This window comes from Daphnia pulex, chromosome 12, assembly GCF_021134715.1.
Source record: "Daphnia pulex isolate KAP4 chromosome 12, ASM2113471v1".
Taxonomy (NCBI): domain Eukaryota; kingdom Metazoa; phylum Arthropoda; class Branchiopoda; order Diplostraca; family Daphniidae; genus Daphnia; species Daphnia pulex.
The window spans coordinates 2128740-2249122 of record NC_060028.1 but is presented as its reverse complement, the minus strand read 5'-3'; the positions used below and the strand labels follow the sequence as shown (position 1 = coordinate 2249122).

The following is a 120383-nucleotide window of genomic DNA, read 5'->3' as shown; positions in this document are numbered from 1 at the left end:
TATTTATTACCACTTAAATAAAAAAGGAAGTAGTGAGTAGATAACTATGTACTATACCATAATTGTATTTCAAAAAAGGACATGCGATAAATTTTTTTTCATTTATCATTAATCAACAACTGGTGAATAGGCTTCTTTTGCCCCAGGACTTACTCTGCATATAAAAATGGCTATAACAATTCTCGACAGGTTTTTTTTAAAGGTTTCTCACTTTTTCCTCCAGCTAAAATGCAGTTAATCTAATCTTTAACGCTTTGTGGCTCTGTAAAGTTTCAGTTTATTACACTTAGTAATATATACCAAATCACTAAATCAACACCACAAGTTAAAATTGTCTTGTTTTTTGACACCAGAAACCGAATCTCCTACCTAATATAATCGGTTTACGGATATTCTAGATGTCCGTTTCGCTGTTCAATTTTGTTCCCGAGCCCTGTCAGTATTGCGTTGTAGACGAAACTTTTTAAAAATAATTCGTAAAGACCAGAGTCATGGGTTGTATTAAAGGTAAATAGATTAATATATAAATAGATATAAATTTAAAAAGAGGTAACATCTCTCTTTTATATATGAATCTGGACAAGACAAATGATAATAAAAAGTTCTATTTTGTATGCAGTTTTCTCCCCTTTCTTTCTCCTATCGGCCATGACCTCGTTCGAGGCCATTATATCCTCTCGGATTCTCCCGGAAGGGTTGCCAGGAGATTTATTCTATAGATGCTATTATCTAAATAGATGTTAAGAGCTCTACATTTGATAATTGCAATTAGTATATCTCTAGATGTTATAAGAGTAAAAGAAGCCCAACCCAAAAAACCACACATAGAGAGTACTTGATATCCCTTTTCATTCAACACGTTTATCTTCATAATTCGATCTTGGATGGTTGTAGAATCACCTCGTAATCCAAGATCCGGCAAAGATCTGTCCGAAAGATTTTCTCAGAAGCACCATGGACACAAAAAACTAATTGAAACCTTTTTACATATGGAATTCAGTGTATCTAAATGATCGTGGGGAATAAAAGATACAGATGGCAATTACGTTGATTTAGTACTGCAAACAATAGCTCTATTTTTTATAATGAAAGGGGAAAAAAGACCTGCAGAATTCCGCTTAAAGGAAGCACTAAAATTATTGTTTGTACTAATATAAGATGTTTCTACGAAGATAAAAAAAAGGATTGTTGAATAAAATCGAGAAAAAACATTTCAATACGAGAAGGAAGATTTATCCTTGAGGTATATTTATATACGAAGGTCCTTAACAATTTAGGGTGTGGGTATAGGGGGTAGGGTAGTAGTAGCTAGTAGTGAAATTCAGAGGGTTTAATGTCCATTTTGTAATCCTTTATACGTTTCTTCCCTGAATGACCAATCGTCACCAAATTTTGTAGCCTACATAATTCTGTCAAAATTTGATACATTTCGTAAAGGGGTTTTCATTTGTTTTTATTACTGTTTTAGAAATTTAATTTGCGTTTTTGTTACCTAGCTGGTTGCCGAATCCTAGTTAGTGGATTCGCTTTTTTTGCATAACCTTCCAACTGTCAGTGCATGCTCAGAAGTGTAAACAAAAAGAAAAAAAAAAAGGTTGGATCTTCCCTAGCAAGACAAGTTTTCTGCTATGGGAGTGGAGAGTATTAATTATTTGATTTGATTTGGTTTTTATGTTCGATTTCGATTTCGTCTTTATTTTTATTTTTACTTTGTATTTTTTCAATTAGTTAACAAGAATCAAATCATTTAAGAGAATAAAGGGAAACAGAATTTTCCAAACATAATAGTATGTATACTATTTACTTTCTACTATTTAACCTTGATTTTCTGTCTCTTTAACGTTTAAAAAAATTCCCGAAGGACATTACCGAAGGAATCTTGTATAGGTTTTTTGAATATTTTAAAGCACATTATTCAAATTGGGCACAAATTGCTCCAATGCTAAAGTATTTTCTCTACGGGTAAAACAATATCATCATGATGAACTAAAAATATCTCCAGTTTCTTCTCATGGATATTCCTGTCCAAGTAGAACAAGATATCTTGTGGATATCTTCTAGATATATTTACATCTACTGCAAAGATAACTATTAATATCTTTGTACAAGCTATCCAGTGGCCAAATGTCATATTTCGATACAGCACATCCTAGATAACTATTACGGTACGATTTTTACTACAAATAAATGGCCAAAAGTAAAAATATAAACAATTTTCAGAAACAAACTTTATTTCTTGTTTTGTAGCCATAGTAGCATACATTTACGACACAAAATTTTAACATTTCAATGTTTTAAATTATTTCTTGATTTGCATTTCAGTGTGGAGGCCTACGTCATCGGTAGTTTCCTAAATACGGTTGTTCATAGCGAGAAATAAGGATAACTTGTTCAAGGGATCAAAGTAGAGAATCTTAAAAGAAACATATGATATAGACAAATACAAAACTAAATGTAGTACACTACAGAAATTACCTCAGTTTTAATTGTTGCCTTCTTCCTCCGGAACACGCATGAGATCTGCAAGGAAACGCGCTTTGGCATTTTTAAGAGCGCATTTAGTTTCTTTGATGAAACTCTCTTCTTCCATATCAACAAATCCTTTGTGGGAGAGGATTCCCTCTATTTAATTCAAAAGGAATATTCAAATATTTAATTACATAGGAATATTCAAATAATTAAATAAATTGGCACATGGTCCACAACAATCTCAGGTTTACTCACCTTTAACAACTTGCGTGATACGACAATTGAGCAGTCCTTTTTTCCATTTCCATTGTTTACCCTTTTGTCTCTTCTTCCCAGCCAGTTGATATCCTTTGAAAGGGAATCCGCAAAAACAGTCCTCCATGCCCGTTGAACGTAGTCGGCTTCAGAATTCTTCGTATTCCTCTTTCCCAAAAGGCGAATTTTTCTTGATAGCTATTTCGATGTACATGTCAAGATTTTTTAGACTCAAATGAAAAAAAAAATATTTAAATGATCCTACCAGTTTCCTTAGGTTTCCATCATTTTTTAGTAATTTTTCGTAGTCTTCCAATTCCTCAATACTCTTGAGAGGAAGAGAAGCGATGCCATCATGTATTTCAACGCCTCCGTCGTCTTCATCTACTGGCTTCATAGATTTCTGCAAAACATCCAACTTGTCATTGATTTTTGCCAAGGCAGTCATGTACTTTTCTTTGTTGGGTTTCATTGGCAGCGGGACAGGAGACTGAGCCGGTGTAGGATAAATTGGCGGAGGATTTCCTTCAGAATCTGAAATAAAAAATTTTTGAAACTGAAGAGTAAACGTTTGCAATTGAATCATTGTAAGTAAATTACATAGCTGCGGATTGTAATGCCAATATGGTAGCGGCTGCGCTCCCCAGTTGTAATGCACGGTATTGTAATGTGTGACTGGATGGGAAGTTTCTGAAATTGTACAAAACACAGAAAATAGTTAACAGTTATGAAGAAGTAGTTAAAAAAATCCCATTTAACTGATGCAATTACCAGATTGTTCTATTCCATATGAATCTTCATGGCCACTTGGATGAAACGAAGGGTCTAAATAACGCAAGAACATGTTAAAATATATTTAATAGAGGTATCTAAGTGTTACCAGTACCTGGCTGAAAAGTTTTCTTAGTGTATAATTCCATTTGAGACGTTGATGCTTCTGGACGTAACCCACTGCTAGTGTGCCCTAATAATAAACGCAATCATGTAACAATTAATGTCTTAAAATATGAAGTCTTGTCATTATACCTGGCTGAAATACTAAATCCACAGTAGACGACGAAGCCAACGCCGACGCCGAAGAATTGAACCGACCAATTGTCAATAAATCAATTTAACTATCTAACTTGCAATTAAAAATGAATTTTTTTGTAAAATTATTATTATTATTTAAAAATTTTAAAAATTATTAAGTGTTGAAATTGGCAACTACAAGACAAAGGATCGATTTCTAAGATGGAGACGTGTATAGTTGACGCAAGTTAGCGAGGTTTTCTTTGTTCAAAAAGTAACTAGTTGCTCAAACATCCATCGATCGGTTTTACTAATTTACTTCATTTCAGTTATCAGTTGTCAGGATACAGTTCCTCGTCTATAAGATTCCGAGTTTGTGATGTAAAAGGTATTTTACAACATTATGAAATAGTTCAGATATGTCATTGTATTGTAACAAAGGTGAATTCATTATGTACAGGTAAAAGTTTATAACTTCAACAACCTTCTATATTCATCCACACTATTTTCAAGACCTGGGTAATACACCAACATTACATTTTAGAGTGTCTACAACTAAGTACTCCATGTTATCTTTATAGGTATTGCAAACGTATCACCACCACATGAAGTAATGTGTAGTCATCCCGTTGTTCAACTGTGAAGCATATGCATAATATTGAATGTATCACTTTGATGTACAATTTTTACAATTTCATTGTAATAATTCACTGTCGTGTGTTTTCTCTAGGGATCAGAAATAAATCATCAGCTGTTATTTAATTAACGTGCAGTCATCCTTTTCCAACAGTGAATTAGTTGCATTATATTGAAGGTATTATATCGATCTAAAATATTTGTAACGTCAGTGTAAAGCAAATTTGTTTTTGTTTCAGGTTGCAGGTACCTCACATTCGGTATCACCCCAACAGCAACGAGCAATAAGTTTCCCAACTAACTATCTCCAAGATAACGATTGCAGTGATAAGCGCCAAGTAAGCCTTTCTGGTTAGTCATTTTTGCTTGCTGATGATGCTTTGTTTTTAAGATGATTAAGCGTAAACTGAAAGTATTTGTTGGTAAGCGACAAACAGCACGAAGAATTAGATTAGCTATCACTGAACAAACGAATGAGAATTCTAACGAAGTTACTGACAATCCTCCGGATATCAAACGTCATAATGTTGACCAGGCATCTGGTATTAATGTACTAGACAATAGTGATGCCGAAATAGTAGATTATGATGTTCTAGACAGTGATTGCGAGGATTCCGACGAAAGTCTGTCACTTGAACTTGGTGCCAGAACTTCTACTGACGAAGAAAGTATTGACGATTCTGATTTAAGTGATACATCCGATGCATTTGACTTTGATTATGAAGGTTCTTACTGCGATGCAACTGATTTTGACGTCGAATCAGTGAGCGACGACGACCAAGAAAAAGATCCCTTTTATTGGGATTATTTCGAAGGGAATGATAATTTATGGGAGAATAAGGAGCGTCAAGAACTATTTAGGAGTCGTCTTTCACATTGGGTCGTCGAAACAAATGTCCCCAGGAGTAGTGTTGACAAATTGTTGGCAGTTTTAAGAACTGAGAAAGATTTTTCATTTCTTTCAAAGTCTTATAAAACACTTTTAAAAACGAAACGAAAAGTAAATACAATCGAAGTAAACCCTGGCCGTTATTATGCTTTCAATGTATTGGATGTCATAAAATCTTCTCTTGCAAGTATTGATGTACATTTTGAATCTCCAGAAGTAGTACTAAAGATGTATGTCGGTATTGATGGACTGCCGTCCAGTAAGAGTACTAACAGCCAGTTTTGGCCTATTCTTGGTCGGTTGAAACTGGCAGGTGCATGTGTGTATTCCCCATGGGGTTTTATCATGGGAAATCAAAACCTGAGAACGCTAATGATTACTTACATCATTTTTTTCCTGAAATTTCTGAATTAATAGAGGGGGGTTTTCAGTACAATGGGAGTTTAGTTAAAATTGAAATAGAAGCCTTTTGCTGTGATGCGCCAGCGCTCAGTTTCATTAAATGCGTAAAAACTTGTGGTGGATATTTTGGCTGTATGAAATGCGAAACAGAAGGGGAGTACGTGCGTAACACAAATGGGAGGGTTACCTTGCCCCAAACTGATGCATTTATCAGAACGGACGAATCTTTCCGCGATCGTGATCAGCAAACGCATCACACGAGAATATCTGTTCTACAAAATTTGCCCATTAATATGGTGGATGCTTTTCCCGTCGACCCAATGCATCTAGTATATTTGGGTGCAGTGCGTAAAATACTTCACAAATGGTGCAATCAGAGAAGAAGCATGAAAGTAAAAATTTCAAAGCAGATGATTACTGAAATTTCCCAGATTTTAGATGATATTGCGAAATTAATTCCAGTTGAATTCAACCGTCAAACAAGGTCTTTGGATGATGTTTCTCGTTTAAAAGCAACTGAATGTAGGTTGATGCTGCTTTATGTTTTACCTGTAATATTAAAGCACAGACTACCAGACCAAGTGTATCAACATTTCATGCTTCTCCACATTGCCATTAGAATTTTGTCATGTAATGAAAAGGTTAAAGATGAAGCTAATATTGAATAAGCGAATCAACTTTTAATTCTTTTTGTTGAGCAATCTCCTGACATTTACGGAGATTTAGCTTACAAGTTTTATTACCTACAACATTCACAATCTGATTCATTTGGCCGACGACTGTAGAAGGTTAGGTGCAATGGAAACTTTTAGTTGCTTCTCGTTTGAGAATCATCTGGGTAAACTGAAAAACTTGGTTCGCAGCAGTGCGTTGCCTCTTGAACAACTTGTGAATCGCGTAACTGAGTTTGAGTGCAACCCACCTGTGTTTTGTGAAACAAATAACAGAGAAGCCGGCGATACTAAACTAATTTGTGAACACTACACTGGCCCAATGATTCGGGGTATGACTGGGATGCAGTTCGAAAAAGTACTATATCGGGGTCTTAAATTAAGCTGCAAGAGTCCAAATAATTGTGTTATCATTCAAGGCGGTGTCACGGTTTTAATTGATAATATCGTACAAAAAATGAATAGTCAAGTTCTTTTAATTGGCAAACGATTTCTAATTGGCGAGGAGTTATCTGACTTCAATGGACTTCATTCTACAGCGCTCGGCGTTGAAGTTGTAAACACTCTCTCTAATGTCCTTGAAATTTGGCCTTTGAATTATGTGTTATTTAAGGCCATGAAAATTCCCGTGATTCATGATAATTCTTCCATTGAAAGTTTCGGTATTGTATCATTAATCAACTTCGGTTTAGGTTAAAGTTATTGAAAATCCTTCGAGGTAAAGAATTTTATATTTTTTGTTCACATTTCAATACATTAATTCTCTTTTATTGATATAGGGTTATAGGCAACATCAATCCGCCGTGGTGAAACTGATGATGGAAAATCCTGGAAAAGAACATCAACGAAAATATGCACAATAATATCTTTTTCATAAATTGCTTTGTTCACTTATCAATTTAAATAAAAAAAAATTTAAACAACCAACATTTATGATTATTTCTTTAGTTTCTAATTTATTTCAGATGAAATTTTTTAAGCTAAATATTTTGTATTATCAAATTCAATAAATAATAAGCCTGCGACTTTACAAACAGATGAGATGTAAATCCAAGATATCCACAAAATATCTCCAAGATAGAAATCGCATGTATCTCATTGATATGTAATGTGATATATCTTAATGGTATCTGGTAGATATCTTAGAAATGTAAAACAGCAGATGGACATGTTGACTGATAGACATAAATTTTGTTGTCATGAAAATAGCAAAGATTGGGATCCAACGACAATGTTAGATACCATGTCAATATCATAATTTTATTTATTAGACCAGTTTCCCTCGAAAAAGATGATGAATGAACGACATAAAAAAAGGATTTATCTCGATGATTGCTATAATTGAGAAAAGGTAATGCTGGAGATTGATGATGGACTGGCCCAAGTTATATTGAAAATCAAAAAATCATTCCCCTTATTAACGGAATATTTACTATGAATGTAGGTAGCGAGTCAATGGACAAATGCCCTTTTATATATTGTCTGTATCAAGGATTCAAGGGAAATTTTTAAAGATAATATAAAAAAGTAATGCAAGACCCATATTTTTCTGAAAGTACTAATATAAAATACGCAAAACATAGTCCATTAATTTCTTTGCACATGTTAGATAATACTTTTGCTCAAGTAAATAAGAAAAAATCGTTAAGATTGCAGGGGAAATGTGCCGCCATAGATACATATGATGATGTTAAAAATTGGCGGAATGAACAAGCGAAAAAGCAAGAGGATGTAAAAGACACTTAGCGTTTTCTGAATTTACTAAATATGAATGACAAACAAAAATAGAGAAATGGGTTCCAGGAAGGTTCATTTTCCAATATGTTAAATCTGCTGACACGTTTATGTATGAATTATCATTCATTGTTAGCTGTTCACTTTTTAAATTGTGATGAAATACGAAAGACGTAAAGATTGTAGTGTCAAGTAAGTTGGTTGGTTATCAAAGAACTTTAGCCAAAGAAGTGGAAATAACTTTTTCTTACAGTGAATCAAAAATCTTCAAATGTTTTAAAAGTGTAGAAATAACATATATTAAGAATTTCAGTTCCTTCTTGTGGGCAGTAGTGATACAATGCTTTATTCGAACAGAAAAACCAGTGTTGTAAGCTACAAGGCAAAGTTACACCTCTTCGATTTTTTACGTTAATTTCTACATCCTGTCCCTCCATGATATTTTTTATTAAATTCAATTATACGATCACAAATATTTGGTTCATTAATAATTATTACCGTTTTCCCGGTGCAACATTGGATGGAAATGATGTTTTTTCATCAAAATCCATAATGTTGGCCTACAATAAAATCTATTTCATTCGACAATGCTATTGCCAATAAAACTTTTCCCAGCATTAGTTGTGTTAATTATAATGACTGATCTATCCATTACAAGCTTTTACACCTGCAAAGAAATTTTGCCTTTTGCAATCCCATTGAAATTTGCTATTTCCTTTACCCATTTCACTGAGGTATCAATGTCATCATACGAATGTGATGGTGTTAAAATTTTTCGGAATGAACAAGCAACAAAGCACAAGGGTGTAAAATACACTTAGCGTTTTCTTAATTTACTAAATATGAAGGAAAAACAAAAGTAGAGAAATGGGTTCCAGGAATGTTTATTTTACAATATGTTAAATCTGCTGACACGTTTATTGTGAATTATCATTCATTGCTGTTCACTTTTTAAATTGCGATGAAATACGACAGACGTAAAGATTATTTAGTGTCAAATAAGTAGGTTGATTATCAAAGAAATTTAGCCATAGAAGTGGAAATAACTTTGCGAAAACGACACCTGCTACCTTCGACACTGGCTACCCCGACACTGGCTACCCGACACTGGCTACCCAAAAGGCCGGCACTGGCTACCCCGACACCGGCTACCCGACACTGGCTATCCCCAATTTGCTACCCTTGGAAAACGGTAGTAAAACAGAATACTCTCCTGGCCATGTGTGTTGTGGCTGGCTGATATTGACTTCCCACAAAGTTATCCCGTTCCACTTTCATTATTTTAACTAATTTGCCGCTGCGTAGCAAACAAAACGAATCAGATTTGGAATCTGGTTTGACGGATTTCACTAGGTTTTCTAACTGGCTTTTATGAAACCGTCGATCAAGCTGTTCCATAAGTACATTATTATCTATTTCATTTAATCTCTGCACAAGCTGGGCCAAAGGTTTTTAGTGTTTTTCAGCAAGTGCTTGAGTTTGCTGACATTATTAGTTTTAAATTTGAAACTACTAATTTCATCAAGTGGGACGTTGAAGTAAAGGCAATCGTTTGCCAAGTGGATTAAATTTTGCATATTGTATGTTACATTGTGCTTCCCGTATAAAGAGGGAATGAATTAAAAAATTCGCAAATACAAGTACCAGCATATTTACTTGGGAATATATACTTAACCAAATGGAATAACTACGACGCAAAATTCAACTCGTGGGAGCCAATTGAGAATATGAAACACTGCTCGGATAAATTAAATCGTTTTCGATAAAGGTAAAGTTTAAACGAAATTAATAGCAATTCAAAATTCAACCATGTTTCATTTTTTTATAGTAGTTTTACAAATTGTTGGAGAGATTTCAAGACATTATTTGAAGCTGATTGAACTACATCAGCGTCCAGATCTCATTCCTCACTCACCTGAAACAAGCGACCCGCCTCTGAAATCCCTTGAAAGCGACGTCGTTGTGGGTTCGGAATTAGCCATGTATAAAAATTACATCAGTTCGTTGGAAGAGGAAACACCAACACCGGAAGAAAATTTTCAATTGAAGTTAATGGAATTGGAAATTGCAACAATTGTCATTCATGGCTGGATTTCAATCTGCCTATTTTTAAATCATCATTTTTTTGTTGTGCAACATCAGAAACACCAACCACGGAGCCTGGCAAAAAAGGTATTTTTAAATTCTATTAATTTCTATTCCAACAGAGTTTTAATTCGCGATCTTTATTTTCAATGTAGATGAAGATCAAAACGGTCAGCCGGAAAAAAATTTGTAAGGTGAAAAAGTCGACGTCATCCAGCGATCTAGTCCTCTGTCGACTCCGTCATCTTCCGCCTTCCCAGTCAACTGCTCGCGTTCAACAGCAGGATCACGTTTTATAACGAACAACGTGATCCATCTCAACGAGCTCTTTCTGAAAATTTTGTTGGCGCTAATAAGTTTATCCAAGGTATTAAGACGAAGACAGAATGTCTCAATTATTAGAAATTAAAATTAGAATCATTATAAAATCAAATTTTTATTACAAATAATAATAAATAATAAGTTAAATAATATGAATTTGGGAATTCGGAACTATGGACGAAGGGCTAAGAAGAATGCGCATGGCTGCATGTAAAAGTATAAAATGCGCATATTTTTCCTCCGAAATAATATATCCTTCATCACAACAGGACCAGAATATAGTAAAAAAAGAACGATATTCCATTTTCTGTAAAATGGAAGATGCTGCCGAAGAAAAAGAGATTTTTACCTGTAAATGGTATAGTTTAAAATTTCTATTTCTTGGGTAAGCAATAAAAATTTTTAAAAACTCTATATGCCCGTTAGGGAACCATGTCCGGGATTAACGATGCACAATTTGTCTGAACAAGAGTACACAATTTTTAAAAAATTATTCAAATTATTATTTTAACTCTATATTGCTTTTTAGAAAGAACTTCACCAAACAAATCTTATTCATCCTCAACCGAAAAAAGCAAACTTTTTTACCATGACCGATGAAGAATGGATTTATTTATACTGGGATCAATTCGAAGAAGATGGTGATAAGAAAGAGAAACAAGATGATAAGGAAGACAAGAATGAAGAGGAGACAGCTAAAGAGGAAGAAAAGGAGACAGTTAAAGAGGAAGAAAAGGAAACAGCTAAAGAGGAAGAAAAGGAAATAGCAGCAAAGGCCAATGAAGAAAAGCCAGCTGAGAACGAATTGGCAGTACCAGAACCTAGTAAGTCAGCCAAAAGGAGGATGAACTTTCAAGAAAAATACAAGTCAAAGAAGCAGCATGCCGCCAAACGCTCGAAAACGAGACCTAACGTTACAGAGAAAGAAATTGGGAATCTCGCAAAAAACTTGGCAGAATACTGCAATTCAGGTAAAATGCATATAACTTTAAAGAAATTAGAAACTAACATCTATTAAACAATTGCAGATGACAGCGAGTAGAATAGCTGAGTTTTCGTTCTCCTAAATTCATAGTAAGCATCCAACAAGAAATTCCCTGCAGTTACCTCTTCCTTTTGTAAAACATTTGTGAATTGCTTTTGGTCAACTTCTTTGAATACAAAATTAGATCACTGTGGTCTAAAATGCTTAACTTCAGCCTGAACTCAACTTAACTCATTAGTAAAACATGAATACAAAAACTTTTAAGGGTATACTTTCGTTGAATGGTTATCTAATTATTTGTGCTTCAAAACATCATTATCATCATAACATCAAGTAATCTATGCAAAAAGGAAATTTTATGATATTGGTACTTGAAAAAAAGATTATTATCCCAAAGTCCACTGACTACTGATGTTTCAATACACGGTAAGCTTGGGAAAAACACGGTGAACTTGCCTTTGAGTATGGATCGATTACATGCTGCAGATAGAAAATATTTGGAAATTTCTCTATTAGGACCTATTTAAATCCTTGCTAAAAACTTGGCAGATCACTGCAATTCAGTTAAAATGCACCTAATGTTCAAGAAATTAGAAACTAAAATCTAACATTAACAATTGGTTAATTGCAGATGACAGCGAGTAGAGTTGCTGAGTTTTCACTCTCCTAAATTCATTGTAAGCATCCGTTAAGAAAGTTCCAGCAGTTATACCTCTTCCTTTTGTAAAACATTTGTGAATTGCTTTTGGTCAACTTCTAGAAATAGTGTAAACATAATTTACCTGGGTGGGATGTAAGTTTGATGATTATAACTTAAAAACTTGTATACCAATTTCAGATGAACATGTCAATCTAGGTCATTGTTTCAAAAAGGAAGTTGAAAAAGGCTGCATTCTTTTGCTGATGCTGAAGATTCCATATGAAGCTTTAGCTGCTTCCACAATGCACCTTCAAAAAACAAAGTTGACACCATTGAAAAAGAGGTTGAATGTGCAATATGACTTTACGACGTAAGTCTACAATGTGTTCCCGCCTTCCCTGTGCCAAACTCGTCGGTGAAATGAGAGAGGTTCCTCAATTTATCGACTGCGATCCGGGTTTTTTAAACATAAACTGTTCATACCCATATAAATCTAGTAAAATACACAGTGTGATTGTACAGTCTTGCGAAAAGAAAAACTGAGGGAAAGGCCTCTTTGTTTACCTTTACTTGTTTTCCTTTACCTATCTCCATGGAGCTGCTCAACAGAATTCCATCTGAGCAGGTCAGCTTGAATCTTGAATGGGCCGAGGTTACAGGATTTTCAACTAAAACTAAAGGTCGCCCTCAATTCAACATTTTCCTTCAATCTCAGACTTTTCAATTTGTAAACATTCCATGTTACTTTTTTTTAGAAGAGCCAGAAGAGGTTTGTTTAAGTTACAAAAATGAGGGATTAGTGGAATGGCAAAATTTATGGAATTTTCAAGAAAGAAGATGGGCGGAAAATTTTCCCTGAGTCCAGTCATTTTTATCTTGTCGTTTTCAAATCCTTTCCAACAAGATGTATACCAAAGTAAGAGTAATTATTACTGGGTCAAGAACATCCCCAGTGATTTCAGATTCTTTGTATCCACAGCAAGCGTAAGTTTTTTCTCTAAATAGTTCTCTTAAGTAACCTTGTCTAACTGGAGTCTCTATTACATACAGAGAAAGTCTTAAGACCGAAGAAATCTCATCAGAATTGTATCCTAAGCCAGCGTAAGTTTTTGCTCCATAATCTGTTAAATAACTTAGTTTAATTTACATTTAAACATAAACTGTTCATACCCACATAAATCTAGTAAAATACACACTGTGATTGTACAGTCTTGCGAAAAGAAAAACTGAGGGAAAGGCCTCTTTGTTTACCTTTACTTGTTTTCCTTTACCTATCTCCATGGAGCTGCTCAACAGAATTCCATCTGAGCAGGTCAGCTTTAATCTTGAATTGGCCGAGATTACAGGATTTTCAACTAAAACTAAAGGTCGCCCTCAATTCAACATTTTCCTTCAATCTCAGACTTTTCAATTTGTAAACATTCCATGTTACGTTTTTTTCAGAAGAGCCAGAAGAGGTTTGTTTAAGTTACAAAAATAAGGGATTAGTAGAATGGCAAAATTTATGGAATTTTCAAGAAAGAAGATGGGCGGAAAATTTTCCCTGTGTCCAGTCCTTTTTTATCTTGTCGTTTTCAAATCCTTTCCAACAAGATGTATACCAAAGTAAGAGTAATTATTACTGGGTCAAGAACATCCCCAGTGATTTCAGATTCTTTGTATCCACAGCAAGCGTAAGTTTTTTCTCTAAATAGTTCTCTTAAGTAACCTTGTCTAACTGGAGTCTCTATTACATACAGAGAAAGTCTTAAGACCGAAGAAATATCATCAGAATTGTATCCTAAGCTAGCGTAAGTTTTTGCTCTATAATCTGTTAAATAACTTAGTTTAATTTACATTTATACTTACAGAGCAAGCCGTGAGGCCACTGATGTTTGCACCCCTGTTTTCGACGGAAAAAAGCGAAAATATCTGGTGAGTGAAAATATCTTGTGATCTAGTTCAAAATAAAAATTTTGGTATACAGCAGATATCAGGGTGTCGGTAATCTGCATGACGCATGACGGTATTCTGCATGAATTCATGCATGGCTGCTCAAAATTTTGAAAACCATTCATGCAGATTACCATCTTTCGATAGCTACATATTTTATGTAATAATAACTCCTATTTCACGTTATTTCATAGAAATAAATAATTTAAATGACTACCGACTACCGTGTTGACAAATTAGAATGGTCGTTTTGGGCCTATTATTGACAGTTTTGCCTTTATTAATTTGCCTCTTCGAAATGTGTTTTTAGGGATTAGGATCTGGCTCGAAAACGTAAGAGAAACCACCTTTCGGCTGCATCGCAACTTTGGAAACGGTCTCCATAGAATAAAGAAGATTCATTATCTCGGTTATGTTAACAGATGACATCTTCGTACGATGATTTAAAAGCGAATGACTTGATCCCTGCGATAAAACCCATCCTTTCCACAGGTTTATTCAACCAGCGCGCCCTATGTTAAGCACAAGGATTTATCTGTTGGCCTTAATTTTAGACCCATAGAAGTCATATCGGCCTTAATATTTAGTGGAATCAAGCTGGCTTCCGCAAGGGGCGCGACGGAGTGTAAAAAAAATGGCTACCAGGCAGAGAGGGAAAAGGGAAAAATGAGCCTCTCAGTAAAATTAGTCATATCTCAACCAATAAAATCCAGATAAGAAATTTCTTTTGGATTTTGGTGGTTGAGATGGTAATAAACCTTTTTAAAAAATAAGTTTTTGCTTTTGCTTCCCCGCTTTTCAGAAAAGCGATGTCAAAGTACTCCCCATTTCTGACAAAATTCAAAAACCCTAACTTTAACTCTTAATATTTCGTAAACGGGTGAAAATTTCGTCTTTTTGCAAACGCAGGTAAATCCGGCGTGCAAAGACGAACATGATAATATTTTTTTAAGATTTTTAAGGCCTTTTTCCGGATTTAGATCTGGAAAGCTGCTCCGGGATTATGGTCTACTTGAGTCGTGGATCGCTTGTTAAATATCAGCTACATCTTCAACTTTTAAAATTGGCGGAAATTTGAATAACTTTCATTGGTTGAAAGAAGCTCGTGAAATCTATTGCCATGCCGGTCTGACAGGGCAATAGCCATACAGGGCTATTGCCCTGTCAGTGATAAAAGCCCCATCTGGTGACGAATTTTGGAAGCCTTTTTGAATCCAAATAAATGCTGTGTAGAATTGTCAAATACGTTAGCAAGGGATGTTTGCGATTTATTTTCATAAAATAAAAATTTAAAAAAATAGCATATGACCATGATATTAACTACCAAAGTTTTAAAAAATGGTAGCCTTTCTAAATCAACATTCAACATGAATGCTATGTAAAATAACGACCCTGTAAGTTGTAATATGGGGCGTTATCACAAAATTTATTTTTAAATTTGTTTTCGTAATAAAATAAACCTCGATTGGAAATTTGTTTACTACACGAAAATAATTTCTCGTTTTTTTTAAATTTTGCCATGTTTTGATCCAACAAAACCAGTTTAATTAAAGTAAGCTAGGTTATATTAATTCTGGAGGATTTTATAAAATTTCGTATCATTTTGGACGAATAGTTTTTAAAACTTGTTTATGGTAAAACATAATTTTGAAAAACGCAACGTATTTGTTGTGTTTACAAAACACAATAAATATGTTGCGTTATGATTTAAAGCGTGTAAATTACATAGTTTCATTTACAATAACAAACTGAGTCACCCTCAGCCTCAGTCTCCCCCCTTGACCTTGTTTGGCTGATGAAGGTTGAGCCGGAGTTCTCAGAAGTCAAAATGGGGTATGAGCCTTGGAGGGGTTGTTTACGACCTTGAATAAACATCGACCAGCAACGTGAATCACCTTTTCTGCTGATTGATTCCCACGTAACGCGTAAATAAAACAAAAAAGATACAAGAAAGATTTCAACTAATTAACCGACGGGACTCCCGTTTTATGCAGAACTGGCTGCGCATGGTTCACCGTTCACCCTCTTATTTCTGAGAGAATTAACGGAAATTCATTAGGATAACAAAAAAAATCATGAACATAGGAAATATTGCCATCCTGATACTACTTAAAAAAAGGATCCGTGAATCGTTTCACTTTTTGAAGGCTTTTCTTCCCCCGGGTCGATTATTTTTTAAGTACTGCAATCACCGCATATTAATTAACAAAACAACGTTAAGTTATATTTTTTAAACAAGAAAGTTCACTGAATTATAAGGATCAACCTGATACCGTGACATTGAAATTTTTCATCTTTCTACCTGTGTATTCCTGCGCCAATTATATTTTTTAGTTTATAGAGTTTCTGTTATAAAATTTTAATTAGTGTCCTGCCTTCCTACATTGCTTCTAATTTTACACAAGAGTGTGTTTACCGTCACTCGTGTACTATCTGTCTCTCAATTGATTTTTTAAATACAAGAACCACCGAAAATGTTTTTTTCTTGTATAAAATATCACCCTCCTTTCAATCACTGATTTGTGATTTTCTTATTTTTATGTTTTATTCACTGATTAGTTTACACATTTCCGCGATGATTTCTTTTGACATTAAAGTGCACCGTGTCTTGTAGGCTATAGCGTTTTAACTAGCACGTTCCTTTAGCCTTTATTATGCCTTTTTAATTGAATGATTACTTTTTTGCACTTATTTGCACTGAACAAGATGAAAAAAACGCTTACTGTATTATTACGGTTATCTTGATCAGGGGCGAAAGTAGATCTGAAAGATGCGTATTTTACGGTGGCGGTTAAAAAATCGCACCACAAATACTTGCGATTTCGTTGGAAAGAGCGCGTTTTTTAGTTTAGTTGCATGGCCTTTGGCCTCGCGCCCGCGCCCAGAATTTTCACTAAAATTCTGAAAACGGTCATGGCCTTTTTACGTCGACAAGGCATCAGGCTGGTCATCTATTTAGATGATATTCTGATTTTGAACGAGTCGAAGATTGGGCTGAAAGCGGACGTCAATACGGTTATTGACCTCCTCCAATCGCTCGGCTTCCTGATCAATTGGGAAAAATCGATCGTCGTCCCGACTCAGACGATATTTAGGCTTGATCGTTGACTCGACCGACCCTTCTTTCTCGCTCCCTAGCAGCAAGGCGTAAGCAGTCAAGAGGATGTGTGAAGGTGCTCTATCCGAAGGTAGAGTATCCTTACGAACCCTGGCCTCGATACAGGAAAACTTTTTTGGGGCGATTCCGGCCATCCCATTCGCGCAGGCACATTATCGCAGCCTTCAGCGTTTTTATATTTTAAATGCGCAGCGGGTCGACTTTAACTTGGAAGCGGAAGTTTGCTTATCACCTGGCGCCCGGCTAGACCTCAACTGGTGGGTGGCCAACATTGAGAAAGCAAACGGAAAAATGTTTTTTCCGCGCGACCCAGATTTCGAGATTTTCTCGGATGCATCGCTGACAGGGTGGGGAGCGGTATGCAACGGGATTACAACGCGGGGCCCTTGGACGTTGCAAGATAAAGATAAACATATCAACGAATTAGAACTCCTGGGCGCGTTCTTTGCGATCCAGTCCTTTTGGCGAAAGAGTCGGGCATTGCCGTTCGAATATTCTTGGATAATTCGACAGCCGTAAGTTACGTTAATAATTGCGGCGGAACGAGATCAGCCGCTCTCACAGCCACCGCCAAGGCCATTTCGGCTTGGTGTGAGGCGAGGAATATTTCGGTGGAAGCGGTCCATCTTGCGGAGGAACTCAATACAATAGCGGATCGTGAATCTAGAGCCGAGGCCGACGCCAGCGACTGGCGTCTAGACGCAAATATGTTCTCTTTAATATCGTAAATATGGAAGATGGACACTGATCTGTTCGCCGCGTCTTGGAACAATCAGCTACCCCAGTTTATTTCATGGGGGCCCCAGCCCGGGGCCGTCGCGGCCAACGCTTTTTCCGTCAGTTGGAAAGATATTTGCGGCTATGCGTTTCCCCCCTTTTCCGTAATTTTTAAATGCCTTGAAAAACTCCGGCGGGAGAAAGCGTCGATTATACTAATCTGCCCATCTGGACAGGCCAACCCTGGTTTCCGGTTTTATTGGAGCACGCAGCCGACATTCCCCGGCTCCAGCGTCCGTCGCCAACGCTACTAACATCAGCGTGGGGCGAACCTCACCCCTGCTCCGATCCGGCGCTCTGAATCTAGCCGCTTGGAAACTCTCAGGCGATCTTACGACGTGCGGGGCTTTTCGCGATCGGCTATCGAGCTTTTCCTGGCTGGGAGCCGTGGCAATACAAACGCTGCCTACGAGTCCGCCTGGGTCAATTGGGGAAATTGGTGTGTGGAACGGAATTTCGATCCCCTGTGCAGTGATCTAGCCTTAGTGTCAGCTTACCTTGCTCACCTCCACGCATCCGGTAAATCATACAGCACTATAAATTTACACCGCTCAATGTTGTCAACGACTCTGCCGTCCATCGATGGTTCACCGATCGGGCAACACCGGCTCATAATTAAACTTCTGAGAGGATGCTACAATCAGAACCCGCCAAGGCCCCGTTACGATTCCACATGGGATCCGATTCGCGTCCTTCAATTTATGTCCACGTTGGGCAGTAACGAGTTCCTGCCCCTGCCATCGTTATCCGGAAAATTAGTCATCCTTCTAGCTCTCGCCACTCTGCTAAGAGTGTCGGTCTATCACGATAGGTAATTGTAATTGTAGTAGGAAGGAGTGAGAGGTTCACCGAGGTGCTCACCCTACCCCCAAAGTATGTTTCGTTTTCAGTTTAGTTTGGCTTGTGGTTTGGTTAATAGCAGTTGCTATAAAATATATATTGGCATTATAATAATTTATAATGCCAACACAGCTGCTATAAAATGTGTGGTGGTAAATCAACACGAGTCTACACGTCATTTCTTAGCCACAATACACACAGATTATACGTGGAGCCACATGTTCTCTTATCATGCATTCATGTGCGCTGTGTTAGGTGAAAGAAATCCAACAAATAATAGTTGAATAAACATAGCTATTGAAACCCCATTTCAGTTATTGACGCAAACTTTTGCCCATCTGTCGTGTAGTTGTCTTCCGTGGCTATAAAAGGCCAGAAACAAGCCGAATTTATCGAAACCCCGCTTCCACGAAATATTTCAATAAATATATTAACCAATAGAAATGACTTTACTCTTATCTCTCTATTTTGCCTGCTGCGTGGCATTCGCATCAGCCGGAATGGTAAACTTGACTTTAAATATATTATTTCTTTTGAAGGAAGTGTTTTTATTTCTTGTTTGTTATGCCATTTTCCAGCAAAATGAGGCGATGATGGACAATCTGAGAGAGGTGTGTCCGTTATCAGGGCCGCCACCATTGGCCGTCTTTATTATGCAGCAGTTCTTTTCAACTAACGTGAACGTCAGTCGGGCCGATTACTTGGGTCGCCCAGCACTAAAAGTGGCTTTCACTGACGAATATCAAAAGAACTATGCTATTAATGGGGTGGTACAAGCCAACGCCTACGTTAGAATCCCATTGACCTATTTCTACGAAGGCACTATCGAAGTTGACATTGCAGCCGAACGTAACAGCTACGCCGATGAATTTAGTCGCGCCTTTGCAGGTGTTGCTTTCCGCCTACAACCTGATATTAATAAGGAAACTTACGACCTGGTCTACTTGAGAATGACCAATGGGTTATTAAGTAATCCTCCGCCGCCAGAACCTAGAAATGTTCGAGCCATTCAATACATTTCCCCTCCCAACTGGCATTTCGATACTCTGCGCGAGCAGTTCCCTGGGCAGTACGAAGCTGGAGCAAAAATTGCAGAGAAACGTTGGAATCATCTTCGCATAACCGTCAAGAATAACACAGCGAGTGTTTTCATCGATTACGACCCAAAAGCTGTTCTTAGTGTATCTATGTTGGGCACAAGATCCCCGGGCCCCATTGCTTTTTGGGTTGATGATGCCACCACCGCTTATTTCTCAAACTTGCAAATTTATTAACCCCATATACTGATACTTGACCCCATTTCCCTAAATTCTTATTCAATAAACAAGCATAAGCAACCTTTTTGTTTATTGTTTTAACCTATTTGAAAAAAGAAACTTTATTGTACATGTTCGTACACTGTTTGGAAGGAACTGGTGCCATTCGGTTGTACGAAAATGGTTTCCACGTTTTCCAAATGGCTTATTACAGGAAATAACTCATATCCATAAAAGAAAATCCAGACCAACCACAGAGTTCATTAAAACTTTCGAAGTATAATAGGGTAGACTAAGAATGAATAGATGTTGGAACAATTCTATAAATTGTTTGCCCTAGCTTACTTTCTCACGCTAGACTTCAGCGTGAATTATTGTTTTATGGGGAGGGTATAGCCTTCCGACTTTGGTCAAAATCTGCAAAAATCGACATCTCATGAAATTCGACAAAAATCCCACGGTATAATCAAAATTGAACGCTGATTCTGATTAAGAAATTCATTTGGTCGTCAAACTAGCCATTTCAAAATTATACGAAAACAAATTGCTGTTAGCGCACCAACTTCATTTTTGGATTTTTACGTTTTTTTTCAAAAACTATAACACCAACGTAAAAATAAACTTGATTTTCGTGATTTCCATTCAATTCTGAATCGAAATGATGTATTGAAAGGAAAATTTAAAATTTGGCCAAAACTGAAAAAGTGGGAAGGGTATAAGCCTTCCCACTTTTGTCAAAATCTGCAAAAACCAATATCTCATGAAATTCAACAGAAATCACACGGTATAATGAAAATTAAACGCTGATTCTGATTAAGTAATTCGTTTTGTCAATACATGATTTTGATTCAGAATTGAATGGAAATCACGAAACCAAATGCCTCGAGTGAAACCAAGGACCAAATGAAATTGACATATCCACTTCCTTGAAGAATAAGAAGAAATCGTTAGTTAGTGACGAGGAAAAAAAAAAAAATTCGCACATCGCGAAGAAATTGGCCCAGCAATCCAGTCCACGAACCGTTGCCTTTCGTTTCGTCATGTGAGCCCAACTGATGAACGTCCGTGGGAACGGAAATTTCGTATCTGCAGGATGAATAAAAATCAACGCAAACAAAACCGAATCATCTATGAAACGTATGAGTAATAAAATTCATGTTTTCTCCTTACGTGAAGTTAAGGAATTTCGCGAGGATGTAAATCAATTTCGACTCCAACATGCCAATTTTATTGATGGCCACATTGGGCAAATTAGCAAGTGGATTCTGAGAGCACACATCGTTACTGGTTGTTAACCTTAATGAACCAAACGTAGTCTTGCCACTTACGTAATACGAAGTGATTCGAAGATGGCCGTGGATCCGTTCACACGGGCATTGGTCCATTAATAAAATTGCAATCAGAATAATAAAGCCAGATGCGATATAGTCGACCTCATCTTGCGACGACCAAAACAAAAGTGATTGGCCCCCGCTTGTAGCAAGAACTAGAGTTGAATAAATACTCCGTGTTCGGTCGCTATTTTCGTAGATATAGCGTTTCTTTTTTTAGCGATTATTGTCTGTCAAACGCTCGTTATCAGCGAGCGAATCGCATTTCGTTGAATCATTATTAATGCCCGTTTCATCAAAGACGTTATCGTGGTGGTGGATGTGCTGTTTCTCGTCTTTTAGATCTTCGAATAATAGATGACATTCTGGGGCGTGATGCCGTTTCTCTTGAAAGACTTTTCAAGATGCCAACTTGCTGGGAATGTCCAGCGCAAAATTGTTTACGTTTCTCTTGCTCACCCTACCCCCAAAGTATGTTTCGTTTTCAGTTTAGTTTGGCTTGTGGTTTGGTTAATAGCAGTTGCTATAAAATATATATTGGCATTATAATAATTTATAATGCCAACACAGCTGCTATAAAATGTGTGGCGGTAAATCAACACGAGTCTACACGTCATTTCTTAGCCACAATACACACAGATTATACGTGGAGCCACATGTTCTCTTATCATGCATTCATGTGCGCTGTGTTAGGTGAAAGAAATCCAACAAATAATAGTTGAATAAACATAGCTATTGAAACCCCATTTCAGTTATTGACGCAAACTTTTGCCCATCTGTCGTGTAGTTGCGAGACCCTAAGGGTCTTTATTCCCAACCCTCAATCCTCCCGCTCATTCTTCTATTCCCACATCTTAAATGTTGCATTTTGTACGGGCCATTTCCCAGGATTCAACCGGAGAGGCATTCCAAAAGAGGCCGGGCAGGAGGCAGCACAGGCCAACCAACGTGAGCAAACGGCCTGCCAAAAAATTGTCCGTCTCTTTCCCTCTGGACTCAACATATTGTTCCCCTCAAGAAGCCATTATCTCTTTATGTAATCTCTATTCGGCTTTTTCTGACAAGCAGTCAGTTTTTTATGCCTCCAAAGAAATTGTTTCTTTTTTCCAATGTTGCCCTTATATTCTGTATGTCAAGTACTTCTTGTTTCAACGTTATTGTTTTCGGCACGCGGCCACCTCAGTATAAGTCTGAGGAAAAGGGGGCGTGCAGCGGCCGACGAAGGCTACATAACCTTCAAATCTTTGAAAATGCTAAAATAAAATAGTTCTACACCCTTAGGGTCTCTCTCATTCCTTCCTACTACAATTACAATTACCTATCATGATCGCAGAGCGATCACTCTGGTAATTTTCAATTAAGGTAGGAAGACGCGGAAAACTCTGAAATGACGAGCTTTACAAGCTGAACTCTGAAAACCACAGTTCTTAAAGTAAGCGCCTTGGGTACAGCATTGCCGGTTTACAATACTGTGGAAAATAATTTAAGCTGAAAAAATAATTGCGAGCCCGAAGGGCGAAGCTAATAGTCGCATACGCAGAAAAAAAAATACCATGTCACTTTGTCTGTATGTATGTAACGCTCCATAGCTCGGGCGTTTCACGACAGATTTCGGACTTTTTGGTCTTAAAATTACACAAAAAATATGCGGTGCGACCAGAACAAAAATAATTTCATTTACTTAATTAGTTCTCCTTAAACGTTTTGATGTATTCAGTCTGTCAGTCAACACTCAACAGGCTAACAGCCAAACAGTGTCAAACACAATGAGTGTGTGAGTTCATAACAAATTTTACATTTCAGATTATGCAAGGAAGGTATTTTAAGCAAAGTCGATATGGCAAAGTTTACTTTAAAATAACACCGCTGGAGTATGAGAATTTTCTTCTACTGCATCATTTTGATCCAGGAATTATTTAACTTGTTGAAATATACTTACAATTAAAAATTTCATACTGACAAAAATCCTTATAATACAAATCAATAAATAAAAATAAAATGTGGATTAAAAAAAAATTTGCGTCTCTTGGGATTCGAATGTCTGATGGATTACGCTTGAAGTTAATTAGATTACGGAATAAATCCTAGTTAATCAATCAGCAAAATAAAATTACATAATTGATTAGTCAGGCTTGTTACCGTCGTGAAACAACGTTTACTTGATGTCACCGCTAACGAGAGAGTGACTCAATTATTCGATAATTTGTATTCTGTTCTACAGTTTAGAGCTTGGCGGTGAATAAATCCAAACGCCTTATCCAACACACCATAGGCGTTCTATAATATACGAATTTTGATAGTACTAATGAACATCGTACATATACAAACACACTGCTTTTAATTTAGTTTGACTTCCTTTATAGGTAGACTTCGATTTTAAAAATTAAAAAAAAACGATCTAATTGCGAGCTCGAAGGACTTAATTACTGTGATTTACGCTTCTTTTACGTATCTGCAGTAACCTGCAAAACACTAGTGCCATAATCTACAAGCAGAGACTTAGACTTAGACTAGAAAGACTGAGTTTCCCTATGTAGTTCACCACACACCCACAAGAGGCTCTGCAGTACTCCTCCATGGCTTAGATTAAGTTAGCTGGCAACGTCATGGCGTATCCTAGAAGGCTAGAACCTAGATACAAAAACAAACAGTGACTGAATGAGTGAATGCACGGCTACAAACGGTGTCTGTCGAAACTTCTTCTATTTTTATTAGTACTGTTTTCACTTCTTATTTACATTACTAGTACCATCGGTAACTGTTTTGAGTAGGGTACTGATTGTGTTCATTGGATTTATTTTAATTAACTATACGTATTTACGTGTACTTGGCTTAGTTTCTCACCACCGTGTCCCCACTAAGACCCCACTTTCCAATCGGACTTTCCTGCATAGGTAGTATTTTAGTATAATTAATATTGTATAATATGTAATTGAAGTTGATATAGCTAATTTTTATAATGTATGTTGTAATTCACAAGGCAAGAGCTTGAATTTTACAAAAAAAAATGTTCGGACACAGAAGCATGGTAAAATCATTATGAATTTCTCCAATTATTTGAAATAGTGAAGTAATTTGCAGTAAATTATTTATTAAAATTAAGGTAGGTTACAATGCTGTTGTGGATGAACAAATTGCACAGTATGTGAAGTCTGGCCTTAATAAACTCGACGATGAAGACACCCAGAATGTCCAGCAGCTGCCTCAAATACTTGAAAAAAAGGAGATGAAAAAGTACTGGGCTCAATGCTATAAATTGTTTTCAAAGTTTGACAAGGGCATTCAATTGGATTACGGTAATTGCTATAGAGCTTAATGGCTGGAAAGAGTTTCTCGCTTATATCTATTTAAAACCTTTTTCCTCCCTCTAGATTCGTGGTTTTCGGTAACGCCAGAACGAACTGCTCGACACATCGCAGAAAGATGCCGCTGCGACTTGATAGTTGATGCGTTTTGTGGAGCCGGAGGAAATTCCATCCAGTTTGCATTCAAGTGTGAAAGAGGTATTTTTATTACAATTTGACTGTAAGCAAGATCTGAATACTTATTCATTATTTGTTTTTTATTGTCTGTTTGTTTTGTTTTTTTAAATTGTTTTTTGAGTTAGTCATTGCGATCGATATCGATCCTTCAAAAATAGAGCTAGCTAGGCATAATGCATCGGTATACGGTGTAGCCGATCGAATTGAATTCATCGTCGGAGATTTTATTCAATTGGCTCCTAGTCTGAAGGCAGATGTAGTCTTTCTCTCGCCTCCGGTAATAAATTAACGTGGTATTTTTTTTCTATATTTATATTATACCATTGAAAATGTATGACGATGTATGTATGACTATATTGTTAATGAACTTTACATTTGCTTACATATTTTTTATTTATTTAATATTAGTGGGATGGACCAAAATACCTCTCAACCCCCCAATTGTGTTTGGAAGATATGCAACCTAATGGAATCGACATATTTGAAGCAGCACAAAAGATTACGTCAAACCTGGCTTACTTTCTTCCAAGGAACACTAATGTAGATCAAGTAAGAACAAAAGTTCAATTAAAATGTAATAAATCTCATTTCACAATTTAATATCTTGCAATATTTATTACAGCTGGTTGGACTCGCCACTGATGGTGTAGCTGAAATCGAACCAAACATCTTGAATAATAAAGTCAAAACTATTACCGCCTATTATGGAGAATTGATTCTTGAACCCTACAACGCTGTTGCGGGTAAACAAATTGCAAAGTACTTAAAGTCTGGTCTTAAAAAGCAACAAGATGATGAAACCCAGAAGGTCCTGCAGCTGCCTGAAATACCTGAAAACAAGGAGTTGAAAAAGTACTGGGCTCAACGCTATAAACTGTTTTCAAAATTTGACAAAGGCATTCGATTGGATTACGGTACTTCTTAGAGCTTTTGTTGGAAAGAATTTCTCGCCGATATCCAAAACCCTTTCTCCCCTCTCTAGATTCGTGGTTTTCGGTAACGCCAGAACGCATTGCTCGACACATTGCAGAAAGATGCCGCTGCGATTTGATAGTTGATGCGTTTTGTGGAGCCGGAGGAAATTCCATCCAGTTTGCATTCAAGTGTGAAAGAGGTATTTTTATTTCAATTTGATAGTTAGTGAGATCTGATACTTATTCTTTTTATTCATATTTTGTTTTCGTTTTTTTGAGTTAGTTATTGCGATAGATATCGATCCTTCAAAAATAGAGCTAGCTAGGCATAATGCATCGGTATACGGTGTAGCCGATCGAATTGAATTCATCGTCGGAGATTTTTTTCAATTGGCTCCTAGTCTGAAGGCAGATGTAGTCTTTCTTTCGCCTCCGGTAATCAATCAACGTGTCATTTTATTTTTCTATATTTCTATTATACCGTTGACAATTAATGACTGTATTATTAATAAACTTCAGATTTGCTTACATAGTTTTTATATCTTTAATATTTAGTGGGGTGGACCAAAATATCTCTCAGCGCCCCAATTTTGTCTGGAAGATATGCAACCTAACGGAATCGACATATTTGAAGCAGCACAAAAGATTACGTCAAACCTGGCTTACTTTCTTCCAAGGAACACTAATGTAGATCAAGTTAGTAAGAAAAAAATTTCAATTAAAATGTAATAATCTCATTTCATGTTTGAATATCTTGCAATATTATTACAGTTGATTGGAATCGCCACTGATGGTGAAGCTGAAATCGAACAAAACATCTTGAACAATAAAGTCAAAACTATTACCGCCTATTATGGAGGATTGATTCTTGATCCATGGTGACTTTAGATTTTATGCAAATAAAGAAATCGCACAGATCTACTGACTGAAAGATGTGACCGAGTTTTAGATCTCTTTCAGAAATAATGTATGAATTCCGATTATACTCAACCGATATATTATCCTAGACTTCGTACTGACTTCATAGTCGGTGATACTATACAAAACATGTTATTCCATAAATAGAAAATGTGGTTAGGATTAACATTTAACATTGACATTAATTGTACATACTGATAGTCTTCAAAAGGGTTAACCGCTTTTACTTCTTAAACGATATACGTGTGTGTTTTCTGAATTAGTGTGCCAACTTTATTATGCTTAAATGACAAATGTTTCTGTGGACTGTGTATAAAAGATAATCGAGTTGCCATTATTATGCAGCAGACAAGAAATGCTGCATATTTTTCTCTCCCGTATATTTGGTAATATAGCCACCGATAGTATAACAAAGTTTAAATTGAATAATTGAGAAAATATCTGATATCATCTTATATTAGCTTATATTTCGAATACGAAGTAGGTTTAATTTTTTGTTTATTTTATTCTAAATTCTAATAAAACTGTGAACATAATGATCTCAAAAATTTGATAATTTTATCACTCAAATTGATTCGCCCAAACGAAATTACAAATCTAAAATAAGGTGGTTCATCGCGTTCATCTATAATCTATAAAGCTATTTAGCAGATGTGAAGTCAGTCATTCTTACATCATTTTCATTTGGTGGGGAAAAGAGCGCATGAAAACAGGGAGTATATTCAGGGGTATGGAGAGGTGGTTCCCAATGACAGTGTTCTGAAAAAATGATCCGCCTTCTAATAATATGTCCAATGTCACACCCAACAAACCGATTCCACGGAAGTTGAACGATTACTTTGACGCAATCGCATCGGATTCGGATTGATGCACATGCTAGTGAAGGAAACAAATTTGGTGTGGGAAAATAATCGTAAACAAATATATACATTTCTAGCGTTTAGTAATCTAGTCGCTCGTGTGTTTCGCCCGTTCCTTGCTATTTATAATCGCCCAATGGTTCATCATATTTTTTTAATATGTTAACTTAGACTTTATAATAATCAGTGCTTCATTGTAAGAAAAAAGTGAACGAAAATCATCAACATTACCGGAAGTTTGCAAATACACGTTTTTAAACCGTTACTTTTTGCAAAATATCGGCAAAATATAACGGCAAATCCTTTGTTCAAGAGCCCAACAAATGCAGTGGGTCCTTATAGAAGTGAAACTTTTTTGCTCGAATGCCGATTATATAGGTTGAAAATGGATCGATATTGCCCAACCTCAACGATATTTGCTTTCCTAGTACTTTTTAAAGGACAGTAAACATGATCAAATATACCGTATAGTTCTAAGATATAAGGCTTATTAGGACCTTGGTTCTACTTTTTCTTCAAGGCTATGGTGGCATACTCAGGCGTACATATCGTCAGCGTAATCGATTTACTCTTTCTATTTAACTGACCTTGTATTCCTTCATAAAAAACGTCAGCATATTATCATGTGATGTGCTAGATGTTGTTTTGGGCAAAACAAATCCGAGAACAGATATTTATTTTTGATAGGTCCAATCAGAGCCTTGGATTTTTATCAACCATGCATCAAGGTTAATACGATCAATCTTCCAAAGTGTTAAATGCGGTTAAATGAATACTCTTCTAAACGACACGGCGGGAACTAGAAGCTATTCGGCAGGCTAAATGCAACTGAAAAGTGTCAAATCGCTATCAAGATTGTGTGAATATGTAATTTTGCACAATATGAAATTGTTTCTAAGTGAATCGGATATTGTTGCCCTTATGGATAACGAACTGGATTTAGAAAACAACACAAATAATCCATTTGATCAGTTACGTAAGTATAACGACGGACTAATATTTATAGGTTTTACATTTTACTGCTCAATCTCAAAGCCAACCCATGAAAGGCCATGATACTATTATTTTTGTCTTTATTCTTTTTTTTTTCACCAGCTTCAAATGTTGTGGACGGTTTTCTCAACTTTACTTGTAAAAGTATTTTCGTATTTCTCGTCGGAGACCAATACCGGCCAAGAGCTATTGAATACCTTCCCCTTTTAATAACACCACACCTTACTGAATTAGAAATACCATTTATGGCTGGTGGAAAACTTGATCAAAGGAAAAAAGATACACATTACATTCTTCGACTGGCTTCAGTAAGAAGCAAAGTAAGTAGAGTTTGTATCTAAATTACATTAAGATTTAAACATGCGTTCTCTTTACGAAAAAATAAGATTGTTCTTAAAGACACCTACTTTTCTGACTTATATAGCAGCTGAAAATATTGCGGATGCGGTTGATGTTTAATTATGATTCTGCATTTCCATTTCATATTAATCTGATATGCAAGTTTTCAAAACTACAAGTTTTGGATGTATCTACTGATGTCAGCTTGTCCAAATTATCTCGGTTTCCTTCAGCACAGGATGCATTTTTGCATCTTCTTGGGCAACATTGTACAGAATTAAGGTAAAAAAAAAACTTATTACAGCATCGTGGATAATTTATGAAATTGATTTATTCTAAAATTAAATAATATTCAGGATACTAAGCGCAAGATACCATCCCATCACAGACGCTGGAATTAGAGGACTGTGCGTGATTGGAAATTGCAGATCCATTCGCTTACTTAATTTCTACGGTTGCAAAGCAATAACCAATCAAGGCATTAAAACTGCTTTTAATAATCTGCCTTTCTTGAAAATACTTTGGAATGAGGCAACCATTGACGGTTTGGCTGAAATAGCTCAAAATGCTGCAGATCAAGGGCTACCTATTCCTAAATACGCGTTGCTTGCCCTATATATTTTGAAAAATACAGTATACAAAGCTGGTAGTCTTGAAAAATCGGTGCTCCTCTGTCCTTACATTACAAAAGTGGACATGACATTGATGTGTGATGGAATCGTAAAAGACGCGGATCTCGTTAGTTTACTTTCCCTTAAAAGCCTCTACATCCTTGAAATCGATCAAAGAAAGCCTTTAAACTTTAATGAAGTTACTTTTAGATATTCTGGAGGTATCACTTTTGAAGGAGGAGTTCTTCCCCTTCTCAAAAAATTTGGGAATTCCTTGACAAAATTAGAACTTGACGTTTTCTTCCTTGACTTAGACATTTTAACCATAATGCAATTTTGCCACAAGCTTCAATACCTTTGCCTTCATATGCGCAGCAAATTTGATCGTTGGCCTAAAGAAGAAGAACAAAAATCGGGAAATAAAAGGGAAATTCCTATCTTAAAACATCTGGAAGAATTGATGTTATGTTCTGATGATTCGCTTCATTCCTTTGTCCCCGCAGAAATTGTGTTAATCTTATTGTCTTCTCCGTTACTATCATTCATTTCCATAAAACTTTTGAATAACCTAACTGACAAAATCATACGAAAAGCAACGCATGTCAATTCCTTTCGTCATCTTGAGAGATTGTGGTTAACTCACTGTAACGAAGTAACTAAATACGGTGTGAACCTTTTTTTACAACAGAATATCCCTCTAAAGAAACTGATTTTGGAACGTTGCGATAAGATAACGTTTGAAGATTCCATCGAATGGGAAGAAACTTTGACCAAGAACAATTGGGAACTTGAATTAGAAATACGTCACCCTTACTAATTATTAGTTAAAAAAATAAAAAGGTACAATGTAATACATTTTTTATGATAAAACCACTCAATTACCGCCGGTAATTAGCCTAATATCGGTAATTTACCGGTACTGTTTTTTTTTAATTATTCTTGAGTAACAACACGAGGAAATCTCATATGTTCTCTCTCGGTATCTTATAAAGGTGGCATTTTGATGTTTGCTCGGAATTCCTCGGGGAAATAGGGTTCATAGAGCATGTTTGAGCAACCATTATTAAAATTAGTTACTGATGGCAGCAAGTAACAGTTATTAGTTTTTATTTTTTGTCGTCTTTTTTAATCATTTGAATTTTGACCATCGCCTAATCTGCTAAGTGCTAAGTGTACCGTGAAAATATCTTCTGTCAAAGATTTTTCAAAGATTTAAATGTCAGCTACATCTTCAACTTTTAAAATTGGCGGAAATTCGAATCACTTTCATTGGTTGAAAGAAGCTCCACAGCTCCACCCGCTCCACCTACCAAGGAGCGGAGTTATTTTCCGACTGAGGGGTTTATGAGGGTTTTCGCCCTAAATTATAGCTCAAAAAAAAATCGTTCTATTTGTTTCATTCTCGACTTTTATCGCAGAGTGAAAATGGAAAGTTTCCACTCCTTCACTTAGCTGATAATGCTTTAAATGGCAACAGAGCCTCTTAGGCCGAAAGCGTCTGCTAAAGCCACATTTCCGTCATCCGTCAAAGTCTAGTTACTGATTGTTAACAATTTCAATAACAGTTCATTATAATGGCCGAAAAGATGAAAACAGAAATCGCTTCTATGCTACAAGGAATTGAAAGGTAAGAGAAAATAATCTGAAAAAGTTAACCCCATCTGCATAGTTGAGGAACACTGTAATGAACAATGGCGGTTTGTTCTCTTATTTCTAGGTACAATCCCGACAATCTTCAGAAGCTAGAACGCTATGTTGAACTGCAAGCACAAGAAAATATGTATGACCTAGAGGCCAACCTAAGTGTGTTGCGATTGTACCAATTTGGCCCAAATTTCTACCGCAGTAACATTGTTAATCTGATCCTACTGAAGGCAATGACCAATTTACCTCACACAGACTTCTTGCTGTGCAAATGCCTTTTGACTCAAGATAGGGTATGTAATATGATTGTTTAATCTAATATATTTAATAGGAATTAATTTTTTTACTTTTCAGTTGGAAGAACCTCAAGTGAGCAGAGTAATGGTCCTAGCTGATTTGCTGGAAACGTGCAAATTCAAGCAGTTTTGGGAGGAATTGGCCAAATGTGGTGACCTAATTATTACTGTTCAAGGATTTGAAGATGCTATTAGGAAGTTTGTTGCTCATGTTGTCAACATTACCTATCAAACTATTGAAGTTCCGGTATTAAAAGAACTTCTTGGCAATGTCAACGGTAATGGCAATATTATCCATGTATTCCCTCTTAACATGGTTTTCGACATTTTAATTTTAAAAACCTCTCTTTTCAGATCAAGTTTTGAAACAATGGGTCGGGAAGTGCAGCTGGAAGGACCTGGGCAACGGCCGTGTGTTCATCACGTCGCAAGAAGATTTGGTCAAGACCAAAAACATCACTGAGAAGATCGAATTTGAAAACGTGGCTGGAATCATGTCACACTGCATTTAAAAGTGAAACTGTCTTTGACCGATCTGCAAACAGGAAGAAAGAAAAACCAACAAACAAACAATTCCAAGGGCAGTGTATTTCTGTTTTGTAACAGCTTCATATACACAATTGTCATGTTTGAATTTGATGATCGTTAAACCACCCAAGCAGTGAATCCCATCGCCGTATTTACACCCGGAATCTGTTTTCCTCTCAAGCAGCATCTAATTAAAAGTTCTGAAATTCGATTCTGCTTTGGCCGATATGGTGTGGGCATGTGCCTCTACATTGACAAGTGAATTGGTGGATGTTTTAAATGATTAGCGGGACATTGAAAAAACAAAGAAAAACCATTTTCATTCGCTTCAAAAACGGATGCTGAATCCGCGGAACTCGGGCCGTGCAAGGTATTCCCAATTGCGAAGCTCGGTGTGGTCGATCTTGCATCCGGGGCTACCTGTCCTCGTCAGCCATTGTGCCCTGTGGAGGAAAAAGGTTTGGAACAACAATTTTAATTATTTCTAGTAGTAGAACTCGTTAAACACACAGACGAATCCGCTTTGGCACCGAGCGCATGACGGGTCAGGAAGATTCTAAAAGTAGCTTGTTTCTCCTCGCTCTACAGAGGACGAGCCCAGCATAGTTAAGGTATTTAACGACGTGTCCTGCCCAAACCATGACTCGTGTGCCTTATCTAGAACCTCGAATGGGCTCGATGCCAATCGTCATTTCGTCGTTTAAATCGTTCGGAGCTGCTCCTGCTTCTGCACCCTACGTTCTAAATCTGTAAATTGCTATTTAAAACAATACGCCACACGGAATGTCGGCTTATTTGTTAATCAAAAACTTACATTTCGTCAATTCGAATTTTCTCTCCTTGAACTTTACCGACGATGGTTCCCTTTTTGGAATTTTTCACCCATCCGGATAGGCCCAGCTGATCGGCCGTATCTTTGCAGAACTTGGTGAAGTAGCATCCTACAGACGTCACGGTTGGTACACAATGTAAGAAATAAAAGAAACAGGGTGTGAAGGCTTGTGATCATAGTCAATCAACACCATCTTAGGCGTGGACGTGGGGGACGAGAATAGCGCAGGCGGGGTGGCAGGTGCTGAATATTTACGTACGAGCCATTTACACTGGGAGTGATCAGCTTTAAAAAATTACGTGTGTTGTAGCTGTATAAATAAATACCTTGAACATGACCGTAGACTTCGAATTCTACAGAAACAAAAGTGACTCCACCAGCAGCGGCGGGGTTGACTTCACCCCCTTGATCGTTAGATACCTCACCGTCTTGGCCCATTATTTGATAAATTAACCGGAGATTTTTAGACAACACTCAGTACACTGAATTCGAATGATGCGGAATAGCACCGCCGCTTAAACACCCACTGCGCACAATGACTCGGACGGAAGACAATTCCGGGAGGCAGCACGGTTTTCTAATCCGTGGGCGGCGCTAGGATCGCTTTCTCGAAAGACTGTTTTTGTGTGTACATCTTTTTGTTGAATGACAGCCAACCAATAGCAAGTTGGAGCTAGACTCTTCCTGAATCTCTACTCGGGCAAGTTCCGTCGTGTTCAGGGTCATTCACGTCCCCATCTCTTGAATGCAAAAAGAAAATGGAAACTACTAAGCTTCTTTGATTTTAACAACAAAAAACCAAAATTCGTAATAGTGCTAAAACGTTACGGTACATTGGCTTTTCAAATGCATCTATAAATAGCTAGGTCAAGAGCTGACTGCTGGAATAAGGTATAGACCAAGTCACGTACCTACTCGTTTGTCAGCTCATGTTTACGCAAATTGTTCAAGTATCCAAGAGAAGCTATTGAGAATGAAAACTCGAGTGGTGCTGACTCGGTAAATTTTTTTTGCAAGACTGTACAGTGTGTATTGCATTAGGTCTCTACAGGTTTGGTTTCATGTTTCAAAAGCCCGGATCCCAGTCGATAGTTTGAGGAACTTCTTTCATTTCATAACAGACGAGTTTGTCACCAGGACGAAATTGTAGACTTGCGTCGTCAAGTCTTATTCCACATTCGACGTCTTTTTTAATGGTGTCAACTTCGTTTTTGAGATGCTTTATGGAAGCAGCTCGACCTTCATAGATGGAATCTTCGCCCCGGATCAAACGGAAGAATGCAGCCTTTTTCAACATTCCTTTGACACAACGACCTAGATTGACATGTTCATTTGAAATTAGTATACAAGTTCTAAATTAATCATCATGAAACTTACATCCCGCCACAGGTAATTTATGTCTTCCCTCTGTGACAATGAATTCTTGGAGGACGTTGGCTTCACCAATAATTTCCTCGGCTTCGGTGGGTGGCAAGAGTTTCTCCATTTCGCTACGCAGGTCATCAAATAATCGATAAATGATATTGTAATCTTTGATTTGGACTTTGTGCGACTTGGCAAGTTGCCGCACATTTGGCTGCGCTACGCCAGTGTTAAAGGCGTAGACGATCGCATTGAAAGGCTCAGCTAGTTTGATGTCACTCTCGGTGATGGGTCCGACACCGTAATGGATGAGATCCAGTGTACACTTTTCCGATTGGTAAGAGTCAAGGACATCAAGCAAAGCCTCTACAGAGCCGTCCACATCACCTAATGAAATACAAGCCAAAGCATTAAATGTAATTTGTAACTACATAAAAATAACAGTTTTATACCTTTGATGATAATCGATAATTTGGGGCCTGCGGATATTTCCTTAGTAGCTCGCGGCCGAATCCCTCTAATTTTGTATCTCATCCTACCCATTCGCTGCTTTTCCCCAAGCTTGACTTTGTAATCCTTTAATTATTAAAACACTTCAATTTAAATTTGTTAAGCTTATTAGATAAAAATTAATAATCATACTTTTAAATGTTCTTCCACTTTCTGTTGAATGACAACTAAATCGTCATCCAATTTTTCTTTCGATTTCAGCGATTGGCGAAATGCAATAACTTCGTGGGCTCGCCTCTGAAAAAATCAGAATTATTATAACTTTAAGTAATCGATGCATTAATTTTCCAAGACATTACTTCTGTTTCAACTTCAAAAATTTCATCACCCGCACTTGGTAAATCTTTCCAACCAACGATTTCGACTGGCGTAGAAGGGGGTGCCTGCTGAATGGGTTTGCCTTGGTCATCAAACATGGATCTTACTTTGGCCCAAGCTGTACCGGCTACGAGGATAGACCCTTTCCGTAGAGTCCCTCTTTGAATGATGGCGGTCGAGAGCTTCCTGGGTAAAAAATAGTGGAAAAATGGGTTTATTTTTTCAAAAAATGGGCTGATGAATATTACCCCCGAAAAGGGTCCGTTCTTGATTCTATTACTGTGGCTTCGACCAGGCCTTTTGGATCTGCCTTTAGGTCGAGTAATGTTGCTTGCGTGTTGATAGTTTCGATCAACTCTTGAAGCCCAGTACCTTTAAGTGCTGACACTGCTACTGTTTGTACATCTCCACCCGCTTCCTCTAAGACTAGACCTTGAGCCATTAGCATATTTTTAGTTCTCGCCTGTGAAGATAAGAAAATATTTTTAAATCGGATAATATTAAAAATAAGAAATTAAGAAAGAAACCTACAATATCCGCTTCACGTTTATCAACCTTATTGATGGCTACGATGATTGGAACTAACAAATGGAAAGAGCAAATGAGAAATCGCTACCAGATAAGTGTAAATTATGCAATTTTTACCTTTAGCTTCATTTGCCAGTCTAATGGACTCTCTAGTTTGTTCCATGACACCATCATCAGCTGCCACGACTAATACCACGATATCGGTGACGTGGGCACCCCGAGATCGCATTGCCGTAAAAGCTGCGTGGCCAGGCGTATCAAGAAAAGTGATCATTTCACCATTATCAAGGCACACTTCAAAGGCTCCTATATGTTGGGTGATGCCGCCAAACTCGCCGTCTACGACTCGCGTATGTCTTAAAGAATCCAAAAGTGTTGTCTTTCCGTGATCAACGTGGCCCATGATTGTTACAACGGGATGACGTGGCACACAATCACTTGCTTTAGCTGGTGGCCTGATAAGATGTTGCATTCAGCAGAGCAAACTTAAGACCAAATAATTCCATTTTCACCTTTTCACAGCATCCTTGATTTCTTTATTGTGTGTTTCAATGGTTGGCTCTGCAGTTATCGTGCAGCGCATTCCACTTTTCTTGACAATTTCCTGGATCACTTTAATGTTGTCTATACACTTCCACGGTTGATCATAGTCAGCAGAATTATCAACATAAATCATGACCTCAAAAATGTGATCTAAATGCGAGTGATGAGGACAAATTCAAATTAAAAACAAAGAGAAAAAAATAAAAGAAAGAAAGAAATACCTAAATCTTTATCCATGGCACTTGCTAACTGCAGAACAGACATGTTCTTCCAGATTTTAATCATCTTCATTTCTGCTTTGTTTAGCATTTTGATGGTTTTAAGTGATTGTGGTGCAAGCCCTTTTTTCTGTAAAAAAAAATTTAATACATGATCTTGATAAATGAATTAATGGCTAATACTTTATCATCGTTGGTTCTTCGCTGTTTCAAACATATTGCAGTGGTACTGAAATTACAAGAATGATTTACAGGGATCACGGAGCGGTTTGGGTCTAAAATATTTGTTCTAATAAAGCTATAACGAGAAAAATAACCAGTATTTTCCAAAGGTTTCGTCCTTGAGCCATAGATTGATACATTGTCTCGGTGTAGAGGGAAAATAGCACGTTTAACTAATAATATTCTTGAAAGCCGGTAAATTCTTGAAATTTTACTACTCCCTGTGGAAGTTGCCATTTTCAACCAAGGTTACCATGGCTACAGCAGACAAAATATAGTCAAGGAAGGAGGAGGCAGCAGCAGACGAAACTCATCTTGCACGTGTGCATCGTGTTGTGAGGTTTTGACAATTTGATTTTCCAGGTTCCAATTTTAAGATGACGCATTACGAAATTGGCTCAGTAGCTAATTTTGTTAGCCAGAAATTGGACGAATCTACTCAGAAGACATCATTGCAGAAAAATCAAAAAGTGCTCGATCAACTCTTTGCCAGTTCAAATGCTGTTACAAATGTAGTCGTAGCAAACGTCCCCATACCCAAGGAAGAAGTAAAAAAGGTGAAGAAGAAGAAGAGACAGGCTGATCAATATGCCATTTCCAATTTCCCAAGCACAAAAAATACCAAAAATATCAAAGATCTTGATGAAGATGAAGTGGAGAAAATTTTGGATCCTGGACCCGAAGATGACGATGACATGGAGATGGAAGAAGAAGATGAGTCTGACAAGGTTAGCCGCAAGTTAAAAAAGAATGAGCTCAAGAACGTCAAGAAGAATTTGGAAAAAAAAGGAGAGTCGAAGGAAGACGGGGACAGGGTGGTTTTGGTGAAAAATCTGCCCATCAAAATCAAGAGGAGAACTGTTCACCATTTTTTTGCCAAATGTGGGAAAATCAATGCTGTTTGGCTGAGGTGTGCTGCATTGGCTGACCCCGCCATGCCAAAGAAGGTGGCTGTCATCAAACAAGAATTTCATCCCAATCGACAATCCATCTCGGCTTTTGTTCGATTCGAAACCAACGAAGCTGCTCAAGCTGCAGTTGCCATGACTGGTTGTGAATTTCAAGAAAATCACATTGCCGTCAGTCTCCTTTCAGATTCAAACATTAAGAAGCAACTCAGCCTAGGCATCTTCGTAGGCAACTTGACTTTTGATGTTACAGATGAAGCTCTCTGGCTTCATTTTGGAGAATGCGGTAAAATAAGTGACGTTCGAATTATCCGTGATCGAGTCAACGGAATGGGAAAAGGGTTCGGTTATGTCAATTTTGAAGTAAGTCATTCTTTAAAATTTTTATTTTCATTCAGACTAATAAAGTTTTGGCGTTTTGTTTTTTTAGAGTACTGATTCAGTGGAATTGGCATTGAAACTTGACCAGTCGCTGTTAAACGATCGACCAATTCGAGTGTCTCGATGCAAGAAGAACCCCAAACCCTTCAAAACTGAAGAAAAGAAACCTGGCAAAGAAAGAGAAGATGGCAAAGAATCGGGTGCTTATAAGCGAATCAAACACAAAGAATCGCAAGAAGAACGAAAGAAAGGCGCCGGCTGGATCAGCAAAATGAAGAAACGCAATAAAGAATCGTACCACAAACCAGCTAAAGTCAATTCGTTTGCCGGAGAAACGACTGGTAACGACAGTGCCAAGGTAAAACTAAAATCAAGTCTTTTATTTTCAAGTAACAATTGGTCTTTTAATGCTTTTTTCCTCTTTCGTAGGTCGTCAAAACTGGCAAAATAGTAAAAAGAAATAAGGAGGAGCAGCGGAAGAAAATAATTGCCGCCAAATTGGCTTTCGTTAACAAAAAGAAGTAATCAGAATAATAATAAAAAACGAAGTTTTTCCTCTTCTCGAATTATTGGCTTTTATTAGTTTTCAATTCGTGAATCTTTTTCTGCACCTCGACGGGAAAATGTTGCACGTTTTTGTTGGCGCATTCGCCACAAAATCGTTTAGAATAAAACAGGCTGCAATTGGCGCAAACTAGTCGTTGGCATGCTGAGCAGGGAGCTCCAAGGAAGAAATAGAGATTTTGGGCGTATGGAACAAATGGATCTCGCATGACGTATGCGTCCTCGTTGAAGTTTATTCCGCGGGCGAAAGGAAGACTTGTGCCGTGACCGTGGTAACGCTCTGACCAGCCGCACAAGGCACACTGAAATTGACCACCTTCTTCGATTTGTTCTGCTTTCTTTTCTTCCTTGGGTTTCACGATTTCACCAAGTTCTTCAGTCGGTTCCTGCTTCACCACTGGATCAATCCTGTCCATCTAAGGATAAGTGAAAAATCAAAAGTGGAACAGAGAAAAACATTGTATTGTAACAAATTGAAATGCCAAACACATGTAAAATGTATCTATTGTGGGGGTAGTCTTTTTATTTTAAGAGCTAGATTCAAGTTGGGCGCGATCTTTGGGCGCTTCAATGGGCCACCAAGCCGGTCGGTGGGTTTCGATTAGATTCGAGTCGATTTTCAATTGAGAAGAAGAGAGGGCTTGTTGTATCCGCAAGAGGCCGAGACCGTAAACTGATCCGTGAAGATATCCTCGTAGTTTTCCCACCCGTTGTCCGTTTTCATCAGAAATGGTCGATTCTAACTGGATGGAATCGGAAGGCTGTTGGAAGACAACCGGCATCAAACGTTTTCTGGTTACACCCGTGTGGTAAGTCCTGGCCGTAAGTTCCTGTCCCAAGTAGCACCCTTTATGGAAGCTGACGCCGTGCAGGTAGTCGCAATTACATTCGAGTGGGAAACATGTGCCGGGTGGCATATCTCGAGAGCCTTCTCCCACACCAAGTTTATATCTGAGTTCAGTGTATCGATCAGTGTTGTCCACGCAGAGATTCTTTATTAGGTGACTTAGACTTTTGTTGGAATCAACCAACACTCGCCATCCCAGTTCCTTGACTCTGGGATCTCGGGCTAAAATGACTTCATTACTGAGATCTTCGGGGGGCTGATCAAAGAGAACCCAAGGCTTCAGTGTTTCCTCTACAGAGATAACCACCTTCCTTCTGACTCTGAACATGGTGAGGTGTTTTGCTAGAGATTCCGAGCACTCTGCATCACATTCAATCAGGTAGCTGCCAGATTCTTTTGAAGAGTGGATGATGGCATCGTAAAGTATTCTTCCCTGCCGGTTGAGGAACATGCAGTACATGTTGGGATTGTTATCTTCGTCCAAGTGTTTGATATCGTTTGTCATAAGACCCTGAAGGTACGGACCGGCATCCACTCCAGAAACTTTGACGATTGCCCTTCCTTTGAGTTCCTGTGCGTTTACTGTGCATTTCTGGTGAACGCGTCGAACCGAACTAGCGGCCACCGATCTCAGAGCAACTGCTTGAATAGACCGCCACATGGACGAAACTTTTGGTAGAAGGGGAGTTAAAATTGTTATCGTACCTTGCAGAGAGAGATTGAGCTCGATTGTTGAGCAAGTCGTGGTCGATTCGATTTGTTTACAACTAAAATGTAGGAACTCCAGCGCCATCTGACGGTGCTTGAAAATGTTAGAAAATCTCCTAATCTAGTCGATCTAGTCCAAGGTTTTTTATTTTTGTTTATCAGGAGATCGAGATTGCTTTCATCAGTGCGATATTGAGATTATAATGGAATGGAATTCAAGGCAGTAAGTATGAATGTAAGCTCTCAACAAACTATTATATTATTTTGATTCACTTTTTTTTACGTTTCGTGATCGATTAAAAGTTTGAATCGATTGTTTAGATCTGGAAGTGGGATTTTAGGGTACCAAGGCGTTAGTTACACGACTCTCTCATACCGAGTCTGGATGAAACGTCGACTTGGTCTTACGGCCATCTGTTTATATTCCAACACTATTCACACACAAGGGTTGATTCGCCCCCTGAATAAGTGATCACCTCGACTGCGTCAAGATGTCAACTAGTGATTGAACAATTTTGGAACTGTTCATTCTGTCTGAAAAAGCCATCGAACTATTTGAGTGTGTGTGTGTGTGTTTGGTGTTGGAAAGGAGAAAAGAGTTGTGTGTGTGTGTGGGTTGCCCCGTTTGTGTTGCCCATGTTTGGTCACGGACGGGCATCGCCTCTCTCTTGGAAATTATTGTTTGGTGCTCTAAGCTACAGGTGCTCTGCTGCTGCCTTGTGAGAGAGAGAGAGAAGAAAAATTCAAGATGATTGCCGACGGACATTTGGTCGGTGACGGGAGCTGGGAATTGAAGGTGTTGGTGACTGACTTGTCGGTCGAGCGATGTCTCCGGGTCAAAGGTGACCTGCACATTGGTGGTGTTATGCTGCGTCTCGTCGAGGAATTAGGTATGCAATTATTTGTTGTCCTTGTTTGCCCATATTTGGGGATTCAACTGCGAGGCTGACATCATCACGCCCCAATTTCCCAGGCGTCTGTTTGCTTGCATTTAAAAGACATTATGGGGGGAGCCATCTTGTCCACATCTGAAATGAGTTCTTGGTCGCCCACTAGCAGCTACTAGTGCTCCCTCTGTCGGCCCAGTCTAGCGCAGACAGGAAAGAAAAAAGGCGGCATTTAAAAATAGCCTCCCCTCGCGTCACTCTCTCTTACAATGGATCTCTCTTGAAAAATAAAATAAAAACCCCTCTGAATATAAATATATTAAAAAATCAAATAAAATCCGACAAGTCCTAGAAAGGTTGCACTCCTCTCTCTTTGATTCCGCCGTTGGCAAAGGCTATAAGCGAAATAGGGCGGGCGATTGGAATGCACAGTCTGGTGATCGGTATTCTCATCACGTCAAGGATCACTTGAATGTTTATTTTTGAAAAAAAGTTAGTTTGTTGGAAACACCGTCAGCAGCTTGTGTTATGTGCACATATCGCGGTTCGGCGTAACATCCGGATGATTTTACCCAACCACAAACGTCTCTGATTTCAGAAACGAAATTATTCAGGACGACGCCCTTTTTTTGGCCACCATGACCCATTTCATTTCCGCCCCATATACACCACCACCACCACCCACCTGAATGTGTGTGTAATTTCACGCCCAACATCACGTGATCACAGTGATGGATGTTTTGGAATAATCAAAATTTATGACCCCCCACCAGTCTATTTTATATTCACATTTTGTTACATCTTATCTTCTTTTCGTATTTTTAGATATTGCGGCGGATTGGTCGGATCACGCTCTTTGGTGGCCAGCTCGGAACTGTTGGCTGTCCAGGACCCGTTCGACGCTGGATCAGTATGGCGTCCAGGCGGATGCTCTGCTGCATTTCACTCCCATGCACAAAACGCTGCGCGTCCAGCTGCCAGATTTGCGCTACTTGGATTGCCGGGTGGATTTCAGCGTCAAGACGTTCAACGCCGTCGTGACGCTGTGCAAGGAGCTCGGCATCCGGCATCCGGAGGAGCTGTCGTTCGCCAAGCCGCTCGAGTCTGACGATTTGCGCTACAATTATCGCGAACGCGAGTCCAACACGTCGCACAAGAAGCGGACGGTGGCCAACAATTCGGCCGACACCAACACGTTCATCGGTCACCACGGCAATTCGACTCACAGTTCCAACAACAGTTTGGACAACATTAAGGCCACCTCCGGATGTACGCCCGTCCTGCCCAACACGACCATCAATCGGTCCCCGGCTCCCGTACCCACGCCCATCAGCTCACCAGTTAATGTGAGTTGTTGTTGCCATGTATATTTTTTCACGTTTTTTGTCTTCATAATAATAATACTAATCATCATTATTTTCTCATCCATCAGTCGGGCACGTGGAGAAAGAATTCACCGTATTCGACTCCGGGCAGCAACGGCCACAATGCGACACCATCCATCTTTGACATGACTGCCAACAACAGCCTCAACACGACGGCCAACAGCAGTTTCTCCAATATGGATATGTCGCTGGCGCTCAGTCCGGCCACACCCAGCCAGGAGGCCCGATCCAGGCTTCTTCGACCCAAAAACTTGATCGAACGGGCTCGTCTTAATGTGGCGTGAGTTTCTCTTATCTATCCTAACCCACTTTTATAAAAAAATCAGACAATATTGATTTATTTCCCGCATTATTTTCATCAGTTGGCTGGACTCGTCCTTGTCCATCATGGAGCAAGGCGTGCGGGAATACAGCGCGCTCCTGTTGCGCTACAAATTCTACTCATTTTACGACCTGAATCCAAAGTACGACGCCGTGCGCATCAATCAGATTTACGAGCAGGCCAAATGGCAGTTGCTCAACGAGGAGATTGATTGCACTGAAGAGGAGATGCTCATGTTTGGAGCCCTTCAGCTCCAAGTGAATTTACAAAGTGCCCAGCCTCAGCCGCTGAGTGACACTCGTGACGGCGACGACGATATCGACGCCGCCCTGAGTGACCTCCAGGACACTCTGGAAGGCACCCACGTTCACAGCAACACTAGTGACATCACTTCCATACCGGAATTGTCGGATTTTCTTCGTTACATGAAGTAAATCGATTTTTTTATTCCCCCACATTCGTTTAATACTTATTTTATTTTATTTTTTTAAATTTGATTTAAAGGCCGAAACGTTTCACCTTAAAAGGCTTTAAACGTTATTGGTTCGTCTGCAAGGATTTACAATTGTTTGCCTTCAAGAATAAAGGAGAGTCGGGTTCCGGGCCAGCCCATCAGATCCCGTTACGAGGTTGCGAAGTCACTCCGGATGTCAATCTGTCGCAAGACAAATTTGGTATCCGGTTGGAAGTTCCCGGCCCGGATGGCATGTCCGAGATGTGGATCCGGTGCGATTCCGTAAGTTTCACTTTTGTCTTATTTGATCAAACACAACTGTTGGACACACATTCTTCTTGCTTTGTTGTAACAGGAAGCCCAATACGCCAAATGGATGGCGGCCTGCCGTCTAGCGGCTAAAGGTAAAACGATGGCCGACGCATCGTACGACGCTGAAGTCAGCTCGATTTTGGCTTTTCTGGCCATGCAGAAACCGGCCCCGGCACCGGCCATCAATCCTTCTTCACTCGACATCCAGCCCGACGACTATGTCGCTCCTCGTTTCATCCGCAAACTCAAAAACAAGGTATATAGCCAAAATACTAAAGTTTATTTCTTTTTTTTTCTTTATTTTTTTTAAAATGACTTTTTCTTCCATAACAACAACAAACATTTTATTTACTTTTTTAAAAAACACAAAAATCTCCTAAAAAATAAAAACAAAATAAAAACAAAAGTCGTGCGCTGGGTGCACTGGAACGCAGGCTGATAAATCGGTAACCTCGATTCGCCCTCACCCATCAGCACGAACAAACACACAAAACAATCAATTCGTTGCACGGAATGCTCAATTATTGCATTAGCCTTTTTGCCTGACCCTCCCCTTTTATCCTCCTTTTTGAAAATTTACATTTAGTGTTGAAATTATTTAATCAGCTCAACACGTGTTTAACGCAGGTATCAACGCGAATCCTGGAAGCGCATACAAACGTCAAAGATTTGTCATTAACCGAAGCCAAGCTGAATTACATTAAAGGTATATACCCGATAAGTTAATTATTATAAATAAGTGCCTTTATACTCTACTTTTGTACCCATCAACAGCGTGGCAATCTTTACCCGAGTACGGCGTCTCGCTCTTTGTCGTGAAATTCATGGGCCAGCGTAAGGAAGAGCTGCTGGGCGTGGCCTTTAATCGATTGATGAGGATGGACCTGACGACGGGCGATCACATCAAAACGTGGCGCTACAACACGATGAAGGTAATATTGAGCCATTTTTATCCTCTTCTACGTTCAATCTTTAATCAAAATTTTTCTTTTTGGCCAGGCGTGGAACGTCAACTGGGAAGTGAAGCACATGATGGTCCAGTTTGAGGAGGAGAGTGTCATCTTCAGCTGTTTGTCGGCCGACTGCAAAGTGGTGCACGAGTTCATCGGTGGCTACATTTTCCTGTCGATGCGCTCCAAAGAAGCCAATCAAACTCTCAATGAGGAGCTCTTCCACAAACTGACTGGCGGCTGGTCTTAGACGTTGTTGTTTGATTGTGGGGACGACGACAACCCGGAATTTTATAAAAATTCACGCCTCCATCCATTTTTAATCACGCTTCCGCATTCTTTGATTGTTTTTTTCTAAAAAACAAGGCAAAGTTATTCTTCTTCTTTCATTGACGAGGACAATCCAATTAATATCTCTGCTCCCGCCACGTGTTTTTAATTCCCCCCCCCAATCCTCACGCGCTAGATTTTTTAGCCCTTTGATGGCGAAAAACGTTGTTACATTAACCGACTAGGCCTAATTGAATGATGGCCATCCCCGATGGTGCGATTTTTGTGCCTTGTCTCTTCGTTTAAACAAAAATTCCCGATGGGTTCTAAATGAACAAGATATACAATCACCTTCACGCCTCCATCACGCACGGCTTTTCTTATAATTATACGGAGCGAGTGTGTAATAATATCCGATTTTAAAAACCACCACAGAAGAAACAAAATGTGCCTTTTTTTAAACAAACAAACACAAAATATCCCAATTGTTTGGTATACTGAAAGAAGCAACGAGTCATAAGACGTTCTGCAATGATTAACGATTATAATTATACATATTAGAATTTGTTTTTCTTTTCAATTGACCACATGCGCCTCTTTTTAAAAACAATCACCTTATTTTAGCTGTCCTTTTATTGATTGTAGTGTGCTTCTAGTTTCGTGAATAATTAACTTACCGAGATGAAGAAAAGCAAGACAAAAAAATGTGTTTGGTGTCTTGTATTTGTGTGTGCTATGATCCTTTCTTGTTTCAAAAATACATTTTTGGCTAATCCATTATTACTGAGCTCTACCACCACCACGACCACGGCCGTATAAAGTAAATAAGTCACCTGAGTACACAGAGAACCATCTAGCGGCCATGATTACCTTCTTTTTCGTTGGGAATTTTTCCAAGTGGTTTCCTGAAATAATATCCAACCCAAAAACAATTCGAAATCATTTCGCTCGTAGATTTAAATGCAATTAAAATTAATTTGGGGAAGAGGTTGATAATCTTTCAAGGTCCAAACAAATGGAAAAATCCCCCCAAAAATAAAATTTGGCCGAAAGGGATCTCTTCCTCCTCTTTGTAGGAGCGTGACCTGCTGTGCTACACGGTGTGTATACCCTGAGGGCGGAGGAGGAACACCCCACTCACCAAAAGGGCGGCCAACCAACGAGCTAAAACCAGAGGCCTTCCAGTCGTAGCCGGAGCTTCTTGGACGTAACACACGTCGCTGTTGCTGGCTGCTGAAAGAATTAGAATATCAGATCAACAAATATTGTCGAGTGCTGCTGCTGCTGGGATTATTATAACGCCGACCTGTGGACAGGTAAGAAACTTTTTTTTGCGATTCCATCTGATAGTTGATTACGGGCAGAAAAATACCACGTGGTATTGTATAAATGGACATCATCGATCGTTGTGTGTGTTAGTTGCTGCTGCTGCTGCTGGCCTCTTTTTATAATGTCGGGTTCCAGATAACCTCTTCACGTTCCTGCTGTATAGTCTCTCTCTGTGTGTGTGTGTCGGGTGTGTAACGACGCCAGGCAGCAGCAGCAGCAGCAGCCAGCAAGGAAGCAAAGAGAGAAAAATAAAAATAAAAGAAAAACAACCATTTTCTGCTGGCGGCTGCTGCTCTATTTCTGATGCTGGCTCCAGAGCCAGAAGAAGACCAACCTTTTTTCTCTCTTCTCTTAGCTTCTTTTTAAAAGAGACTCGTCGTGTGTGTGTGTGTGTTTCCAATTCCAGACGATCCTCCACACAAGAAAAGACATGGCGCCGCTCTCTTTTTTATTTCGTTTGCCAATGATTTTTATTTTTTCTCTCCTTTTATCTCTGTGTGTGTGTGTGGGATGGAAAGAGAGAAAAATCCCGTCTCCCATGGCAACGTTGTTGTGTGTGTGTTCCTTACCTCTTTTGAAATAATCATGTGACCTTATTTAGCAGTTGATTGATTCTTGATGCTGGTAGGAGAGTCTACCAGCAGACAAGTCGAAGCTCACACCTGACTTTTAGTTGTTAGTATAGCAGTGTGTAGGTCTTCCATGTTGGTTGCTAGTGGTAGGGGGTGGGTGGGGTCGTCCCCAAAAGCTTATTGATCCAAATCTTCCGGCGCCCGCGCCATCACGCCATCCGCTAGTCTTTGCTGGCTCTCAAAACCACCACACACACACACACACCACTGGTACAGTATATGTGTGTAGTATCTACGTTTTCCTTCCTTCTCTCTTATACTAGCTATTCCTTCTAGAAAAGGTTGTTGAAGAAGAAGACTCACGATCGATATCTTCTCTCTCTGTACATTTTCCAGACGCTCTCACTCGGGTATATATGGCTTCTTTTGTATTGCTCTTGTTTTTGTTGAAGCAGGTGCGTTAGGCAGATGTGTGTCGGGATAGAGAAATGTCTAAAAATGTGTATAGGGTTTGGACAGCACCACGACGAATGCAGCTTTGCTGCTGCACAGTGTTTTGATAATGAGTTGCCGTTCAGACACCTGTACAGGTGGCGGTCCTCTGGCGACCGCACCTGAACACAAATTTTTTGGGGGGGGGTTTCACAATCGTCTGAAAAAAACACCAAGGAATAGACGTTGGCTCTTATCTGGCGGATATTTAAAATAAGAGAGAGATAGGAAAAAAAAACAAACTTGAAAAACATTCCTTGCAGCGCCGTTGTTACATTTTGATAAATGTTGGATGGAAGGCGGCGGCCGCCGGGAAGCGCCATGCAACGCAGGATCCTGTGGTTGACGGTGGATGTGGATGACTTTTTCAAAGACTCTTTTTTTTCTCCTACGATAACAGGCCGAAAAAGAGAAACATCTTTTTGGGTTTTTTTTTGCTTTTTTTCCCGGAGAGTATTGAGGGTTGCATGTCGCGTGAGCGTCACCGGGTGACGTGGCTCCTGCACCACGCACATTCGGCTGTGAGGGGCTCTGCTCTCTCTGACGAACCCTCCTAGAGGAGGAGGAGGAGGAGGAGGCGGTCCTCTGCTCTGGAAGGGAGGGTGTGTACACACAGAGAGCAGAGCAGAGCAGAGAGCTGGACGAGGCCAGCGGGTTAGTTGCAGTCGAGCTTTCCTCTCGTGTTGTAATCCAGAATCCTCCTCTCGGTCCCAGCGATCCCGGCCAACCAACACTGACACACAAATCAAACCAATTGGATAACAAAAAGGTAAAACGACTCCCGAAATTTTTTTTATTTTTATTTTTTCCATTTGAAAAGTGAATATCGGGAATGTGTTATAGTCCTGCTAGTAGTGGCGCATTCCTCCGGCTCTTTTGGGGAGTCAGCCAGTGAGGGTTTCCTGCTTTGATAATGTGAGAGAGGTCGGACTCTCTCTCACTCACAGAGGATGGACTAGTTACAGAAAACCTACACACACACATCCTCTTTGGGCCAAGCTCTTCTCGGACGTGTACACTGCCTTCACTCTGTGTGTGTGTGTGTGTTAGCAACGTGACGCGGCTGGGCTATAGAAGCGGAAGGCGGCGGTTTCAATCGGTTTCTTATTGCCGTTTGGGTCTCTCTATCCATCGATACCTGGTCGCTCCCCCCCTCAGCTTATTGGCTGTGCTCCGCCAGAAAGTCGAGTGTAACATTGCACACAAATGCCGTCATCTTGCACCTTTTTCCCATTGTTTTTTGGGCGATGGAACCAAACACTTTTGATATTATACTTTTCTCTACCTTTGACCAAAGTTGATGGAACTTGGCTAGACTCCAATTCCCAATTTTTATTTTGAAAAGAAATAAAAGGTGAACCGAAAAATCGTAGACTAAGAAAGAGATGAAAAACAAAAGACTATTCTCTAGACGTGAGGTGGAATGCCTCGGCCGCGTAATCAGTTGGCGGGTGGCGCGCCCGGCCTCACACCGCAGAGAGTCATCAGGTGGGAGCGGAATGGACCAGCACGTCCACCTTTTTTATTTTAGTTTTTTCCTACCTACCTATCTCTTCTTTTTCTTTTTTTAACGTGCCTTGTTTTCACATGATAAGAAACTCTTGACGACGACGGAATGAAATGGATCCAGGTCGTCTCGTGAGACGCGATAAGACTTTTGCAGCAGAAACTTAAAGGCCATCCTAAGGTGTAAACAACCTGAGACGGACGGGAGAGAGAGAGAGAAAGGAGAGATAGCAGTAACAGCGCCATTGCCACCTTCCCGCGTGATTGGATTCAAGAAAATCCTGATTCTTTCTTTATGTCTTGACTCGACCTTGATTGAAAAAAAAAAGGATCGTGATCTGAACCGACAAAGAGGATGATGATGGTTAACAATCACCACCAGTTGCGTTTCACCAACTCTAGACAACAAAAAAGAAAAGAAAGAAAGAAAAAACGTGCTCCCGAATTGTAAACTCTTCATTAAATTCTCTCTCCCGTTTCTCTTTTGTCTTTTCTGGGTTTTTATTTTCTTCGACTTCCTCCTCCTATTCCGATAAGAAGCCTTATCTCATCCCACCGCCAAGACGAGAGCTAGCTAGCTGGATAGGAGTATAGTAGAACGCTTTTTGTATATTTCATTATTTGATGTATTGAATGTCTCTGGTTGGATAGATGGCGCCACCGGTGCCATCCACTTTCAAGAGCCAAGGAACGAACAACAATCATCGAGCGGCTGGAATCGCTCGCCAATCCGACGATGATGAGGAGCCGGCCATGCCGGAAGAGGACATGGAAGACATGGAAGAATTCGAAGCCGAGGAAGCCGCTCTCATGATGGACGAAGAAGAAGATGGTGGTGGAGTCGGTGGTGGCAGGGGCGGCAAATTGGGTGGTGGGAGGACTGGCCGCCAGTCGGCGCCACTGCCCATCACGGCCGGTGGTGATTTCAAGTGCTCCGTTTGCGACTTTACTACTCGCTCCCGAGTCACGTTACAACGCCACGAACGGCTCACGCATCTCAAGAAAAAGGTAAGACAACATCATCACTTGACTCCCTGGACGGACGGACGGATGTGACGGACATGCACAATCGAGGCCCAACCAGTTTTGATTAATTCTTATAATTTTTTTGTGGCTCTCTCAAGTTCTTCAGGTGCGTGAAATGCAATTACGTGACTCACGTCAAGGCCCGCTACACCAAACACGTTAAATATCATTCGATGCCCATGATCAAATGTGACTTGTGCGAATTCCGGACGCCCTACAAGTGGAACCTGGACCGGCATCTCAAGAATCACATGGGCGGCGGCATGTACCAGTGCTCGCTCTGCAACTTCACGGCCCACATTAAACAGTCGCTGACGGTTCACATACAAAATCATCACCTGAGTCCCGACAAGGCCAGATCGGCCCGTCGGCGCAACAAGGTCGGTGCTTCCGACCAGCTCAACGAAGTCAGCCCGGCCGAAACGGCCATGGACGCCGACGAGGCCGAGCTCTTGCGGCTCGAGCGGATGGAACACGACGCCCGCTCGCAGGGCGGCCTCCGGCCCTTGCCGGATGACGATGACGACGAAGGAGAACTGGAAGGAGTTGACCACGACGAGGAGCTGGCCGGCAGCTCGTCGAAAGCCGATCGGGAAGATTTTGGTTTCCTACACCCGGACGATTTGACGCAAAAGAACGGACGTCTCTACTCCACCGGCCGGAGTCGATCCCAGTGCTCCCAGTACAAGCCCGTCTGGGGGGATGGGGATTTGATACGACAGCCGGCCGGCAAAGTGAACGGCGAAATGAAAACGACAAATGTTGGTGGACAAATGTCACCGGTGAATTACAGTCTGGCCGTCTCTCCGCCGGAATTGGTTGCGCCCAAGAAAAACGCCCCTCGACCTATCCCGAATTTGATCCCGATCGCCCAGTCGGGACAGCCAACGACATCGCCGGCCGCTGCTGCCACCATTCTGAAAATTCCGCAAATTCAAATGCGTGAATGGGACGAAGAGCCCAGCTCTTCATCAATCCTGGAAGCTGTCGGATTGCTGGCCAAGAACCAAAAGGCGGCGGCGGCGGTGGCCGACGAGACCCGCAAGCGCAAAAGTGGATTCCTCGATCAACTGGCCCAGAAATTGGCCGGTTGCAGCAACAACGAAAGCAGCCGGAGTGAGGACAGTCATCCATTGGCGACGGCCAGCGTTTCCACCAACATTTCCTGGTCGTCCAGGTGCCAGCACTGCCGCCAGAGGTGCAAAACCAGAGCCGATCTCCTCTCGCATTTGAAACAGTGTCCCAGGGCCCTGCAGGCGGCCAGCAACGAGGAGAGCGAAGAATCCGCCGCTTCCGCCACCACCGCTGCCCAGCCGCACCCGATGGAGAACAAAGTTTTCGTCTGGAACCAGTCGATGGCGGCCGAGGAAGAGTCCAACACCGAGTCTGAAACGGACGCCATGATGATGATGATGATGATGGAGGAAGAAGAGAACAAGCGGCCGTCTTCCGTGGCCGGAAGCGATGTTTCCGAAGCCAGTTTGGTCGGGATCGAAACGGCGCCTGGCATCGGGGCCGTCACGGGTGGCGCTGGAGCACCGGCCGCCGGTTCGTTATCGATGGAACTCCGCTCGACGGTGCGCCGAGTCTACCGCTGCCCTCAGTGCTCCTTTTGGGCCACGACGGCCTCTCGCTTCCACGTCCACATGGTCGGCCATACCAACACGAAACCGTTCGAATGTTCTCAATGCGCATACCGCTCCAACTGGAGGTGAGGAGTCCAGCAGCACAGCTGGCGGACGTGCTTCAACTTTGCCCGCTAATGAGTAACTTTTTCTTTTCTTTGTTGTTGGGGGGGATTTTAACGATTCAGGTGGGATATTACTAAACACATCAAGTTGAAAGCGGCCCGTGACCCGGCTCACACACAGGCTCGAGTTCTCTTGCTGGACTCTTCGGGCGAACGTCATTACGATCAGTACGACCGTTACCTGGTTATGATGCGCGTCACGGAATCGGGTAAACGAACTCGGTTGACTTGTCTCCTTAATTTTTACCAACAAATTTTTATTTTTTTTTTTTTTAATTCTTATTTTACAGGAGGGCCGGCGGTGACCCACGGACGATTCGCCATGGAAGAAATGGGACGCAGAGCGGCGGCTTCTTCTTCTCGACGGACCGATTCTTTGTCGCCGTCTCCATCTCCTTCGCCGGTGCCTTCGCCCGTTCCCGTTGCGGCTCCTGCCGCCACCGCAACTTCTTCCACCTCCGTAGAGTCGCTGCCGTTCAATTTGTCCGCCGTTTCGTTGGCCACTTCGCTGGCCAGTATCGCCTCCAGTCTCTTACCGCCACCTCCCGCCATCCGCCAGCTTCCGTCGCTCAATGCCATCCACCCGGAAGATTCTCAGCACTTGACGACGGAATATCCGTCGCCCACCAAATCGACCAGCGGCGCCAGCACCAATCCACGACGGACCATCTGGAAATGCAAACGCTGCGTTTTCAAGTAAGTCGATCCTGATTTGATTTCGGCGCTAATTTTAATTTTTAAATTGAATAAGGCATGTTAAGGATTTTTAAAAAAATGATTTTACCAACAAATTTTGTGAAAATGTTGCGCAAGTTTTATGATAAAAAACGTGTCTGACTAATTAGGCACAAAGATAAGCGAATGGTGTTGGCCCACATGGCCAAACACACGAGACGGGACAATTTCTCGTGCGGCCTCTGTGGCAAAGGATCCAACTGGCAGAGTGTCATTAGGGTATTTTCTCACCCCCTTCTCGGTGTTTCCGTCCTGTCCAAATTATTTAAAACAAATTGGGGACCTTAGAAACTAATCAAAATGGCAAACGGCATTAAACTAATTGATGTAATAATAATAACTTGAAACTAACTCAAAAAGGTGATTGGTTGTGGTGATTGGTGGCTAACTTTTCTTTCTCTCTCTCCACTTTTCTTTCTAAAAAACCAAAAAAAAACGTGGATCAATTCAATCAACAGGGATCATAACCGGGAGACGGTCTTGCAACACATTCGAAGCGCTCACTATCATCCATCGGGTGTCGGTACTAATCACAGCAGTCCTTCCCTGTCGGTTTCATCCACTGGGCTGACGAGCGGCGGCCAGATGGCCATGGGTGAGCCTGGCAGCTTGGCCACTCTTTTGCCACCACCGCCACCCGCCGCCGCCGCCGGCTTCCTTCTCTCTTCCGGCGGAGGAGGAGGAGGAGGAGGTTCTTCAACTTCCACGGCGCCCGCTTTTCGGTGTGGAGTCTGCAATCAAGTTTCCAATTGGAAACATGTGATTCAGGTTTTTCTCTCTCTTTTCCTTTTTTTAATTTTTCTGATTGGCTAACTTTTGATTTATTTTCCGTTTGTCCTTCCCAATAGATAGGAATGATTAGAAGTGTGAACGTTTTTAGTTTTTTGCAGAAGATTATTATTTGTTTTTAGTTTAGTTAGGACTAAATGCCAATTAGATTCCCGTCTAATCTTTGAATGATGTTTTGTTATAACAGCGCCATTGCCGTTTGAAACACAATGGCAACATCCAAGTCATTGAAAATCGAGTGACGGATGAAGACGGACCGGAATTGAGTCGTGAAGGTGACGATTTGTCCATCTCGCCTCTCAATGGCAGGGCCGGCAAGAAAACGGCCAAAAGAGAAAGCCCACTTCCCGACGAAGATTCCATGGGTACGTGTTTTTTAATTTTAATTTTTTATTAATTTGTCGAATTCAATCATTTTTTTGTGATTAGCAGGTTACATGATGCACGCGGATGTGCAACAGTATTCGTGTGCCATTTGCCCGTTTGCTTGCAAAAGTCTGACGGACATTGAAGTTCACCGGCAACATCACAAAACGGGATCGGGTCGGCCCATCCGCTGTCCCATCTGCCCATTTTTCGTCACCGATAAACAGTGCGTACTATTAATTCAATTAACAGTAATCGATTAACTTTAAATATTTTATTCATTATCTTATTCGATTTCTGTAGGGAACTGGCCCAGCATCTCGTACTGCACGGCATGCACGATTTGAAATTGGATTCTTCCGGCCAACTTTCTTGCAGCGTCGAAAAGGTGCGATTGTATTAACATATTTGTCCATTTGAAACTGAAAGTTAACGTTTTAACTCATTCAAATAGCAGAGCCACACCGCGGAACAGTCGAGTTCCGGGAGAAGATTCCGTTGCAGCTCTTGCCCGTACGTCAGTGACAACAAGAGCCAATACGTTTACCACCGGCAGTTCCACCGGCCGCGGGGTGCACCTTACAAGTGTTCGCAATGCTCCTACAATGTCAGCCGGAGGCATTTGCTGAACCAACACCTCAGCGTCCACGGTCTGCCGCCCGTCGGCCTCCTGGACGGTGAAAACTACGCGTCCGATTCGGATGCCATCGGGTCGGAAGCCGAGGCGGAAGCTGAAGCCGCTGAAGCCATTGAAATGGCGGACGACGAAGTGATGGTGGCCGCTGCTGAAGATCATTCGCCCACGCCCATCTCGGCCTGCTCGTCTTCCTCGGCTGTCGCGGCCGCATCCAGCAGCGGAATCGGCTCGGAGGGTTACACCCACCTGGGCCTGGATCCCAACACGATCGCCCGTCTGCCGGACTCTGCCACGGTTTCGCTGCTGGACATTCCGCTGACGTGGGTGTCGCGGGGGTCGAAATTTTACAAAATGTTCAAGTGCCGCCACTGCCCGCACGTCAACGTCCGCAAGGCCAACATCCAGGAGCACGAGAAGAGACACCAGACCAAGCCGGGCAGCAGCGCCGCCGGAGGCGGTGGCGACAACATGCACGCCTGCTCAATGTGCAATTACCGGTGCAACAACGCCGGCGTCTTGTCGGCCCACGTCAAAGTCCACCAGAACGTGCTGGGCATCATCCACGCCCTGGCCGATCCTTCGAGATCCGACGAGGAGCAGTTGCGCCAATTGGCCGGAGTGGCGGGTTTCAAAACGGGGGGAGAAGCCTCGACCCTGGTTGGCAAAGAAGCGGAAGAATCTTGTTCGTCGCTCTCGTCGTCCGGAAGTGCCGCCCCTCAACCGAAATTGGATTTGCTGCTGGGCCGGGCCGGCGAAGACGCCAAAGATGACGGCGGGAAAAAGTTACACTTTTGCGCTCATTGCCCGGCCCGTTTTCTGGTCGAGACGGAGCTCCTGATTCACCAACGCTTTCACGGAGTCAAACTGGCCTTCCGCTGTGACGTCTGCTCTTATACGGCCCGCCAAGAAAACCACCTGCTGGCCCATTGGAAGGTCCACAGTCGCGAATATCAAGAGAGGACCAAGGTACTTGATTTGGTTTTAAATTTTCATTTTAAATTTAAATCTGACAGCTGATTTGATGAATTAGGTGCTGGTGGAACATCACGGCGCGTCTGAACAGCATCCGCAGCCGCGCATTTTGGCCGTCCAACCCAACAGCAGTGCGGATGAGGAGGAAGGAGCGATAGATTTGACCAGCCGGAAGGAATCGGAAGTGAAACCCAGTCCAATTGCCATCACTGCCGAAAAGACTTGGGCCAATTGCCCGCTGTGTCCGGCTCGATTCGACCCGGACAGCAAAGCGCTGCAGTATCACATTTCTTTGCACGGTGGCAATGGTCCGTTTCGCTGCCGCTTCTGCAACTACGCCGTCAAGGCCCAGGACAATTTGACGAAACACGAGAAGCTGCACCTGCACCACCTGCACCAGACGGAAGACGAGGACGAGCTGACGGCCGAGACGTCGACGACGGACAACAATACGAAGCCGCTGAAACGGTTCCAGTGTTCCAAGTGCCCGTCCAGCTTCGAGAAGAAGGAGCAGTTCAAAGTCCATTCCAATTTGCACGGCTCCAAGCAGCGCTACCGTTGCGACCGTTGCGACTACGCCGTCAAGTACTACACCAATTTCCTGCAGCACATGAAGAGGCACGACGAGAGCGAGACGGCCGCCGGTGGCGAAACGACGGCCGACGAAGCCATGGACGTCGAAACCCACGAGCTACCACCGACAACCACCGTCCCGACGATTCAATTGCCCGAGCAGCCGCTATCGACGGCCGACCGGCAACACATTTGGCTGCAGGACAAGTTGCGTTCCGTTCAACACCAGAGCGTCCAGCAGCCGTTTTCTTGCCAGTACTGCCCGTACAGGTGTGGCAACCAGGAGGATCTGATTAGTCACATCGACCATCACGCGGCCAACGGCGCGACGGGCAGTTTCCGCTGCAATTTCTGCGATTTCACGGTGATGATTCAGGAGGAACTCTCCGAGCACATTGGGCTGCACTTCCAGTTGAAGGGCCGCAAGGCCGCCAAGTTGCCGGAAAGTTATTGGAAATGCTCCAACCTGGAAATTTGGTCAGAACCGGTGAACCCTGAAGTGGCTGGAACGGAGCCGGAAATCGTCTACGACGAGAAAACGAAAAACCAGCCAGGCAGCGACGACGATGAAGAAGAAGACGAAGATGCTTTGTACATCGATCTCAGTACGGGCCATCCCGTTCGAGATGAAACGGCCACCGACTCGGCATCGGTTGATCCTGAATCCTAACGTAAAAGAAAAAAACAAAGTTTGTCGAACTATTTAAAACTACTACACCGCCAACACCACCAATATCCTAACTACCCCACTAGTCTTAAATTTTGTTGTGTCTTTGACCGTTCCGAAAACCAAATTTCGTTTTCCCCTCCTCTTGATTCATTCATGAAATATTTAAAAAGAGGTTTGTCCTAAGTTTTCTCCTTTTCCTGTTTAGTGAAATATTTGTGTTAAACGTTTTATTATTTCGTATCCCAAAATGTTGTGGCCGGAATCGTTTTTTTCTAGTCAGGTTTTCAAAATGAATATAACCTGTACACTGGCCAATTTACCTCTATATCGTTGATCCTATATACCCCCCATGTGTTGAATAACAGAAAAATAATATCCCAAATTTTTGGGTTTTTTTGGGTTCATTGTGGCCGTGCAAAATTTATCCCCCGTTTAATTTATACACACAAACAGATGCACACGTACACAATGTATTAATTATGTATATATATCATTATATAATATGCAGTTTGGCATATATTTAGAAAGACAAGTTTTTCCACCCACCCACCAGCCATATCTTTTTTGACGTCATTCAAACTAAAAAAAAATAACAAAATTCAGGTCCATTTTTTTTGGGGTTGACGTGTACCTCGTGCGCCAAGTCAGCGACATCACGCGGTTGTTGTGCCATCGTCTTATAATGTATAATGTGTGTTTTTTCTTCCCTTTTTTTTATCTTCTTGTATTTATGGCTGTCCCGGAATATCTTTGACCCCTTTGGCATTTATAGAGAAGAAATGATTCCAATTGTTTGTTTGTTTTTTGGAGGGGGAGGGGGGTTGGTCGTCGCAGTCTCTCGTGTGTTGTAGATTGCACCACCACCACTACTATACTACTAATTCATTACAAACCAAAGCCTTGGCCTGTATTTTTTTCAATTTCTCCGACTTTGTCACGTATTTTTCTTTTTTTATTTTCACATATGCTGCGCGCGTGTTTTGTTTCGATTTCTTGTCCAGGAGCCTTGACGAGTCGATATAAATATTACAAATATTAGTTGTGTCGATTTTGTTTTTTTATTTGGTGTGTCTCTCCTTGATTGTGTGACGTACTTGTGTGTTGTTTTATTTTATTTTTTTTCTTAGATAGCATTGTCCCAACTTGTTGGATGATGCGCATTCAAGTTGATTGAAATCGATGCGGGCAGCGCATTGGAGACATCCGGTATGTCGGCAGGAAGCGGATGGAGGTGAAAGTGAAAGTCGGCTATCGCCAAGAGAGGCTCTCGGCTGCTGGTTATTGATTTATTGCTGTGTACTCTACTAGGTCTAACTTGTGGGAAAACCCCGAGCTTTTGATCACGAGGATAATTGTATATGGGCTCCTTGATTTGTCTAGAAATTTATGCCGAAAGTCAAGATGACTCTGAAGAAAATGCCGACATCCTCATCGTCGTGTTGAAGGAAAGTGACAGCGCATTAGGTTGGTAGATTATCTCATTTTATCATTTAATGACGCCTTTTTATTAGCTTTAAACCTGTAGCATTTTTATGACATTTCGAACCTAATTATGTAGCAGAAAACGAATGCAATTGGTTACATCACTGACATGGTTTATTTTAACCGATGCAATTGAATTTATGGAACTTACTGACTCATCTTATACTGACCATTATTACTTCAGAAACAACAACTTAACTTTAACGGATAACGCAATGAAGAGATGCGCTGCTAGAAGATAAGTAGCATTGGTGCAGCACCACTTCAAAGCTATATACTCTTGGCTACATGGTTATTGATCGAAGATCAGTAATCATTGACGCTTTATTAATGACTCATCGAAGACGACTTACATCACCTTACAGTTGAGCAACGTAACGCGGTACCAGCGTCCTTGACAGTTGAAACCGGGAAAAGACATGATGGTAGCGATGACATACATTTGATTCCCGAATATTTACGTGTCTGTACAATATCCTTAGATATCTCGTGCAGGTCGTAGTTGGAAAACTGGAAAAGCCTTGAAAACCCCAAACAAGAGATGGGCCTTTTTAACTTCTTCCTCTATTCCTTTCTTGAGCAACAAGTTCATTTTTTGAACTTCCTATATACTCCCGCCCTTGCTTCCAAATCACTTTCAGCTGCCCGCTCATTCGGCTCGGTGTTTCACGGGTGATATAAAGGTGCTCCGTGTCAGTTGATTCAAGACAACGACACCTTCAACAGCCAACAGATTTCAATCTGATTCGACGTCGCCTAACTAATCACCGGTCTTGTAACAAGATGCAATTCATTTTAGTGATCATTGGTTTCCTTTATTTCCAGCCACTGGATGCTTTCGTCAACAGTATTTCACGATTAAATTTCGGATTAAATTTTATTGTTTCCTAATTGCTCGTTTTATTTGATTCAGTGGCCGACGTTGACTGCGGGATATCGAAATTCAGGAACGGGCGAATCGTCAACGGCATTGACGCTGTGGAAGGAGAATTCCCTTGGTGAATTCCATTTCCTTTGTGGCCCTAAATAAAATTAGACTTCAAAGATTGATTGGTGTTTTAATTCTTATTCACTATATTGCAGGATGGTGTCGCTGAAATTTCTACGTGCTGGACAGAGTGGTGAGCATTTTTGTGGCGGTGCGCTCATCAGCAAGCGATGGATTCTCACTGCAGCCCATTGCGTCCTTAAGTATAAACCGGAATAACAGAAAAAAACACTCTTATTTTATTCTTTCCATGTTTGATTTAATTTTTAATTAATGGTAAACTAATTGGAATATGAACATTCAGTCGCAGAGCACCGCAGATTCAAGTGAGTGTGGCTGAGCACAACCTCCTGGGGGCCGACAGTCAACAAACGAAATTGTTTCGAGTCAACCAGATCGTCATGCATCCGTCGTACGTGACTCGCCAATTGGCCGATGACATCGCCCTCATTAATGTCGATGGCGACGTGCAATGGAGCGACCGCGTTCAGCCGGCCTGTTTACCTAACCCAGATGCAGATTCATTCGCTGGACTGCTGGCCACCGTGGCCGGTTGGGGGTGGAACGATGAGGTTAAAAATGGTATGTCAAAGCATTTTCTTATTTGAAGAATTTTTTAAAAATCATCTATTGTCGCAATGTCAGGTGGAAAAAGAGCCAACACACTGCAGAAGGTTGACGTGCCCATTTTGGCTAACAAGGATTGCCAGCAATGGTACAAAGACGAGAAGAAATCGCTAACCATCATCAACTCGGCTTTGTGCGCCGGTCTTGAAAATGGCGGCAAAGATTCTTGTCAAGTAAAAAGGATTGGAATATTTTTGCTTATTGAGCTTACTAAATCAAACTGAATTTACAGGGTGATAGCGGTGGTCCGTTGATGATTAAGAAAGACGGACGTCATCAGCTGGTTGGCGTCGTCAGCGCCGGAATCGGATGCGCTCGTCCTCGCTTACCTGGTCTTTACACTCGTGTTAATCACTATATTAACTGGATTTCGCAAACCGTCCGTTTCTAATGACTTGTGAGCATAGGTTTTAACGGGATGTTGTATTTAGTATTTTAAAAAAGTGTGTAATCTCCTCCTACTCAATAAAATAAACTATAAAATTTCAACACGACCTTTAATTGTTCTAGGTTTTTCTGTGGTATTAAGTCGTCCACCGCAGGGGTATTACTAACTCTTTGTTTTTGGTGGTTCACTTGCCTGAAAAGTCCGGGAAAGGCCCGGAAAACCGGAAAAATAACAAAAAATTCGGGAAAAACCCTCGTCATTGGATACTTTTCTTTAGAAAGTTTGACAAGTTGCGTTGTATTGACAAATTTCGTCAACCGTTTCCTGGGCAAGCTGACCAAAATGCTGCTGAAATGCCTTATTTCGGAATTCGGACGGAAAAAATTCTTGAAATTATTCCTAGCGGAAAAATCATACACTGCTTAAATGTCTTCTGATAGCGAACATAGATGGCGTTTTTTATTATTTTGTTTTCTTATTGTCGTCTGCTTTTTCATTTGCGAGTATGACCTAAGGAATAGAACTGCTATGACATTTGTTTAATATTAAATCTTTTCTTGCAGTGAAATTCCGGTTTTTCGTACTATTGAAACCCAAAAACCCATTATTACAACTTGTGGTGACTAATGCAGGTTCTGTTTAAGAAAAACCAAATCTCGGCCGGTCGTTAAAGTCATTATTAATTCTTCAAAACACCCAGGGGAATTACACAACAGTATATTTTTTACCTAGCAGACTAGCAGTCACTCCTAAATAGTCAAATAAATATCTAAGATCAGTTTATACGGGAAATGTTTGCAGAGCACAGATGGATTGTCCCCGCCTCGACAACCCCGGTTTAACCAACGCCCTAGTATTAATGTGACTCCAGGCTCCCGGTATTAATGTGACGCAGAGTTGGGCCTTTTATAGAGATGTAGACGATTCATTATCTATGCTTAGCCTCTATTGGATTTTGGCCGGCTAGACCACAGGACGAAAGACACCAGGGAATCTTTCTGTCAATTAACGTAGCAAATTTAATTTTGATTGGATTTAGTTATTAATTGAGTGGATGGAACATGGAAGTTTCATACACTGGCGGCGACTGTTGACAACGTCGGGGATAGGGCGTATCTATTCTAGTCTGCTGGACCTATTTTTTGCCGGGTAGATAAAACATCCAGCATCCAGGTAATTTATTAAAATTATTTACATTTTTCCTCACAATGTTCATGATTAATTTCATTGTTTAATTCAATTTTGACTGGATTGAATTTATGTCAACCGTAAATCCTTCGGAAATAACTGCCAAACGGTTAAATAGATGTCACAAGTCAATATTCTCGTATCAAATAAAACATACAATATTAATGTGAACAGAGTGGGTGAGTCGGATAAGGCGTGGCTTTATCATGGGAACATCGAGACCTCAACGTTTCGGCATCGAGTTCGACTCTCAACGGGATCATGGTTGGTTCATCACCTAATCATCAGGCGGCGCCACAGAAATTGTAAAAAAAGGCCCAAATCTGCGTCACGACGACCGAGTGTCTAGGGGGCTTGTGGAGCTGAGATTGAGGAGTAGGAGGTAATCTCATAGGTCACGGCCAGACTAGCTGTATGTTGATTTGGTACAATCTGTTGAAGATCGGATTGTGCTTAGACCCCCTGTCCTCGAGGTAGTTGTCCTTCAGATTTGCTTGCAAACCTGAACAGAAAATCCAACAGGCTCAGGTGAAATACCCTGAGATAATACAGTGAACCCTTCCCTGATGGCAAAGGGAAAATCCAGCGAAAAACGAAACTCCTCCTGCGTTCAGAAATCGCCCTACATCAGCCAAATGTGTGACGTTATTGAAATTACATTTTGATCAAATTAAAATTGACACAGATCGGGTTAATTACATTCTCCGCCTAGAAATGTTAAAAACATTCTCCGCCATAATAAAAATTTTTTAAAAAATCCTTCAAATCTCTGTATCAATATGTATAACAATATGTAATTACGTCGTTGAAATGTAGGGAGATTAAGTGGGCCTGAAGTATCTGAAAGAGAAAATCGCAGCCGCCGCAATATGTTGGCGATTGCAACTTTGGCCTCCATGGCAAACTTTTGCGCTAAGAAGTTGAAAAATAAATTCAAACAAAATTTTAATTTTAGATGATTTTCGTGAGAGAATTAGACCCACCGATGCAATTTCGAGGTCCGGCGCTAAATAATGGAATGAAAGCGTACGGATGCCGACCGATGCAGTTCTCCGGAAGAAATCGTTCCGGCTTGAAAGCATCCGGTTCAGGAAAAACCTCTGGGATGCGATGGGTCATACCAATATTTATTAGAACTGTTAAGTCCTTTGGTAAAGTGTAAGCACCTATTAATCAATTGAACATATTTTTTTAAGCTGATGCAAATGAAATCGACCAAATAAATTCTCCGCATTCTGCGGGGAATTAAAACTGACATACCGACTTGAACTTCTTCCGTTAAACAGCGTGCTGCTACTGGAAGAGGCGGATACAACCTCAAAGTTTCCTTGATGCAACGTTCCATGTATTTGAGCTGAGTCAAGTCCTGCGCCGTCCCTGGCCGATAGGATTCGCCAAAAACCAGATCCAATTCTTCGATCACCAATTTCTGAATCAAATCAAAAATTATTAATTTATGAAGAAGGTATTTCACTAATTCGATTCGTAACATATATATATATATAGCACCTGATGTTCCGGATGTTTAGCTAAGAGGTAAATAAACCAAGTCATGGTCCCAGATGTTGTAACCCTGCAGCATTTATCACTGAATGAATATAACTGTCTGTAAAAATATGATTCCAGAAGAACTTTGTTACCGCGGTCATGAAAAGAGAAATTTCGTCGCCGATCATCTTGTCGTCGAAATCAGGATTCTCTTCCGATACTTATAATAATAAATCCAAATCGCTAATCTCTCCTCTGATGAGAAATGACTGCCGATTAATTTAATTCAGATGACAATTTAGTGCAACAAGAGTTGAAATTTATACTTGGTCGTGAGAAGTTGACCTCTTCATCGGCGTTGTTGTTCATCACTGGTTGATTTGAGTATTTCTCTGCGTTCTCTCTGTGAAATTCACGGCGTTCTCGAATCACCTGTTTTAATAACATTTCCAATAATATGAAATTACGCCCAATTAAAAACCCAAATTCAGCCGTTTTTTGCCTTTTCGTGGACGGTGTCGAAAAAAGAAGAGTACTGCTGTTGTTTGCGGTAAAGTGCGGTCAATTTGTAAATCCAATCGATTCTCAGCCACGGTTTACGGATCGCACGTTCAATCAAGATATTCTCCAAACTGACAAGATGAAATTGGTCAAGGACAGGTATATCAAATGAAATCGTTCAAACTCACCATTGAAGACTCTTTGCAAATGTATTCTTTTTCTCTTCACTCCACGTATTCTTGCCCATGGAAGTTTCTTGAACCAAACAAAAAAATTGTGTTTTATAAAATGTCAGCCATTTGATTTATTTACCAATTAATAATATTACCACCATAATAAAATTACCACAGAAAACATCGAAAACGAGCTCGGTCATAATCGAAAAGACGTCGATTTCTTTGCTTCCAGCTGTCCCCAGAATTTCTTCCATTTTGGCAACGGAGGCCATGCTCTTCTCATTGAAGGTAGGCATGAATTCATCGAGAATTTTGAAGTGGAACGCTGGAGTCAGCAATTTGCGACGAGGACGCCATTTGTCACCTGCAATATACCAAAATAATAATACGAGACTGGAATGGGAATGAAAAAAGCTGAGTGTCATATTATACCCGATAACACAGCGAGGCAGTTTTCAGGTAAAAAGAATTTGTATTCACCCGATTTTTGTTTAGAGATTTTGATTGGAAAGAATCGGCTACACGTAGAAAATAATGTTCATTTGTAAGGACCTCCTGTGATCTAAACATAATAGAACGCTTATTAATAGTGTACCTCCAATAGTTCATGATAAACACGTGAAGCATCGGATAGTAACTGATCCATACTCGGAAAAGATATCCATTCCATTTTATCCATTCAACAAACAAACGCTCTAGAGAAAGTCACAAAAAAAATCAGTTCATTAGATGTCAATAAACAAGTGAGCTTAATCAATTTTGAAATCGTACTATCAAAAGTGTTTTCCACCGAGAATGTTGTCCAGCAAAGGTAAAGTTTTCGGTCCGGGCAGAGCGCAGATGAGGCGAACAAAGTGGTAACGACTCCACACCCAATAATATATCCCTCGAGCAATCCAGCCAGGGCCGTCATTGCCAGCGACAATGGACTCCATCCAGCAGACCACGAAATGCCCAACATATTCAAACGATGATGGCCGGACACCAACGACCTGCGCGCGTCTCCAATCAAGATTCTTTTATCTCTCATTTGATCAAATAAAACTGGATTTTTTTCTACTAAGTTGACCACCACAAATAAAGAGCCTTTTCACATTTCATCTTGGCCCAAACGCAAGCAACTACTGTAACTACTGTTCGCCTTCGCATTGATGAGGTTGTTGATACCGACCTAGAATAGAAATTGGAATTCTTGTTATTTCAGGTCAAATAGTGTCTTGAAGTACAAATGGGTAGGTGAGTCTAACTTGGGGATTAATCAACCAGAAGGCAGAAGAACCACAGACTAAGAAGGCTGAAGAGGAAAATTAGGAAAAGCTCTTCGAGTTGATGAAAGATGTAAAGTTGCCGTGTCAGGGCTAGCACGTCGCCGTGGAGTTATCAATTGGGAACACTAGTTTCTAACCTGGATGGTGGATCTTAGGTATTCACTATGATTAACCTGTCGGAAAAAAATATGGCAGTGTTGAAGGCAAGCGTTACTTCAGATTCCCAACCAAGTACGGAGCTTTCGTTAATATGTATGAGTAATTGCCTAGAGCTTCTTGACGAGGAAATGGATGAGAGATGTGATGACAGTTTTAATACAAAATTTATTCCATAGTCTTCAAAGTTAAATTTTTACATTACTCTTTTAATTCAAAGTATCCTTCCTTATTGGTTCGATGTAAGTAGTGTCTTGAGATTTCATCCTTTTAATCCAACCATTGATCATAATAGGCGCAATTTTTCGGTTGAACCTCACCTACAGTACCGCACTTCTCAATGACCTGATAAAATCGTTTGCTTAATAAAAGTGATAGAACCAAAAAAATAATACAATTTTAATTACTGGACAAACTCCGCAGGGGATTCGAACAATTGCAGCAGAAGACAGGAGCGTTTCAACAGTTCTGTACGTTTTGATTTTCTCATCGCCATCGGATACCATACGCATTTCGATTTTTCCGTCATAGACAAGCGTTTCGAGAATGGCTTCGATTTCTTCAACTGTTAAAGTAAACTTGACTATGTTCATATCTGAAATCATTTGGCACATCTCTTTGGAAGAGAGAAACGACGCGTTGCGCACTATTAAGGGGCCGTCCATCTGATTCAGAATAACAAATATTAAAAGGATTAAAAAATGTTAGTCAGTTTAAAAAAAATTAACTTACAGCTTTGAGTTGGGCTGCTTCAGCTTTCTGTTGCAACATCCTGTAGCATTGCTGATTCACAATATCCACCAGTTCTGATTCAAATTCACCATCAGTGTACCATGAACCTCCTGTAACTGATCTGTCAGGTTGTAAGTCGAATAGCATGTAAACTTTTATCTTTGCGACCTGGAAAAAAATCACATTACAAAAGGTGTGTTCTTATTTAGGACAAAAATAACTTTGTTTCTTTAACTTACTGAAATAGATAAGACAGATTTGATTAATTCCTTTCCTTCCAGAGCTTTGAGTATCTTGTTGATGGCTGTTAGATTCAAGCCAGACTGGTCACGGATGTCTTTATTCAAAATGCCCTTGTTTCCTGCCTCTTCAATGATCCTCATAACCAAATTCTCTTCTTTGTCAACTCCCTTTAGTTTAATACTGGTAGGTTGCTCATTGAGGCACCAAAACAATTCATTTGTTACAGGTGCTTTGGACATGTACACTTTCTTCTACATCAGCACAAATAAACAGGGTTAGTTAATTAAAATTTAGCTACAACTCCATTAAAATTTTTACTTGTTTGAGCAGTCGATTTAGAACAATAATTTGAATTTGCTTGTCGAGGTTGGACATATGAGTTTCCAATATCTTGTCGTTAATGCCTTTCGGATATTCTCTTAGCAGTTCAAGTATGCGAGCTTCAATTTCAGTCATATCGTCATCGCTCGGCGCAGATGGTCCTGGTTTTGGATTATCGACTTTCTCTTTCTTAATTACTACCTTTGAGGTCATTTTCAAACAGATTTTTCTAAGAATTTACTACACGTTTTGGTTGCTAAATACGTCGTCAACGTTTCATCTCAGACCTGCTCGCTTCGAGGAACACCCAACAGTGAAGGCTCCGACGTCGAGTCGACGTACTCGACGAGACGACGACGACGAGCAAAAACGTTTGTAATACCCCCCTTTTTTCAACAGTGTTGCGCGACTGAATATTTGATTTTTCAAATAAATCGCGCAACACTGTTGACCAGCTGTTGACTGTTGTGACTTGAGTTGAGTGGCTCTATCAATTCGGATTCTTCATTCTTGTCTGTCTGCGCATTTTTGACATTAGGATTTGAACATTTAAGTTGGATAGAATTTATTTGTTACCGAATCATTTTTAAATATCAGAACAAAGTAGTAACCAACTTACAATCCGATGGTATGAATTTGTTTTGATAATTTCATTTATTTCTTTTAGGTTTGGTTCACGCAAATCAATATGGTATTGGTTTGTGTTATTATCGGTCTAGGTCTCTTTCTACACATTCATAGTTCATCTTGCACGCAGTTTGTGATAAAAGTTCCAGATAGTGTAATTGGACAAGTTAAACAGAGTTGGCCTTCAACAAAAAATATGCTACCTGCCATTATCAACACATGGGCATTTACAAATGCAACAAAGAAAGGTATTGATTTTCTTCCATCAAAACAAATTATTGGTATCCATATTTTGTATTAGCTTGGGAAGTACTGTCAGAGAATGGAAAATCGGCTCTAGATGCTGTGGAAGAGGGCTGTTCAGTTTGTGAAAATGAACAGTGTGATGGCACTGTCGGTTTTGGTGGAAGTCCAGATGAAAATGGAGAAACAACTTTAGATGCTATGATTATGGATGGGTAAAGAACTAATTTATTTTATTCTGTAAACTAATAGTTTATGCATTTACTTTTTCGTTACAGACCTACACATCGATGTGGAGCTGTGGCTGGCATGAAGAACATTAAGAGTGCCATCAGTGTTGCTCGCAAAGTCATGGAACATACTGATCACACACTTTTAGTTGGAGATGGTGCAACTCAATTTGCAATCCAAATGGGCTTCAAAGTAGAAAACCTGACTACTAGTGATTCAAATGAAATTTGGCAGGATTGGAAAACCCAAAATTGCCAGCCGAACTTTTGGAAGGTAATCAATTTATTATGAGGTTCACCTTTAATAATGTGTTATTAATTTCACATAACTTGATTTAGAATGTACTGCCGATTCCAGAAAGAAATTGTGGTCCGTATACTCCAAATGAAGTGCATGCAAAATCAGAGCCAGGCACAAACGACGACGGTGTGTTAATTATTAGAATTTAATTTTAATCGATATTAATTTTGTTTATCCTTTACTTTAATTTTTTAGAATTTAAAAAGAGCCATGACACCATAGGAATGGTGGCAATCGACGCGGAAGGGAAAATGGCGAGTGGAACGTCCACTAACGGCGCCAGGCACAAAATCCCGGGACGAGTGGGCGACGCACCCATCACAGGTTCGGGATCTTACGTGGACCAGCAAGTTGGTGGAGCTGCCGCTACTGGTGATGGTGACGTCTTGATGAGATTCTTGCCAAGCTTTGCTACCGTTGAACACATGCGAAATGGCATGACTCCCAGTACTGCGGCAGCGTACTCGCTCAAAACCATAGCAGGCTATTACCCGAAGTTTGAAGGGGCTGTCGTGGCTATGAAGACAAATGGAGAGTTTGGTGCTGCTTGTTACGGTTTTAAAAATTTCACTTATGCCGTTGCCAATTCCGATTTAAGAAAGCCTAAAGTATATTTCGTCGATTGCACTCTTCCTTCGTCGTAACCTATCGAAACGCCAACAGTCGTATATTTTTGCCATGTATTGTGATAATTGAAATGATCAATGTCCTATTCATGGGTGGTCTAAATCAAACAGTGCGCATTATAAGTCATCGATACATTAGTTGGGTTTATAAAGATATATTTACAATAAATATTTTTCAAAGCTATAAAATTTAATCTGATGGAAATCATTTTGTCATTATTCATAAAAATATAAAATAACGTCTCGTGAATTCTGGAATGCCGTGATCACTGAGAGTGAAGTAGCTTCCGATTGGCAGGAGATGACGACAGGTCGACAGTGGAGCCATCTGGGTCATTTTTGTGTACATTACAGGCGTCTGCTAAATGCTGATGTGTTATTTCTTGTTAATTGGTCAGCCGTGTCGGGAATTATTCATTGTTTCTCGACCACCATTTACAGGGTTTTCTTTGGTAAACACCGCGTTCGTCTTGTTTTCACCCGTCTGAGACGGTGTTTTGTTGATGTCGGTGGAACTGTTTACATCGTCCTTGTCGCACCTCTTCCACTACCGTCCGTTTCTCGTCACACGCATCGTCTCGGCCATGCTCAACAAGTTCAAAAATGCGTTCTTTTCCGTCGTGAACAACCTGGACACAGCATCACCAGACAAGAATAACGATGTAGGACAAAACGGCGAACCGAAATTGCCCCTGAAATTCCCATACACCAGACCCCACTTCCTCCAGCTCAATGGGGAAGACGAGATTCAGGTGGCTGGTGATCATGCCATCAGACCCATCATTGTTCCAAGAGACATAACCAAAATGCCTTGGAACTCAGGTTACGCAGAGTAAGTAAATCTCTTGTCGCAGACTATTTGTCGAGACAACTGGCCATCTTCCACTTTTAACGTCAATGTATTTCTCAGGGCTGTCAACGCTGGAAAGTCACTGAGGAATGAGGACCAGGCAAGAATCCATGTTGGATATCTAGAAAGAAGGCATTCCGATAATGGTCACTCGGCTGAAGCTGCTGAGTTCCACACTCCTCCCTCTACACCTGAAAAAGATTCCACCACACACAGATCCAGACAAAGGATACCTTACTCCTATTTTGCTCTTTTTGATGGCCACGCCGGGACTGGAGCTGCAATATCGGCATCCAATGAACTCCACTGTATTCTCCATGTAAAATGACCACTTATATTTTATTTAAACATAAGCTTTCATTACTAATAACAGATCTTTTGACAGGATAAACTAATGGAGGTGATCCATCACTTGCTACCAACTCCAGAGATAAACGAATCTACCCAGAATGGTCGCAATCAAGTCTTGTGGTTTCCTGAAAGAGAAATTGGCGTCGAAAGTTTCATTGTGGGAGCCCTAGAAGCGACGTTCCACGAAATGGTAACGAATCAAAGTTGATTTTAGTCATTTCACCCTGTGTTTTACAGGATGATCCATTAATGTTTTTTTTGGGGGGGTTGGATTAGGACAATCTGATCGCCGAAGACAGATTCGTGTATCGCGTGACGGGCGGCTGCACAGTGGTGGTATCTCTCTTCATTTGTGGCAAACTCTTCGTGTCGAATGCTGGAGACTCCCGGGCCGTTCTCTGTCGTGGCCGAAAGGCTTTCCCACTGTCCAACGATTTCACTCCCGAAACGGAGCGTCAGCGAATTCGCAAGCTGGCCGCCCTCCAGCCGGAGCTGCTGGGCGGCGAGTACACGGCGCTGGACTTCTCCCGTCGTCCCAATCGACGTGACATTGGCCAGCGGCTCCTCTACCGCGAGCCTCACATGACCGGCTGGGCTTACAAGACGGTCACACCCGAAGACCTCAAGTTCCCGGTTGTTTATGGTGAAGGCAAACGCAGCCGAGTCCTGGCCACCATCGGAGTGACGCGTGGATTTGGCGACCACGACTTGCGCGCCCCCAATTCCAGCATCCTCATTAAGCCTTTCCTATCGTCACAACCAGAGGTCCTTATCGGCCCATAAATCTCCATTTGATATTATTATTTGGGGTTTTAATTTATGTCTTTTTAATTTTGTGATTCAGGTTCGCATCGTGGACATTGAGAAAGAGGCCATTTACGACACGGATGTGTTGGTGATGGGCACCGACGGTCTGTGGGACGTGACGAGCAATGAGCGCGTCGCCGAATCGGTGCAGCGGAGCCTGGAGCAGTTTCCGGCGGAGGATGCGGCCCGGTATCGGTACCGCTTCACGTCGGCCGCCCAGGACTTGGTCATGTGCTCGCGGGGTAAATTGAACGAGCGCAGTTGGCGGACGGCCGACAGCAAATCGGCCACCATCGACGACATCTCCGTCTTTGTCATCCCGCTGGCCGCCTACAAGGAAGAGCACCTCCGCTGGAAGCAGGAAATGGAATCTCAGAGTCAACGCCAGTCTGATCACCAGGTGTCGGTGGACATTGCGGTCAACGACCCATCGACCGTCGTCGAGTCGGCCGTCATGGCGGCCAACCAGCCGGGTCGAATGACCGCCGATATCCACACCAACGGGATTCCGCCTGTGGACAAGGCCGCTACCCTATTGGACCCGGAAGAAGAAAAGGCCGGCGTCGTCGCCGCCGTTGCAGAAGAAGACAAAGACGCCACTGTCGGCGACGTTGCGGCGCCGCCGGAGGTCATCGTTGATCCATTGCAGCCCGTCACGGATGGAACCAGCGACCCAGAAATTGAAGATAAAAACGAGTCAAATTCGTAGACGGAATGATGAGAGATAAAAAAGAAAACTTGTGTTTGTTTGTGTTTATTTGTTTAATTATGTGGCTGTCGAGTTCGTTTTTCGACCGCCAGATGGAATTGCCGGGTTGTTCCATTCAAGAAAGTGCTTTTCCCCCCTGATGCATCCGATTTTCTTCTTTTTCTTCAAAGGCCAAAACCAACCGCCTTTATTATTATTATTATTATTAATTACTATAAAAATTCAATTTTCTTGTCTTTAAATATCCATTCCTTACGTTTTTTTTCATTTTTGTTAGAGTCTGAAAAGAGAAAAAAAAACGTGCTCAATAGGAAAAAAAAAGAACTTTGGAGGTGGTGGGCATGTCGTCAAAAATTTTGGTTCAATAGAGGGCGGTGTTTGTTCACTATTTAGTTTTAAAAAAAATGAAGAAGAAGAAGAGACTAAATTAGTTAGCAACCGGATATGCGAGATGTGATTTGTCGAATGCACCTAATAATTCCTACATAATTGTTATACTCTCATTCTTTCATCATTATTATTTTTTTTTGGCTCTTAATATTCTTTTCTCCTTGAAAAAAAATCAAACAAAATAAAATGAAAATTAACAATGTGAAACATTGAAAGAAAGACACAGAAACGTTAAATTAAGCTAATACAAAAAATACGCGCCAGCTTGAGTTATTAACAATGCCGGTTACATACTACAATTTCGAAGTTATATATTTATTATTTTCTAGCCATAGAGTCGTCGCAATAGTGATACATGACCCGTATATCGATGGTGGTGGTCGACTGGTCTTTTTTTCAAGATAAGAGGCTCTTCAAATAAATGGACGAGTGACTTTTTCATTCTCATGTTCCTACTTTTTTTTTTCTAGGCCTCCCTTTTTTTACTTCTTGATATAAAGAAGGAGGGGAGAATAGCTCTTTGGTAATCAAGCTAGTAGAATCATATCCGGAATGTCCCCTAGGAGGGGGAAGAAGAAGAAGAAGAAAAAGTTTCGATTCCATGTTTTTTATCGTTAGATATTTTTTTTTTCATTTATTTGTGAGAGCTCGGCCTATTCCTATTGTGTATACACGTCCCGCATCTAAAAGAAAATGATCCGGCCAGAAGAAGAAGAAGTACTGAAAAAAAAAAGTGCGGGGGGCTGAAGAACCCAGTCGGAATTTCCCACGTCACATCCGCATCTCTCCTCCTAGCCGAAAGAAAAAAAAAAACGCTTTTCATTTTTTTTTTGTCATGCCTATAGAGAAATCACCTTTCGATTTTTTGGGGTATGTTGCACACTATAATACTTGGTGGAATCGAGGGGGGAACAACAAAAATCGACGTCCAAAAAATGAAGTCCCCCTTTTTTCTCACGTTCCATCAGATCGGCGTCGTCGTCGTTTTTTTTTATTTTCCGAGGGTATATAGACACATTTTTTGGGTTGTGCGTGTGTAGTCGGCGTATTGTATTCGCCAGATGATTACCTGATATCTCTCTCCTCAATACACTGTCGCTCACATTCTCTCAGCTATTCGATGTTAGACAAGAATAGCGCGGCACGGATATGGAGAAGCTGTCGTCAAATGGTCATGAAAGATATATATATCATTTCGAAATTCATGTTCCATTTTCCCAGCATATATAAAAGGAGAACTTGATTAGATAGTCAATGCCAGCAACGGTCCCGTATTATATAATGGCGCTGCATTTCGTTAATTTCTGGAATAATTAGATTTTCTTTTGTTTAAGTTTCTCTTCCGAGTATTTTAAAAGAAAAAAAATTTCTTCGTTTGCACTTGAGCGACTTGATTCACGTCGGCTGATTGAAGGGCGTAGGAGGGGGGGAGGGGGAACAAGAGACTTTAGATATTTCTTATATTTTTGTTGAATAGAGAATTCTTTTTTTTTATTATTTTTCTAGGAGATTCGAATTTCTATTTAAAAAAAAAGAGAGGGGGGAATGTTCGTTCATTAACTATTGTGTGTCTATTTCGCTGACTAATGGTCCGGCCTTGGTGCTGTGCATATTCAAAAATACAAAGAAACGTTTTTTTTTTTATTTGATAAGACTTTATAATAATAAAATTTAGTTAGACTGGAGAGCTTTGGATAATATTATTTCACCTCGGGACTTGATTCAGTCGCGATCCTAGTTTTGTATTGTTGCTATAGCGCTTGCTATGTATATAATAACGATTGCTGTTTATTCTTTTTTGGGGGGTTTGTTGCGAATGTTTTCGATTCCTTATGCATGTACATCTATTATGCATAGACATCGTTAAAAATGGAAATAGCCTGCAGCCGTTGGATGACATGTCGAGATCAAACGGCGGCAACCCAAAAAACCAAAGAGAGGGGTTGGAGAGAAAAGAATGAATTGAACTGAAACATATTTCTAGCTCTCTCACTCTCTCATCCACAGATGGATCTTATCGATCCCATTGTTCTATTACAACACGCGCTCTCTCTCCTATATAGCTATCTTCTTTTCTCCTTTTGAAATAATAATAATGTCTAACAGCAAAATAAGATTTCTTATAGATTCTTCTCTCTTGGTCGCATCTCGGCGTTTGAATTTCCCGCCGCCTAAATATTTACATTCCTCCCAGTTTTCTATGTCCCCCCACCCCCAATTTTTTTTATTTTTACGTGTTTGACGGTTATAAATATATTTTCGGAAAACGTCTTGTGTGCGCCATTTCTATTGACGTCACTTGTACAAGAGTATCAGATGATGAACGAGATTGCCTCACACTATATGTATTATGCCGAAAGAATCGAATGAATCATTTCTGGCGTGACAAATATCAATTTATACATTCCATCGCGCGACGGTGTTTTTAAATGAAAATCGAAAATATATTTCACAGGACGCCATTGGAAGTCGATTGGTCGAAAATATAGCCTTACAAAATAAATAGACAGTTATTTGGCCGTTATTTGATATATCCCCCCATTATATAATAAGAAAATTCTTGGTGGTTTTTTCTATTTATTTTTGAAATTCAAGTAGTTTGATTTTTTCCGTAATATTACATCTAAACCACCCAGAACTTGATTGTAATTCAATATACACCTTGGCCGTTCTTTAAAAAAAAAAAAGAAAATAGAATTATATAATGACTTGATGGTCAGCATCGAATGCGGTTAGAACATCAAATGATGAGATTCGTTAATCCGCACCGGCTTGGCAGCAGATGTTGTGCACTATATATCCATTCTTTCTTCTTTTCTTTTCCTTTTTTCCATTCTTAACACATGGGGGATGTGGATAAGATAGACAGGCATCAATAAACAGGCCCAAGTTCTATATTTGCTGGACTCGCGTGTATATACACAAAAATCAGAGAGGAAAAACATACACAGTCTAATATATATAGAGCTCTCTTGAATGAAATAAAAAGGGGGTTATCAGTGTGATCCTTCATTCTCTATCCGTTCGTATAGAAGAAGATGAAGAAGAAGAAGAATCAAAGGATATAGAACTTTTTATTTTTTAGCCCTCTCCGTTCTTCTGTGCACATGCAGCAATAGCCGGGCATCATTATTCCAATCTGACAATATACTCATTGATGAGGAAATCTCGCTCGTATACACACACATTCGGCCTGGGTGTAAATACAAAGAGGAGCAACCCCCTCGGGCTATTCATTTTTTTTTTTTTGATCCAGTAAAAAAAAATAAATTCCCCCCTTATATAAGAAGAAGAGGGTTGCGCAACATTAGGGGGGGGGGGTGCACCCTCTCGATCTTAGGGCTGATTGAAACCGCTTTTTTTTTCACCCCCAACTTATTCCACCAGTTTTTTTTTTATTTTTTTATTTCGAGATGGCCTGCCCATCATAGGAGGACCGCGCCCCATATATACAATCTATTCCCATGATGATGTACACGTCATGTAAGCCTTTTTTTTATATATATAAAAATATATAATGCCGCAGCAGCATTTGATGTGTAGTATAAGGAAAAGGGGGGAATTTCAGAGCCACCCCCACAGCACAGCACAACTTGATCGCCATCGCAACCGACGAAAAAATCTATTTCGTTTTTTTTAGACATTTACGCACGTCTATGTATAACCCCCGCATCGAATAAAAGGGGTGTGTACAAGAGTGGGGGGGCAGCTGTGTGTGGATCAAATTGTAGTGATCCTAGCTGTTATATATTATTATTATATTTTTTACCGGAAAAAAAAAATAATGTGGATTATATATCATAACGTTATGGCCGATCCCCTTTAGAAGAAAGATGAAAAACTGGACAAATATCTATATTTATATTAGAGCGTCGATGGGATTTATATAACTCGTCGTCGGCCGCCATGTCTGTCATCTGCCGTCGCTCTTTGTGTTTACCTAAAGGTGTTTGCTGTGTCGCTAATTGCCTAGTTTCAATCTATAGAGGATGGCCTATACGGCTGCTAGTCATCCATCACACTGATCATCTATACATCTGCGTATATCTGCTACTGCTGTATAGCTTGGCTGTGATTTATTTTAAGACATTTCGAAATTTATTCGAATCGCTAGACGTCGCCACTGACGGACAATATTAATAATAACCCGTTGATTTGTCTTTTAACACATCCCTGGAGGCCGAAAATCCCGCGGCCTGCCATCATCATCAATGCTATGCGCTTATAATCGCTGCCGACAGTTATATAATGGAGAATCCGGAAGCTGCTGCTGGCTGGCTGGCTGGCTGCTGTCTATATAGCAGGGATTTGGATTATTATTATATAGCAAGGATACCATCTGTTGTTCATTGCAGCCCTTTCATCACCATCAGCTGTTATTCGCAGCATTCACTTTTGATGATCAAGTCCATTAATATTTTAAAATAAAACAAATTTTCTTTTCTTATTTCTCATCCGACGGCATCGCAGCAGCATTCTTTTTAGTCATATGTTTTCCGACCTATTAAATGACCCCGACCCACATTTTTATCGTTTATTATACAAGGCCCCGTTATTACACACATACTAGACACTTAACAAAGAGGAGGAAGAAGCGGTTCTAATGTAGAAAAATTGTGTAATTTTTTTAAAAAGTGGCTATATATCTCTGTAGTAGTAGTAGCTATAGCTATAGTCTATTTAGTCTATGTTTTTTAATAATAAAAAGTAAAAAGGTGGGTTTTTTCTTTTCTTTTCCCCCCTTCTCTATATGGCAGAAGAGGGGGTTGGGTATACATTGATACAGAGGGTGGGGTGGGTTATAGAAGGGAGGGGGGTGATATACACGGGAGGAATACAATATCAAGGGGGGTCGGGCTGCGACCAATTAAATCGCTCCGCTCGCCATCTTGCCACCTTTTGTCATCGGCTTCCTCATTGGTTGCGCTCTGGCTCCGCCCAGGCGTCGCCGGGTGGAACTCTGTCCCTCCCACACTGCCTCGATGTCGTCTATACTACTGCACTCTGTATACTCTCTGATGATGGTCATTTATATATGTATGGGTTATGCAACCATTTCGCGCACCTTTTGCAAAATTCAAATCGGTTATTTCTTTAAGCCAAAAATTATTTCTAATAAAATTTTTCTAAATTATTTTCGACAAGAAAATTGAACAAATCATTTTTATCATTTGGGCAGACTATTTTCAAATGAAATATTAAAATGGAAGAGCAAAAAATTGAAAATGATTTGATTTTCATTTGATTTTATAAATTTCGATTGGAATAAAATTTTGATTCCATGTACTCGATTGACGCCTCGTTTTATATCTATATTAGGGGACTGACGTATAAGTAATAGCTGATTAGAAAGGGCTAATGAATCTCCCCCTCCCTCCTCTGTATATAACATCGCAGTGTCAAATGCCAAAATGTGATACCTATAAATAAAATTTCGCCGGAATTCTACGGATTTTATTATTTACGATCGTAAATACCAGACGACATTCGCGCGCGCTGCTGCCGATGCGCTGCTGCGCTACGAGGCTTGATAAAGTGGGCGGTACCCTCTGCTGGGTATATAGCGAAAGAAAAACGGAAAATGAAAGAGAGGTGGTGGGGGAAAAAGAAAGAAGGAGGAAAGAGGGTGGGAGAGGCTGGGGAGGAGTTGCCGAGTTCCGTGACCGGCGCGGCAACAGTTGCGTCTGCGATCGTGTCGTGAACGGATGGAGGCCCCGATACGCGGCGGCGGCATTTCTTTTTTATATTTCATCGAAATTTTTAAAAAATTTATTTCAAAAAAAAAAAGAAAAAGAAACAAAAACAAGGAGTATATACATTTTATTTGTTTAATATTTAAAGAAATAAAGACAAATTCAAATCATCTCGACCCGGTAAGTTTGAAAAACAAAATTTTTCTTTTTAATTGTTTAGCCTAGAACCAATTTAAACCCAAAAATGGTTGAAATGGGAATTTTATTTTGCGGTTTTGTGAGTGTGCTGTGTGTGAACGTTTTCAAGTGAATTTTTTCATCGGAAGAAAGAACAAAAATCGAGGCCGTTCCATCGATTTCCCAGCAATTCCGTCTGTTTTATATTTTATTTTATTTTCTTCTTCTTCTTTTCGATTTCATTTATTTTAAAATGGCCGGTTCTTTGTCGTTTTATTAGTCGCCTCTATAGCGAAAGAAAGAAAGGGACCCGCCTTTATTGGATTTCTTTGACGCTCTTTCCTAGAAACAAAACAAAAAAAAGGAGGATTTCATTCTCTTGTGTATTAATAATTAGCAGGATTGAATGATCGCGCCCTTTTTAATTTGCTGGCTCCTCGGCGACAATTCTTTTCTCCATTCCTTGCATCATATGGGATGAAACAAAAAAAAAGTAGCTCATACAAATTTCGTGTGGGTGTATATACTACGTCAAATTCTCTCTTTCGACTGATGTCGTGTGGGCTAATTATAATCTGCGTATATTAGTCAATGCGTGCTGTATATATAGATCCCGCCAGTGTTTTTCTAAGGTTTTTTGTTCTTTCTCAACCAGCAACAAACAAATCCCGCAGGACATTTTTTTTTTAAATCCTCAGCTTGTTTTTTTTTTCAGGCTATTACGATTATACGATTATTTTATTTTCCAAAGCTTGTTATACAAGAAAATGTTGATGAAAAGAATTGGCTCGATATATATATAATACGTCATGCAGGCCTACTTATATATAAGCTACCACCATCTTTTTATGATAGGCCTATTAAACCCAAAATGATTTAAAAGAGAAGCCTAATAATACATAATAAAAAAGGGAATTTTTGGAGGTTTTTTTTCTATTTGAATGAATTTTAAAAAGGGGGCATGAAAAAAAAATGTTTTTCGTCGCGGTTCTGAATGCAATCAACCATCCGGAAATGAGAAACAATAATTTAAAAAAAAAAAGTGAGAAAAAAAGAACTTTTTTTATTTTATTTTATTTTATTTTCCAAAATGGCGCTGACCGCCGCCAGCCACAAGACATTAATTGCCGCATAGAACACCTTTTCTCTCTCATCCTTTTTGCCTCTCTATCATAATCATCAGGCCTTATAAGAAGCAGAAAATAAAAGGGGAACCAATTGCATTCCATGACCATTTCAAGAAAAGACCCCCCTCTTATATAATATATATACTACGCCCGGGCCCGAAAATATCTAATAATATAATATAAAGATAGTCTTTAATGAGGTGTGGAAAATGGTTATCATATACTATACACGTCGTCGTCGTTTGTTCAAATCCCGCCGGATATACGATGGATTTCATTTTTCTTTCTCTATATGTATTTGTAATATGTGTTGGTTGACCCCAAAACTGTTTCTCTGTTTGTTCAAACACAGCAGCAGCAATAGATGGTTAGTCCTTTTTTATCTCATCTGTACAGCCACCAAAAAATTGAAACCGCACAAAAGCCGCGATGACGATGATGCGGTTCGTTAGTAGCGAAACGCGCCGTCTTTTCCGACAAGATTTAGGCGACGGATATTGCGACAATCGAGTCAGAGGTTATAATAATCATCTCTAACGCAATCTGTGTCCTGCGCTGCTGCTGGGGGGTCTCGTTCTATATATACTATACTCTCCCCGTCATCTATGCATTATTGCATTAGATTTATTAGATGCAGCATCCGGCTTTTATACAGATCAATTTACCGGCATTATAAATTGAGTAAAAAATAGAAATAAGTTCTTTTTTTCTTATATCATATCGTTATATTCCATTTATATTACATCAAATCTTTATTGTAATATATTTCCCACCTGCGTCAAGTTGCCAAGTGTTAACAACTTTTTTTTCTTAGATTTTGTGTGTGTAGCCCTGTGTTTAAATTGCAGTGTATTATAAAGCCTCGCCTGTATATACACCCCATCATTAATTCCTGACTACATAAAGATATAGCTCGGGCCTATAACTGCCATCTTGTTTTAATGTATAGGCTACGCTACACACAGCACGAGAGACTTTGTTGGTTCACAATCTCTATAGCTCTCTCTCTCTCTCTTTTGATGATTAGTTATATGGCAGATTTGTCTTCTCTCGATGGCGTTTTTATAGACGCAATCGGAGAAACCCCCTTGTGATTATAGACGAGGTACAAGGTGAGCAGGGAATTATTTTCGATTTTGTGTTAACCGATGATTTTTCGGGGCTCTCTGCTGTGTGCATGTGTGTGTGTGTGCTGGGGGTCTGTCGTTATGGAAGGGAAATTTCTATTTCTGAACTTTTTGGTGTGTGTGCAAGACGAGAAGAAGAAGAAGAAGAACAGTTGGGGGCGGGATAGGACGCTCAAGAAAGTTCTTCTTCCTTTTGAAATGGGCGCGGTGCTGATGGTATAGGACTCCCGCTGCTTTCTCACAAATGATTTTTTCTTTCGATTGTTTGGTTTATATAACTATACGTATATGTAGAGTTATATACGAAATTGAATTTTTTTGTGTTGTTTCCTTTGGTGTTTTATATCGAGTTGATGGAGTGCGTCCAATCATAAATTCGGATAAGGACGAAACACCAAAAAATTGGGATTTCCCCACAGCGCAGCGCAGCACAGGAAACGGAATGTTTTAAGTGATTGAGTTCCAAGGGTGGGGGTAATAAAAGTTAATTGGGAAGAAAAGGTTCTCTCTCTCTATAGGATATATGTACTCGGCCGATAATGGCTAATACACAAACAGCCCCCACGCTGAGGATTTTTTGAAAAAGGAAAAGAAAAAATCCTCCGACGCAACGGCACCCCCACCAGCACACACAGCACAACTGTTATATACAACAGGTGTCGATGGTGTCAAGTTACGCCCCTCCTGTCTCTCTCCCACCCCCCGTTTTTTCTTACCTTGTTCTTATTCCTTGAGCACAAAAGATACAAGACATTTATTTCATTTTGTTCCAGGTTATATAGCCTATATACACAGCACAACGAAATCCAACTGTAATTTTCGCAGCTGTAATGACGCAACTTTTCGACTCGAATTTTTTTCAATTTTTTAATTGAATGATGAATGTATAGTTTAAATTATATGGAGGCTACTGGCATACTGGTGGTGTAAATTTATAGTTATATGGAGCTTTATAGGCCTCGGGGCTATCTTGGATATCAGTTGTCGTTCTCGTAGATTGAATAACATCCGCAACGAAATAAAACGATCGGGTTCTTGTTATATTATTCGGTGAAATGCGATCAAATTCTATCCTACTGGACCCCAAAAATTTTATTTTATTTTATTTTATTTTCTCTACTGGGCGGATCTCTGCCAGTGGAGAATGTGGCCGTTGTGGGCGCTGCGCCGGTTTCTTTTCTTTTAAATATTTTCACGCGTGAGAGATGATGACGTCAGAGCTGGTCCCCCGCAGAGAGTTTATTTCTCTCGCGCCCCCTGACCCCGACAGCCCAGCAGCGCAGCAGCTAGACTCATTTGTAGCCTCTTCTTCTTCTCCTGGAATATAAGAAAAATTTTCAAGTGTTGTCTATTCCACCTACTCACAGCAGTCCAGGGGAAAAACCTTTTTTTCTTCTTATTTCTTCGAGTTACATAGAAACGGCCATCATAGGGCGAAAATGAATGTATACGCATAGCTCCTTGTGTAATATCTCGCGCTGGCATACACAGGATATCTTAAAGCTTCTAAACTCTCTATAGAGAGACGACATTTTTCTGTCTGGTCACGATGTTTTCCTTCACACAACTGAAAAGAAGTGTTGGCTGCTGCTAGCTGCCCTTGATGACGAGATGCTTTTTCCTTCCCTTTTGGCTGCTGTTGGAGCATCTTCTTCTTCTTCTTTTCATAATATACAACAACATTCAGGGCAGCAAGCAGCAGCACAGCTGGCCGCCCAGGCACTTGACCGTTTTCTTTCTTTTCTTTTTCTTCCATGAGAAATCGGTTCCCCTCTCTCTCCTCTATACAACGCGCATTTTCTGTGTGTGTCTTTCTATTTCCTTTTCTTTGCTGTTGCGCTAAGAAATCAAATATTAGACAGCACTTATTATTTATGAAAATAGTGCCGACTCATTTTCTTCTTTTTTTCCCTTCTCAAACAGCTTTTTATATAATATTAGATAGAGAATTATATATTTTTCTATACACCAACAGCAGCACAAATCTTATATAATATAAATATATTTTTCGACGAAAATACTGATGCCGGGGCTTTATAAATGTAATGTAATTTCCTATAGCTTAAATATTTCTTTTTTCTCTACTCTGCTGGGAATATATTTCTATGTTTAAAGGTGATTATTATTTAGACTTTGAAATGTTCTTATTGCTCGAAAAGATAATAACAACGAAAAAATAAATTCAAATGTCAATAAAGTTTGGGAAGTTTGAGCGACGTTATCGCAATCGGATGATCCAATGTACAACAAAATGAAAAATCAATGACGGCAGCAACCAAAAAATAAAAAAATAAAGTTTCCAAAAGTTTTTAAAAAGATTAAAAGCAAAATATCACGAGGCCTAAAAGCTGTATAGACTCCGTCTACAGACGACTGAAAAGTTTTCTCTGCAGCGTGAAAAGAGGTGACTGGTATGTCTGGGCGTGGTCTGTGAAATAAATCAATACTTTTTGGCTCGTCTCTAAACTCTACTCTATGCTCTATACTATACAGCAGCAGCAGAGCTATAGCCCCTTTTCACATTAACATAAAAACCCCTCCGGCTATACACTATATATATACCGATTCCAGCAACTTAATTTTTGGTTTTATTTAATTTTAACAGCGTTCCGGTTCGAAAAATGATTAGATTCTCTTTTGAAAACGGCGCGTTAATTCTGTTTTTTAGGCCTCTGCACAGCACAATAGATAATAAAAGTCACTCCATCTTTCAAAAGTTTTTCGAAGAAAAAATAAAAAAAATATTTTATACACACAAAAGAAATGGTTCAAAGCTTCTGTTTTTCCAGGAGCTTCTTTTTTTTCTTCTTGTTACTAATTATTTATCAGAAGCGACTTGTTTTTTTATTCTTCTGCATAATGATTTGTTATGTATTGCCTAAATAATACGCCATCGCGTTTATATTAGTTGATTAAATCAACTTATCTCTCTCTTAACAGGAACGGCTCGATAGGCCTATACTTATAGCTAATATGTGCATCTATTATTTTTAATACATTATATATGGATGCGTGATGTATAAGAAGAAGGTGAAACTTTGTTGCTCGGGTGGGTATAAGTGAAATGATTTATTGATGCCTAGGGCGGCGTGTACGTCTATTGAACGATTGGCAGCGCCATCTTTGGTCTCTACTCAATTTTTCATTTCATTTTATTTTTTTAATAAGAAAAAAAAGGAACAAGAAAAAACCCCGAAACGCCTTTCTATGCACAATCGTGTGTGTCGATGATGCCGAATGATTTTTCATTTTCTTCACCGGCGTTTCGTATAGATATAATAAAAGATTTTAATCACCTAAAGAGATATAGCCTATATTCGTTTCGTTTTCTTTTTTTCTGTCTGTGAGCCGCCTGCTGTTGTTCACAGCACATTTTATGTATTTCAACTATCGATCGATGACGTCGGCAACAAATAATAAAAAATAAAAAAAATAAAAAAACGACGGACGCGGCAGAAACTGGATCCGGTGACGCGGCCCGGCCGGCAGCGATTTTTTTTTTTTTTCCTTTTCTCTGCCGGCCGAATGTTGACACATAAACAGAGGCCCGTCGAGTCAACAAAAAAAAAAAAACCGTTGCCTTGTGTGTGTGTGTGTTTGTTAAGGTTTTAGATTGGATTTCTCTCCGCGCGTTTGGAAAAAATATATAAACGTCAGACTTTTTTGATTTGTTCAAATAGCGCGGGGATTTTGTCTTCAAATGATTTAGACTTGATTGTGATGCGATTAAACAGTCAACATTCCGCTCACGGGTATTTAGTGACGGGAAAAAAGAAATCAAACGAATTAAGTTTTTTGATGATATGCATCACGAGAAGTGGGCGGAGAAATATTTTTCAGGGGGAAAAAAAGTGGGCGGGGTCATTTTATGAAGGGAACAGCGCCGACGCCATCGTCTCCATTCCGTCGACGTTAATATTATATAAAGTATATATATATATATATATTTCTCTCGCGTGTGTGTGTCTCGCCCCGAGTGTATGAGAGCTCGGCGCGCCGGTAGAGGTGAAAAGTTGTTTTCTTTTTTCTTATATATTTTATGCTGTGTATAAATAAAATATTTTCTCCATTTTTATTTTGTTGAAAAGGAAACGAAAAAAATTCTCGTTGCGTCATCATCAGCCGCCAGCAGCAGCAGCCGCTTTAGTTTGATCGATGGATAAAATTCTACTACGAATAAAAAAGTTTGTATGGTTTGGTTGTGCTGTGTGCTGTGCTTTTCTATATATGTGTGAACCACGTGGAAATCTATACACAGCAGCACAAGAGATGGAAGCTTTTTATATATATACGTCTGAAATCTAGTGTCGTGGGGGTGGGGGATGGACTGGGTATTGTGTGTGATGATCGCCGATGGATGATGGATCATCTCTATGATCGGAGACGAGTGTCGCTTCTGAAAATTCTTCAATCAACTGATGTGGATGCCGCGGATGGATATGATGGGTGTGACATTGTGTGTGTCGCCGCTTATATTCTGCTGCATTATATAATAGCTCCCAATGTTTTTGATTGTTGCTCAGAAAGCCGTGCCATTTCACATTTTTGGCTGACGTCAAAAAATCACAACTGGCTTTCGAGAAATAATCAGAATCACAAAAGAGCCTCGAATCGACCGTGTCTATTTGATTTCAAATGTTCTATATTTGATCGATTTGTGTTGAAATTATTTATGAAATTATTCAAAATTAATGTTTCTACATTTTTTCCCATTGCAGTTAAACATTTGGACTGGTTGTCTACTTATATCAAAGTATAGCGCACACAAAGAAGATAAAAAGGAAAAAATTGACAGTCACATGCACTGCAGCAGTGGTGGAAAATCCCGTCCGAACAAAGTCGACCGATAATCCACGACGATTGACTTATTGACACAAATAGGAAGAGATTGCGCTTATCTGATTATCTCTGATACACAGCCGAGTGCATGTTGCGCAACAACTATTTAGGCCATCAGCACTCGACGTCAAATATATCTAAGGAGTTTCACTTGGAGTTTCAGATATTCGACAACTTAAAACGCGGAGATTGAAATGAGAGGAATATTCACGCGATATTCTTCTTTCCATATTCTCGTATTATTATTGCCATCGCTCGGTGTAATAGTAATAAAAAAGCCAATTTGGTGGTGTCTAATATATCGAATTGGAAGATGATGGGAAATGCGAGTTGATTAACGTGCCAATAATGAAACAAACGATATCGCAGCAGGCCATTTGTATGGAAATCTTCCAGCACGAGACCCGAGAGAAAACTATATACTCGTCAAAAGGCCATGCCGCTAATGGACATCACGCGGGCGCCGGAATCACGAAATGGATTGTCGATGCCGAGCTCGTGTATAGTGTGGGTGCCGTGTTTGCACAAATTGCTTTTTAATGAAACGTTTTTATTTTTTAATTTCTTCTCATCTTCTTTTTCTCTCTCCGCGACTAATAACGAAGCGCGTGAGAAATGAATGTAAAAAGAAGAAAACCGGAAAATGCCGTCACCAACGCCATCTATTTACTCCCCCGAGTAAATTCTTCAACGCCATCTAGTAATCGAAACTACAAATTCAATCGAATTTCTCAAAGTTTTACCGATTCGGGAATAATAGAAAGAAACAAATCGAAATTAATTAAAATTGACTTTCTAATTTACAGAACGGTGATCAACAATCTCCGATTTAAAAAAGAAAATCTTCCTCTGATTAAATGTATTTAACAAAAACAAAAACAATAGCGTCTAAAACGTTGTCCTACATTTCCCAGGATGATAATAAAAAAGAAAAATCTCAGAGTCTAATAATAATCTTTAGGATGAAGCCACCCGTTAAGTTTTGTAAAAAAAAGAAAATGTTTGGGGGCTGAAAGGGACTTTGTTTCCTTTCATCCGAGAAAAATGACGATGTAGAGTTGATTCATGTTCAGCCAAGCGCGCGGTGTGCTGGGCCATTCATTATCAATGTCTTTAAATAGGATTATATATCAAAATGTGAATTCACACTTTGTAAAGCTTCTGAAGTCGGTGGTGGTGGTAGACAGCAGCAGTCACGCCTTAAGCCTCTCCACAGACATGACCAAAAAAGAGCACGACCCAACAAATCATTTCGCTCCGCGTGTACATATTATGTATTACGGCAGCAGCAGCAAGTAGGGCGTGAAATGTCGACCGCCTGTATACATACGCGCAGCATTAAAGACGTGGAACGGCCAACATTATTCCACTTGAAAAGGAGATAGCCTGGCTGACACCTGCAAGGCTAACCAGGTAATCAATTAAAACCGGGACCTTGTACACAGCACAGTCTTGAACGTCATTCCGTCTATAGATCCGTATTGCCAAAACATATATATCTGCTTTGCATAATGTGTGCAAACTAGTGCTACTACTACTATATCCAATCGGATGGTTTTTCGTATATGATGTGAAGCCAAAATTCGTTGCACAACCCGCCAGATATAGCAAACAGGTTTTTCCTATTTATCACAAACAAACAGCGCTCTGTTTTGATGCACAGCATAAAGGTCTCGCCTTAATTGTATTTACTGTAGTTATAGCTACATGCACGACTGGCTTGTAGTTGTCTTACTTATGGATTTATATAATTGTTCGTTTTTTCTTATTGCGAAAGAAGAAGAAACCTTGGAAATGTCGCCGTTGTCGCACACTCTGACTTGTGTCCTTTGATGATTTCAGAAGAATTTATTATTTATCCCAGTTCGGTGAATTCCGGTGAATTCTTATTCTACTTTGTAAAAGAGTTCAATGTTGTGTCTAGTGAAAGGATAATTGAAAAGTACAATGACGTAATAAGTGATAGAGTAAGTCGGAAATATTGTCGATGGCAAGATTCTGTGACAAATGCCCGCCAAATTTAAAAAATATGGAATTATGAAATGATTTTTAAAAAATGAATTATCATAGACCACCATCAACACCCATGTACGGAAGGTATTGAATGCCACGTCGGCGAAAAAGAAAATACTAATAAATTTAATGAATGGCATAACGTAAACGGAAAAAAATTAAATAATAATAATTTAATTTCTGTCACGCTATGATTATAGGATAATTACTATAATTATTATAAAACGATAAGGTGCTTGTCAGAAATGTTGACCTTTAGAATGGGAAAGAAAAAACCGTCTAGTCATCGGCCATTTTTGTGATGTTCAACGGGGGGAAGAAGAGAATAAGTCGGACAATAAAAGAATTTACTTGGAAGTCGAAGAATCATGGTCATGGAATTGCTATTGATGTTCTCCAACGATGGTAAACCTGACCTGAAAAGAATTTGAAAGGTGGTCATTGTTATACATGCTCACTGCGATTATATGAAAATCAAAGGAGCGCCAAACCATTGCGCTCCCATATCGTCTTTCCCAGAACTCCCAATAGATGGCCAAACTACCCCACAGCATTCAAAAAACTACAATGAAAAGAAAAAGAATCCTTGAACGAAATCCAAAGAACCCAATGACACCATTAACAACAATACATGCATAAGTAAGTAATCATCAGACTATAACGGATGGATTTCTGAAATCATCAAAGCAGTATACTACACGTTGTGCTGGATGAATGCTTCACGTTGAACTTTGAAAAGGTGTCTGCGGATGTTTCCAGGAACAAAATGAGGTTTATAATAAATACTTTCATTTCTCAGTATAGCACCGTATTCAAAATCTTTGATGTTTCATTTTTAATTTATTTTGCCCAAGTAGATTGAACGTTGACGAGCTGCTGCTGCAATAGTTTGGCGTTCGCGGTATCAATTCATTTCGGTCTCCCGCGTTCGGCGACAAATTGAGTCTTTCAAGATGTCGCTCCGACACGCCACTTGAGTTCTCTTTTTCGATCGCAAGTCGCATGAATAATTTATAACATGCAAATATAGTCCAATGTTATGGAGAGAGATGTGTTGATTTCTCTTTTTTTGATTCGGTTCACAAAGTTTGTGTATAAGTCATGTTTTGGATTTGTGAATATCTATACGCGATTCAAAAGTTCAAGAAGCTGAACGGATAGTGTGCTGTACACCTTGCATTTGCTGTGCGATTTGTGTCGAACGTTTTGCTTTCGGGAATAATTCAAACATATTCTGTCAAGTCACTGAACTTTCGACAGCAGAGGTGGTTAGGTCGTGTGATGGCGGCTTGATGCCTACAATCATATACCGTTCTGAATTTCCATAAAGTCATGATGGATTGCCAAGCTGTGATTCATGCATATTCTTGCATCTGCTGTTTGGCTGATGCCGAGCTTTCGACGGAGAAGTCAATTGTCTATATAATACAACTGCTGTTACTAGAATGGATTAATTTTAAACCATACGGCTCCCTACGGAAGGCAAAAAAGTTTGGATTAAAAATGAACGACTGCTGTAGTAAATTGTGAATGTTGTCAATTAAAAATACGATCGAATAATAAATTTGCATTTTTTTTATTGCCCGTATTGCTAGAAGAGGCTTCTCAATATTTCAATCGACGGGCGTGTTTTGGCATGTCAATATTTTTTTGTGTAGAGTGATGACAGAAATTGTTATTTTCGTCTGCTACAGAAAATGTGTACGTGATATGGTGGACGTTGAAATTTAACGATGCATCAACGTTGGTGGACGAGTCAAATAATATCCCACTCGTTATCACAAGTTTTGTAACTAGAAACTAGAGCAATAAAAAACCAAAACAAATACTGCCTGGTGTGATATTCCAGGGTAAAATGCTAATGTCGTTGTTCAGTATCGAAGGTGTTGGTGAAGAGGTCATTCTCATCACACTCGCCTGTGTGATCGCTCTCGTTCTTTTTGGATACTACATGATGAGGTTTGTTGATTAAAAGTAACAGAGTTTTTCTTTGCTCGTGGTGTTTGATGTGTTGGCACTCTGGTTACCATTAAGGTCTGAGAGACGAGAACAAACTGTCCATCCTGAGGAGAGGGAAAATGTGAATTTACTTCGTGAAACCATGAGAGGTACCAAAAGTTTCCTTGTCTATTAATAAAAATGAAATTTACGCTAAGTGTGACATGCATGTAATTCATAAAGTCCAACCAAGAAGAAGGTACGGTCAACAGAATCAATGTCCTGTCTGCCTCAATGACATTGAGTATGAAGTGGAGACCAACTGTGGCCATATCTTTTGCTGTAAGTGTGAAACCTTCATGTCAAGTCAACATTTTTCTTCTTTTTTGGTCAAAATTATTAAAGACAGGCCTGTTGTTATTTCCAGGTCGGTGTTGGCTTGCCTACAGGGCCCATGGCAGTTTTTTAGGGGCAGTCCGTTGCCCTGTTTGCAGACAGCAGGTGAATATAGTCACACAGATGCTGCCAGATGGGATGCAGTTGAGTTACAGATGTCTTTTTCATTTCAGGTTACGATCCTCTTTCAAGGTTTTAGCGAGAATGAATTGAATCCCGCCAGCGGGTCAGATGAAGAGCCAGATTTAACCACTTTCATCCGTGAAATCAATAGCTACAATCGTCGCTACAGTGGCGAGCCCAGACCGGTATATTTCATTTGAAATCATTATTATTTTTTAAATAACACGTCTTGTAATAATCTAATCGTTTCCCAACAGTTCTGGGAGAATATTCGCGAGCTTCCTGTTCTATTCCGTCACATTTTAAGCGAAGTCTTTTCAGAAGGAGGCTTCCTTTACCTGTATCGCCTTCGTGTCAGCCTTCTCGTGATTGGCTGTGTGATTTACCTCCTTTCACCGCTCGATATCATACCGGAAGCAGCCTTTGGCCTGTTGGGCCTTGTCGACGATCTTTTAGTCCTCCTCGTCGTCGCCGTGTTCATCACCAATGTTTACCGCACTTATATCGCCAATGGCGGCAATATTTTTGGCAGTTATAATCAACCGCCAGCTGCAGCACCAGCACCAGCAGATGCCTCGTCCAATTGAATTTAAAAATAAAAGTGCCGTTCCTAATTTTAAAATTAAACTTTTTCCAAAAAATAATTAATGATGCACTGTATAATCTAGCTATATTAATAATATTTCACGTGCTTGCTGCTTGCTCTATTTGCCAGGGCTTTTTTTTTTAAAACTCAATTCAAGTCCTCCCCCCCTGGACACTCATCACTTAATCGTTTGTTTGTTTCTTCATCCATCCAAGAGAAAGGAATTTTGTATTTATAGAAAAATACCGACACTCGAAATAGACATGAAAAGGAAATAAAACTGCGGCAGCCATTATTTCAGCCAGTCAGCTGACGTATAAGGTGGGAGAAAGGATGGTGGTGGTGGGCAGTTACAAATGGTTTCTTCTTTCTATGTATATATATATATAAATCCTGGGTTTTTTCTTTCTTTTTTTTAAATAATGTCCGTGCTGTTTGTGGTTATTTTCTTTTGGAAACTGGGTTGATGTAGAGCTACTAGGCAGTGCGGAAACGTGAAGATTTTTGTTTCGGTTTTTCTTCTTTTATTTTTGCGTCAAGATTATTTATAAATTGTTTTTTTTTTTTTTTTTTGCCGATCTCGGTCGTTATATAAAGTCAATAAAGGTGAGGTGGGAGGGAGGAGTGAAATTAAGGAAACACAACCACGTCAAAAATAGGGAGTAAAATATAATTATAAGAGTTAAGTTTTACACACACCAACACACAAAAAAAAAAAAACATAATTTTTCGCTTCTTTCCAAGATTTCTTTTTTTTTAGGATTTGTCCTTGGTACTAGATATATAACACAACATACTGTATATAATAATAAATCAATCGAGGAGGAGAAGGGGAAAAAAAGGCCATCTAAATCGAAGAGAAAAAAGAGGCACTTTTTCTTTTTGCAAGTTAAACAAAAACACCTTCACTGTTTTTCTTTTGCGGAAATGGATAGATATATATATAAATAATGAATCAGGAGTGCAAGTTGTCTTTCATATATTCAAAGGGTGGTGAAGTGATGATCCATTCGTAGAAATAAAATAAAGAAAAGTTGAATTTCTATTGAGGGAAAGAAAACAAAAATAATTAAACAGCCACACACACACGAACACTTTTGCGTATATAGTATTTCACTCGTCTGGATCACTCTGAAACACACCCAAAAGAAGAAAGAAAAAAAGGTTTTTACTATATAAATGTGGTATAATATATGCACACATTTCACATCGATCCAGTTTTTTTACAGACAAACAGGAGGCTCGATTGTCGGGTGGGAGGAAAAAAAAATCAATCGAATTTTCTTTTCTTCATTATTTGAAAGTAGAAACAAAAAAAACTGTACGTGGGAGGTGTTCGGGACAACTTGTAAATGTTATTAATGGCCGGCTGGAGAGCGCGACTGCGTTCGATGGTTGCCCGGCAATGGAGAGGAAGACGACTGTTGGCCTCGGGGACTTGGGCTAGCCATTGCTCCGCCTATTCATTTCCAAAGAAAAACACATTTAAGTGACGGATGTGAGAGAAAAACTCGCGGGTGAGAATACCGGTTTTTTTCATTATTATTTACGTCATATAATAGGTGCGGTTTAAGAATTAGTTGTGTTCCATTTTTTTTTCTTACCGAATTGCCCGTTGTACTCTGTCGAATCCATGCGGAGGATGTAGGGAATGACCGAGTCGATGTGGACGGTGCCGATCAGAGCGGCGAAAAAGAGCTCTTCCATCAGTCCCGGCTGGAGTGAGCGGAGCGGCGGAAGCCGCAACAGGAGCCGTGGGAATCGGTCCTCAGCCTCTTCGTTCCACGTTTGCGTCACGTACGTCCGCAATTCTTTGACAGCCTTGTCCTGGAAACGCTCCACCTGACGGCCAGTCGACCCCGCGTGATCTACAGATTTGAAAAATAAGACGATGACACAAATGAAAAATTCTCTTTTGATATCAAAATCGTTTTTCCTTTTCTCTACCTGGACTAAAGAGGGCGATGGCTTTCAAGTAAGCGTATTCGTGCTCGTCGACCTGTAGCTTGGACATGGTGTTGACGTAATCTTGCAACTGCAAAACGTGCTCCGTCACCTGGGCAAACAATGGAGAGAGATGAACGGTCGTTAATAATTCTTCTGGTGAAAGGTTTTTTCTTCTTTTCTCGGTTCAAGGAGAGAAGAAAAAAGAGGAGCCTGTACATACCAATTTGACTCGCTGTGCAGAGACTTTGTCCTGGGCGACGGAGGCTTGAAGGTGGGTGATGATGGCCGTCAGAATGGCCGGCAGGGACATGATGTGAGAGCACTGGGCCATGCCCAGGGCAAAGAGTTCGGACCAGCAGCCGCGAACGAGTTCGATTTGAGTGTCGGACGAGAGCAGCTGGAAGGCGCCGATGGATCGTGCCCAGTGTACCGAGAGGAACAGGAGCCGCGAGGCACTCTCGCAGATGAAATGAGCATTGAGGAAGACGGGCATAGGTGACGGCGTAGTCAGCTGGAACGAGACGTTGCCGTCAGACAGTAGGGGACCATCCAACTCGTAAAGGCCGTCATCTTCGTAATCGGCTCCCGTGCTCGACGTGTCCCCACCATTCATGTTCTATGGGCCAATCATGTTAAAAAAGAAACAAAATAGTAACAGAAGGCTTCATTTTAGCTTTCCGTCCAACATTATTTCCCAGCCACGAGCAGCAGCAGGTTCAAACATCTCAATGTGCAACAGGTGTTGGACGTTGAATGAGCTTTTTGGGTGGCACGACAGTTTGCATTGTGTGACCAAGAAACAATAGTCAAAGGTAAAGGAAAAAGAAAAGAGAAATCATGTGAGCTGCATTCTAATAAAAACATACACAAAACAGGTTCTTTTTTCAAAGGGAAGTCCCCCCAATTACTTCAATGGAGCTCAACTAATAACCCCAGGTTATTCGTAGAGTGGATAATGGCTCAACAAGCATGGGCAGAATGTTCCACTTGATTATCAACAAATATATCTGGCCAAACAATTCAACGAGGTCATCTACTATGTGTCGAAATCTCGAATAAAGCTTATCGAAACGACAATTTTCTATCCCTAAACTGTGTGTGTGAATTCCACCATGTGTCTGAATGGCCATTCTATTATTGAGCAGACGATGTTAATTTCGCACCTCGGGCGAAATCGCAATTACAACGTTTCCAAATTTAGAATTGCGACAAATTGCGTCAATTCGAGTCAAATTTTTTAGTTTATTTTTACCTTGGCCATGGTGTCAAAGGCTTTTGAAATGAGGTTTTCTTTCGCCAAGTGAAGTGCGTTGGCGACGGCGGCTTCGTCGTTGGTGGTCGACGCCGAATCTTCGTCATCCGAATCATCTTCCTCCTCCATTTTGACATTTTGGCCACCACCACGCTCGTGGTGGTGGTGGTGATGATTGTGTGAATAGGCTACGAGAGCATTGCCGCTGATGGTTCCACGATCGGGTCGATCGGCCGGCGAGGCTCCTCGATGGTTCATCGCATTGGCGCTGACGGCGCCAAAGGCCTCGGCTGAGCGCATGCCGGCCAACGACGTCACCACGCTGGCCAACGTGCTGAGATCCGCGTTCCATGCAAAGGCTAATTTAGAATCGAATTTTTTAATTCAATGGTCAATTGAACGAAATATTAAAAAAGAATGAAGGTGATTAATACGTTTGAGGAGGCCTGGCGATGAAACGTTTTGTCCAGAGGCTGAAAGAGCGGCGTTGGCCGCCGATGAGAGATCGCCGCGCAGTAGAAAGTTGGCCGACGTCAACAGCTGAGACGACGGCGACTCGGATTTCTTGTCGCCGGCTGGCTTCCGCTCCGATTGAACCGCTGGACGGTGAGAGTCAACACAATTGAAAATATAAAAATTGAGAATTATGACGCATTCAAATCGGCCATTTGTCCATTCAACCCAAAAGACAATTCATTGTGAAATAGACCAAATAGAAAAAAGAATATTATGGACAATTATTTACAATCGCTTCGCATGCCCATGGAGAGACATTTCTGGAGTCGGCAGTACTGGCACCGGTTGCGGTGGTGTTTGGTCACTTCGCAATCCTTTCCGCCGCGGCACGTGTAGCCCAACTGCTTCCGGATGGAGCGCTTGAAAAAGCCTTTGCAGCCCTCGCAACTGATGGCTCCATAATGGCGCCCTATTTGAAATTTTTCGTCAAAAATTTTAATTTTCAAATTTTGTTCGGGTTGATTTGATTTTATTAAAAATATTTCACCTGAGGCTCTGTCTCCGCAGACGACGCAGTACTCGACGGAGAGGGCCATGGCTCCACGCGGCGTCTTGTCCCCCGCAACGAGGCTGATCGCCGAAGTGGACGTGTCCATCCTCATCGGCATCCAGTGGCACCTGAATCGAATTTCACCAACTTGGCCTTTCTTCTTTTCTTCTTCTTATTTTCTTCTTATTAATTCAATCGAAATTTCGGTTCTCCCGTTTTTTTTTTTCTAATGGCTGCCGGTTGGAAAAAAAACCCAACAAAAATCTTCTCACGACCCTCGCCCACACACAAACGAGGAAATCGACCGGTTCACGCTCCAATCATCATCTGAAAAAAAAAATCGGGATCAAAAAAAAATTAATACAAAAGAAAAAACTGATAACAAAAAAAATATGTTTTTTTATTTATTTGGAAATAAAAGAAACGAGTCCGGTGGAAAGTTCAACCGGATATTCACAACAAGTTTTTTTGTCTATTTTTTCGAGGACGGAAAAAGGACGCGCTAGGGGGGATGCGGTCACGCCGGACAAGACAATAAACAACCCCGACGAAGAAGAAGAAGAAGAAGCTATAAGAGTTGTTTCCCCTTTTTCTGAAATGAAAAAATCCCACCAAACACAAAACGACGAAAAAATTGGGAGAAGGAGAACCGAGACCTCATCATAAAAAAATTTGGTGGAAATAATAATAATAAAAGGTTTCGGAAAAAAGAAAAAGGTAGCTGCTGCTGCTGCCGAATGTTGTCCAGTGTGGAACAAGGACGAACGTGGGGGGAGAGAGAGAAACGGACTCACCTTGACACCCCAATGGCCACCACCAAGACAGTCGAGAAAGAAAAAAAGAGGTTCCTTTCAATATTATTTCTTTCCTTTTTTTTTCCCAACACAACAACTGGGCAACCGAGCGAAACAACCACCCCACCCCCCCACCAACCTTTTTTCCTCAATTTCCAGGAGAGCGCGACACCTGTTGCTTGCGGCACAACACACTTTATTTTTCTCTTCCAACAGTTTTTTAATAAATAATCATCAAAGTAAAGGGGGGAAATTAAATATAGAATAATCAATGCCAATCGGTCACGAACTCCCCTGGACTTATTCAGTTCAAATCCAAAGTTTTGATTTAAATTTTTGGGTTTGTTTTTACCTTTTCTCTGATTGGGAAATTTCACCAACTTTGACACAACACCACCAAAAACAACACAGTCGATTGATAAAGTTGTTTCCCGGTGTAGTCGACAAAATAATTCGTGTTAAATAATAATAAGAGCAGAGCAGAGAGAGACACGGATCAGAGTGGACCGTCTTGATGGCGACCTGGTCAGCGACTGTTGGTGTTTTTTTTCTCCCGCTCGCCTGTGAACCGCACCACACACTCTCTCTCTTGAGTGACTCGCAACGTGAGCGTGTGTGTGTGTGGTGCTCACGGCGCTACTGGCTACTGGCCGCTGCTGGCCGCCCAACCACCTGGCTCTCTCCCGTGTCTTCTCAGCCGCGGCCGACAACAGTGCGCTGACCCTGTTGCTGGAACGTGAACCCCGCGTCACATGTGGTGGCCGGCCGGTTGGGTTGTTCCAGCAGCTCCCGAGCTCACAAGAAGCGAACCATGCGGAACCCGTAAAAAAAAAAAGAAAAATAGAAGAAAAGCAGATGATTCCTCCACCACCACCATCGCCGCCTCCTCTAGAAAGTCTCTCACACGCAGGTTGATTGCATCTTTTGATAGGAGAGACAACCATTTTCGCTGACTCACCCCCAACAGAAGCTCCTTGTCACACATCCATTCCTTACTACTACTACTACAAGAATTTTTCATTTTTCTCACATTGACACGCCAGATGGACGCGGGGGGAAATTTCTTCTATTTGTAAGAGAGGCCAACACCTTTTGTAGTTTTATTTTTCTATCCCGACACAATGGACGTTTGACCTGCGAGGAATGTCTATGACCTTTACTACCAACATTTGATAAAAAAAGTTAAAAGATTTGTTTTTTAAAAAAAGTTGGATTTGCCGATTAGACTATTTTCGGGGGAGTAGTAGCGTGAAAAATAAAAATAATAAAGTGGACGGAGAAAAAAGTTTTTCTTCTTTCCCATCGACGGTAGGAATCCGACGACAGATGGCGTGGCAACAGCTGTTGGAAAACGTACTACTACTACTTACTTTTTAGACTTCTTCTTCTTCTTCTTTCTTTTTGTACATGAAAAATCGTAAATAATAATAAAAAGAGGGCCGAGGGTTCAAGTTCCGCACGGCCGGGCACCTGTTCATCCAATCAAAGAGAAATGAATTTTTTTTTCTCTTTTTTCCCAAAGTTTTTCGGGGGCTGCTCAGCTACTACTCGTTCGCTCTCCCCCCCCCACCACCACCTTGTGTAATGACGAGGTTGGCCAGAGGTTTCAACCGACTGGTCATCATCATCCGCCCGCTATGTACCTGAGAAATGGATTATACCTTGAGCTGCTCACGCGGCCGTGACGGGCTCCGGTCTAGAAATAGACGTCGCTACACGACGGAGCGTCCAGCAAAAGAACAACCAAAAAATGTGAAGAAGAAGAAGAAGAAGAAGAAGAGGTTCAAGGACCAAAAAACCAGAAAGAAAAAATAATAATACGACGGCTGGGAATCTATCTGAAGGGGGGAAATGAGGAGAAAAGCTACTGGGCCGGAACTACCACTGAGGCTATATGACCACCGGGCAATGGTTTCGGGGGGTTGCAAACGAATAAGAAGAAGAAGTCAAAAAAGAAAGCTCACGGTTCGATAGGGTTGACAGCCCACTAGACATCCCTTAGAGAAGAAGTAAAAAAAATCCGTTCAAACAAAGTTCAGGTCACGACTTGTGTCTACATTAAAAGGACTTCTTGTGCTGCAGCAGCAGCAGCAGCAGCGATGACCGGGCAAGTTTAGTTTTTTGTAAATGTCACTGAAAGAAAATGGCGTCCGTCACGGTTTCCCGGGTTTTAGTTCGCCCTTTTTTTTCTATTTTTTCGGGTCCCCCTCAAACGGGTTGCGCTACATTCCCGAAAAAAACTCAAAATTTCGGTAGGCTACTGCCGCAGAAAATAAACAACTTATCATAAAATATACCGTCAGATCGGAGACCTGCTGCTGCTGCCGACATCATTTGGGCGTGAATTGTGTGTAGCAAGAGGGGGTAGCAGACCGTGATTTTTTCTGCTTCTTGTTGCCATAGGAACAAGCGACAGATGTGCCCTGCTACAATCATTGTTATTACATTCCTTTTTTCTTCTTTAAAAAAGGAAAAAAAAAGAACCTCCTGTTTTTTCTTTTTATTGACTTGTGTCTATTTTATTTTGAAGAGAAAAAAGTTCAACAGCAGTTGGGCAAGTTAAAGAGCAACTCGTAAATGTCCCTCATTTCCAACAGGAGGAGACAAGACTCAAAAATGAAAAGGAGATCCGGCTGCTGCTGCTGCTGTTGAATTTTGTTTAGAAAAAGTTTAATTTTTTCAAATCACCCGCTCGTCAATCAAACACCTGTGAGTGCGCGCGCGCGATCGACCGCAGCCGTGAGTTGCCCCCCTTTTTGAGTTAAAAATATAGTTAAGGCTGATCCCATTTCCACAACGTTAAACGGATAATCTTTTATCTATTAGCCTAAAGCCATTTCCCATTTTTGTGTTGAGGTTTTTGTTTGTTTAGTTTTTTTTTTGGCTTTTTTTTCGTATTGATGAACGACCTGCTGTCGTGACAGGTCGCTAGTCACGACTCACCCGGCTACCAAGCAAGAAAGAAAAAAACAATCTAGGAATTCGAAAGTTAATTGGATCGAATCGACGACGACGTCTTTATTTGTTCTGGAAAATAAAATAAAAAAAGTTGATCAATTGGTCGAGAAAGGTTCGCACTCCGCCCACTCGTCCATCTCGACATTGTCGTGAGCGTTTGTGATTCCAACCGAGACGCCATCTACCCGTCGTAGTCGGAACCTCAAAGTCCAATTTTCCCCAAAAAATAAATTTCGAAAAAGTCAAATTTAGCCAAAAGATTAAAGTTGGCCAGGCACACACATACACACAGGATGACCGTGATGTGCGTGAGCGTGGTTATCGGGTTCGTTCCGAACGAAAAAAGAATAAAGTTTGCGTGATAAGTCCCTGGAGAAAAAAGAAAGAACAAATCATATCTGTGTCACTGGCACTAGAGGGGATTTCAATTGGTTGACAAAATGATTCACTTGTTCTTGTGATGATAAGTCTAATCATCAGACATTATTGAATACAAGTCATAATCGTCATCAATAATGAGCAATCACATTATTTTCTAGTCTATTTGACTGGATCGAATGTCATCGAGATACGGTGGCACCTGAATGAAACAAAATCACAAAAGAGCCTTGACCGAGTGACCAAATGGCTTTTTTTTTCAAAGTTGAAACATTTTCATTTGTTTCTTTCGATGGTTGTAAAATAATAGAAGAAAAATAAAAAAGGCCAAATGGAAAAATTGAGAGAGAGAGAGGACAGTTCTTCCCACGGTTTGTGTCCTTTGGGGACGACCAAAAAGTTTGTTTTCGGTTATTTTTTGGGGGCAATGAAGTTGGTGATCCCTTTTGGAAAAAAAAAAGAACTCGGCTGATGGTGGATTGGGCCAAACTAGGTCAAAGCGGCAGGGCTTTTCAGGTCGCTATTACCGCAACCGGTTTACCCAGAAACAACATATAAAAACCTCCAGCTGACTATTTTTTTTAGGTCTGTGGGGGATCGACTGGAATTACAAATTTTCTTCTGTCCCGAATTCAACCCCCTTTTTTAAAAAACCCAAAAATTCATTTCTCCCGAACGATTTTTTATTTTTTTAAATGATTTTAAATCAAAAGATGGTGACATCAAACAGGTCAAACCGGTTCAAATGGCAACGTCGTCCCGAATAAAAGAAAAAAAAAGTGAAAGTCATTCTTGGAGGTCACGACACAACATCACACGCCAAATGGACTAAATCATTTTTGAAACCCCTGCAACTTCAAATAAAACCGCCGCCAGTTACACGTACACAAAAAGTGTACGGGGAGGGAGAGAGCAGGCGCATGAACGAACGCCGGTAGCACCTGAAGCTACGAATTAACGATCAAAAGAAGCAAATGTCTCATTATATAGAAAAAAGCCGGGCCGCCCGCAAAAATGGCATCTGTCATCATCGCCTGGATTTTAATGACATTTCCACCATCTTCTTCTTACCCCCCGTCACACCATTTCATTTGTCGTGCACACATTTCTAGCTCCCTTTTTTTTTCCTTCATTGTCCGAGCTTTCGTGACTCCACCCCCTTTTGACTGCCGATCGATGACCCGGGTTCACCGTCCCCCCCTCAAACAAAAGAAAAAGTCGTCCCGCGTGTCCGTTTGTTCGTGAGTTCAAAAAAAGATAAAATAAAAAAGATGTTTTTCTTTTAGTGTGAAATGGATGACGAAATAAATCCTTAGAAATTATAATACTAATAAAAAAAGCAGGTCTTTTTTAGCGTTCACCTTTTTTCCAACAAAATTCGTTTTTTTGTTTTTCTGGTACCACCAGTTTTCTACCTTTAGACAGGTGTGTGTGTGTGTGTGTAACCAGAAGAAGAATTTTTTGTTATTTTTTCCCCCTTTTTGAAATAATAAAATAAAAAAAAGAGACGACATGGTCGAAAAGGTTGGCCGGGGGTCACCGACCGGTCACGGGGCATTAAATCTCGTTCAGGTCGCCCTGCACCGATATAACGCGTCGTGTGTGTGTGATGGAGGTGGTTTGGTATGATTGTTTTGTTTTTTCTTTCCTTCTTTTTTTTATGACTTTGACTTGTACTTCTGGAGGCAATTTTGTTTTTTCCAACAGCTCGGTCGACTTGACCATCTGCTTCTATATATCTGCTCCGGTCCCGGCTCGGTGTACATCATCATTTTGCTCATCTGGCGTGCGGGAGAAAATAAAAAAAGGGAGGATTTTCTTTTTCTTCTTTTTGTAAAGGTCACGAACCTCTGACGACCTCCGCGGAACCCGGATGAAGCGGAGCGCCGGCGGTCGATAACGCGCGCGCGCTGAATTATTCCGTCGTGGCGCTCCGAGGGATATTCTCCTCCACACTCACACACACATCTTTTTTTGAGAGAGATATTTAATATATTGTTTTGATTATTCCCAAATGGGGTAGAGATAGAGAAGAGGTGCTTCTCCCGCATCCATCGGGGCCAGCAGAATACACCAAAATTACGCGGCCCGCATCCATCATCTTCCATCTCCCCCCACAACCCAAACTCCCAAAAAAGAAAAATTTGAATTTTGTAAATAAAAATCGATTGAGAGAAAAAGAATAAATAATAAATAAAAGTATTTCCGGTGTTGGTTAATTTTTGTAGTTGGTTGGGGGGTGGAAAACCGTTTCCTGAACTTGTCACCCTTCAACATTTTTTTACCAAAGGGGGGGGGGGGGGGTTGTTGTAAGAATCTTTTTTTGAAAGAAAAACCGGTCGGTAAACAAATTTTTATTTTTTTTAGTCTCCCCTTCCTGCCATTTGTATTCTATCCCCCCCCCCTCCTCACCCCACCCACCTCCCAACAAACAACAAGGTTACGGGTTCATATTATAAGAGACTACACACACGTTTTCACCAGATATTTTTGAGAAAAAAAAGGGAAAAGGTCAGAAAAACGACCCCTCGGTGGAAAAATGGGGAAACAAATATAATAGTTATAGTCGACCTTCTCTCGACCCCTCGATTTTTCTGGGTTATTCTCGTCATGTGGTGGTGGTGGTGGGGAGAAAAAGAGAAAAAGGAACGAATCACACAAGAGTAAACAGGCCACTACTAGATGGCCACCCGTTAAACGTGACATCTTTTTCCGTCATTCAATTCAATTAAGATATTCAAGAAATGTGAAACTCACCCAACAAACGTGAATGTGTGTAATCAGTTGCAATCAACGTGAAAAAATAGTCCCATTTGGAAAGTCACACACACACACACACACGCAGAGAGTGAAAAAGGAGGCGGAGCTTGAAACTGAAAACAGCAGAGCCTCTCGCAGTCACGACCTGTCCCGCACTCCGACCCTTGTAACACTGTGCCAAGCGCGCCCTCTCTGTCGTTTTGGGGCTTGCCTACTTATTTTTATCCGACCTTTCGTTCTCCCCTCTTTTCCGAAGGGGGAGAGAATGCCACACAAAGATAGAAAACCGGGAGAGAAGGAGAATGGAGAAGGAGAGAGAGCTGCTGCGCGCACAAAATAATATACCTGCTGCAGGGGGCTTGGCTTGGGCTAAACAGCTTCCAAGGTAACATTGTGCCAAGCGTAACCTAACCTAAGCCCCCTTTTACACACTCCCCCCTACACCCAACCCCGCCGCAACCTATCGATCGCTACCTACACCAATCGATACTATATGGCCCCCTACTTCTTCTTCTTTTGGGTTGAGATTTATGACTCTTTTAGAATGGTGTCGTCGTTCAAAGGCCTTTTTTAAAAAATATTTTATTTTATTTTCTCTGGGGGAGGCGAAATTTGGACGCATTCCACACACAACTCTGGCGGCATCCGCCGAATCGGATTTCTGTTTTTTGACGTAATGCCGTCGATCAAATGTTTCCCGTCACAACGGCGGCGGCGCTGGTGGACACTCCAAATGTTTTTAAAAAGTAAGCCGAGAGTGTTGTGCGACCGTTGTCCTTCCTGTCTCTTGTTACCCGTGTGTTTCACGTTGACGTGCTTTTTTTTCGTGTGTGTGTTGATCCCGTTGAAAAACTGTTTTTCAACCTCGAAACAAACCTGCACACACACACGAACGCAGAGGTAAAAAAAAGAAATCTTTGAGAGTTGTTTTTTCTTTGCCCAATGATTGGTCGGCACTTTATCGGGGCGCCACACGTTTCCAAGGTGACCGCACCCCTGAACCAATCTTTACCTTTGACCTTTATACTTTTTTTCAACGACGACGATTCGAGTTTTGGGTGGGCAAATATCAATTCTTCAACAAATTGGAACACACACACGTTCGTTTGGCAGCTCACAACCTTTTCTTATTTCTAGGTCAGCTCGCCATGCTAAAAGATCACAGAGGCTTTCACTTTCGCTTGTTTTCAACCTCGTTTTGGCCTTGGGAAAATCAACTCGCGCATGCACACACACGACAGTTGGTACCCCCTCCATCACTTTTATTTATTTACTCAAGAGGAAAACATAAAAGTTTTGTCTTTACCTTTTAGTCTTCCGGCTACTCCAAGACACACAAAACAACACAGACACTCTCTGGTATAATTGAACTAGATTCACCAACACACAGACACTTGTAATAAAAGTGTTGTACACGCCCAATCATCTGACAATCATCCGCTTTCAACCGAGACTCGTTGCCCTCTGAGCCCCAGTGACTATGTGTGTCTGCACTCACCAATCTCACTCAATGAACTCTTCGAAAAGACCACATGACCTCGGCCGGCACGATGGCTATTCCCCCCCGACCGAGTGTCCAGTTTGACTACTCATAGGTGGCACCACCTTCTGACTACAATTTTACCCCATCTAGGCTTATCGCCGACGATACATCAACAAACAAAACGACGACCAAATGTCATCTCTCTTTTTTTAATAAGTTGTGTGCGGTTTGTGAGTGTTGCCTCCCACTTGACTTGGTTCCATTTAGTTTCTTTTTTTTGGCGGTCCACGAAATGTCTAGTAAAATCATCAATTTTAGTCCCGGTCCGTCAAAGTTACCTGAAGATGTAAGCCACAGTTGTTTGTTTTCATTCGACACAGTTAATTTCATTCTTTTATTGTTTATTAGGTTTTGTTGCAAGTTCAACAAGAACTGCTGGACTATCACGGAACGGGTATCAGTGTTATGGAGATGAGTCACAGATCCCCAGAGTTTATGAAAATCGTCACTGATGCACAGGAAAATATTCGACAGCTTCTGTAAGACTAGCAGTATATAAAATAAAGCATGTAAACATTTGTTTGATCCTTTACTTTTCTCAATAGTAACATTCCTTCAGACTACACAATATTGTTCATGGCTGGAGGTGGCACAGGCCAGTTCGCTGCTGTTCCTCTGAATCTCTTGCCTTCCACTGGCAAAGCTGTCTACCTCAACACAGGCACTTGGTCCGCAAAAGCTGCCAAAGAGGCTTCCAAATATGGTCGTGTGATTGAACTTAAACCTGATTTCAAATCTCCATCCAATGAGATTCAGTGGGATCGTGATGAAGATGTCTCATATTTTTATTACTGTTCCAACGAAACTGTCCATGGAATTGAACTCAATTTTATTCCTGATACTCATGGAATTCCATTAGTAGCTGACATGTCTTCCAATATTCTCACAAAAGACTTTGACATAACAAAGGTTTGTTATCAATTTTTGTTATTAAGATTTCCAGTTTTTAATTAATTTTCTTGTTTAAATGCATTGCAGTTTGCTCTGGTATTTGCTGGTGCACAGAAAAATATTGGCCCAGCCGGTGTGACTTTAGTCATTATCCGTAACGATCTCATGGGTAAACAATCTGTTCACTGTCCCTCGGTGCTCAATTATTCGGTGATGGCCAAAGAAAACTCGTTGCACAACACACCTCCATGTTTCAAGTATTCCCAGCATTAATATTTTCAAATAGGATTCAATTAATAATGTTTTGTTTGTATTACTCCAATGTATTGATTCACAGTCTCTACGTTATGGCACTGGTTTTCCAATGGATCTCAGACCAAGGTGGTGTAAAGGTCATGGAACAACGTTCAAATGCTAAAAGCCAAATGGTCTACGAAGTAATCGATAATTCTAGCGGCTTCTACAGCTGCCCCGTCCCCGCTTCCGTTCGTAGTCGCGTCAACATTCCATTCCGTATTCAAAACGGCAACGAAGATCTCGAGAAACAGTTTTTGGATGAAGCCAAAAGGAGAAATATGATTCAATTGAAGGGCCATCGATCTGTCGGCGGGATACGTGCGTCCCTTTACAACGCCGTCACTGTCGATGAAGTGTCCTTATTGACAACCTTCATGAAAGATTTTATGAAATCAAAATTGCAATAATTCTTTGAGTGATTAATGATCTTAACTTTCTTTACGTTTTGATATTTCTAGTGTGATTCTACTACGGGTATATAGAATATTAGAATCTCAAACGGTGTAGAGTTCTAAGAATCGGTATTGAAGAGAGGCAATAAATTTTAGTATCCATCAATGACCCTGTTGAATCTGTTAAAATCCTGCTTTTGTCTGTATCTGTATCGTGAACAGAGATCGTGAATGTGTTTAAATTCTGCTAATGTAGAGAGCGTTCCATACTGGTTCAGTGGTTCCATATTTAGATTGATTTTTGTCCGACGCCAGTTGGAATACAATTTTTTTTTCATTAGATTTTCTGGAAGAATATAGAGATTGAGAGGATTAAGAGAGGTTTGTTCCGAAGTGCTGATATGGCGGTCTCCTTCATGCTGTAGAAGAGAAGCGAGGCCAATGAGAACTCGGTGTAGGATTGGATGAAGTCGCTGTCCAGGGAGTCGTAAACGGGTAGCTTGGAAGCGTTATGAACTATAAGGTTCCGTGGGGGTAGGTATTGCCAATAACTTTAGGGAAGCATTAATCCCATTATAAATGATAAAAAATGCGAATGTCACAAAAGACTTCGAGTAAATAATAGTTACGCGTGCACGCACTCTTTAGTAAAACCCTGAAACGCTCCAGGTGAAGTATACTACATTTCTGAGAACAAAATTCCCACTGCGGCGATAACATCACTAATGAGTTGTGCATACCTAGAATGAAACCAAATTCGAGGGATCTTCTGCTTTTGTGCTGTCGACTTCCTGTAGAGCGCCCAAAATAAAATTCAGTCATTCCATTGAGACTAGAAATACAAGACGTTTAGAGACGAATCTGTGCAGAATTCTACTCCACTTATAAACCTATTGATGTGAGTAAACTAGCTAGCTTTCATTAGATTAAAATGTTAACTGTGTGTTTTTTATTTGAATTTTATTTCGTGTCTATTTTGTATTAGTAACATATCATATTTATTTTAGACATCATGCCAAATTTATGCCCCCATCGTTATGGAAGACACACGCGCGATGAAAGACTTCGCTTGTTAGCAACTCGAAGGCGATTGCAATGCAGAGCGTCGCTTAGAGTTTTTGACCAGCTACAACAAACTCTACGGCGGGCCGTTTCCGTTGAACTCGAGGGCGTTTTCACACCTGCTATTGCAGCACTATTTAGGAGGCCGATTCGACACGTTGTTGCTGCCTACCTCGGCAGACCTTCACGTCGTTTGGTTGCTTCTCGACTGGCAAGGCCACTTTACCGGTCCATGGCTGCTGCTCAGCTAGTGCGGCGAGCTGCTGGTGCCGCTAGAACTGTTGCTGGAACTTCTCGCAGTGTTGGTGCCGCTATACGTGCTGCTCTAGCTAGTAACTTCTGCTAGAAACAATGAGTTCCTTCTTTATTACTATAATAATAAATCGGTTCAGCATTTTTAGTAATTATCTTATTTTTTTTAATCCATTAAATCAATCAACACAGTATAGTTGCACATCAGTTATTATTTATTTTTGAAATTTTAATCCAAATTTCAAGATTTGATTACAGAATGTTTCGGAAAAAAATCGCCAAACTATAATAATTGATTCAATCGTAAGTTTGGCGATTTATAATTTGAAAACAAAGGAACCTTTTTGGTTTGTGAGTTTTCAATTTGATGTAAGTCAATTATATTTTAGGAAAACACTCTTTTACCATTGGAATCCTCAAATTTTAAACGCAATTTCCATTGTTTATCGCGAGCTTGCGAGTGCCAATCAGATACGTCAGTCAGTGTCAGATTTTTACAAAAATGTATGTCTATGAGTTCAAGACGGTTACTAGCAACCATTAATGTATCCAATCCTAGCCTCGTGACTGAACCACAATTAAATAACTCTAACAATTTCAGATTTTGGAGTAGAAGTTTTTTTGAAGCTTCTCCTAAAATTTCGTCATTGAATGCGTCACAACGTGATATATTGACGTTTTCTAATAAAGGAGAAGATAAAAAATTCAATAAAATATCGCTTTCAATGTTGTAGCAACCCCATAGAACCTTCAGTTCCTTAAAAAAAATTCGTCCTTGTTCATTATTTTCCAACTGAATGATCTCCTCATTAGACAAGTTGCTTAAACTTTCGCAATGGCAGAGGAAGGCTAAGTTAATTAAATTGGGGCAAAACTTAATGACTGTCCAAATATCGACGAATGCAAAGTAGGTAAGGTCAAGATTTTCTAACGAACTTCCAATAACACCCAGTACTGGAGCAACGCCCATATCGAAGGTAATTTCATCAAACTTTGAGCTAGTTATCCCTAAGATACATAGTGAACGAAGATGTCTTAAAGTCGTCAAGCACTGAAGATCAGTGTCTGTTAACCCTTCTGTAACACAAATTTGGATTTGCATAAGCGAAGAGCACAGTGCCACCGCTAACGCAAAAGTACCACTTTGAAACAGCTTATTAGGTAGGACACACAACCGAATAAAAGACAATTTTCGAGTGTTTTTCGTTAGACGTTGATCTAGAGTATTAGTTTGACTCCACTCTACCAAAACTTCAAAGCAATATTCATGCTCAAGGTACTGCAATGATCGTAAATGCTTTACTGCCATTTTTACTCCCTTACGTGTTACACCGGTATTTCCAATCTTTAGTACTTGTAGGGTCTTGCGTAATTCGGTCAGCCTTCCATTTTTTTTAATTCTGATATGAGCGGTGTTGTAAATAAGCCATTTGATTCCGGCGTCTGTCACGCTACTGCATCTTTCAATATTTAACACTCTACATATTCAAAAAATGAAATAAGATTGCATTTTAATTAAAATATTGTTAGAATAGTAATAGCAATTTGAAATACCTTAATTTTTCACACCACATCCCAATGGTTCTTAAACAAATATCCCCCACGCTAGAATTCCGAAATACTATTTCTTGCAAGTTTCCAAGTTTGGGAAAGAAGTTCAAGTATTGCTCGTTGTATAAACCGGGAGCAATCCATTTTTTAAGTTGTGGAGGAATGATTAACTCGAGAAGAGATGTGTTCTGGGTGTTCACATCGTAGGAAGTAACAAGGGAGCTGAAAATAGCCTCCAACAAGACAGTGGCTACAAAGAAAGTTCATCAGTTTACATATAAAAAAGTGTCAAAATGATATTAAAACATTTGTTTTTGAATAATGAATGCACACCAAGTCTCAGTGGGTTCGACTTACGTAGTTGAAAAAGATTTTTATCGAGTCCGAGGTCAGTCGTTTGTTCGACGAACCATGGACTACCAGTCCATCTTCCAGTCTGTAATGTTTTCGTTTTCGTCGGAACGTTAAGATTTAAACTGTTCTTAATGCAGTAAATACACAGTGTAAAAAGTGAGTCGACAGCCTTCACTTGAGGCATCCTTAACTCAAGAAACTGTGAGAACAATTCACAACTTTTCAATCGGAAATCCAGGCGAATGTACGGCTTTGTAGAGACGACAAAACTGACGAAACGGCTGCAATGTACAGTGAATCAATAATGGCGAAATCAGAAAGGGAATCAGAAGGGTGGAGAAAATATACATTATTATAAATCCCATGGGCGTTAGGTATCCAAAAGGCTTTCCTAGAATGACTGGGCTATGGCAATGAGATGCTTCTATAAGGGATTCAGAAACTACAATCAAAATTATTTTAAAAACATTGCGAGTACAACAAATATACAAACAAAATTATCTCACGTTTCTATTATGTCCATCTGAAATATATGCAATTTAGATAATTATTTAAGCGCTCATATTTTATATTGAACATTGAATTTTTTTTTCGTATTTCAAACCGATGCCGGTTTTGGCGCCACCGCCAACGCAAGGCATGTGTTGTCGTCTGGCTGACGTCTAGAGTCTAGACTTCATCAGTTTAACTTCTGCAAACTTGGTGAACGATGGCTCCTTTCGTAGCACGTGGAAACTTGATTGCAATCGGCTCAGAAGTTTCTATATTGACTCTAGATACAACGTAGGTGTTCTTGCATGCGTGTTCCTTCATACGTGGGTGGGAAAAATGTTAAACGTGTTTGCTTATTTACTATTTGCAGGACTGGTATTTTGAAACATGCCTCTATACCACTTCTACCAGAAAGCCATGCTGAGAAAACCAAGCAAGAACCAAAAACAGAAAACAAACAACCTGATAAAATTTCTCAGTTAGTAAAAGGATACTAGTATATTTTAGAACACTGTAACACAGATTTTTTAACTTTAGGAACACACATTCAGAAGACTACTCTCATCTAAAAATGGGTACTTGCCTTGCATTATCACCGTGTGCCTCATTCTTGGCTGTCTGTACATCAGATAAAAATCTAACAGTCTGGAAATTATCCAGTATGGATGTCTTGAAACAGTGGAAAGCAGCAAGGAAAGTTTCTTCCCTCACATTTAATTCTGACAGCAGTCAGCTTTTAGTGGCTGGTAATAATGTTTATATTAGTCAGATCATTATATTCAAAGGATTGGATTATTGCTTACCTCATATAATTTCTAGACAAAGCTGGTGATTGCTTTACTTACTCACTGAATGAACCAACTGGTCAAGGAAAGCTCATTCTGGGACATCTTTCCATGCTATTAGCTGTGGTATTATTTTTCTTGAAGTATTTTACTTGGTTAATAAACTTACTAGTTTCTTATTGTTATATTTATTAGGTTGTCTCATCTGATAACAAATTTGTCATCACTAGTGAAAGAGATGAAAAAATCAGGGTTTCTTGCCTACCCAATGCTTACAATATACATTCATATTGTTTGGGACACACTGAATTTATCACATCTTTGGCTTTTATTCAAAATAATTTATTACTATCAGGCTCCGGTGTAGGTTTTTTTCTTTTTTTATCCTTTAGATTTAATGAAATGATTTAATTTCTTGGTCGTTCAATAGGATGGGACACTAAGAGTCTGGGATTACCTGGATGGTAAGATGTTGCATACTGAGACCTTGAAGGAAACTTCAGATGAAGAAATGGAAAAGGCAGTTCGATCTGTAGTAGTGTATAATGCCTCAGAAACCATGAGTATCGCGGCGGTTTTGCTTGATAGGTGAGTCTTTTTTCCCCCCACATTTTCGCTTTATTCAATACTCATGGTGTTTTAATCTCACAGAATCAAGACGGTGTTCTTATTCAAAATTATCGGTGCCGAGACCAAATTTCAGCGGCAAACGCTGCCGTTCGTTGCTCAACCTTTAGAAGCTGCATTTACCGAAAGTGGAAGTCTTTACGTGTTAACAGACAGCGCCTCAAACCCTATTGAATATTTTGGCAAGGATGAATCTTTCCTGTATACCCTTGGAGAATCCGCTGTAGTTGGTAACCTACTAACAAACCTCAGCCATCTCAAGATCGTTCAAGGTAGTCGAATTTGTTTTCCTGAAGCTTCCTTTACTATTGAATAATTCCAAACTTTCTAGAGTGTGTCCAGACGTGTAACGGCGATTTGAAACCGTTGTTTAAGCGATGGTTCGATAACGTGCAAGTGTATCGCGAACGTAAAATAGAGCAACAAGTTAAACCAAAAGCTGAAAATTCAGACATCACGTCCAGCCCCAAACGATTACGAGTTGAATGAACAATTTTACATTCCTTCATCTCTGTAAATTCAATTTTTCCCTTGAATAATACACAATTAAAAGTTGGCATTTGGCTTTTTTTTTATTGTTTCACCAACCAATAGAAGATGACCATGGGTTACTTTTCATTTTACAGTGTGGGACGTAGGCATAGTATAACGATCTCTTCTTATTTACTCTACTACAAAACTTTTTGCTCTGGTGGATGATGAGCGATGCGTTTTCGACTTGGTTTTTTCCTAAGAATGCTGGTCTAGTTTTTGGTTTCCAGAGCAGCGGCACCGGAGATGATTTCAATCAACTCTCGAGTGATGACAGCTTGACGGGTACGGTTGAATGTCATCGTCAGTTTATCAATCATCTCACCTTAAGAGGAGATAAAGTGGATCAGTAACTTGAATAAAGTTTGGATTTAATAAGGGAGGAAATTACCTGCGTTTTTGCTAGCATTGTCCATGGCCGTCATACGAGAGGATTGTTCAGAAGTGGCGTTCTCCTTCATGCTGTAGAAGAGGAGCGAGGCCAATGAGAACTCGGTGTAGGATTGAATGACGTCGCTGTCCAGGGAGTCGTAAACGGGTAGCTTGGAAGCGTTCGCCACGGCAGTCTGACTGTACAATGGCATTTCAGTCGTACGGAAAGATACAACTGTTCGGAAAGCGTTGAACAGGATCTTTCCTTTGCTGAACTCTAGACCGGAGTTGATGATGCTTTGCGCAATAACGGCAGCATCACCAAAAACAGCTGGTTTGCGACCAACTTCAGTAACTACCATGGCGATGTTCTTGCCATACAGCCTAAAAACAGAATAAAAATGATTACATTTTTGTGTTTACATAAATTGTATAATTCCATACCTTTGCAAAATGTTTCGGACTTTGTCACCAACAATGACTACTTTGGTGTTGGGATTGGCAACAATATCGGCTTTTACAATACGGCCAATCGATGAGTGGACTGCACCGCACAGACCACGATCGGATGAAACGGCGATGATCAGTTGTCCCTTATCACCCTCCTCATCTTCATACAAAACATGAGCAAAATTAGATTTTCTTTTTGAAATTCACTTTAGTATTTGATAACCTACCTTTGACCTCAGCCTTTTTGTAAAACTCTTGTGCTCCAATTCCATAAGGGCGAGCTAATTTCAATTCCCTCTCAGCCTTGGTGTATTTAGCGGCTGAGACCATCTTCATGGACTGGGTGATCTTCTGGATGTTCTTAACCGACTTGAGACGGATGGAGATCATCTTCAATGTAGCCATGCCACGCACCTGCTGGCTGCTGAGGATAGACAAAAGGAAATATAATCAATAACTCGTTTACAATTAGATTCAACATTCTTAGCACATCTCATCTAGTTCATAAAATAAATCGCGATACTAATTTTAAAAAATATGTGGAATACGTTCGTATTATATAACATTGATAAAAAAATGAAATTTCGATTCTGATCACAAAGTTTAAGTTTATTTGTGTTGTTTCGCATGCCGGCTGTACCTGAAAAACTACGACTATCATTCGTATTTTAAGATTATAGTTCCACCGATTGAAGCACAGTAATTTTCGAACACGTAAATTTCTGCAAACTTTAAATTAGTTTTAACTAACCATTGTGGAATAATTGCTGCTGTTCGGCTGAACATTTTATCGGCTGATTTTCTTCACTCGCAATATGGTGGACGAAAAGACCTGATCACAACCTCTGTCTTGAAAAGACCGGACCAGCCAACTCACTTCTTTACCACAATATTACTGGAGGGTGTACACTAGCGACCCTAGCGGGATAATTCTTCTAAACCGCTGGCCTCGATTGAGAAATTTATTTTGAGCAGATATACTTTAATAACATCGTAGAAAAATGATCAAAGTTAATGAAAGAAATCATTTTGTATGATTTTAACATGTTTATGTAATGATGCACAACGTACAATACGGTTTCAGGAATTCATAGATGGCGTTTTGCAACGCTAGAGAGGGGGGTAAGAAACAAACGCAGACGAAAATAAATTTCTGGGCCACCAAAATCGAAACTTGATTATTACAGCACCAATGCCAGCTTGCCATAAACCCGACTTTACGGAATGAGCATTGAAATCAATTTGAATCCAAATTCTTTGCTGGAATCAAATTTGAATTTCACAGCATTAATGAGAACATTTATCCAAAATTTAGTGTGTTTGAAAATTACGGGATTGAAATTTAATGGCGGGAGAATTCAAATATCTGGAAATGTGGAGTGCCGTTACCGAAGTAGTTCCTATAGAAAAACAGAATTGTGTGTTCCTTAATTCAAGTACAAGTTTAAAAATATGTCGGAAATTACTTCGTCATCACTGCTACTGGTAGGTGTGTCGTCACTCATGTCCAGATGAAATTCGTGATCTTCATTAGTCTCCGAGGATAAGATATCATTCGCTGAAAGGGTGACCTCTTGGTTCAGTGTAGTATAATGACAAATCACTTCTCTGAAAAGAAATTTGCGTATTAGAAATTTATTATCACTACTGCAATAACAAAACAAACAAATCTACCTGTTTGCGTAACGATATCTCCTCCATAGCAGCAATAGTCCAGCCAGCGTGAATCCTACAAAAATCGTTATGGCTAGTAGAGTGGGCGCCGAAGAAATGTGATCACGATGATCCACAGCCCGGTTGGTGTAGTGGGCCAAGTTCCACACAGACGAAGTGTTGGTGTCATTGTTGTTATGGAACAGTGAAGACGACAGGAGCAACGGTTTAGTGTTACTCCGATGTTCAGGAGTTTTACTGATAAATAATAAAATGAAATTCCATTAATATTACATTTTTAGTTGGAAATAACAGACGATTGAATTGATAGGACACCATTATGTAACGGTGAACTTCCTGCTACAAAAAAAATGTTTAGAAAAGTTGGAGGAAAAGTTATTGACACCCATCCGTCACGTAACGAACAGTGTAACTTTTGTGTTAAGTTAAGATATTTATCGGAACTATGCATGAATGAGTAAGAAGAAATGGACGCCACCTAGCGTCCTGTGAGAGACAGAGTTTATAGAGCCATCAATTACCCGCTTGTAGAATTGCCTTTTGCGATTTCAATCAGGTTCGACGCATTCACAGAAGTCATGGAACAATTGGATGCGGCGAATAAACAAAACAAAGCAACAACTGGCATGACTAGGACAGAAAACGCCATCTTGAAACTCTTAACCACGGCCGTTTCCTAAATAGGTGAACTAGCTGCGCGCGACGCTAGTTGCCAGGATCTTTACTTTCTAATCGATATGTACCTGCTCAAGCAAAAGTCCTGATTTATTTGACTAATGTATTTATAATACTATCACCAATTCACCAGCTTTTGCCCTGCATTACATACCAAATGCATTGGAAAGTAAATGAAATCAACCGTTTTTATAATCATTCACAGAAATTCGTGACTGTTAAAAAGTTTCGGCTGTCGCAATCGAAACTATTCAAACTCCTTTCTCTATTTTATAATTGCAACGGAAATGAAATAACCAGAAATCTATATTGAAACATATCAGTGCCTTGAACTTTCAATTGTGACTGTATATGCATGCATTCAGGTACACAATTTAAGTGAAATTATTAAGTATTAAGAGCAATTATTCTAAGCTATACAGTTAGTCCAACACTATTGAGTGATCCATTTTTGTGTTTCCAAGTGGATTATAAAAGTCGCATCGATCCGTACATCAAGATTGGTCTTTTTTTTTTTACATACGACACCAACAATAATTTTCAATAACTGTTGGGTGGGTTCAATGAGAAAATACATACAATGACGCCAGTTTTAACTAACTATCACATGTGACATTTTAAGTTTTTAGAGGGGCGAATCCCATGGTGATGCGCATAAGAATCCGGCTACTGACGCTACACAATCAGTAGGAATTACTTGTGCATTTTAGAAAAGGGAAACTGGTTTTAGACGTATACGGACATTTCACCTTAAGACAAAAATTTAAAAAAAAAACCTTAAAACAATCAACTAAACGTGTAAAGCGAAAACAGTCAATCTCAGATTTCATTTTCGCTTTTTATAAACAGAAATAAATAAAATCGGCATTATTATTATTATTATTTTTTTTTTTAAAGATTACTATCCGCTTCCGTTGTTCCCTTAATTGGAATTTCTTCTTCCGTACGAACTTTTACAATATCTGACTTTTCTCGATGACTCAATTGCGGTTCAAGTTCTTCGGCGGTGACGGCTTTGTCTTCGACATCCGGTGGAGCGGCTACATCAAATGGAGCTGGGCCGACTAAAGAAAGAACAACCGGGAAAAATAATAATCCGTGGAATAGCCCGTATGCAACGACGAGGACAAATATCTGCAAAAGAAAGTTGAAAAGAACTTGAGAAACTTGACATAAAAACTAATAATCAAAATCTTAAATACCTTAAAAAACGTGAGGAAAACGTGCGAATCGGAATTCGCAAGGAAAATGAAGGCCAAAAATGTGCTGAAACCACCATGAAAAACGGCCGGGCCGATAGAGGAAATGGTGGCAGCAGCACGTTCGTTTCGGGTTCCAGTTTTGGTCATAAAAGTGTGAGCGACATGGGCAGCGTAATCGACGCAAAGTCCGATCGCCAACACCAAGTTAATGCAAGACACAGTGTCAATTGTAAGTCCCCAAAAGTGCATAGATCCGTTCACGCAAATCTATAAAAAAAAAAGAAATAAAAACGTTTAGCAACATATTTCAAATCAAAAACAAGAAATAAATTTTACCAAGGTTAAGACAACGCAAAGGAGAACCAGTAGACACGCAAACAAGTTTGCAATGAGAATAAAAGTTGTGACAAAGACGCAGACCATGGCTATAGCCAAATTTCGATAAAGTTCTTCCATGATAACCTGATAAAAAAGAATTTAAAACATTGTAGAAACTGAAAATTCTTCAGGTGTCAAAATTTTTAAAAAATTACTTCGTCCGTTTCCCAAGACGAAAATATCCGGGCGGAGGCAAACACATGACTACCGAATTCAAGCGAATATTCTTCCGCAATTTCTTTAATCCGTCTCATGGCGGGGATGTGCTCTTCTCTGCCAGAAAACGGCCGAAAGACAAAATCAAAATTCGTAATCTGTAAAGAAAAATTGAAATAACATTTTTAAAATGTGCGCAAAAGCCAACAAACATAACGAAAACTTACCGAAATAGGTGGAGCGATAGAAGAACGGCATTCCAAAGATTTTTCAAATTTAAAATTACTGCGAAATTTCGCTCCCTTTTGGGTAAACAAATAATTCTTCAGGTACGTCGAGAATTGCTCGTCTGTCATATTCTGACTCGACCAGTCTGTAATGTGAAAGTACGAATAAACAAAATATAAGAATGCCCTGAGAAGAAACTCGTTTAGAAACTCAAGTTTGGCTTACCAATAGCGTGCCGCTTGGCCGTGAAGTCCTTGAACCCAGTAAACCAGTCGTCCACTTGGCTCACGATTTGCGTTTCATTCCTCACGGTGTCAATTAAGGCTTCGAGCTGGTCCAAGTTGCTGGACAAGTTTGTCGTTTGAATGTAAATCGAAGCCAATTGCCCGTTGTCAGGATAGTGGCTCTCAATGGTCGAAAAGTATTGAGACAGATATGTCGAAGTTGGAATGAACCAAAGCGGGTTGAACTCTTGACGCATAAGGACTGAGCCCCAGGTATTAACACCCAACAGAAAGGCGGAGAGAATCAAGATAAAAACCTGTTGAATGGTTGGTCAGTCGATCAGATTAATTGAACGCCGCCTATGCAGATAAATGGTACAGTACCTTGGCTGGCCATTTGAAGAGATATTTGGCCAAAATGCGCGAAAAGAAAACCTGGAGAGGTTCAATCCTTGACAAAGTGCTGGGTTTCCAGTTACGGTGGACGAAGCAGGGAAGCATGCCGTCGCGATGGCTTTCAATTCGTCTAAAGGTTGAACGAAACCAGTTAAGAATGCTCTTCAATGACTTTTCGCAAATAAAAATTGAAACACCTTTGGTCCAATGTCAGCCAGGCAACGAAAAAAGACGCCTGGAATAGGTAAGTAGCTAAAATCCCCACGGCAGAGTATATGCAAAACGATCGCAGCGATGGCAAAACCTACAATCAAGACCCCCCGGTTAATTAAAAGTCGCTAAATGAAAAGATAAAAAAGAAATTTGCATAATTACTGTTGTGGCCCCAACGGCGAAAGCTGCGAAATCGGTGACTGATGTAATCGTGATGCTCACGCCGGCGTGTTTCATGGTGATGCCAATTCGAACCGGCAATGATCTCTTCATTTCTTCCTTGTTCAAGTTGCTCCAACATTGAACGATGACGAACATGTCGTCGATTCCAATGCCCAGCAACAAAAACGGCAATATGGAATGCACGGGCCCGTAGAAGACCCCGAACGCAGAGCAAAGGCCGTAGCTGACCAAGATGGCCATAGCAACCGAAGCTATTCCAGTTAAGGAAAGAAATGCCTGGTAACAGAAATACAAGTTAGCGTTACAAAAAATCCTCCGCCGGCAAAAGAATTCATCAAGGTTCTTCTCTTCTTACGCGTTGTTCAACCAAATTGAATTTGCCCAGCATCAGCTGAACATAGATGAAAACGACGCAAATTCCAGCGGAGAGGAGTCGCACATCACCAAGGATGGTAGCCGAACTAATATCTCCGAAACTGATTAAAATCAAGAGAAGTGTATAAGTAAAAACAGCCAAAAGCTATAAAGAATAAATTATGTCTCGAGTTACATTACCTTCTGGAAGCCATGTAATACAAGTTTGAATTGTTGAGAGTGACGGTGAAATTGTGGAGCAGGTTGACAAAGGCTCCTTCCCATTCAAGACTAATGGGATCAACCTAAAAATGATTGCAAATTCAATTCTGCGATATCCTATTCGTCCGAGTAGCAACTAATGTATTCGTATAAAAAACGAATTCGCTTACAAGGTCCCCCGTTCCGGCGTCGTTTGACGTTGCGTCATGGGTGATCAGTGAGTAGTTGACACGCGTGAGTAATTGCACGAGCACCGAACCAGCTCCGACGATATGCCCCGATTCGTTGTAACGCGGCTAAGGCCAATACACCGCAAATGAAATTAAAGTCGGACAATCAAAAAACCTAATAGAGGGAGGCAAAACTTACTTGGCCGATCAGATTGCTGTACTGGACCCTGGTAAGGTTACTCCTTTCAACAGAGTTGATGGCATTGATGATATCCTGTCTGGAAAGTTTACTGATGACTTCCTTTTTATAATTCCAGATATCTAGAATGTTGTTCTCTAAACAAGCTTCTTCCAGCCCTTCCACGATGTCGCAGAATATTCCTATTTTTAGGATCAATGGAAATTATACACATTTTTCGACAGCCATTTTTAGTTTTTGAATTTGTTTACCAATAGGCAGATCAATGGCCGGTTCGAAATTGGGATCTAGGGCAGGAGCTGAAATATCTTCAAAATTTGAATCGAACCCGTCAAAATCGAAATCCTCGAAACCAAAAGATTCGATTTCACTGCTATTGGTTTGTCGTTTCCTTCTTCGCTTGGTCTCTGGTTCAGTTACAACTGGGATCCTTATACATCAAATAATTTTTTTAAAATTAATTCTATGATTCACTACGACACCACCCACATGGTTACTCAATCTTACTTGAAACAAACATCCTTCCATTTGTATCCGTTAGTTGAGGCAAGTTCGGTTATGTTATCATGAAGTTCGAGCATCTATCAAATCATTTTTTTAAATTAATAAAAAATCAATAAAAAAAAGATTGTAGGCCTGGCTTAATTTTAAGAAATGAAGAATAACTCACCCAAAGAAAAGTTTCAGGCCTCAGTACATCATCGTCGACCAAGACCCACGATTGCAGTCGTATCTCGTTAGGGAAATGTTCCTGAAGCCATTCCGAATTGTGTACGAAACCCGAATCTTGCGGGATCCAAAGTTTAGTGGGCCTGTTTTCGGCTGTAAAGTTCAGCAACCCTATCGAACATGTAGCTGCTATTACAATACTGCCGATGATGTAAGTCCACGGGTTTTTGGCTACAGTGATACCCCATCTGGAAAGAAAAAAAAAGTAAAATTCAATTTTCTTTTAATCTTTGACCATGTCCAGCTTTTAAAAATGTACATCATGGCATTTGGATAAAGCAACCTTGTTTACAAGCCTATTTAGCACTGGCCTAACGGTTGCCGTAACCTCACCGAGGAAGTGCGCAAGTGCAGATTCATGATAAACTCACATCGGTCGTGCAACACTAATGTAAACATTTGTTTCAGATAAACGATGCAAATGAAAGCAATCTTTCGAATTTTAACCTACTTAAGCAAAACACATGAAGAGCCTTATTATTGACACTGGATTCTACTGAATTCTTCTGGGAGAGGAAACGATTTTGCATACACAATCACTCCGGGCTAGATTCACGTCCGTGTTTGTCTAATTATTTCAACAATAATATTTTTCGCTTCAAGGCGATTAAAATGAACTTTCTTTCTACAAGTCACGTCACGGAGAGAAGGTTCGCCGGGTACGGTATCAGATTATGGTTGTTGATTGTACGATTTGAATCCAAAGACGCCTAGTTACACAGCAGGTACACGTGGGACACCCTCAAGTGAAAAATGATGTTCAAAGTCGTAAGAAGGGTAATCAGCGTTGGCCAAAAGAATTCTAATTATTACATCATTTACGCCCATAGCAAAAATAAACACATGACGTCATACGGCTGACTCGAAAATAAAATCCTGACTGTGTAACCTACTAGCAATTAGCGAATCAAATAAATCTTCTCTACTCCGAAATAATTTTAAAAACAATATATCGACGTTATTAAACCAAAAAATAATTCATATTTGTATTTTCTGTAGTAGGGGATGCGCAAGCAGACGACTATTCAACCTAGCCTTGAAAAGAGTAAAAGTTGGTGAAGTGGAAACAGTTTTTGTGCACCGTACCCATGTACGAAATGTGTGTTGGCTTTTTTTTTTGCATTTACAGCACCGAGACAGTCTCAAGGTCTACAACTAAACAAGAGAAAAGTATGAATTCAAATCACTAACCTCAAGAAGAAGTTTTCAAAATTGGCCATGAAGACAAAAGATGCCCGATTCACGCAAGATTTGGCCTGACTCGACGTGTTTTGCTTATGACATTGATATTCGGCATCGGTTACATCCATGATGATTGGCAGCAGATGTTATACAACACACAGTTCACCTTTTCAACTTTACCAAAGATCGGATGTACTCAATGACTAAGGAGAATCAGAGCCTCAACTCAAGTTTCACTCACGCAATCTCGCCACGCGATGGGCACGGACTTTCCGACTCGAGGTCTGAAAACAAACTGTAAATTGCTGAGCTACACCACCGGTTTTATTAAGCAACGAGAACACACGAAGGACGACTACGCGTTCAAGTGCCGTAAGAAAATGTTTATCTACTTTTTAATTTTGACGTTTGAGAATATCTGGCAACGCCATCTAGCGGTGAGTGTCGAACCTCTACTTACTTTTACATTATTCCCATTTGAAAATGATTCGTTCATCTGAAAAAACTATTATTTATTTAAAATTAAAGGGAAAGTCGAGGAGTAAGAGAAATGGAAATTTGTTCATGTTTAATTGAGAATTGCCTTGGTGAATGTAGGATTTTTCTGTCGAACAATAGATGGAAATATAACAAGTGAACTGTGAATCCAACAATAAAAAACGGAAATAAAAACGGGCCTTAACTGTCTAACGGGGTTCATAATGATGAGGACAGGAATATGATTAAGTTGTAGGAATATTGTAGAAACGGAATTCTCAATAGCCTGAAGAATTGCGCAACATTGCTGGTAACCAGGTTAAAGGACGTCAAACTTTCTGTTTTGCCTTTCTGCTGGTACCGGTTGTCTTATGTATAACCCGAGTGTTTGTTCGAATTCCAATTAAAGGAGTAGCCTACTGCTAATTCTTAAGTGATGGCGTCCTTGTAGTGGTTATCAACAAGATGTCAAGTCACGCATACCGTTGCGATTGCGACGCAAATGATTCTGTTCATACGCTAATTTAATAGTTAAACAAAATACTTCGCAGTTCGCACTCTTTTTAAAATTCTACCAATTGTTCCCGCAGCAAAACAACAATTTCCATGTTTATTAACACATTGCCCTTGAGCAAACGTAATGAATTGCGAGTTATGTGCAGTATTCTTTACTCACACTAAAATAAATTCATTTGAAAGAAAATGACGAAATCGTGGAGTGTTATTATCAATCAAAAATGATGATCGTTAAGGTCCAGGTGTGATTCCGGTTTTGTTCTACGCAGATGAGTTTCTATTCTTTCAATGACAAGTCTAGTTGTCTAACGCCTTACAATAAAAAATTTGACAATTCAATCTATGCATTTCCTGACGAGAGTTATTAAAACCGACAGAGTCAAGCAGACCAGCAGAAAATCGTCTATCTGACTGTGCTGGGCGAAACTGAACAGAAAAGTAGAATAGCGCCCGACTATCTCAGAGGCTCCGTCTGGCGATGGCCAGCAAGCAAATGCCGACGGGCAACAAAAACAGTACAAAGAATCTTGCGCAAAAATCAAATAAATAGGTAAACGGATGCTCTTGAAGGCCGCGTATATAGATTTATATAGCGTGGGTATTTACGTGCGTGTCTTGATGTTGAAACCCAACCGTCACGTGAACGGTAACAAACTGTAGCTGCATGCAGCTATTTCCAACAAGGGCAATTTTGCCTGCATTAAACGATGTGTAACATGAAGACTCCCATGTTTAGGTCGAAAATATCTTTTCGGACTGAAACCAACTGAAATAATCGGCAGCCAGCACGAAATCAGAAAACAACAATGTTGAGTTGTGCATTTATTAGAGCGAAAGTAAAATTGTCGTTTCACATGATCATTCCAATTGGAAATTCCAAAAAGGCAAAATCAATATCAAACATGGGATGACAACACTCAGACAGCAGTTGATGGTTTTCATTCTTTTAATTTTCCTATTTATGGAAGAAAATTGGATGTTTTTTTTTTGGGTGTAACGAATTGTGTGTTCAAAATCAAATTCAAAATATGGGATATTCTAATTTATTTAAATCAATCAGATTACATTTTTAACCGGTCCGAGTGCATATGGAAACAGAAACGGGTTAAATCTGCGTGTCCGAGTCGAAAACGTTCGCCCTAGCGTAAACGATGTAACAAGATTATTGATTGTGTAAATAAATTACCATGACGCGTAATGTCAGCAGTGATTTCATGGGCGTTTGCGATAATTGCGATAATAAGCGACCTCAAACTCAAAAATAGAAACTTATCTAACAGTACTGAAACCCTCATAACCTCAAATACTGTGGGCCTATTTTAATTTAGTCATCTGTTATTATGCTACAAGTCGAGACAAATTTATCAGCGGACAAGATAAGCTGCTGTGCCCGCTGAATCTACAGGCTATTTTACGTAACAAGTCTAAATTTGGTACCAAAAAAATACCGTCCGAAAGTCCAAGAGCAAAGGGATACAGGCGCATCAATTCGTTTGTTTGCGCTTGGATTTTTCGAAAGTCTATTTCTGGCACTGTTTAAACAGCAAACGGTACAGTCGAATTCTACGACCTTTTGAATGCAACAACCACATTCATTCGGCCTTGTAGAGTGCAGCATATGATATTTAGACCAGACTAGCACTCGACATAACTGTTATGCATTGGAGCGGATGTAACCGACAAGTGACGGGGCCGAATATGCAGCTTGCAGCTATCACAAACGTCACTAACATTGACATAATTATTATACACAGCATTTTGTGCACAGTTATTCGTCTGAAATAAAAGAAAATCTTTTGGAATCTTATATAGCTAGTTTTGCGAATTTTTCTAGGTAATACGAAATGTCTGCTATTTTATGATGAATAAATTCTTGAAGTTAATCCATCAACGAACGATCATTGAGATCATGTAAACCTGTTTAA

General features: G+C 40.2%; 23 protein-coding genes and 1 long non-coding RNA gene across 44 annotated transcripts; 14 read left to right on the top strand and 10 right to left on the bottom strand.

Moving 5' to 3' along the window:
- Window positions 1-4315: 4315 nt before the first annotated feature.
- LOC124209416 lies at window positions 4316-5392 on the top strand. The gene is made up of 3 exons (XR_006880899.1): window positions 4316-4399; window positions 4466-4549; window positions 4611-5392. It is a non-coding gene; the product is annotated as an uncharacterized LOC124209416 (long non-coding RNA).
- A 13721-nt stretch (window positions 5393-19113) lies between these two features.
- LOC124209414 lies at window positions 19114-20102 on the top strand. The gene is made up of 2 exons (XM_046607387.1): window positions 19114-19268; window positions 19344-20102. The coding sequence occupies exons 1-2, from the start codon at window positions 19209-19211 to the stop codon at window positions 20037-20039; spliced, it is 756 nt and encodes a 251-aa protein (XP_046463343.1). The 5' UTR covers window positions 19114-19208; the 3' UTR covers window positions 20040-20102.
- Window positions 20103-20481: 379 nt separating this feature from the next.
- On the bottom strand, window positions 20482-21490 carry LOC124209415. The gene is made up of 4 exons (XM_046607389.1): window positions 21350-21490; window positions 21192-21286; window positions 21005-21107; window positions 20482-20946 (listed from the first exon to the last, which is right to left on the bottom strand). Exons 1-4 carry the CDS (start codon window positions 21404-21406, stop codon window positions 20887-20889), a joined length of 315 nt encoding a protein of 104 aa, XP_046463345.1. The 5' UTR covers window positions 21407-21490; the 3' UTR covers window positions 20482-20886.
- A 2167-nt stretch (window positions 21491-23657) lies between these two features.
- Window positions 23658-27027, top strand: LOC124209027. The gene is made up of 13 exons (XM_046606897.1): window positions 23658-23666; window positions 24068-24106; window positions 24189-24246; window positions 24333-24380; window positions 24460-24648; window positions 24724-24855; window positions 24960-25111; window positions 25243-25383; window positions 25457-25748; window positions 25817-25948; window positions 26032-26183; window positions 26304-26444; window positions 26520-27027. The coding sequence occupies exons 1-13, from the start codon at window positions 23658-23660 to the stop codon at window positions 26628-26630; spliced, it is 1596 nt and encodes a 531-aa protein (XP_046462853.1). The 3' UTR covers window positions 26631-27027.
- Window positions 27028-28323: 1296 nt separating this feature from the next.
- Window positions 28324-30315, top strand: LOC124209413. The gene is made up of 4 exons (XM_046607386.1): window positions 28324-28502; window positions 28622-28839; window positions 28944-29140; window positions 29215-30315. Exons 1-4 carry the CDS (start codon window positions 28349-28351, stop codon window positions 30284-30286), a joined length of 1641 nt encoding a protein of 546 aa, XP_046463342.1. The 5' UTR covers window positions 28324-28348; the 3' UTR covers window positions 30287-30315.
- A 619-nt stretch (window positions 30316-30934) lies between these two features.
- On the top strand, window positions 30935-32043 carry LOC124209411 (eukaryotic translation initiation factor 3 subunit K-like). Its single transcript, XM_046607383.1, has 4 exons — window positions 30935-31096; window positions 31187-31406; window positions 31468-31687; window positions 31764-32043. Exons 1-4 carry the CDS (start codon window positions 31044-31046, stop codon window positions 31919-31921), a joined length of 651 nt encoding a protein of 216 aa, XP_046463339.1. The 5' UTR covers window positions 30935-31043; the 3' UTR covers window positions 31922-32043.
- On the bottom strand, window positions 31978-33334 carry LOC124209412 (acylphosphatase-2-like). Of its 2 annotated transcripts, XM_046607385.1 has the most exons (4): window positions 33096-33334; window positions 32752-32878; window positions 32252-32380; window positions 31978-32183 (listed from the first exon to the last, which is right to left on the bottom strand). In XM_046607385.1, exons 1-3 carry the CDS (start codon window positions 33205-33207, stop codon window positions 32266-32268), a joined length of 354 nt encoding a protein of 117 aa, XP_046463341.1. In that variant the 5' UTR covers window positions 33208-33334; the 3' UTR covers window positions 31978-32183; window positions 32252-32265. The 2 variants fall into 2 exon arrangements, with proteins under 2 accessions (XP_046463341.1, XP_046463340.1); XM_046607384.1 differs by having other exon boundaries at window positions 31978-32380; window positions 33096-33332.
- Window positions 33335-33546: 212 nt separating this feature from the next.
- Window positions 33547-36739, bottom strand: LOC124209406 (translation initiation factor IF-2, mitochondrial-like). The gene is made up of 11 exons (XM_046607374.1): window positions 36432-36739; window positions 36252-36378; window positions 36000-36180; window positions 35605-35942; window positions 35491-35540; window positions 35208-35422; window positions 34941-35145; window positions 34774-34878; window positions 34584-34707; window positions 34147-34518; window positions 33547-34083 (listed from the first exon to the last, which is right to left on the bottom strand). Exons 1-11 carry the CDS (start codon window positions 36705-36707, stop codon window positions 33836-33838), a joined length of 2241 nt encoding a protein of 746 aa, XP_046463330.1. The 5' UTR covers window positions 36708-36739; the 3' UTR covers window positions 33547-33835.
- LOC124209408 (RNA-binding protein 34-like) lies at window positions 36736-38325 on the top strand. The gene is made up of 3 exons (XM_046607379.1): window positions 36736-37741; window positions 37809-38117; window positions 38189-38325. Exons 1-3 carry the CDS (start codon window positions 36848-36850, stop codon window positions 38282-38284), a joined length of 1299 nt encoding a protein of 432 aa, XP_046463335.1. The 5' UTR covers window positions 36736-36847; the 3' UTR covers window positions 38285-38325.
- LOC124209026 (cysteine-rich DPF motif domain-containing protein 1-like) lies at window positions 38326-38739 on the bottom strand. Its single transcript, XM_046606896.1, has one exon. It carries the CDS (start codon window positions 38737-38739, stop codon window positions 38326-38328), a length of 414 nt encoding a protein of 137 aa, XP_046462852.1.
- A 28-nt stretch (window positions 38740-38767) lies between these two features.
- Window positions 38768-39963, bottom strand: LOC124209409 (putative transferase CAF17 homolog, mitochondrial). Its single transcript, XM_046607381.1, has one exon. The coding sequence runs from the start codon at window positions 39961-39963 to the stop codon at window positions 38851-38853; it is 1113 nt and encodes a 370-aa protein (XP_046463337.1). The 3' UTR covers window positions 38768-38850.
- Window positions 39964-40014: 51 nt separating this feature from the next.
- On the top strand, window positions 40015-45238 carry LOC124209407 (unc-112-related protein-like). Of its 4 annotated transcripts, none has more exons than XM_046607378.1 (10): window positions 40015-40101; window positions 40200-40768; window positions 41591-42111; window positions 42198-42430; window positions 42513-42902; window positions 42977-43208; window positions 43282-43494; window positions 43866-43944; window positions 44013-44170; window positions 44238-45238. In XM_046607378.1, exons 2-10 carry the CDS (start codon window positions 40627-40629, stop codon window positions 44436-44438), a joined length of 2169 nt encoding a protein of 722 aa, XP_046463334.1. In that variant the 5' UTR covers window positions 40015-40101; window positions 40200-40626; the 3' UTR covers window positions 44439-45238. The 4 variants fall into 4 exon arrangements, with proteins under 4 accessions (XP_046463334.1, XP_046463332.1, XP_046463333.1 ...); XM_046607376.1 differs by having other exon boundaries at window positions 40020-40101; window positions 40182-40768; XM_046607377.1 differs by having other exon boundaries at window positions 40043-40113.
- A 397-nt stretch (window positions 45239-45635) lies between these two features.
- On the top strand, window positions 45636-56921 carry LOC124209404 (zinc finger protein Xfin-like). Of its 12 annotated transcripts, XM_046607364.1 has the most exons (13): window positions 46599-47620; window positions 47695-48339; window positions 48447-48945; window positions 49009-49365; window positions 49482-51094; window positions 51197-51342; window positions 51424-51829; window positions 52327-52636; window positions 52845-53022; window positions 53087-53249; window positions 53327-53411; window positions 53478-54626; window positions 54691-56921. In XM_046607364.1, the coding sequence occupies exons 4-13, from the start codon at window positions 49009-49011 to the stop codon at window positions 55873-55875; spliced, it is 5592 nt and encodes a 1863-aa protein (XP_046463320.1). In that variant the 5' UTR covers window positions 46599-47620; window positions 47695-48339; window positions 48447-48945; the 3' UTR covers window positions 55876-56921. The 12 variants fall into 12 exon arrangements, with proteins under 12 accessions (XP_046463322.1, XP_046463318.1, XP_046463326.1 ...); XM_046607365.1 differs by lacking the exon at window positions 47695-48339 and having other exon boundaries at window positions 48898-48945; XM_046607363.1 differs by having other exon boundaries at window positions 47695-48945.
- Window positions 56922-57844: 923 nt separating this feature from the next.
- Window positions 57845-59461, top strand: LOC124209410 (anionic trypsin-1-like). Its single transcript, XM_046607382.1, has 6 exons — window positions 57845-58204; window positions 58271-58355; window positions 58441-58548; window positions 58650-58927; window positions 58991-59145; window positions 59205-59461. The coding sequence occupies exons 1-6, from the start codon at window positions 58141-58143 to the stop codon at window positions 59361-59363; spliced, it is 849 nt and encodes a 282-aa protein (XP_046463338.1). The 5' UTR covers window positions 57845-58140; the 3' UTR covers window positions 59364-59461.
- Window positions 59462-61499: 2038 nt separating this feature from the next.
- On the bottom strand, window positions 61500-63674 carry LOC124209025 (cytochrome P450 4c3-like). The gene is made up of 10 exons (XM_046606895.1): window positions 63485-63674; window positions 63309-63408; window positions 63146-63231; window positions 62883-63077; window positions 62726-62792; window positions 62539-62668; window positions 62363-62468; window positions 62189-62256; window positions 61809-61977; window positions 61500-61714 (listed from the first exon to the last, which is right to left on the bottom strand). The coding sequence occupies exons 1-10, from the start codon at window positions 63672-63674 to the stop codon at window positions 61500-61502; spliced, it is 1326 nt and encodes a 441-aa protein (XP_046462851.1).
- Window positions 63675-64285: 611 nt separating this feature from the next.
- Window positions 64286-65780, bottom strand: LOC124209403 (DNA-directed RNA polymerase III subunit RPC6-like). Its single transcript, XM_046607360.1, has 5 exons — window positions 65431-65780; window positions 65109-65363; window positions 64870-65037; window positions 64545-64802; window positions 64286-64482 (listed from the first exon to the last, which is right to left on the bottom strand). The coding sequence occupies exons 1-5, from the start codon at window positions 65644-65646 to the stop codon at window positions 64408-64410; spliced, it is 972 nt and encodes a 323-aa protein (XP_046463316.1). The 5' UTR covers window positions 65647-65780; the 3' UTR covers window positions 64286-64407.
- Window positions 65781-65890: 110 nt separating this feature from the next.
- On the top strand, window positions 65891-67644 carry LOC124209402 (N(4)-(Beta-N-acetylglucosaminyl)-L-asparaginase-like). The gene is made up of 6 exons (XM_046607359.1): window positions 65891-66036; window positions 66101-66308; window positions 66362-66518; window positions 66582-66807; window positions 66873-66960; window positions 67030-67644. The coding sequence occupies exons 2-6, from the start codon at window positions 66122-66124 to the stop codon at window positions 67476-67478; spliced, it is 1107 nt and encodes a 368-aa protein (XP_046463315.1). The 5' UTR covers window positions 65891-66036; window positions 66101-66121; the 3' UTR covers window positions 67479-67644.
- Window positions 67645-67800: 156 nt separating this feature from the next.
- On the top strand, window positions 67801-71008 carry LOC124209401 (protein phosphatase 1H-like). The gene is made up of 5 exons (XM_046607358.1): window positions 67801-68292; window positions 68371-68629; window positions 68696-68851; window positions 68938-69426; window positions 69506-71008. The coding sequence occupies exons 1-5, from the start codon at window positions 67964-67966 to the stop codon at window positions 70175-70177; spliced, it is 1905 nt and encodes a 634-aa protein (XP_046463314.1). The 5' UTR covers window positions 67801-67963; the 3' UTR covers window positions 70178-71008.
- Window positions 71009-87163: 16155 nt separating this feature from the next.
- Window positions 87164-88722, top strand: LOC124209399 (E3 ubiquitin-protein ligase RNF170-like). The gene is made up of 6 exons (XM_046607357.1): window positions 87164-87502; window positions 87578-87651; window positions 87725-87823; window positions 87909-87982; window positions 88051-88185; window positions 88258-88722. Exons 1-6 carry the CDS (start codon window positions 87399-87401, stop codon window positions 88585-88587), a joined length of 816 nt encoding a protein of 271 aa, XP_046463313.1. The 5' UTR covers window positions 87164-87398; the 3' UTR covers window positions 88588-88722.
- Window positions 88723-89548: 826 nt separating this feature from the next.
- On the bottom strand, window positions 89549-101127 carry LOC124209397 (orphan steroid hormone receptor 2-like). 6 transcript variants are annotated; one of them, XM_046607350.1, is made up of 9 exons: window positions 100988-101127; window positions 92789-93118; window positions 92531-92710; window positions 92220-92399; window positions 91786-92144; window positions 90754-91149; window positions 90534-90642; window positions 90191-90454; window positions 89549-90045 (listed from the first exon to the last, which is right to left on the bottom strand). In XM_046607350.1, the coding sequence occupies exons 2-9, from the start codon at window positions 92907-92909 to the stop codon at window positions 89945-89947; spliced, it is 1710 nt and encodes a 569-aa protein (XP_046463306.1). In that variant the 5' UTR covers window positions 92910-93118; window positions 100988-101127; the 3' UTR covers window positions 89549-89944. The 6 variants fall into 6 exon arrangements, with proteins under 6 accessions (XP_046463306.1, XP_046463309.1, XP_046463311.1 ...); XM_046607353.1 differs by having other exon boundaries at window positions 92220-92384; XM_046607355.1 differs by lacking the exon at window positions 100988-101127 and adding an exon at window positions 99679-100037 and having other exon boundaries at window positions 92220-92384.
- Window positions 101128-101238: 111 nt separating this feature from the next.
- On the top strand, window positions 101239-102970 carry LOC124209398 (phosphoserine aminotransferase-like). The gene is made up of 5 exons (XM_046607356.1): window positions 101239-101510; window positions 101573-101703; window positions 101770-102133; window positions 102203-102372; window positions 102453-102970. Exons 1-5 carry the CDS (start codon window positions 101457-101459, stop codon window positions 102817-102819), a joined length of 1086 nt encoding a protein of 361 aa, XP_046463312.1. The 5' UTR covers window positions 101239-101456; the 3' UTR covers window positions 102820-102970.
- Window positions 102971-104315: 1345 nt separating this feature from the next.
- On the bottom strand, window positions 104316-106320 carry LOC124209395. Its single transcript, XM_046607349.1, has 3 exons — window positions 106027-106320; window positions 105673-105919; window positions 104316-105596 (listed from the first exon to the last, which is right to left on the bottom strand). The coding sequence occupies exons 1-3, from the start codon at window positions 106205-106207 to the stop codon at window positions 104504-104506; spliced, it is 1521 nt and encodes a 506-aa protein (XP_046463305.1). The 5' UTR covers window positions 106208-106320; the 3' UTR covers window positions 104316-104503.
- Window positions 106321-106664: 344 nt separating this feature from the next.
- Window positions 106665-108486, top strand: LOC124209393 (tRNA (guanine-N(7)-)-methyltransferase non-catalytic subunit WDR4-like). Its single transcript, XM_046607346.1, has 8 exons — window positions 106665-106806; window positions 106886-106993; window positions 107053-107261; window positions 107335-107426; window positions 107496-107663; window positions 107731-107888; window positions 107952-108199; window positions 108259-108486. The coding sequence occupies exons 1-8, from the start codon at window positions 106733-106735 to the stop codon at window positions 108414-108416; spliced, it is 1215 nt and encodes a 404-aa protein (XP_046463302.1). The 5' UTR covers window positions 106665-106732; the 3' UTR covers window positions 108417-108486.
- LOC124209394 lies at window positions 108481-117755 on the bottom strand. The gene is made up of 24 exons (XM_046607347.1): window positions 117475-117755; window positions 116225-116471; window positions 116062-116135; window positions 115806-115984; window positions 115555-115736; window positions 115356-115481; window positions 115165-115268; window positions 114965-115085; window positions 114589-114885; window positions 114411-114517; window positions 114202-114343; window positions 113819-114134; window positions 113593-113738; window positions 113365-113523; window positions 113168-113293; window positions 112832-113098; window positions 112597-112763; window positions 110955-111191; window positions 110747-110888; window positions 110670-110680; window positions 109508-109704; window positions 109275-109440; window positions 108850-109214; window positions 108481-108783 (listed from the first exon to the last, which is right to left on the bottom strand). Exons 1-24 carry the CDS (start codon window positions 117591-117593, stop codon window positions 108671-108673), a joined length of 4110 nt encoding a protein of 1369 aa, XP_046463303.1. The 5' UTR covers window positions 117594-117755; the 3' UTR covers window positions 108481-108670.
- Window positions 117756-120383: the final 2628 nt, after the last annotated feature.

Coding starts and splice junctions, on each gene's coding strand:
- LOC124209414 (XM_046607387.1), top strand. CDS start 19,209: ATGACTTTACTCTTATCTCTCTATTTTGCCTGCTGCGTGGCATTCGCA. Junction 19,269..19,343: donor CATTCGCATCAGCCGGAATG/GTAAACTTGACT, acceptor GCCATTTTCCAG/CAAAATGAGGCGATGATGGA.
- LOC124209415 (XM_046607389.1), bottom strand. CDS start 21,406: ATGGACCAATGCCCGTGTGAACGGATCCACGGCCATCTTCGAATCACT. Junction 21,287..21,349: donor TTCGAATCACTTCGTATTAC/GTAAGTGGCAAG, acceptor GTGTGCTCTCAG/AATCCACTTGCTAATTTGCC. Junction 20,947..21,004: donor TGGGCCAATTTCTTCGCGAT/GTGCGAATTTTT, acceptor TTATTCTTCAAG/GAAGTGGATATGTCAATTTC.
- LOC124209027 (XM_046606897.1), top strand. Junction 24,107..24,188: donor TTACATTACTAGTACCATCG/GTAACTGTTTTG, acceptor TACTTGGCTTAG/TTTCTCACCACCGTGTCCCC. Junction 24,856..24,959: donor TGCATTCAAGTGTGAAAGAG/GTATTTTTATTA, acceptor TTTTTGAGTTAG/TCATTGCGATCGATATCGAT.
- LOC124209413 (XM_046607386.1), top strand. CDS start 28,349: ATGCAACTGAAAAGTGTCAAATCGCTATCAAGATTGTGTGAATATGTA. Junction 28,840..28,943: donor TGGCTTCAGTAAGAAGCAAA/GTAAGTAGAGTT, acceptor TGACTTATATAG/CAGCTGAAAATATTGCGGAT. Junction 29,141..29,214: donor CAACATTGTACAGAATTAAG/GTAAAAAAAAAA, acceptor AATAATATTCAG/GATACTAAGCGCAAGATACC.
- LOC124209411 (XM_046607383.1), top strand. CDS start 31,044: ATGGCCGAAAAGATGAAAACAGAAATCGCTTCTATGCTACAAGGAATT. Junction 31,097..31,186: donor ATGCTACAAGGAATTGAAAG/GTAAGAGAAAAT, acceptor TCTTATTTCTAG/GTACAATCCCGACAATCTTC. Junction 31,407..31,467: donor GCCTTTTGACTCAAGATAGG/GTATGTAATATG, acceptor TTTACTTTTCAG/TTGGAAGAACCTCAAGTGAG.
- LOC124209412 (XM_046607385.1), bottom strand. CDS start 33,207: ATGGGCCAAGACGGTGAGGTATCTAACGATCAAGGGGGTGAAGTCAAC. Junction 32,879..33,095: donor AGTCTACGGTCATGTTCAAG/GTATTTATTTAT, acceptor TGACGTCTGTAG/GATGCTACTTCACCAAGTTC. Junction 32,381..32,751: donor AAAATTCGAATTGACGAAAT/GTAAGTTTTTGA, acceptor TTTCCTCCACAG/GGCACAATGGCTGACGAGGA.
- LOC124209406 (XM_046607374.1), bottom strand. CDS start 36,707: ATGGCAACTTCCACAGGGAGTAGTAAAATTTCAAGAATTTACCGGCTT. Junction 35,146..35,207: donor AGAACGGACCCTTTTCGGGG/GTAATATTCATC, acceptor TTTTTTACCCAG/GAAGCTCTCGACCGCCATCA. Junction 34,879..34,940: donor TTTTTGAAGTTGAAACAGAA/GTAATGTCTTGG, acceptor TGATTTTTTCAG/AGGCGAGCCCACGAAGTTAT.
- LOC124209408 (XM_046607379.1), top strand. CDS start 36,848: ATGACGCATTACGAAATTGGCTCAGTAGCTAATTTTGTTAGCCAGAAA. Junction 37,742..37,808: donor TCGGTTATGTCAATTTTGAA/GTAAGTCATTCT, acceptor TTGTTTTTTTAG/AGTACTGATTCAGTGGAATT. Junction 38,118..38,188: donor CTGGTAACGACAGTGCCAAG/GTAAAACTAAAA, acceptor CCTCTTTCGTAG/GTCGTCAAAACTGGCAAAAT.
- LOC124209026 (XM_046606896.1), bottom strand. CDS start 38,739: ATGGACAGGATTGATCCAGTGGTGAAGCAGGAACCGACTGAAGAACTT.
- LOC124209409 (XM_046607381.1), bottom strand. CDS start 39,963: ATGGCGCTGGAGTTCCTACATTTTAGTTGTAAACAAATCGAATCGACC.
- LOC124209407 (XM_046607375.1), top strand. CDS start 40,627: ATGATTGCCGACGGACATTTGGTCGGTGACGGGAGCTGGGAATTGAAG. Junction 40,769..41,590: donor GCGTCTCGTCGAGGAATTAG/GTATGCAATTAT, acceptor TCGTATTTTTAG/ATATTGCGGCGGATTGGTCG. Junction 42,431..42,512: donor CGGGCTCGTCTTAATGTGGC/GTGAGTTTCTCT, acceptor TATTTTCATCAG/TTGGCTGGACTCGTCCTTGT.
- LOC124209404 (XM_046607362.1), top strand. CDS start 49,009: ATGGCGCCACCGGTGCCATCCACTTTCAAGAGCCAAGGAACGAACAAC. Junction 51,095..51,196: donor GCATACCGCTCCAACTGGAG/GTGAGGAGTCCA, acceptor TTAACGATTCAG/GTGGGATATTACTAAACACA. Junction 52,637..52,844: donor ATTGGAAACATGTGATTCAG/GTTTTTCTCTCT, acceptor TTGTTATAACAG/CGCCATTGCCGTTTGAAACA.
- LOC124209410 (XM_046607382.1), top strand. CDS start 58,141: ATGCAATTCATTTTAGTGATCATTGGTTTCCTTTATTTCCAGCCACTG. Junction 58,549..58,649: donor GCAGCCCATTGCGTCCTTAA/GTATAAACCGGA, acceptor ATGAACATTCAG/TCGCAGAGCACCGCAGATTC. Junction 59,146..59,204: donor GCGGCAAAGATTCTTGTCAA/GTAAAAAGGATT, acceptor CTGAATTTACAG/GGTGATAGCGGTGGTCCGTT.
- LOC124209025 (XM_046606895.1), bottom strand. CDS start 63,674: ATGTTGGGCATTTCGTGGTCTGCTGGATGGAGTCCATTGTCGCTGGCA. Junction 63,409..63,484: donor GGTGGAAAACACTTTTGATA/GTACGATTTCAA, acceptor GACTTTCTCTAG/AGCGTTTGTTTGTTGAATGG. Junction 62,469..62,538: donor TCGACACCGTCCACGAAAAG/GCAAAAAACGGC, acceptor TTATTAAAACAG/GTGATTCGAGAACGCCGTGA.
- LOC124209403 (XM_046607360.1), bottom strand. CDS start 65,646: ATGACCTCAAAGGTAGTAATTAAGAAAGAGAAAGTCGATAATCCAAAA. Junction 65,364..65,430: donor TAAATCGACTGCTCAAACAA/GTAAAAATTTTA, acceptor GTGCTGATGTAG/AAGAAAGTGTACATGTCCAA. Junction 65,038..65,108: donor AATCTGTCTTATCTATTTCA/GTAAGTTAAAGA, acceptor ATTTTTTTCCAG/GTCGCAAAGATAAAAGTTTA.
- LOC124209402 (XM_046607359.1), top strand. CDS start 66,122: ATGGTATTGGTTTGTGTTATTATCGGTCTAGGTCTCTTTCTACACATT. Junction 66,808..66,872: donor GCCAGCCGAACTTTTGGAAG/GTAATCAATTTA, acceptor AACTTGATTTAG/AATGTACTGCCGATTCCAGA. Junction 66,961..67,029: donor GCCAGGCACAAACGACGACG/GTGTGTTAATTA, acceptor TTAATTTTTTAG/AATTTAAAAAGAGCCATGAC.
- LOC124209401 (XM_046607358.1), top strand. CDS start 67,964: ATGTCGGTGGAACTGTTTACATCGTCCTTGTCGCACCTCTTCCACTAC. Junction 68,630..68,695: donor AACTCCACTGTATTCTCCAT/GTAAAATGACCA, acceptor ATCTTTTGACAG/GATAAACTAATGGAGGTGAT. Junction 68,852..68,937: donor AAGCGACGTTCCACGAAATG/GTAACGAATCAA, acceptor GGGTTGGATTAG/GACAATCTGATCGCCGAAGA.
- LOC124209399 (XM_046607357.1), top strand. CDS start 87,399: ATGCTAATGTCGTTGTTCAGTATCGAAGGTGTTGGTGAAGAGGTCATT. Junction 87,824..87,908: donor CTGTGGCCATATCTTTTGCT/GTAAGTGTGAAA, acceptor TGTTATTTCCAG/GTCGGTGTTGGCTTGCCTAC. Junction 87,983..88,050: donor GCCCTGTTTGCAGACAGCAG/GTGAATATAGTC, acceptor TTTTCATTTCAG/GTTACGATCCTCTTTCAAGG.
- LOC124209397 (XM_046607350.1), bottom strand. CDS start 92,909: ATGCCGATGAGGATGGACACGTCCACTTCGGCGATCAGCCTCGTTGCG. Junction 91,150..91,785: donor CCTTTGACACCATGGCCAAG/GTAAAAATAAAC, acceptor ATTGGCCCATAG/AACATGAATGGTGGGGACAC. Junction 90,455..90,533: donor CATCGCCCTCTTTAGTCCAG/GTAGAGAAAAGG, acceptor TCAAATCTGTAG/ATCACGCGGGGTCGACTGGC.
- LOC124209398 (XM_046607356.1), top strand. CDS start 101,457: ATGTCTAGTAAAATCATCAATTTTAGTCCCGGTCCGTCAAAGTTACCT. Junction 101,511..101,572: donor CGTCAAAGTTACCTGAAGAT/GTAAGCCACAGT, acceptor ATTGTTTATTAG/GTTTTGTTGCAAGTTCAACA. Junction 102,373..102,452: donor AACACACCTCCATGTTTCAA/GTATTCCCAGCA, acceptor ATTGATTCACAG/TCTCTACGTTATGGCACTGG.
- LOC124209395 (XM_046607349.1), bottom strand. CDS start 106,207: ATGCCTCAAGTGAAGGCTGTCGACTCACTTTTTACACTGTGTATTTAC. Junction 105,920..106,026: donor TAAAAATCTTTTTCAACTAC/GTAAGTCGAACC, acceptor CTTTCTTTGTAG/CCACTGTCTTGTTGGAGGCT. Junction 105,597..105,672: donor ATGTGGTGTGAAAAATTAAG/GTATTTCAAATT, acceptor TTGAATATGTAG/AGTGTTAAATATTGAAAGAT.
- LOC124209393 (XM_046607346.1), top strand. CDS start 106,733: ATGGCTCCTTTCGTAGCACGTGGAAACTTGATTGCAATCGGCTCAGAA. Junction 107,427..107,495: donor TTTCCATGCTATTAGCTGTG/GTATTATTTTTC, acceptor TATATTTATTAG/GTTGTCTCATCTGATAACAA. Junction 107,664..107,730: donor TATTACTATCAGGCTCCGGT/GTAGGTTTTTTT, acceptor GTCGTTCAATAG/GATGGGACACTAAGAGTCTG.
- LOC124209394 (XM_046607347.1), bottom strand. CDS start 117,593: ATGGATGTAACCGATGCCGAATATCAATGTCATAAGCAAAACACGTCG. Junction 115,985..116,061: donor TGGAAGGATGTTTGTTTCAA/GTAAGATTGAGT, acceptor TTGATGTATAAG/GATCCCAGTTGTAACTGAAC. Junction 109,215..109,274: donor GTCCGAAACATTTTGCAAAG/GTATGGAATTAT, acceptor TTCTGTTTTTAG/GCTGTATGGCAAGAACATCG.